The sequence below is a fragment of the Pangasianodon hypophthalmus genome, chromosome 23, assembly GCF_027358585.1.
Source record: "Pangasianodon hypophthalmus isolate fPanHyp1 chromosome 23, fPanHyp1.pri, whole genome shotgun sequence".
NCBI classification, from domain to species: domain Eukaryota; kingdom Metazoa; phylum Chordata; class Actinopteri; order Siluriformes; family Pangasiidae; genus Pangasianodon; species Pangasianodon hypophthalmus.
The window spans coordinates 4,464,340-4,608,518 of record NC_069732.1 but is presented as its reverse complement, the minus strand read 5'-3'; the positions used below and the strand labels follow the sequence as shown (position 1 = coordinate 4,608,518).

The 144,179-nt window shown below is 37.6% G+C and overlaps 7 protein-coding genes across 13 annotated transcripts in view; 1 reads left to right on the top strand and 6 right to left on the bottom strand.

Moving 5' to 3' along the window:
* The window catches only part of pbx4 (pre-B-cell leukemia transcription factor 4), a 51,980-nt gene extending 36,510 nt beyond the window's left edge, over nt 1-15,470 (bottom strand). The window contains exons 1-3 of one of the 2 annotated variants that reach the window (XM_034298332.2): nt 14,225-15,470; nt 3,272-3,373; nt 222-295 (exon numbers count right to left, since the gene is read on the bottom strand). In XM_034298332.2, the coding sequence (XP_034154223.1) occupies nt 222-295; nt 3,272-3,373; nt 14,225-14,391 (343 nt within the window). In that variant the 5' untranslated portion in view covers nt 14,392-15,470. The remainder of the gene's footprint in view (nt 1-221; nt 296-3,271; nt 3,374-14,224) is intronic. The other variant, XM_034298333.2, reaches the window with a different exon arrangement.
* Nucleotides 15,471-20,442: 4,972 nt separating this feature from the next.
* LOC113546190 (DSN1 component of MIS12 kinetochore complex) lies at nt 20,443-32,901 on the bottom strand. 2 transcript variants are annotated; one of them, XM_026945952.3, is made up of 11 exons: nt 32,670-32,901; nt 32,359-32,386; nt 31,084-31,372; nt 30,832-30,905; nt 29,640-29,712; nt 28,415-28,496; nt 27,994-28,044; nt 25,543-25,614; nt 25,302-25,449; nt 23,934-24,021; nt 20,443-22,432 (listed from the first exon to the last, which is right to left on the bottom strand). In XM_026945952.3, exons 1-11 carry the CDS (start codon nt 32,756-32,758, stop codon nt 22,350-22,352), a joined length of 1,077 nt encoding a protein of 358 aa, XP_026801753.2. In that variant the 5' UTR covers nt 32,759-32,901; the 3' UTR covers nt 20,443-22,349. The 2 variants fall into 2 exon arrangements, with proteins under 2 accessions (XP_026801753.2, XP_034154216.1); XM_034298325.2 differs by having other exon boundaries at nt 32,661-32,707.
* Nucleotides 32,902-34,505: 1,604 nt separating this feature from the next.
* Nucleotides 34,506-56,086, bottom strand: atp13a1 (ATPase 13A1). The gene is made up of 25 exons (XM_026946087.3): nt 55,551-56,086; nt 53,420-53,509; nt 52,993-53,253; nt 51,886-52,041; nt 51,684-51,753; nt 51,113-51,219; nt 49,861-49,990; nt 49,622-49,677; nt 47,958-48,084; nt 46,548-46,685; nt 45,455-45,575; nt 45,209-45,366; nt 44,808-44,983; nt 43,673-43,783; nt 43,448-43,573; nt 42,316-42,424; nt 41,733-41,926; nt 40,572-40,668; nt 39,272-39,459; nt 37,743-37,857; nt 37,467-37,663; nt 37,235-37,377; nt 36,570-36,681; nt 35,864-36,007; nt 34,506-35,134 (listed from the first exon to the last, which is right to left on the bottom strand). The coding sequence occupies exons 1-25, from the start codon at nt 55,884-55,886 to the stop codon at nt 35,024-35,026; spliced, it is 3,573 nt and encodes a 1,190-aa protein (XP_026801888.3). The 5' UTR covers nt 55,887-56,086; the 3' UTR covers nt 34,506-35,023.
* A 1,510-nt stretch (nt 56,087-57,596) lies between these two features.
* LOC113546204 (coiled-coil-helix-coiled-coil-helix domain-containing protein 5) lies at nt 57,597-61,385 on the top strand. 2 transcript variants are annotated; one of them, XM_053228554.1, is made up of 5 exons: nt 57,752-58,608; nt 58,758-58,825; nt 58,917-59,057; nt 60,201-60,352; nt 61,027-61,385. In XM_053228554.1, exons 3-5 carry the CDS (start codon nt 58,927-58,929, stop codon nt 61,050-61,052), a joined length of 309 nt encoding a protein of 102 aa, XP_053084529.1. In that variant the 5' UTR covers nt 57,752-58,608; nt 58,758-58,825; nt 58,917-58,926; the 3' UTR covers nt 61,053-61,385. The 2 variants fall into 2 exon arrangements, with proteins under 2 accessions (XP_026801769.1, XP_053084529.1); XM_026945968.3 differs by lacking the exons at nt 57,752-58,608; nt 58,758-58,825 and adding an exon at nt 57,597-57,715.
* Nucleotides 61,386-63,685: 2,300 nt separating this feature from the next.
* Nucleotides 63,686-102,690, bottom strand: lmx1al (LIM homeobox transcription factor 1, alpha-like). 3 transcript variants are annotated; one of them, XM_053228553.1, is made up of 10 exons: nt 102,437-102,690; nt 102,133-102,265; nt 96,281-96,366; nt 91,928-92,111; nt 72,937-73,169; nt 71,161-71,324; nt 70,994-71,071; nt 70,762-70,894; nt 69,305-69,460; nt 63,686-67,001 (listed from the first exon to the last, which is right to left on the bottom strand). In XM_053228553.1, the coding sequence occupies exons 2-10, from the start codon at nt 102,153-102,155 to the stop codon at nt 66,844-66,846; spliced, it is 1,215 nt and encodes a 404-aa protein (XP_053084528.1). In that variant the 5' UTR covers nt 102,156-102,265; nt 102,437-102,690; the 3' UTR covers nt 63,686-66,843. The 3 variants fall into 3 exon arrangements, with proteins under 3 accessions (XP_053084528.1, XP_026801885.1, XP_026801886.1); XM_026946084.3 differs by lacking the exon at nt 102,133-102,265 and having other exon boundaries at nt 102,437-102,689; XM_026946085.3 differs by lacking the exon at nt 102,133-102,265 and having other exon boundaries at nt 70,774-70,894; nt 102,437-102,688.
* Nucleotides 102,691-107,275: 4,585 nt separating this feature from the next.
* gmip (GEM interacting protein) lies at nt 107,276-133,720 on the bottom strand. 2 transcript variants are annotated; one of them, XM_034298837.2, is made up of 20 exons: nt 133,005-133,720; nt 127,594-127,684; nt 125,809-125,887; nt 125,656-125,719; nt 124,151-124,276; nt 122,631-122,695; nt 122,412-122,519; nt 120,927-121,007; nt 120,673-120,834; nt 119,751-119,888; nt 119,127-119,317; nt 117,385-117,467; nt 117,193-117,255; nt 115,901-115,987; nt 115,628-115,788; nt 114,663-114,839; nt 112,908-113,045; nt 112,580-112,782; nt 110,345-110,639; nt 107,276-108,643 (listed from the first exon to the last, which is right to left on the bottom strand). In XM_034298837.2, exons 1-20 carry the CDS (start codon nt 133,078-133,080, stop codon nt 108,632-108,634), a joined length of 2,400 nt encoding a protein of 799 aa, XP_034154728.2. In that variant the 5' UTR covers nt 133,081-133,720; the 3' UTR covers nt 107,276-108,631. The 2 variants fall into 2 exon arrangements, with proteins under 2 accessions (XP_034154728.2, XP_026801893.3); XM_026946092.3 differs by having other exon boundaries at nt 127,594-127,687; nt 133,005-133,719.
* A 3,656-nt stretch (nt 133,721-137,376) lies between these two features.
* The window catches only part of colgalt1a (collagen beta(1-O)galactosyltransferase 1a), a 15,288-nt gene continuing 8,485 nt past the window's right edge, over nt 137,377-144,179 (bottom strand). The window contains exons 4-12 of the mRNA XM_026945943.3: nt 143,480-143,614; nt 142,391-142,595; nt 142,148-142,267; nt 140,992-141,068; nt 140,759-140,865; nt 140,126-140,258; nt 139,900-140,027; nt 139,599-139,805; nt 137,377-138,285 (exon numbers count right to left, since the gene is read on the bottom strand). Coding sequence (XP_026801744.3) covers nt 138,018-138,285; nt 139,599-139,805; nt 139,900-140,027; nt 140,126-140,258; nt 140,759-140,865; nt 140,992-141,068; nt 142,148-142,267; nt 142,391-142,595; nt 143,480-143,614 — 1,380 coding nt within the window. The 3' untranslated portion in view covers nt 137,377-138,017. The remainder of the gene's footprint in view (nt 138,286-139,598; nt 139,806-139,899; nt 140,028-140,125; nt 140,259-140,758; nt 140,866-140,991; nt 141,069-142,147; nt 142,268-142,390; nt 142,596-143,479; nt 143,615-144,179) is intronic.

The following is a 144,179-nucleotide window of genomic DNA, read 5'->3' as shown; positions in this document are numbered from 1 at the left end:
ACCCTGGACTAACTGGTCAAGACCCAGGTGACGAATCTGAATTGCAGGAAAAGGCATACGAAGAGAAGGAGGCAGCACAAAACCTCCATCTCCTTCTGCACGAACATCGTCACGTCAGAGTTAAAAGTAAAAGAGAGAGGGAGAGAGAGAGAGAGAGAGAGAGAGGAGGAGGAGAGAATAACGATGAGCTGGAGTGAAGTTGAAAGGATTGAATGACTTACCCGTCTTCTCTTTGATCTCACACAGCACGCTGAAGAGAGCGGGCTTCATTCTGTGGCAGTTCAACGCGTGTTTTCTGCAAAGAGAGAAATAAAAAAAGAAAAAAAGAAAAGAAAAGAAGAGAGAGACAGTCAGTATGACTTTGTTCTAGTCTGTAGGGAGGAAGCCGGTGTATACCAGAACATACATTATGGCAAGTATGTAGTATAGTGTGGTATAGTGTTGTATAGTATAGAATATTTTCACAATCTGAAAATGCTTATTTTACAACCCTGAACATCCAGTGCACGTTTCTCACCCGCAAAACGCAAAGGAAATTAATCACAACACCACACGTGACTAAATGGGACGATGCACAAATGAGTCACAAAAGCACAATGAGTTTTCGTACGTTATTAATATAAATGTGACAAGCCGAAGAGCTTTTTAAAGCGACCTCGGTTGCCTGTAACGGAGATATTGAGGGTGCTGAAGCGGTCCTCCATGCCTCTCCACAGCTAAATGAGTTGTTAAATGAAGCATAGCCCTAATTTGTCTGGAGAGAAAAGCTGTTGAAGAAGCAGCAGCAGCAGCAGCATCATCTCCCCCTCCAGCGCTACTTCCCACCTCCCCTTTACACCCCGACACCGGACTGGCTTTAGAGCCGACAACACACAAAAACGCCACGCTTTTCACTCTGTCGCTGAAGTGTGGCGTCCTGTCACTACACGTCATATCAGCCCGATGATTCCTGGACGCTGGAGATCCCGGTTCAAGACCTTCCAGACATAATTACTAAAATAAAACATCATCTATGAAAACATGCATGAGTGCATATTTAACAGAAATTTGCATTTACATACAATAAATAACGACAGTGACAATTTTGTTTCGGAAAAACGCTACTTCGGGGTTAATAACATGGCCGCCATTTTAACACTATTACATAGCAAGGCTACCAAAGCTCAACATAAGCAAGGAATAATAAAGCATGGAGACATGATGATACAGGAAAATAATCAACAACAGGGTCAGGCGATGCAGCCTGATGTATTATCATCATCACCCTGAAGTTGATTACTTTGCTACAACAGCACATCCTGAAGTGTTTTATTCCTCTTATACTACAGCCATCTTAGCAAGGCAAACAATGTTGATGGACTAAACAAGTGGTTCTCAAAGTGGGGTCCTGAAAACATAGCTAAGGGCTGAATTTTATTTTTTTATTGTGCTACACTGGTAGAATTCACAAACTTATCGAAGCTATTATATTTAGGGGTCCAAGCACTAAAGTCAACTCACACCTATCAGTAGGTTTTATTGATAGAAAAACTCAGAAAAGCTCTATGGCTCCAAAAATATCATTTGGAAATAAAATCCATACTGATGGGCCTGTGGAATTTTATTTTACAGTTAAAGGGGGTCCCAGGCTACAAAAAGTATGAGAACCACTAGATTAAACAATGACACATCATCCATAAATTTTTATCCATTTAAGATTGCAGAACATACATGAAACCTACATTCAGCTTGTCTTGTTACCAAGAAACTGCAAAGTATAAACTCCTCTGTCCTGAAGATGTCCGGAAAAGTTACAGCTTTACCGCCGACACAGGAGACTCCTTCTATAAATGTCAAATAAACATCTCCTAATAGAAAACGTCCCCATATCAACAACTATACAAGTTTTTTGTGGAGCCATACAAGACCCTATGAAGTAGCTGTTACCATAGAAACAGGAACATATTAGAATGAACACATTATTGCTGTTATTAAAGAAAATGAATCAACGCCTTCTGACCAATCAGAATCAAGAAACTACAAAAACCGATTTAACACCAAAAAGGAGGAATACCTCAATTAGCCATTTTGTTACCGTGACCAACAGTCAGTCAGTTACTGTTATAAAAGTACTTACTATATCGCAGAAAAGTATTGTGAGCGTAGTTATCGTGACATTGATACTATATCGTCATATCGCCCTGCCCTTTTCAAGGTGACATGGTGCTGATTGTCAGTTTTTCCATACTGGAGCATTAAAAAAAAAAATCTGAACAGCACAACAATGGTTCTTTAACAACACTCACTGACTCAAAGTCAGAGATGTGTTTACAAGCCCAGATCTACATAATACACTCACGAGTTAGTGATAGGTTCATTATATCGCGTCACACGAATGATGACGCAGAGACCGGCGCTCTGTAAACGTCTGCATTTTCCACGCAATAACGCGTCAGTAATCCACCGACCGAGTTCCTGAAGGCTCACGAGACATTTGCTTTGCTTACCACAATGAACTAAAATACAACAGACTGCAAAGCGACACAATGACTGCTCACTTATCTGCGTATAACGGTCCAGAACAAGGGCTAAACTAATTCTTCCTCTTTAAAAGAAATGATCTACATTGTGTGGAAATACATCACACAGATTGCTTTCTGGAAATAACCAGGCCTAAGGGCTGAGGCATGTGAATAACCTAATAACCTTTGACACCTCGCACTTAGATTAGCCTGCAGTGTATCACGCGCTGCCAGAAATAACCCACGCTAATTAGCGTTCTCATTTAAAAACGGCACATTCGCTGTTAAGAAGAAGTAGGTGATACATTCAGTGTTTAATACAGCAACAGGATGAAACACGGATGGGATGAAAAAGAAAAAAAAAAAAAGACTTGTTCAAGTCTGTAGGCATTACGGAGAAGATTAGTTAAATCGCATTTTCAGGGTTATATACCAGATATGAGATGTGACATATCTGAAACAAAAAGAGTCTGAAATAAAAATGGTTATGGCTAATACTGACGTTAATCTAAAACCTTTCTTACAGATGAATGATTATAGAAGATAAAACATTGCACAGGTTTGAAATCTGAGAAATAAACTAACGTATAAGACTTCTATCTACTCCTATTTGTATGGAACATTAAACATATACACATATTTAAAACTCCAGGACTAACTCCAAGCGTGTCCTGGTTTTCTTTCCCCGAGTGAGAGGGAGGTATGATGAGGAGGGTAGGAAGGGGGGTAGGGGTGCAGGGGGGAGGTTTCTCATGCAGTCCTGTACTGACCTGTGTTGGAAGTCGAGCGGCAGGGTGCATTCCCCCCCTGCCGCGCTCCCCCCGGCTCCCCCTGCCTGTGTGGGGTCGCCTCGTCCCTCCTCTGGCCAGCATCTGGACACACGGCACAGGGGGAAAGGTTGAGGGCAGCCAGCGGAGAGCGCCAGCACTGGCATCGCCTCCCACCGCCCCGGTTACATCCCCACTCAACCCCAGACCCAACCCGAGACCCTGACAGTGAAACCCGCAGTGGAGCTGACCAAAATATACAGAGAGCCGAAAAGAAAGCACCGTAGAACGGACCTCCTCCGTGTTTCATTCGTGTTTCCTACGTGACTCTGACTTACTGCTCTCTTAACAACAGATGAAACCGATAGTGATATATAATAATCTCACAACCAAATTTAGAGATGGAACAGGCTTTAGAAATGCACTGAAATTTCAGTCCAAATCCAAAAAAGACAGAATGAACTCTAGCGCAGTGATTCCATCCTCGGTCGACTCAAATACAGGAAGTGATCCAATCATGCAGATGTGAGCTGCAAAAATTGAGCCAAAAGACGGATCAGATGTTTGCGTTTGACTAAAGGCCGTAAACTCGTAACTTCCAACTGCGTATTTGAGAATTCAGGGCGGTCTCCTTAACCCAGAGTTCAGCAAGTGACATCAAATCAACATGGCCGCCCGAAGCATCAATAGTAAACACAGTAGCACTTCTTACCTTTGAATGAGTTTAAATGCTGTATATACCAGTATCTGCTTTAGATTAATGTACAGACGTACTCCCTTGTTAAATCTATAGCGCTGACTAGCTTAAAAATACCAACATCAAGCTGTCCAGGGTTCCCCCCCCCCCACCCCACATTTTTGGAAATATGATGAGATTTACACTGACAAACAAACAGAGAAGAAAGGGTGGAATACGATTAACTAGACATATCTCCTAATACTGAGAGTGTCTCAGTGTTCTCTGTGTTTAGGTGACTATGCTTTCATGGCAGGTTGGGTCATATTTTTGACCAGTGAACGAATGAAGATTTACGCACGTGTTTTCAGTGCTACAGCTAACACTTTTTCGCTTTCTGATTCGTTTACTCGTGTGCATTGAGAAAACAAACCAAAACAAAAAGCACACGAAACAAAAGTATGGATTTCGCTCTGATACAACACCATAATAAAATAAAACCCTTTTCAGTTCTTTCGGATTGTACTGAGAACTAAACGTAGCGGTTAAACACGGTGTTGAAGTTTCAGAGAAATACCTAAGTGGTTTTGATTTCATTCAGCAGGAAAACCATTTTGTTAACCTCTTAAAAAAAAGTAATAGCTCAAGAAAAGACCTGCTTTTTTTTTTTTTTTTTTTTTTTAAAATACATGCTATTTCAGACTTTAAATCAGTTTGTATCTGTTAAACGGTGTTGCAATCGCACAAGACGAGTTATCTTCATTTGAAAAAAGGAAAAAAAAAATGGGCAGAGCTGGTGCACAACTTGCTAAATCCCCCCGGCTTATATCAACATCGGGACATTCCAAGTGAGTTACGTCTCATGTAAACTCAAGCCAGTTTCTCTCGCTTCGCTCATAAAACCCCAGAGAACAGACTAACTCGCCGTCAAGCAGCTCGGAGTTTTGCTAATAATCCTTAATCGTTCATGCTAGACATTAGTTAGTGTACATTTTAACACCTGGGCTACATCTAGCTCCTGTTTGTCAGACACACACACAAAAAAAAAAAAAACTGAGGAATAAGTTCAGAGTTTTTAGCTGAATCCATCAGCAGGAGTGACGGAGGAGATTCCGCAGCAGCATGAAAACTAAAATGGAGCATGCACTGTGTGCAAAACATGACTCCAATCTTTGCTATTATAAACAAAGCTAGCCAATACATGCTAAATATCTCACGCAATAGGTTTTACATACAGTCTGCGCTTATTATTAAGCACTAGTCAAAGCCAGCATTCAGTCACTTAAAAGGCTATAAAAATCCCTTTCAGTGTTTTAATAACCAGAGACAATCGATGAAATTTTAGCAACGGGGCATCAGAGAAAAACTTCATCAGTAATCAGTATCTCTTTATACATGATGATGATTTCAGCTCATTTTATTGCCTTCTGATGCAAATGATACTTAATTAATATTTAATTACGTTTCACAGCCATGTGTTTGGACTTGACGTGACTGTCGCAGTCAGAGCTAATCAAAATATTTCACATGACGTCTACTAACTCGATGTGTTCCCTAGGGCTGGGCCATACGACGAGATAATATCGATATCGCGATAAACTGTGGCACAACACACTTTTCGGAGATATCGCAGGTATCATGAGATCCTTTTATAGAACTTCTTAAATGTGTTTAACTAACAGGCTGCTGATTTGATCGCTCGAGTCGAACTACTGTTTCAATTCCTAAAACTATTTATTCATGTATCAACACCTAAATTCATTTTAAAGGTTTATTTTGAAATCTAACACTACCTTTTTGCTGCCAGTTGGTTAGGAAACTTGCACAATCGTGATATGTATCGTAGAAATGTCTTGACGCTGAAATATTTATACTCTAATCCTATACATTCAGTGATGTTATGAATATCAATTTGCCTATAAATAGCTACATTGATTACAAAAAGGAAATTAGCTGGCTTATTTTTTCCCCCAATCCTTGTTTGTCTGCAGCCATTATCGACAGGTTCTGACCCGCACCAAGACGTTTTTCCCTCCAAAGCATCATCAGTGTTGAATTTGTTTTGGGAAAGTGCTCAGTGTGTCTCTTTATTAGCTCAGTGAGAGGAGATCAGACAGCTCAGATTTGCTTAGAAGACCATTCCTAATGTATAGAAACACTGTTAATCCACAAAGCAACTTTGCAGAAAGCCTCAGCGAGATCAGGAGTGCGACTTCTTAATATATATTAATATTGGAGAAACCTCCACACTGAAACACATGTTAAATATGTCTATATTGAAATATCTGTACTATGTTTAGCGATTCTGGCACTAATTTGTTGGTCGGTGTTGCATTTGGCGTGTTGCTCGGTCATCGCACGGTGCTAGCGCAGTTACACTGGAGTTTAATAAGAGAGAAAAAATTAAACAATCTCAAACATAAGTGCGAACCATCAGGTTTTGCCATTAGCTCCTAAAAACAAGAATGATCTTTTCTCACTCACCAATTTCCAGCAACATACAACGTCATATTAAAGTGTAGTGGAGACGCAGAGCAAACTCTGGAGTCCCAGAATGCAATGCATCGCTGAGCTAGGTAGCGATCTACGTACTGACAGTGATATTATCATCAAAGTTGAATGTTTGGAAGCTGATCTGTTTGAGCAGAATGGATAAGAGATGAGAGATAAGAGAGCAGGACAGGCAAAAAGGATAAAGCGCCGCTGCATCGCTTTCTTTAGGTAGAGATAAACTTTCAGTGGCACCACTATCAGCAGGTAGTCGAAAGGCATTGTGGGTAATCTCAGAAACTGTTAACCAAAGGAAAAAAAAAAAAAGCTGTTTAATCTAACTGGCTAGAAAATAAACCTTGCATCCCACTGAAGATCACGTGCTAATTATAAATATTGTCATGCAACTCGTTCAGGGTGTGTGTTAAGTGTCAGAAGAGGTTTTAATTAGAATTCATTTCACTTTAATACTTAAAATATTCTTCGCGTGACAAAAACCCACCAGCCCATAAAAAAGCGTGTAACATGGAGCTCTAAGTGACACTTCTAAATTAAAAATGATGGACGCATGCGATGCATTATGGATGACGCAACAGATCATTAAACCACTCGAATGACAACGTACGAACACAAAGGAAGCCTTGTTTGAACGGTGTTCGAGGCGTGTTTTAAAATCAGTGATCCTATTTTTAACACAAATACAACATAACGCCAACACCACAGCTATGAGTGTGGGCCGATACCTGATACTAATCCAATACAGACATCCTCTTAGTAACCGAGTCTCTGCCAGCGAGTTATGTAAAATATTATAGGCGTGATGCAACTCGCTTATAGACAACGTGTCCTTTGTTCATTTAAAAATAACATTCCTGGCTCTAAACGTGATAGCGAGAAAACGTACGCCGTTTCTGAGCCGAGCTGCGTGGTGTCATACTCGTACTCATCCGTGTTTGGGACAAAGCCTTGGATTGGACGTGAACCGAGCCAGTTTTTTAAAAAAAAAAAAAAAGAAAAGAAGAAGAAAGAAAAAGGGGGAGATAATTCGAATGCCTTAGATTCTGCAAATGTTCTCTAAAAAACTGACTTGTGAAAAATGTGTCCTGTCACACCAGAAAATCAGGTACCTCCACTGACAGGGGTTCAGAGAACTCTCGCAACTTTCACTACCTGAGACTAGGGACGGGCGACGTGACAAAAAATATCATATCACGATACTTGAATGCGGTTGTACGATACACGATATTCGGTATAGTTCAGCCAACACACAAGTGCTGCATTAAGACTGTTCACATCTAGAAACGAGTTTAATGAAATGATACCAAAGATATTTTATACAGACAAGTGTCTCCTAGTACAATTGATATTATATCGTTATATCACCCAGCTCTAGCTGTCCTCAAGTCCTCAAGTCACTTCCGGATCTATTCATTCATTGGCCTGCTTGTTGCACAAGTGAACGCTCCATCTTACGTTTTGGTTGCCCAGACACCTAACTGACGTCTACCAGGGCTAGTGAAGATATTCTGAAGAGTGTACATCATGCACGCACGTTCTGATTGGTTTAGTCTAGAGTTCGACTCCTACACACATCTCGGACATCTATAAATTGTACTAGAGGATCATTTGGACCAATTCCTCTTTCAGGATCAGGACACCTGGCTGACTGTCATTCCACCCGCATACGAATAACAAAAAGTGCAGCGAGGACCATCTATACAGGAAGTGGCTTCACGGTTTTTTAAAAAAAAACCCTTTAACTCGCAATTCAAGCGTAGAAGGCAATATCCCTGTCCGTGTGCCGTCCTCCCTCCATCTCATTAATAGAAACTCGATTTTGCGACCAGCTGCTCTCGTGCACACATTATAGGAGAATTGATTGCACGCCGCACACAATGAAAAGGATGAACACCAGGGAGGGAGGGACGAGTAGGAAGGGGGGGGGACGGGGGTCGAAAAAGAAGCGAATTAATTAAGAGAACCAGGTGGTCAAACGGTTTGGTGAAGAGGGAAGGGGGGAGATCGCAAGCTAATGACGCATAGCAGAGCAGCCGTGATCCTTCAATGAATAAAAAAAAAAAAAAAAGCATCATCAGGGAAAAAAGCTTGAGGCTACATTGTCCGCGTATGTACTAAAGAGTGTGTCAAATTAATGGTGATCCAAAAATTGCGTACTACTGAGCAAAATCATTAGGAGAGCCCTGACCGCTTTTTTTTTTATTTTCATTACAATAGAAACACGTGATATGATCATCCTTACAGTAATCGAGCCAAACCCGTCGTTGCCAAGTTATGCAAAACGTCACAGGCGTGATGCTGCGTCAACTCGTGTTCAATGTGAAATAAATGTCAATCCAATCCCGATCCATAGTGCCAGGCTGCTCAGTGCATCCCTGTACTTCATATATCAAAAAGTCTAGGTTAACGTTAGTTTATTGTTAGTACAATATCGGACTGCGTCTGAGATTTCTGTACCAACGATTCACCAAAGACCCACAAAACTACCATACGTGCGTGACTCAGGGTGCCAAAACTTTTACATTACATGCCTGCATATACGGAAACATCAGTTTGAAATATTTAATCTCAGCGGCTGTCCAAGAGGTGGGTGCCAAAACTTTTACAATCAACAAACCCCGCCCTATGATCTGAACGTTATATATTTTGTTCACTGCAGTATTCATGTGCTGTAGCTAAGAACCTAAATCGAGATATTCACTTGTATAAGTCGCAGCATTCCCACAATCCGAAAAACAGAAATATTCTGCGAAAAATAACGCAGCCAAACTTTCCACGCCTCACAAAACCTTCCATATTACTTAAGGCTTTTCTTATATTCATACTAATAGCAACATAAAATAATAAAAATGGTATTTTGCCAGCATTATGTAGCCTTACTGACAAACATCAGTCTGAATATCTTGCTCCTGGTATAAGAATGCCGATACGAGACGGCTGTGGGTGCCAAAACTTTTCCAACTTTAAGTCCGTGGTCAGAACGTCAACCTTTAAGATCCTGTAACTCGCCGTGAAGCAACCGAACAAACGAAACTTGCACAGTATAGCATTTGTCCACTGCAATGTTAATGTGAGAAACACAGTGTCATGCTGTGCTGGGAAAATAATCAACGACAGTGTGGCGTGATGAAGCGGTGTGACTGCTACCACCCTGAAGTTGATTCATTTCCTATAACAGCACGTCCCAAAGTGTGTATTTCCTCTCATACCACAGCAGTTCACCAACAATTATGATTTTTATATATATATCATTTATAGCTTTTTATCCATTTATAGCTACACTTAACTTTGCGAAGCACCTGGTATCACTTGCGTTATAGCAGCTATCCCTCACCAGCCTCTCTTTTTTCTCTTTAGAAGTTAATTCAAAGTTTTCAGACGATTTTTAAAGTTTAAGATGGGGGAAAAAAAAAAAAAAAAAAAAAAAAAAAAAAAAAACACAGCTTGTCAGTACAACGCACTGACACTGGAGACTCCTTCCAGATGAAAAATCGATGGCATTCTGATTCTTTGTGAAACACCAGCAACAACTTTTTTAAATTCCGCCTTTGTAATTTTTAAAAAATTACTTAATTATTAGCCTTAGATCACGTGAAGCGTTTGACGTACAAGTCCCTGTGCAAGTTGTTACCATGGAAACCGTGGAAGGTATGATTTCTACAGCTGCTGCGATAGAAAATTAACCAACGCCTTCTGAGCAAGAACTCAACATCGCTGTGGTGTAAAACAATCGAATAACAACATCGCTCTGCCTGCGTAGTGCAGCGGTACTGACAAAACATCATTCTGAAATCTCGCTCTCAGCATGACGGCAATGACTTAATTAAGGCTCCATGATTATCTATGTTAATGAGGGAGCAGATTAATCGCGTTCGTTCATCCGCACACACTTCGCAGGACACGTGCCGCTCTCTGTATCAACACGCACTTTATAGCGCTTTACGGTTAGCCGTGCGTTGAGACCTTGAGGACGGAGAGCGGAGTGAAACAGGAGGTTAAGTAACGGTCATTACAGCAGATTAAATCCGTGTAGCGTGACTGAAGCCGGAGCTCCTCTGCATTTCTCGGCCCACTGGGAAAACTTGTGCAGAGCCGAACTGCTCCATTAAAACTCCTCTGCATGTGACTAATGCGCAACAGATGGATGTTCACTGTGCAACAACGTCGGATAGTCTTATGAAGTGAGCACACTTGGTAGCGTCATTAGCGTTACTGGCGTCATTATGGCTCAGCGGTGCTGCAGGTAGACTGTACACCACTTTATACCAGGCGGAGTATAACAGCACCGAGCTCTCCGCTGTTCACAGTACAGCACCAGTACTTTTTACTTATTTAGGCCTACTGGTTTTTATTTCATCTCTTTAAACTGGACTTCTGCACCTTCCTGGTATAAAATAAAAGTATTAAGTGATGGAACAATTGATTAAAGAAAAAGAAAACGAAAACCACGTCGGATTTATAAATGCAAATAAAACCTAAAGAATTCAGTCAGGGCTGGGCAAAATCTCTCAGTAACACAACATCCATACTGAGAAAAATGATGACATAACACACTTCCTAATTTTTTATAAAAATAATTTACAGGTTTTTTTTGTTTTAAACTAAAAAGTGGTAATTGGTAAAACTGGTTGTAAAACTGTAACATATTTAAACTATACATTTTAATTAAATTGTAACTAATAGACATAGATATAGATAAATATTTCCTTTTAAATACTGTTAAATAATTAATTATAAATAATAATATATTAATAATATAAAATAATAATATATAATATAATAAAATAAAATAATTGAACAAGTATTTAAAATGAGGAAATTTAAACATTTTTATTTAAAATATTTTAAAAAGTATTAATATCAATATATCTTTTTTTTAATTAAAATTAAATATCTTAAAGAATATATTTTACATTTCCTGCATTTTAAATAATTGCTCAATAATGAATATTAAATAATTTAAACAGAGTAAAGTTTTTAAAATTTTATAAAGATAATACTTCAGGAATTATTCATACTAATTTTATATCAATTTAAAAAGAATTAATTAATTTAAAAGTAACAGATTAATACATTAATAATAAATGATAAATACAAAAATTATAAATAATAATAAATGTGATTTATTATAAGTTACATAAATAATACATATTAAGCGATTTATTTTGTAGACATTAAAGGAGCATTAGGTAAGATTAGTCTTTTTTTTTTCAGGATCAGGTCTCTAACAGTTTGGAGAATTCGACGGTTGAAGCCCACTCCAATATTCCCGCCCATGTTCATGAAGCTCCGCCCCCGGGACCTACGGCATCCTGTAGAGAAGACTGTCTATAAAATGACTGACAGGAAGCGAATCAAAACAGAAACAAGCATTCCAGACCAGAAATCTTTTCCAAATTGATTTCCTCAGCGATTTAATACACTTTTGCTAAGGCCAAGGCTTAAATCTGTTGTTTTTATCATGTTCTACATATCGTCTGGGTTATTTGTACAAAAGAAGGACTTTAAATAAATAAATAAATAAATACAGCTATTCCACACCTTTAAATAGAAGAATCATGAAAGGAAACACATTCCAAGGTTGTTGTGCTAAGATATATCTAGGCTAGTTATCGTGATAGACATCGTGTATAGCAGAAATGTCACTGAGTATCGTGATATGATATTTTTTGTCGTATTGCCCTCCCCTGAGAAAAAACTAACTTTTTACAGGCTCCTTCACTCCAACTGACACCCAAACACACACTGCTCAATTCACATGAAACAAAAACAGAAGAAAAAAAAACATTAAGTACCCTCCAGCTAATAAACACGGCTCTCAAGACCTTTCTTTTCTCCTTTCCGTGTTCAGATTTCTGACTAATTATACGAGAGGTCATTAACAGCATCATTAAAACAGAAAGGGTGAAATGGGAGATGCATTAGGGAAGCTGCGCTGATGTGGCAAATAAGGCAAAAACAGACCTTAATGATTCAAGTCTTAGTTTCGGCTACAGAATATTCGTACTGTACTGAATTTCTGTACGTCTCCAGATCTGGGATTTCAATTCCACTCTTTTTCCCCCCCAGACCTGAACAAGAACCAAAGACAACTCATTTACTAGCAGATCTGTGACTCTGCATTTATTTACAGGATATTAAAAATAATAAAAAAAAAGGATTTGAATCCAAGAGCTCTTCAGTTTGTCCCTTAAACGTTCTGTGCAGAAATGAACAAAAGGTTCAGAAATGCTTTTTTTTTTTTTTTTTTTTTTTTTAAACCATCAAAAAAAAACTGCAGAGAAATCCTTTTTTTTTTCCAAACTGAACTCTCTCACGGGATCAGTAAAGTATTAATCACAGAGCCAGGTTCGCTCTTCAGCCACACATAAAACCTGAACATCACGAGCACCTTGGGCCGCACGCTCTCGGAAAGAGAACGGTTCCCTGAAGGGTTCTTCGGTCTGTTCCTCTGGGGAACCATTATAGTACACTCTCCCAAAAAAAAAAAAAAAAAAGAAAAAAGAAAGAAAACCCAAGCCATTCCTTGTTGCTGAGGTGGAACTGTCACACGAACACCTTTAGTACCTTTAGTTTATCATCTTTTACTGACAAAGGTGTGTGTCGTGAACCTCTAAATCTTCACCAGAGCTTAAAACTCATTCTGTGGCTTAAATCTGTTTTTAAAGGTGCACTATATCCACATTTCCAGGTGAAAGACATATATTAAAGGTACAAAGGAAAGGTGCAGTTTAGTACCCTTCTCTTTTTTCCCCCCTGAGAGTGTATTTATTGCTTTGGAAAATATTACCTTTTACCATCAATGTTGTATAATCTAACAGGACACCTTTATAAAAAAGTGTAGGATCTCGTTTACACTGTTCAAGAGAAAAAAAAAAAGAAAAGAAAGTACCACCAAAGACACAGGTGCTACTTAAACCCTTTTCAGACCCTGATTTCTTTACTCAGATACTTCTTTACGCTGACGCGAGTCATTTAATCGACGCGTTTCATCATCACTTAACGTGAAATATGAACGAATGTAAACAAAACTCATCGGTTTCATGCAGCGTAGGTGTGAGCTGGAAAGGTAGAGTACTTGAGCAGAGATCTTGGATGCGGTGAAAGTTAAAGCGTAGAGAAACAGGACACCGTTGAGGTTGTAGAAAGTAAAAGCTTGTTTGACTAATTAATTTTTAAAACACTTGAATTTAAAGCTCAGGTTTTACCTCCTGCAAGCTCACTTCGCTTTTTTTTTTTTTTTTTTTTTCTCCCTGAAGCGTCCTGTTACTCTGGAAACTTCACACACTACGCTTTAACTTTTACTACATTTATTATACGTTTGTATGAAAACACAGAGGATCAAGAGTCCTGCTTTTCACAATATTGACTCTGTACCCTTTCTGGGATTTAGATTAATAGGTTTGTTATCTTATCTTATCTTATCTTATCTCATCTTGCTTTATCTTATCTGATCCAATTCCACAAAAGAGGGTTTGCTTTTCGGAAAAGTTTTCCAAGAGGAAACAATGCTGGAAAAAAATAAATAAATCAGGCTCTGTACTAAAAACTCCCTACTTTTTTTGTATAAGTGATTCCACATGCATTCTTCATTTCACATTAAAAAAGAAAAATCCATTAAGTTATTAAAAAAAATAAATAAATAAAAAAGCATCATGTTTTCAGACTGTTACAGATTTCAGAGTAGTTTCATGTGCTCCTTCCTGTGCAAATGAGACAACATTTTTCATATTTCCATCACTTCTCTTTTGGAAATGAATAATAAACCCTACCTGGCTTGGGCCTCATCCAGGCTTTCATCAGTGATGGCCATGATCTGCTGCAGGATGTCCCCGATGTCCTGCTGCTTCCGGACCGGATCCGGGTCATTCGGGTCGCCCTGACCCAGTCCCCCGAGCCCGGTTAGTCCCGACAGCATGCGGGTCTGATGATCATCCATGCTTTCAGATGTGAAAAAAACCAAGCTCCCAAATTGCAAAAACAAATGATATTTAGTGATAAACACACGACGGGAGCTTGGGATGTAGTTATGTGCCCGAGTGAGAGATCATGTACCGCGGCTGCGCAAGAAGAAAAAAAACAAAAACACCCGAATGCACCTTTAATACTATTTAAAACACTCTGAAATGTTACAAAGGTAGTTAGTTTTGTTGGTTTTTTGTTTGTTTGTTTGGTTAAACTGCCTACTTTGAGCACTGAGTGTGAAATATATATATATATATATATATATATTTTTTTTTTTTCCCAAAAGCAAAGCGTTAAACTAAACAAACAAAAGGAATTAATAAACACGGATTGACTCGAAGTTCTCCAGACAGGGAACACAGCATCGTTCGTGTTTTTCTTTTTTTTTTTTAAATAATTATTATTAATTTGTTCGAATAAAATGCGACAACTTGAAAAGTTAAACAGTGCAACATTTGAGTCTGTTGTTTAAAAAAATAGAGGGAAAAAAAACAAATACAGTTACGAAATGAAAAGAAAAAAAAATCAGTGTTTGGAGGAAAAAAAGAGAATAATGAAGCAGCGTTCACTTTCTGCAAACGCGCAACGGTTACGAAGCGTTTAAAAATCTCTACAATAGTGAAAAAAAAATAAAACAACGCACAAATAACGCAACACAGCACAGTTTTCGGTGTAGTCAGAGCTCACTATAAAACAAATCTGACTTCTCCAAGCCCCTTTTCTGGCTTTTTTTTTTTTTTTTTTTTAGCAACAAAGCTAACTAGCGAACTAGCATTGTAGCCAAACTAGCCAGCAACACAACAGAAATCATGCAGCCTTAGCCGAGCAGAGCAGAGCGGAGCGGGCTAAAGCTAGCGCTGATGTGTTGCTCCTACAATGTGTGTACATGAAACATTAAAAAAAATAAAAAATTTAAGTGGAAAATGTAACGCGAACCGCGGTAAACATGCCGAGCTCCATCCAGGCGAAGTGGCCAGTCGGTTGCTTGCCCCGAAAAAGCCTTTTCGCTCTGCTACACTCGCTCAGCCCTTTCACTGGGGCTGCCAGGGTTGCCAGATTCTCCACATTATCCCTCGTGATACTAAGCAGTACACTGTTTATATAATACAACGTAAAAATGAATAGACTAGGACTCATGATGTTATTATTCCCCTCCAACCACGTCTAAGCGCACTTAATGCTTCGTGTAGTGTTCTCGTTATTATGTATTTAAAAGGAAGTATTGTATGAGGAATTAACCTCAATCTGGCAACTCGCTGAGTTGGCTACGTCACGGCGCAGGCTGGAGTATGGGCTGAAGCCTCTAGGGGCAGAGTGGTCACTCTCATTCACATCCACACTCATCACTCCGAGTGATTAATAAAAAAACAAAATTTACATGGCACTTCTAACAAATTACAAAGGAAAAAAAATCATCTTAGATCAGCTGCGTCACTTCACATCATTCATTCTGATTTTGCATGGCACATGGTTATACCCTAAACTGTTTTTAGTGGATGTTGGTGTACAATCCAGTGCAAAATCCTGCAGTTTCTGTGTCAAAAAAATGCAACGTACCACTATTTATCTACAAATGCATCCACACTTCAAATAAATAAACATTTAAACAAACAAATGTGATAATATAACAAGAAACTACTGACTACTGTTTATACCGGTGTCATGTGTGCAATGGGGAAAGCTGTGTCTGATCATTACATTTTATTCCTTTTAAAAGGATTGTTTTCATCTATATAGTTTCTGGGTTGAAAACAAATAGTAAACTGATCACTGTTTTACTAGAAAATGATGGGGGGAGGAAAAAGAAATAATTAAAGGGAAGAAAAGCAGAAGAAAATACTTTGGGGTCAGTTAAAATGGCAAAGATAAAATATATTTTTCATCCTCTATAGTTTCAGTATGGAAATAAATGTAAAATATGAAATTCTATTTACCAACAAATGACAATGACAAATCAGGGTCAGTTACAAAGGGTTAAAAAAGATTACATTTAATTAAAAACTGCTACTAATTATTTATACTTATGCCAGTATACTCCTGAAGAAAGATCATTGGAAACATTATATTGTATTATGATATTTGTGTAAAAGCATTTTTAAAAAACAAAATTAGGAACATTGAAATGTGAGACTATTTGATAAGAATTTTGTACATACAATACATTTTAAAACAAAAATAAAAATGCAAAAAGTGGTACAGCATACATGTTAAGACATATTTGTATCATATTGGGAAAAAAAGCGATATAATTTTTAAAAATTTTATGTATATGTACGTATATATAAAAGTATTCATATCTTTAACATGCAGTATTTGAGCATTTGTGTTTCTCTGGATAAAGAAGGAACATCTGTAAAAACCTAATACACTAAATAACTTGATAGATCTCTTGTCAATTTGTCCTAAGGGTGTACAAACTTTTACACTCAGCTGTAGAGCTTTGGAGCTGATGTTTACAATCTTGGCTCAATTTTGAAAACCTTTCAGAATATAGGTAAAGTTAAACTGTCTGGTTTCTACATGAAACAACTATGATCACCTTGATGATTTGGGACGAGAGAATTAGAAAGATGAAAATCTTAAGAAAATAGAAGAAAAATAAAATAGAAGAGACACTCAAGTTGAGTTTCAAGTAAATTTAGGAAAAACAAACAAAAAACAAATTGCAATGGAATTACTGGTATAAAGACAGAACTGCAGCACATTTATGGCCATTTTGATCAGATTACACTGAAGCTTGGTACTTCAAAAATTTTATTTGGTTCTGGAGAAATCATAATGCATGCACTAAGTTTTTGAATTCCTTCCAGCTCATTCATAAACAGAAAACTTCACATAATATACAGGGTTTTGGGAGCGCAGATTAAAGCACTACACTTATTTTTCTGCAGTTTTGTAGTATCAAAAGGAAGACAGCCTTCTTAAAAAAAAAAAAAAAGGAAAAACAAAAAAAATAGCTGGAGAAGCAGAATATCAGAAAATCACCAGTCTCCTGGAATATGACAGGAGCGGGAGCCGGTAAGTGTCCGAGCAGGAGAACGGGACAAACCTGGCTGTGCTTTCTGCTGACGCTCGGCACATCTCTCTCCTGCAATCTACAGCTAATCAATCTGAGAAGAGGGGCGAGGATGAGAGCGAGCGAATGAACCACGACCTGAACTCATTATCACATGACTGCTCTTAACACACACGAGATAAAGTTTGGGTCGCGTTTACTTAATCTCTCTCTCCAGCTAGTTTCTGAGTTTTCCCCTCATTGTCATTCCAAGCACTGGTTAAAGGAATACTCCAGCATTGTTGGGCCTAAGCCTAAATTAGTGCAGGTGCAGCGTACGTGTGATTATCACAAGCAAGAACTTCTACACTTCCCTGTAATGAGGAAAGAACAGAGATCGTGCAGATAATGACATTTTTGTGGAAGGTCGTAACGAATTTGTCAGTCATATGAAATCTGAGTGAAATCTAAATCTGTATTTGTACTTCCAGAGGTGAAGTTGCTGTTTTGTGTTACCACTACAACACAAAACCTTCTGAGGAAATCTAAAGTAACCGGGACAACTTTTTCCCCCGCGTTGCTCCAGTGCTGGAAAGTCGGATAGCTCCACAAGAACACTGCTTGTCTTTGCTATCTTTCAGCTCCAGAATTCCTGGTTCATTCCTGACCTCAGGTTACTATCTGTGTGGAAATTCCAGTGTTGTCCGCGTGGGTTTCCTCCAGGTTCTCCGGTTTCCTCCTACTTCTTAAAAACACTCCATTAAGTGGATGGGTGACACTAAATTGCCTCTAAGTGTGACTGTGAGATGTGCATGGTGTCCTGTGATGAACATCCAGAGTGTTTTCCTGCATCACACCCATGTATTCCCGGGACAGACTCCGGATCCACCACGACCCTAATCAGGATAAAGTGCTTAATGAAGATGAATAGATGAACAGCTTTGCAAAGATTTTCTCTCATGTCTGTCTCATCTTAACAGCTTCATTATGGTTGTAGTTTTTAATTTACATTACATAGCTACACATTAGAAACATCTTGGACACAACTGCCTTAAGGCTTCTCTTATAAATGTGTTTAAAGTGAACAGGTTTCTGTTTTCTCAGTGCAGGGAAACGTTTCGATAATTCTTGTCCAGGCTGATCACATGGACACACACTACACATACGGTAGATAGAGACAGGGTCGAAAAGCACGAGTATTCCTTTAAATCTTTACTAAATATAAAAATAGGGAGAATATGTGCAAGACTCTGATCTTCTGTTCACTGACTTTCTAAGTGAAGACTACCTGTCACCTCGAGAAAATAGGTTTTTTTTTTTTTTTTTTTAGCCCAGTCTGAATAGGCGTCCTCTTTCACTCTTTGAGGCAGATGCACTCTCGGCCTCATTTTCATCTAAATAAGAATCGATCTCTAGCTGCGTGCTTCCCCCAGTGCATGCAACGCGGGGGACTTAACCCCTTTCCCCTCTTCCCCACACACTCACACACATTAGTGTCAGCCTTACTATCCTTGTGAGGACCTTCCTTTGACATAATTATTCATGCAGCTAATTAATGCCTAACCTTAATCTCAGTAACCAATAGGAAACGTTTTGGCTCTTTTTTTTTTTTTTTTTTTTTAAATAAAAAAAAGCATTTTTTTCCCCCCCTCATAGGGACCAACAAAATGTCTCCACAAGGTCAAAACTGTCAGATCTTTGTGAAAACATTTGGTCCCCACCAAGATATAAAAACACCCCCCTCACACACACACACACACACACCTCCTCTATCTCACACTACGCATATCAAATACTAATCAACACCAACATCCAGATATCAAGTCTGCAGATAAAACCTTTGCTGAGTGAGCTGTGGTCTAAACAAATCATCCAAACTATCTGCTGTGTGCGTGTACATTATATATATGGAGAGAGAGAGATAGATACACACACACACACACACACACACACACACACACACACACACACACACACACACACACACACAGTACTGTGCAAAAGTCTTAGGCACCCTATTTTTTTTTTTAGTACAAACTCTGTTAGAGATTTCTCTTTTATGACTTCTGCATTATTGATTCAGTACAAAAACATTTTAGATTCCTAACATTAGTTGTCCGGCACAAAATTAAATGTTACAAAAAATGTTTGTACGTCAGTAAAGAAAGCAGCAGATTATGTAACAGACCACTTTTCAGACAAAAAAAAACAGAATGAAGGCAGCTGAGTTTTGCTGCAAAAATAAGAAGCAAGTGTGAAAGTCAAAGTCTCCAGAAGAGCTGTGGCTGTACAAGATGCTCAGTAACACTTACAGCTCATTTCCTTATAAAACTGCACACATTGTACCTGAGACTATTAATTTTTCTTTAAAGCGAAGGATCATCACACCAAATATTGACTTCGTTTCATTTATTACTGTTTACTGCTCTTTATAGTATGTTATTTAATGTAGAAACATTTAATTTCATTATTTTTGAAGGCATCTTTGCTCTACAGCATTTCTTTGCATGAGCCTAAGACTTTTGCACAGTACTGTATATACATACACACACACACACACACACACATATATACACCACGTGCCATGTCACTATTATTGGCACGAGCAGCTTGGAGGACACGCGTGCATCCTTTCCTTCTTCCATAACAACCAGCTGTGACTTGTGACTGCATCATTTCTCTCTCAAAAGACTGATAGATAGAGAGTGAGAGAGAGAGAGAGTGAGAGAAGATGTGAATGAAAAGCTTGGCTCTGCCTCGGTGGAGAGGGGGTTGGTGTGGTGTGGTTGTGGGGGTGCATGTGGGGGAGGGGAAACACTCAAACTCATGACGCTCGTGAGATAGAAAAGGGGAACAGGAAAGCACAATACTCACCAAAAACTGAGGAACTAAAGATCTACGCTCAAGATAGATGTTCACTCGAGTATGTGCGAATGAGCAATAGTTTATTTATGAATGTTAGAAGGCAGCGTTCAACAGAACAGGAAACAAGTCAGGAAATCCGCACAGATCATTAATACACCATGACACTTATAGACCTAAACATAAGACTGGATGCTATCAAAGAGTGGAAAACTTTTTTTTTTTTTCTTTTCAGTCATGTACTAGCCTTTGTTTACTCATTTCCAAAGAGACTTACAATCGAGACAGGATACAATTGAGTAGTTGGAGGGTTACAAGTCTTGTTCAAGAACCCGTGCTGCTGCTGGGATTTGAACTCATGACCTTTGGCTCAACAGCCCTAACCCCTTAACCACTGTGCCACCATTTCCCCACTACATCTGTCTGAAGTACAGATTCTCAATCCTAGTCCTGAATGTTTGCTAGCTTTCTCTGCTCTAACACACCTGATTCAGTTGAGCAGGGAAAACACAAATATGCAGGACAGGGGATTCTCCAGGACCAGAGCTGGGAAATAAAATAGCCATTCTACTTGGCTTAAACCTTTTTTACACTGCGGTCATTTACGATTAACTTTAAGATTAACTTCGGCTGAATTCTATAACGTCATCATGTGTTTTGTATCTCAGATTATACAATGAAGATCCTCTAACGATAGACCTGTGATTACAGATTATATCATGACTCAGGCTGATCCAGGCTCACGTAAATAGAAATGGTCAAGGATTTTTTTCATTTGCATGTTTCGTTTACGTTTTAAGCCATTGCTGCTACCGTATTCGTAGCTGTACCGTGAGTTTTGCATCAACCTGTACAGTCCTCTTATTGGCAGGTTTGAGATGATCATCATAGCAGAACTCACATTCCGAGATTTTAATAAAAAAAAATTTCCGACATTGCCAGGAAGTTGTCGTCGGCCGCCTTTAGTTGCAATGGCACTAAATCGAGCATGTCACATTATTCATTCTAAGACCTTGGATTTCATGAATTCTTTTACAATGTGAGATTTTTGTCTGTGACTGCAAAATCGGGCTGCAAATCAAACAGTGTTAAGTCGGATATAATTAATACAAAGCACAGGTTTCCAGCCCTGGTCCTGGAACACCCCAGTGTCCTGCATATTTATGATTTATAACAGCCCTTTCTGAAATGTTAAGAGCAGAGAAAAACACTAAAACATGTTTTCCAGGACCAGGATTGGGAACCTGTAGTTTAAAGAAAGATGGGGAGAAAAAGAAGAAAAAAAAAAAAAAAAAAAACATGTAAAGCCAAAGCATTTCATTTCATAGTAAAAATCTGTGCACATCTTTCCATATCCATCTCTCTTAAAACTAATATTTGAGCTGATGTTTGAGAAAACCAACAATAATGGAACTCAGGTAAACAAGTCACATGTAATATGGAGTTGTATTATTTGGGTTATAAATGAATCACACTGCCATCTAGTGTCCAACAGTTTTCATGAAATGCTGCTGCAATTTATCTCTGGTAATGATTACCTGCTGTTATAATGAGTATATAATTATGTAACACATTTAGGGAACAGATGACACTGGCAATGACACTCCATTTTAAACAGCAAAGCCTTCAGCTCTCAACGTGACACCTTTCAAATGATTTAACTAAAGATTTAAACATGTACATGTTTACCAACGACATTTTTTTGGCCCCCTCGAGAAAAGAAAGGTGTATAAAGATACAAAACACAGACTACAGCTGGGCGATATGAGAACACAATACTGATATCACGATATAACACCAGTATGATACACTTTTCTGAGTATCGTGAGTATCACTGAATAACAATAGTTAAAGAAGCAACATAACGTAAACTATTTACATGCTAAATGTATTTTCCATAACGGTCCTGGTGTTTTGTTGATGCATAATTAGCACAACTAGACTGTAATGTTATGGTCAGGTCTTTGTGTATCGTTATTTATATTCGCGTCACACTGTCCAGTTAAACTGAATTTATTGTCCTGGTAAAATGGACAGGTCTATTGAGGTGTATTGAGAATGCTGTAGAACCTCAACTAAGATGAAGTGGCAGACTGAGGGAGGTTTAGGAGCGTCTTCACCGGGGATGATGGGAGATCCTGGAATCCTGCACTTTGAGCTGTGGTTAAAAAAAAAAAAAAAAGGAGTTATAAGTTAAACGGATAGTTTCGATTCTAAAATCTGACTGAGCCACGTAAAATCCTTGAAATATTTTCAGCATAGTAAAATTTAGACTACAATATTACAAGATTATTATACAGCAAGTATAATGTTATTAAACCTATTTCTAGACATTTTTAAGCTTTAAATTTTCTTATATAGTTGGCAGATATTTTTGCTTCTTTCTAAAAAAAAAAAAATTAAATGCTTAATTAAATTAGTAAAAGTATCTGTCAGTAGAACATTTTAAGCTCCAACTGAACATTATGACTTTACCTCAACCCCAAGCCTACATTTTTGCTTTAATTCCAGATTTATAATATAGGACTACTCCTAGATTTGAACATTTTCTTATATCAGTAACACACATGACTAAAAATCAAAGGAATATTCCTTGCACTGATCCTTGTCCAATGAGTTTCCAAGTCAAACTGTAAAATGTTTAGGGATTTTATACACAGTGACGTTAAACACACTGACAAACTCTCTCTTAAAACTTTCCGCTGTCGTCGTGATTAGTGTCATGAGCTCAGTCTCAAATTGAAAACTCTGACCTTACATTGAAAGTTTTTTACTAATCTAAAAAATCCAGAAGGTATTTTACGCAAAACAGAGCTTTCAGTATTTAAGTAATAACTCAGGTTTTAAGAGACGTGGTGTTTTTAAAATTCAAACACTAACTGTAACATGAAACCCGGTTAGTATTAGTGTCTAGAATAGCACAAAAGTATGCGATTTTAGACACAACTCTAGCTCGTTTAGTGGAGGTAGATGGAGGTAGAGTCCATTTTATCTGCTGAACTGCACTAGTGCAGAATGTCAGGACAGCAAAAAAAAGACTAAAGTAACATGCACCATATTAATTTAAACGTGGCTTGTCTGAATGTGACTTCCAGTAACACTTAAAAATATTAGCATACAAAATCCCTCTTGGATATTTCTAATTTTAATTTGTAAAATAACTGTATGAAACAAAAGAGAAGATTTTGAGTTTCTTTCACGACCTCATTTGTAACTCAAGCGACCCGCTCACGTGGGGTTGTGACCCCTAGTTCAGGAACCTCTGTTCTACATAAACACGACTACATTCAAGACATTTTCACTCGCTAAGGTTTCATTTTTTTGCAGTGTGATCACATCACAATAATTTAATCCTCTATTAAGTTTTAATCCATTAAAATCATTACACTTAAACCATCTCTCTCTTCATTGTATACACTAACCTTAGTCTATTACGTTTCTGTTTATTGTGAATATTATTAATAATAAATTACGTGATTTTTGGAACACTGGATTTTATCATATTCTTTTTGTCACCTTGTAATAAAAGCAATAAGCCATTTGAGGCTTCTCTTCATGCCTGAGAACATCCCGTGATAAAATCATCGTAACACACACCCTCTGGTGGCTTATCGCTTTATTCTAACAGGCAAACATTTTCTCCAAAAAGCATTCCTCACCCAGTCGGGCGCTGGTCTCCTTCACCAGTGACTGAGAGTCCTCCTGGAAGGACAGGAGCGCCCTCATCATCATGCACTGAGACTCCAACTACAAACACAACCACGTGGATAGTCAGCATTTGTTCAAGCACTGATACACCAATCGCAATTTTTATATCCGAGATGATTTTTAACTCCATGGGAGCAGTTTTGAAATGTTTAAAAGAGCATATAGACCTATAATAACTATCATTTTCCAATTACCTTCACAATCCTGATATACAACAGTCTGCTTTTGTCTCTTTGACATTTTTCTTGCCTGGAAACTCACTTTGCCCCAGCAAGAATTAAGCTGCTCATCACTGCCCTGTCTCTTTAAAGGAAAACTCAAAGCTTTGTGTAGTTTTTAACAAAGAGTACTGGTTGTGAGGAAGATGTACACAGGGGTGGGCAAATCATAAATATTGTAGCTAGCCCACTGGGTAAGATAAAGCACCAGTGTGCTGCCCAGTCCCCTGATTTGGTTACTTGGAAACCTAAAATGTGGTAGCTTACGCAAAGTAATAACACTGCAGGCTAGTTAGCTAGTTAAGTGCCTTAATGCAGACCAAGAAACAGAATAAGGTTATGAATTCCCAGGGAGGAGACGACTGCGTAGCCACAGTCCTCATCCTCTACTAATAAAGATATTCATGCAGCATATTGTGTCCTCGACAAAAATCAAGTCAGTGGGGAATGTTTTTAGGCATGCAATGGCATGTTCTGTTCTCACATAGTTGATATGTTAAAATATTATTCAAGACTAGCTAGTGTCTATTTTCCTCCTGATATGTTTAACTGCGAGGTCACTGCGTGTTGCGCTACAATAAAAAAAAAAATTGACATCATAGGAAGTGGCAATATCTTGAATATATTCAGATTTAGCTAGTAGTTCCAATTCTAAGTTTATAATAAACCAAATTTAAGATTATTAAACCTATTTCTAGACATTTTTACTCATTCAAGCTTGAAATAGTCTTGTTCTATTGGCAGATACAAATTCTAAGCAGTTTTTTTTTCTAGAAAAAAGCAAAATTATCTGCCAGTAGAATAAAAACATTTAAAGCTTGAAATTGGTAAAGATTTCCGGAAATCAGTAAAGATGTCTAGAAATAAGTTTAATAATCTTATACTTGGTTTACTGCACTCTTATAATAAGGAAAAAAATAGTCCTAGTTCTCAGCGAAACAGCATGGTGCAGTGGGGAAAAAAATGAACAGCTAAAGCCTTCCATTCCACGAATCCTCTTCTGTTCAAGAAAAAGGGGCATTTCATCATAAAACGGATGATTTATGAGGTTTAAGGTGACTGTAACGCTGGTGTCATTGCAATCGCAGTGTGTGTTCTCACCACCAGCTCCATAGTGTTGAGGACTCTCTGCTGTCTCTGCAGCACTGCGTGGTAATCGGGTTTATTCAGGATGAGTTTGCTCTGAGAGGACTGAGCGAGGCAGGACGGGTCCAGCTTCACACCTCTCTCCTGTCCCTCCTCCACTCTTCTGCACATGATACACAACACAAAATGGAGGGTATTTAAAAGGATTAAAGTGGGAACTGCTTTATATGATTAGTGTGTGTGTGTTCGCACTCACTTGGCCAACTCCTCCGCTCTGGAGCGATGTTTATTTAGGAGCGACTCCCAGGACAAACTCTCAGCCTGCAGCCTTAAACATTGGATTGCACAATATTAATAAAATCATTCGCTAAGATCTGAGTTAAGGTTAATATCTCTGTGATCATTTAAAATTATAAATGAAACTTAAATGATTGATGTCCTTCTGGGTCTCATATAATTTTGCTAAGTACTTATTTATTTTATTTTATTTTATTTTTAGCATAGGAATTTTTTTGTATTTTAGGTAGAAAGTTGTGTATTTATACCACCACTACTGTGTTATTTTGGGTAATGATATTTTGTGCACTGTTTTACGTTACATTTTCTGAAGAAAATCAGTTAATAATGTGACAAAGAATTTTCAGTACTTTTGTCATTTTTATGATTTCATAATGCACTTAAAGATACTTGTGTAAATATTTTATGGTGTAAACTGTATGACTACGGAAGAATGTGAACAAATACACTATATTACCAAAAGTATTCGGTCACCTGCCTTGACTCACATATGAACCTAATTGCCATCCCATTCCTAACCCATAGGGTTCAATACGATGTCGGTCCACCTTTTGCAGCTATTACAGCTTCAACTCTTCTGGGAAGGCTGTCCACAAGGTTGAGGAGTGTGTTTATAGGAATTTTTGACCATTCTTCCAAAAGCGCATTGGTGAGGTCACACACTGATGTTGGTCGAGAAGGCCTGGCTCTCAGTCTCCGCTCTAATTCATCCCAAAGGTGTTCTATCGGGTTCAGGTCAGGACTCTGTGCAGGCCAGTCAAGTTCATCCACACCAGACTCTGTCATCCATGTCTTTATGGACCTTGCTTTGTGCACTGGTGCACAGTCATGTTGGAAGAGGAAGAGGCCCGCTCCAAACTGTTCCCACAAGGTGGGGAGCATGGAATTGTCCAAAATGTTTTGGTATCCTGAAGCATTCAAAGTTCCTTTCACTGGAACTAAGGGGCCAAGCCCAACTCCTGAAAAACAACCCCACACCATAATTCCTCCTCCACCAAATTTCACACTCGGCACAATGCAGTCCGAAATGTACCGTTCTCCTGGCAACCTCCAAACCCAGACTCGTCCATCAGATTGCCAGATGGAAAAGTGTGATTCATCACTCCAGAGAACGCGTCTCCACTGCTCTAGAGTCCAGTGGCGGCGTGCTTTACACCACTGCATCCGACGCTTTGCATTGCACTTGGTGATGTGTGGCTTGGATGCAGCTGCTCGGCCATGGAAATCCATTCCATGAAGCTCTCTGCGTACTGTACTTGGGCTAATCTGAAGGTCACATGAAGTTTGGAGCTCTGTAGCAATTGACTGTGAAGAAAGTCGAGGACCTCTTTGCACTATGCGCTTCAGCATCCGCTGACCCCTCTCCGTCAGTTTACGTGGCCTACCACTTCGTGGCTGAGTTGCTGTTGTTCCCAAACTCTTCCATTTTGTTATGATAAAGCTGACAGTTGACTGTGGAATATTTAGGAGCGAGGAAATTTCACGACTGGATTTGTTGCACAGGTGGCATCCTATGACAGTTCCACGCTGGAATTCACTGAGCTCCTGAGAGCGGCCCATTCTTTCACAAATGTTTGTAAAAACAGTCTGCATGCCTAAGTGCTTGATTTTATACACCTGTGGCCAGGCCAAGTGATTAGGACACCTGATTCTGATCATTTGGATGGGTGACCGAATACTTTTGGTAATATAGTGTATATCCAAAAAAAAAAAAAAAAAAAATGCTCCATTACCAGCAGCTGATACACTACGTGACGTAAGCCTAGTGTACGTAGTCGCACTAATGAACAGATGACGCAAAAAGACAGCGATGTATTTCATGATTAACGATGCCACTTGAATCAAAGCAGACTGCAAACTGTGCTCTGGGAAAATATCAAGAGCAGGAACTACAGTGTCTTCCTATAATACAAGTAACATAAAACTCAGCACGTGGAGTTCATTATTAGCAGCAAACACAGGATAGGTGAGAAATTAAATAATAATAATAAAAAAAAAATATTCAACAAATTGACAGCTTTTAGCCAGTATGTTGTTCTTGACGATCAGCTATCAGTTTTCGGCAACGAGGCAGTCAAACGAAATTAAAAACAAAAATGTACTTTAATTAAAGCTGTACAGAAACACTTTTCTGAAAGGAAACACAATCCGCTCTTTTCTGCTGCGACTCGATTCATGGTAGCTAAAGTAGCTAGCTAAGGTACTTCATTTAAAAAAAACAAACAAACAAAAAAAACGTTATAGAGAACAAGCCATGTGTACGCGTTTCTCGGCCACTATTTAAACCTGGGAAACAGCAACAGAGCTAAATAAAATGATTATTTAATACTATGTAGATTACTTAATTCAGTATTGACGAGTACCAATAGTACTCGTGCATCCCTAGTAATCAGTTTAAGAAATTTCCTACCTGTTCAGGTCCTCTTTTGCACGTTCGATGGCTTTCTGAATAGCAGGATCGCTGGAGAGAAACGGACACTAAGTTTATCCATACGGGTGCGGATTCAAAAGGATACAAGGTTCATACAGATGTCTTAAAAATTTAGGACTTTGAAGGATGACACAAGAGACGTCTTTGGACAAACTACGTATATGTGGGGGCCAATACTAAGCGTTCTTGGATCTACTGCAGGATTTGCATCAAAGATGCAAAGTCAAACAGTTAAATCAAAAGAATCAAAACATTTAAATCAGTACTCTTTTCAACAAAAAGGGCTTTTCTCAGGTACTTCAGTAGTTTAATAAAAAAAATTAAAGAGAAAAAAGCTTTTTTTTAATGTTATAAACAGGACAATGCTGACATAATGCATAATTACTAACATCACTATTACCTGCTGGTGCTGGAGAATGCCAGCTGACTTTCTTCACTAATGGTTTTAGCCATACTCGCCCACTCAGTCTGCAGGGAGTCAACTACAGAAAAAATAAAAATAAGAAATAAAAAGAAATTGAATAAAATGCTTTCCATTGCCATGTTTGTGGGGGAAAAAACCCAAACCAAACCAAACCAAAAAAAACTACGAAAACCTACAACAAAAGTGGACATGGGCAATAAATTAAGTATGAAATAAAACTCTTGGGGATGTGCTGTTAAAGAAAAAATAATCAACAACAGGGTGAAGTGATAAAGCGGAGTCACTGTTACCACTCCGAAGTTAATTCTTCTCCAATAACATTTTGCCAATTATTAGATTTCTCTTTGTATTAAAGAACAACACACTGTACTTTTTTCATCAGTTTATAGTTACATTTAATGTTTTGGGAATGTCTGCTACACAAGCTAGATCCTGGTATGTTAGAACAGCTGTTTTTTAAAAAAAAAACAAAAAAAAAAAAACAAAAAGGGTGCACATCATATTCGAGATATCAGAAAGCGCTAACTCGTCTGTCCTGAAGACCTTCTCATGGTGGAAAATGTAAACTTCGACTGACGCTGGAGACTCCTTCCATAAATGTGACATGACCGTCTCCTAACCATATCAAAAATTATGCGTGTTTTTTTATAAACGCGTTTCTATGAAGTATTAGCTATTCAAATCCTTGTCTAAGCTGTTACCATAACAACGCTAATGTATCAGAACGAGGGCATTAAACCTGTGATTTGCAGCTGCACTACTGTCAGAGCTGCTGTTATAGAAAATGAGTCAATGCCTTCTTACCAATCCGCATTGAGAATTTGACAGGACTGTGGTATGGCAAGAGTACGTAGTGATACGGTGTTTAAAAAAAAAAAAAATAAATAAATAAATAAAATTATATATACAGAGTGTGTGTGTGTGTGTGTGTGTGTGTATAACTATATATCTCATGATACTCTCTATATCAATATTCACATTTGCTAGTGCCAAATCAGTCAAATCAGTTGTTTTTTCTTTATTGAACATCTGCAATATTTACCAAAGAACTGAAATAAATGCAGAGTTGGCACCAAAGACAGGACTGAATATGCCACTGATGTTCTTCATACTCTCCCTCAAAGCGCACTGCAACAAATCACCATGACAGGAAACCTCGTCATCTAAATAAAATCATCATTAAGAATAAACAACCAAGTACCTTGTGCTTGAAACGCTTCCAAATCAGCACCAGGGATGGTACACAGTGTGTTTTGCAGCCTCTTCACTGTAACCTATGCATGCATGCACGCACACGCACGCGCGCGCACACACACACACACACACACACACACACACACACACACACACACACACACACACACACAAAGAGAGAGTGGACAAAGGCAATATTAAAGCATCTGCTAAATAACAAAACGAATTCACAAGCAGTCACGTGTTTCTGTGAAAAGTGTTTCAGACGTGTTTACAAAAGGAACGTGGAACTCATGAAAATCCACTTAGTTCGGAAAAACGTTCATATTTGCTCCTGAGTTGCAAACGTTCGTATTTGCAACTGATCGGCTTCAAATCATATAATCGGTGATGAGTTACTGTGATTTTCTATACAGATTACACTGTTAACTTTAAACCTCTTATTTATTTCATTACACAGTGATTTAATGAATATTTTGTGAAACTCAGTCGCTTCACATTAATGACCTGAAAGAAATCAATTCCAAAATAAATGCATAAAATAAGACATATACATCTAGCCATTCAATTAGGATAAAAGTAATGGCACCCTGTAAAAGCAGGAAGCACTGGTGTATCTCGACTCTCTAAGATTTTATGGTGTTTTGTGGGCGTGGCAAAATGCGAACACGCTTGGTAATTTACGGCTGAATTACGGTATTTATTAACATACGCAAATGAGTACGAAGAAAATCAGTGTTACTGAAACTGCCATAAATCTGTTCTGAATTTTTAGGCCAAATTTCAGTTTGGTCTACAAAAATATAAAAAATAAATAAAAAGTAAACAAGTAATAAAAAATAAACAAGGTCCAGTGTGTCTCTGACTGGATACGAAGCAAAACACATAACCTTTTTTCATTTATTTTCAACAGAAGATAATAATCTGTTGTCCTACTCTACTGATGTGATGAAGATAATTTAACTGGAGCCATAAAGAATGAATAAAGAATAAAATAATGCTAATAATTAAAATAAGAAGAATAAAATTTCATGTCTCATTAGTCTTGTGTTTTATCGTTTAAGACATCTCTGCTGAATAGAGAGATATTCTTCCAACACTTATACATGATACTTAATGCCACGATCATGACATGACGTTTAAATCCAGAACAGTGACCTCAAGCGACCTTTTAAAATCAAAACACAAGTCCAAGTCACCTGCATTGCAGCTTCCATGAGCTTCTCCAGCCTCTCTTCATCACTCAGGTCCAGGCTGATGGATTTACACAGAGCTGAAGAGAACAGTGTGAAAAGTAAAGAAGATAAGATTACACTACAGATTACACTATCAGCCAGCGGTGTTGTCTTCAAAGTCTCCACAATGACAGCTTTCAATCGGAGATAATCCTCTCTCTCTCTCTCTCTGCATGCCTAATGTGAAGACTAGAAACACAAACCAAGTGGACTCACACTGGGAGGTGTTGGGGAGGGCAGGGAGCGACGCCCTGCCTCTAGTCGACCTCCTCCAGGATTTTCTCCGCGAGCGAGGGCTGAGATCAGGAGCAGCACAAGCTTCAGTCATCGTCTCTCTCGGTGTGACGTCTGCACGAGCTGAATCTTGGTCTTCTGGCTGTTTCTCTTCTAAAAGAGCGACGACTGCAGGGGGAGATGAAGTGCGAGGAGACTTCGGTGGAGGTTCTGGACTCTGGGTTCTGTCTAATTGTCTTTTGGTCCCTTGTGAAATGTCCTCTGCTGTACCCTAGATCAGTGGGGGAAAAAAAGAGAGAATAAAGCAAGTATATCTCAATAACATGTAAACTAGAGGCTCATGAACATAAAATTGGGATACAAATTAAGTTTTTTAGTTAGATAAAAAAGGCAGTGAGCCTTTCGGGAGTCCAAAGAGCCGACTCTTATTGGTGAGCTGAGTTAAACAATCCGACAGCTGTAATTCAGTGCTGCAAACTTGGAGACTTTGTTGACAAGTTCCTTTCTTTATTTCAGAAAAGAGCTTAGAGGCAAACCTATAGACATCCTGAGCAGATGTCAGTAACCGTCCTGCACTCGATGTGGCTCTCCAGCTCACATCACACCGCTGCTGGTACCAGGGTGTAAAGCCTGACTGAGTTGTGCTTTCGTGAACCAAGGTTCCTATGGGCCAATCACTGATCGCTACTGTTCCCGAGGACCAATCACTGATCCCCATTGTTGGTTCATAACAACTAATAGGTGATCATCGATTTTTTTGTTCAGAATCACCAATCACTGATTACCACTGTTTCCCAACAACCAATCACTGATCACCATCGTTCCCAATGACCAATCACTGATCAGCATTGTTCCCAATGACCAATCACTGATCACCATTATTTTAAACTCTGTCCTTGGTGATATCTACAGTAATAAAAGTGAGTTGTGCCATCCGTAACTATCTACTTCGTATGATGATATTAATATCAGATGATATTAATTTGTAAATATGTAACTCATTAGTGTTGTGATCATCTTTCTATAAGAAAAAAGTTATAATCTATTATTTTCTATTCTGATAAAACTCTATTCTATTCTACATGTCTTCAGAAAATCTTCATGTAACAGACATTGATATTCAAACGATCATTACAATTCAATTAATATGCTAATTAAATATGACGTCATGCGGCGACTTGCAGGGACTTTCTGAGCATACATTAGCTACTTTCCCCTGAACAGAGTTGTACAACACTGATGATTTTAATGGCATACCGTGTCAAGCCCGTGGTCTCTCTGACACCTGTGGAAGACAGAAGACATTAAAAGGCTGTGTGCAAAACTATCTTCAAAGATGTGTGATTACAATACCGTTAATATAACCTGTTTAATCATTTACATGGCCTGGCAGACATTTTAGAGACATCAGTAAAGCTAGCAAATACCTACAGCTAGGTTTAATAACAGCGAAATAAACGTGCTAAAATTAGTAAAACGTATTAGAATGTGTAAAAAACAAACAAACAAACAAACAAAAAAACCTGTTGTGTAAAAATGAACGTGACTCAAATACGAACAGCTCAAACCTTTCATTTTGTAGCTCCGCCATTTTTCTTTCGCGCGCTGTCAATAACAAACGCCTTCTTTCTTCTTCGCTGTCTTTTTCTTGCCTCATGGCGGGTGACACACTGCGTTACTGCGCATTACCGCCACCTACCGGACTGGAGGAATCAGAAAAATACAGTAGTCCACAAATACTATCTGTGCAATGCTAATGTTTATAGTTTTTAAGTTAATTTAGCAATGCAGTTATATTATATACTGACCTGGAACAGTTTATAAAATTCTCTGCATTGTTTTATTGCATAATTCCATTGAATTCCTAATTAAATTTTATTTGTAAAACTCTTTTAACACTAGACATTTACATTTACAGCATTTAGCAGGGGCCCTTATCCAGAGAGACATATATAAGTGCTTTGTAGTCTCCATTAAAAACACAACCTCATGCTAGTTCATTAGGTCAGAGGCTAAGAATACCATCAAGCTATATCCCTTTTGAGTGTTAGTACAGCATGATAGATGAACTAAGCGCTAATTTAAGTCCTTGGAGAAGAGGTAGGTCTTTAGTCTTTGTTTGGAGACTGCCAGAGACTCAGAGGTACCAACTGTTCCACCACCATGGGTGCCAGGACGGGGATGAGTCTTGAAGACTGTCGTCTTTGTACCTTGACTTGTCTTTGTCACGAAGTGGTAACCAGATGTGACGGTGGTGAGGCAAAACTCCCCGAGACGACATGAAAAAGTGGAAGTTCCCATGAGAGGAACCAGACTCAAAATAGATCCCATTCTCTTCAACGATTATGTACATGATCTTATTCTTCTTCATGTGCTTTACAGAATAAAATCACATATTGTACTGTCTCTGGCTGTTCACATTGAACACAAATACACGATGCATGTTTGCTAACGATGGAAATTGCCCTACACAGTCTAGTTAGGGGGCCAAGCACTAAGTACATGGAAGCATCTTGTTTTTGTTAGGATTACTTCTTCTTCTTCTTCCTCTAATTAAAAAATAATTATAATTATTATTAATTGTCCAAGCACCCAAGGTGCTGGAACCTATTACCTTTGTTAAGATTTTTTATTAGGGAGTCAAGCAGAAGTTACTTGGAACCCTGTTGTGGACATTAGAATTTTTCTTTATTAAAAATCTTTTATTTTTCCTTCTTATTTTTCTCTCCTAACACTGACAGACCATGCAGACCAACCCATAGCTGGTACAAACATGAAACTTGGTCAGTAGGTAGTACTCCCTCCTGCTACTCAGGTATGCGAGATGAGTCTGATCCATCTGATAGTGGCGTTATAGAGCAATGTTTTACGTTTTTGCCTATATCTTGTTACCCATATGTCATACAACTGAATGAGAATTCTTTTATTCCCTGATTCCCTGAGTTCTGCCAAAAAAGCCCTAAGAAGCATTTAGCTCTGCCCGCTTAAGACTGAGCTAATTTGTATAATAAAATGTGAAACCTACTTTTGCGAATTAGGATTGGAGTTTTGGCCTGGCTTTACAAAATTAAGATCAAAATACTCAGCAGAATCTGAGCCTCAGTGTTGAGATTTGTAAACAATCCATCCAGCACGTGCCAATCAAGTATCAGCTACTACTGTATCTTTTCTTCTATTGCCATAACTCACCTTTCCCTGTTTACACATGATTGTATTCTGTAAAGATGCCTCCCCCTTATTTCCTCATCCCTGATCGAACATTTCATTAATCGTGCAATAAGACTAGGCTGCATATGCGTAAGTGTCCAGTATTATACAGAACAACAAAATGTTTTTACGTTACAGTAGTAGTAGATTTCCTGTATATCTGGTGTCTGAGTAAGTTAGAAAGAAGGAACACAATGCAGCTTGAGGTTTTTGGTCTTTTTATAAGTTTGACATCTGTCTTTTTACAAAATCAAAACAAAAAAATTAAACACTCTGCAGTTCTCTTAGAGAATGCCCCTGTCAGCTGCGTGACTCACACGCACCCAACACACACACACACACACACACACACACACACACACACACACACACACACACACACACACACATACATACACACACACACACTCATTCCACACAATACTGTTATCGTCTTGGCCTTTCAGCATTGGGAAGGAGGTTAGAACGGATGGAAGGGTAAAAGAAAAAGTAACCGAAGAGGATGAAAGCAAAAAAAAACAAAACAAAAAAAAACCCAAAAACAAAACCGAGATAAAGAGCAGAAAGACTGAGAACACTGGGGTGTGTCCAGTATTGCCTGGCGCGTCCATCACCGCTTCTTCATGAGTGTGAGTGTCGCAGGGCTGACTTCACTTCCCCCCGCTTACAGTCTGAGTTCAGGGGCAGCGGCTGCTTTGGCCACTGACAGTTCAGTTCAGTTGGGCAACCGCAGGGTCCCTTTACCCAGGAGGAACTGCAGGACTCGGTCCACGAGCAACGCCGCCACAAAATCCACCACCAGCACCTGGGCTATGACCAGCTTAAACTGCGAGAATAAAGCACGGAAATAATATTATCCCAGCTGTACACATCTCCAATGCTAAAGTAATTATGAGCATCATGACAGCTTTCGATTCACATGTGATGTGAATTTTCAATATGTGGATTAAAACCTTGAACAACAAAAAAAATTTAATAAACATTTGATCTAAAAATAAAGACAAAATGGAAACTTTATTTGAATTACTGATAACTAGGTGACTATGATATTTGTTATAGTCATTATCATGTTATCATTATCATTTATAAGCCACAAGTAAGCTGACTAATCAGTTATTTATTTAACTGATAAAATATTTGTTGACTGTTAAAATATTAAGTTTGTGCAGCCCTAAAGATGACATCGAACCATAAGTTATGTTTCTGCTCTGATTTCTGAGCGACAAAATTGTTTAAAATGGAGTCTCTTTTTTTTTTTTTTTTTTTTTTTTTTATCAGGTCTAAGCGCAGTAGTCCATTTCCAGGGAAAATCTCAGACGTAGCTACACTGATCACATCGCTGCTTCTTCCCTTTTGCGCAACACCAGCCATGCACAGCGAGTTTGTTTTTATTCTCTTCTTCCTAAATACTTCATGTTACATTCTGGATTTCTTTATTAAATAGTTAAATGAAACGGAAACATTCACGCTTTCTTTATAGAGTTCTTGGAAATTTGCGTGAAATCTCTAAATGAATGGAAACATGGGTTGTGTAGGCTGAGCTGCAGATCCTCACCTCTGTTGGAATGTCCACAAGGGCAAACTGCTCATTAAATTCAGGTGATGAGCCGGTCAGCAGCCCCACGATGGCGAGTCCAGATAAGGCAATGCTCCACAGCAACGGCCGATTCTCAGTCAGAGACTCCATAAACGGATGGCCCTGTATGTTTAATAAATACACATATATTAAAAGAATTCTTTACGTTGTTCAGTTCATCTGTAGTAATCTGTGTCTCATTACCATAGACAAGAACTCGACACATTTCCCTGTTCGGAGCAAAATGATGTGCACGAACTCAAACTATAAACATTTATGCTAAGCATGTATTTTAGATTATGGAAGGAGTCTTCAGTGTCAGTGCTTTGCAGCAGTCATTAAGTTTTCTGACACAGGACAGAGGGTTTTACACTTTTCTTAGTATCTATAACGTAAGTGATAACAGGAACTAACTTGTCTTGTTACGAATGGATAAATAGTATGACAGCATTCTTCAATAAAGTAAAAATTGTAATCTTTGCAAATTCACCATGGTCTAAGAGGAATAAAACACTTCAGGATGTGCTGGCATTGAAAAATAATCATCTTCAGAGCGGTAACAGTAACTAGGCTTTTTTGCGACAGGCTGCATCGCACCACACTACCCCGTGGTTGATTACTTTCCTAAAACAGCACACTTCAGTTGTTTTATTCATTATATAATGTTAACATAACTGAACAGTACCTTATAGTTAATAGCGAATGTAGCCATTTGCATGGCCATGGACATGATGTACACAGTGCTGTTGATGAGGCTAGGCTCAAACTCTTTATACAGATCCACAAACTGCTCTTCTCTGTGGGAAAGACAGAAAAAAATGGAGGTGAAGTGAAGGACAAGTGCAAAGCAGAGGACAAGTGCAAATCTCTGGCTTGGGTCTTTAGCCTGAGGATCCTGGTTCCTGCACAACGCAGTAAACGTCACGTAGCTCTGCCGAGGGGTTTGGAATCTTTTGAGAAATCAAAGACCTTTCTGAATAAGAGGTACGGCTTCGTCTTTTGTGTGTGCTGCACAAACTGTGATCATTATGCAAAATAACAGCAGACCGTTACAAAATATCAGTAGTTACACTGTCAGTGACTGACACTGTGTGATGGGATAAGCGCCTCACAATAAGTTTACCTGCAATTACACTTTTCTACCACTAGAGGGGTTTCTGCATACACAGGGTCAGGAGTCCTCAAGGCAGAAGAATCACATGATTCAGATTCTATGTGTAGAAATGTGCGTATGTATGTTTTATGCACAAAACTATGTGTACACAGGGTTAGACCCCCAGTTCCTTCCTGAAACACATCCTCAGACTCCAGTGGTGTAAAATACACCAGTTTGAGGAGATTCGCTGATACCTGGGTGGGCTTCTGCTCTGTGCCTCTCTGTACAGATACACCAGACTGCAGAAGTGCACAGCGAACTGGAGCAGCACCGTCAGAACCGTATACAGGTTGAAGATGTTGGGCAGGGGTCGTTCTTTAGACAACGTCTTTAGGGGCTGTAAGACAGACATCAAAACATCTGATTCTTAAGAATTCTTTACGCACTACAGCAGAAAATAAATAGATAGAAGTCCTTTCTCCTCACCTTTGACCTTGAGATGAAGAGAAAGCAGCCGGCGAGCAGCAGACCCTGAAGAGTCGCCTGGAAATCGCTGAACTTCACTCCCTCCAGGTAGAGCACGGACTGGCTGTAGGCCAGCACCAGAGCGTTCAGAGCCAGGATCTTAAACATCTGCAGCGTGGTCACCAGAGTGCAGCGGCCCTGCTTGATCACGTGACAGACTGAAAACAGACGGGCTCGTGTTAAAGCTGAGCCAATTCTACACAAGATATCAGTGGTGTATAAGTCTATGCTACTCACTGCACTGTATTGAGGAGAGTTTGGAGGTGAACGGAGCAGCTATTGAGGCGTCTCCTAGTTTGACGACTTGAAGCTGATCCTCCTCCAACTCACGCAGTACCTGACTTATCCTCTCCTGCAACAAAATTACAACACAAAACTGTCAAAAACTGTCCTGCGCTAGCATTCAGTCAATGCAATGGCAATATCTGTATCTGTTTAGTGCCATAAATATCTGTGTCTGTATTCGAATTTAAACCCAAAGTGGGTGTGGCCTCAACAGGAAGTGTTTTTTTTTTCCAGTTTTTTTTAGTTAAATATGAATCCTATCACTAGGTGCCTGGAAACATTGGAAAGACAATAAATGGAGAAATGTTAGCGGTGTCAACATGGTGTGTGAATTCTGGCTCTGACAGTTCCTCAACCTCAGCTACATCACTCCAGTTCATAACTACATGATGTTCATAACTACATGAAATACCTGATATTGTATTTATTATTCATTTATTTATGCTCATTTTTATATATTTATATTTATATATACAGGTGAAAAATAGCATTAACATTAGATGAAACAGTAGAGAGAGTGCTTTTGGTTCCTGAATTTTCGGAATCCTTGTAGCGCTAATGCAGTTATTACTTTTATTGGTACATGCCCACAATTTTCTAATGAATTTAGTCTGTTCTATTTCCCAAAACAGACAAACTAGCAACCCAATTTAAACCACAGCCACCCTGAACACTAAATGAATGAGGTCTCCGTTTGTCCCGTGAGCTTTATGTCTGATGACTTGGACAGATTTGTGCAAGTTTATTTATTTATTTTTTGGTCGCATCCTGTGTAATTCCAGTCCTGATGTCCTGTGAACCTTTCTGGCATGCCTCCTTTATTTAAAAAAAATAATAATAATAATAGTACACCTTGCATTTGTCTTTGTATCTGTTCAGAACACACTATCTGTTCAATCTAATTAATATACTCGTTTTCATTACATCCCTAATTCATATTCAACCTTATTTGCAATGCAGAAAATATTTATAAAAAAAAAGAAAGAAAAAGAAAATGAAAAAAGAGCTCAAAATTGAGATTACAAATCATTCATTTTCAAGACAAAAACAACAAAATGTACTGGTGTTGGGGCAATATATTTTCTTTACACCACTTCTTGACAACACTGTGTATTGATTATACAAAACTTTTTAAAATGTTTTCATTTTAAAATAAAATATGTATAATAATATAAATATTTATCGGGCATAGAAATGTAATATTCTGTTCAAGGCAAGGCAAATTTATTTACATAGTACGGTTCAGACACACAAAGCAGTTCAAACAGATTTATATGTAACATTAAAACAATATAAAGACAATAAAAAAGAGGCAAAAAAACCAATTAAATAATAATAAAAGTTAACGTAAATTAAATAGATTCTCCATCAGCTACACACCTCTGAGCTTAGACTGTCACGCTTTATTTCTCTCGCTTTGGACATAAGCCTAATTAACATGTTTACAGACCTGTGTAAAGGCGTAAAGAGACGTCACAGACCTTCTGAGCGGCGAGCTGCTCCTCTCGCTGGGCCATCACTCTCTGTCTGGCTGCTCGGGAGCTCACTTTTCCCCCCGAGCTCGACGGCGGAGGCATCGGCCGGGAATCTCCAGCAGGGGGCTCCTTCTCACGTCCTCTCTTCTTCTTCTCGGGCAGGCGCTCAGGAGCGTTAGCTAACAGGGCCACGCCTATTAGCAGACATGACACAGTGGCATGATTAATGTGGCAGAATAATCAGCACTACAGTGCTGCACTTGGATTCAATATAAACGTTCATTCAGAAATTATGCTTCATTCACAAATAATAAATAATTATGCAAATGATCCATGGATAAAATAATATTCTTAATTATTTTCCTGAATACTGAATTCACACAATTATTAATTACAGTTGTTCAGTCAATTTAGGATCAGGGAATCAAATTAGAGTGAAATTATTGCGAAGCATTCTTGTTTTTTTTTTCCCGGTATTTCTTTACTTTTTAAATTTATCCTTTAGTCATCCTGAGTGTACTGTACATCTTTTAAAGGTAAAAAAATATATATATAAAACACTAATATGAACTGAAATATCAGTATTTAAAGTGCCTGAGTCAATAAAAATGATGTCTAACATTATCTGAATTAAGTTACGCTACAGATAGCGGCAAAATTATTGGCACCCTTAGTAAAGATGGGTTTAAAATGTTTTATGAAAAACAGTTTCTAGTTGAATATTTGCACTGAAAATCTGAGCAAAATCTAACCTTTAATTGAAATTAGGTCCTTCTAAGAGAATAAACCCTTATCACAAATAAAAGCCACTTGTGTCACAATTATTGGCACCCCTGCATTTACTACTTTGTGTGATTTCCCTTTGCTAGAGAACTCAGAAGTGCTATGGTTTTTTTTTTTTTTAAAAAAAAGGGCACAAAACACATGAATAGACAGCAGAAATACAAGTCTAATGCATTCTTTTTTTAACGATACAAGCTGCTATAGTGCGTACAGCATGCTCAGAACATATTGGACCATATTGCGTCTACACAGCATTGCTGAGTAAAATGTGTTTTGTAAATAAAGTGATTAAGATCCCTGTCTTGATTTCCCGCCGGCAGTGTTGCGTGCACGAGTAGATCAGCTCTCCCGTATGAGAACATGTTTCAGCTCTGCAAATCAAATAAGCCCCTGATGAGGCAGGATTTTGGAGCTTTTCTTCTCTACAGCCAGCCAAACAGGAGCTCAGGAGTGACGATTCCTGAGGTGTGAGCTCTGTGGAGGAATGGATTACGTGTTTCAGTAAAGGCTGTTAAGATCTTACCTATGTGGGCGTGTTTCAGCGCTCCGACGTCGTTAGTGCCATCACCACACATGAGGGTTACGAAGCCCAACCCCTTCAGACTGGTTATGACAAACTCCTACGATAATGAAATGAGTTTTTTTAGTTGTTTTGTGTGATCTTTGTGACAGGTATTAACCCTCCACATACAGACATTCGTACATGCACAAATGCAGGTATGAGTAATCTCACATTCAATGCCTTTGTGATGTACAACTAAATTATTTTACACATCATTAGCCCAAATAATACTTATAGTGAAATATTGACTGTAGTGCTTAACAATACTACAACTTTAGTAGAAAGTCTTGAATAATAATAGTAATATAATTTCATGCAGTTTTCCTGTTGTTCTGCTTGTGATCATCTTCTGCAGTCACACCACAATGCAGTTTGTTTTGACTTGTTATTATTCACACACACACACACACACACACACTAGGAATGAGATGATACACTAAAGCCACGTTACGAGACGCAATCCCGATATAGGCTTCACAAGACGATACTGACACGAAACTTTACATAATAAATTTTACATTTACTTTAAAATGACAACAAACCACTGCAATATCAATAACGCTTCCTGCTGATTAGTTTAACTTACTCTTTTTTTTTTTTGTCATTAACTGTCCCGTCCATTGATCCTTCTCCACTGAAAAGCGAACGTGGTGCAGAGAGAATCCCTGCACCAATGGACTGCTATTATCGCTTGTTGCAGTTCCCATTTTTGACCACTAGGTGCATTAATAACTCTATGGAAGCTAAGTGGGGCAGCAAACGTTCTGCCCCCCAGTCACTTAAAATCTAGAAAGGTGAGCAAATCAATGGAAAAAAAAAAAAAAAAAAGCTTATATCTGTCGAACAGCGACACTTTTTTAAAAATCGTTGATCACTCAAAACAAGCAATTAGTATTTAAACAGAGTTTATAATGTATGGAATTGTGAATGAGAACTTTAGGAAGATTAACATTTGTTAAACGGCTGATATAAATGGCGACTGACTTAAAAACCTAGAAAACTGCAGCATTTGGGTTTTATAACGGAAGTTTAAAAGAACATTATCGACATGGTACCAAGCACTCCTGTAACATAGCTACTCGTGTGACAGAACAAACATATTAAAGTATTTTTAAAAATGACCTTTTGTTTTGGACTGACGCGAGCGAACACTTGCACGTGAGGCAGCAGGGTATTGAGCAGTCGGGGGTCGTAGGTCAGCCGGGTCAGGCCTTCTCCAGTCACACACAGGTCATAGCTGCTAACCAGAGCCGACACAGAGAGAGGGGCCAGAGGAACATGAACGCTGCCGTCTATAGACTCCCACTGCCATTCACCTGCACAGCAGAACACACACAGCTCAATACAAATTACTGAGCACGATCATGATGCCCCTTTAACACAAATACTTAACATCAGTGGAGTGTTATGCCAAAAAAAAAGGTTAAAAAGTGCAATTCTAGGAGTGAAACCTTGAGTTAACAATATAGATCAATATAGTCCCAATACATATCAAATCCATTCTGTTTCTTATAATAAGCTAAAAACGCCTTGAGGTAGGTGGAAAAAAAACTGCAATATATAATATGTATCCTACTATACAATATACACGGATACTATAAGTATATTGTAGTATCAGTGTCATTTTATCACATTACCCAGCTCTACAGCAGTTGTGAAAGCTCTGTAATATTACTGAAGTTGCTTCATTTGGTGTAGCTCTTACCATGCGTAGGTCCAGGCTGTAGGATTAGTGTGTGCTCCTTCTGGATGAAGTGTAGCTCTCGGGCGACGTGACAGGCGGTCAGAGGGTTGTCCCCTGTGATCATTACAACCTGATAACAGAGACAGTTAATGATTTACATAGATGCTGATTCTGATTATACGACGGTTAGTTCCGGTTCACTCATCTGATTGGTCGAGTGGTGATCCAAGAGTGCTTATATTTACTATAACGGCACTGGAGCGTTTCACTGTGTTTGTGTGTATCACTCCACTCGTCCGTGTTCGCCACGCAAAATTCCACTTCCTAGTTCGAAATGGTTACTACAGTAGTGTTAGCGACATCATCAGCAGACGTGGCAAACGAAACTTTTTTCAGGAATATAATTTTTGACTTAAAATATGAAAGCCTATGGATAGAATAGAATAGAATAGTTATATAAAACTAACATTGCACTCGCAGTCGTGTGGTTACACTGAATATCGGCACGGCTGTGATTAACTGCGGGCCAAATCACAGCCATGCTGATATTCAGTATAACCGCATTCCTGCTCTAGCAATATTGCTTAATTATACAGATTGATGTTTGGGTTTTGTTTTTATTCCCTTTTCCACTAGATTTTATCCAGTCGTTTTGTATAAATCTGATCCCAGGACAGTTATTTATAATATCAGATCAGATAGTGATGTCACAATATAGGCTTGACGGCTGTGAACCAATCACAGTCTGATATGCAAATTATCAGGGATGATGCAGTAACTGTAACTTTTAGCCAAAGAACGTATGCTGTGCTCGGTTAGAGGTGTTTCCAATTTCTCTATTCATAGATCCTGACATTTATAATAAATATAAATATCTTTCTAAGCCATTTTGGTAGTTACTTGGGCATTCAGAATTGAAAAAAAAATGCATTATTAAAAAGTATATTCATTTTTCATGGTGAAATTAAGCAAACAAGGTTTACTTTAAAGCAGCAGATCTCAAAATGGAGGACAAAGAAAATTCTCCTTGTCTTAATAATTTAAAAAAATAAAAATAAATAAAAAACTCCTTCGGACAAATGTTAAAATCTGACACTATTAAAGCACCACTATGTATTATCTTGTATATAAAGTGGCTGTTTTGGATGCTCACATGATGCGAGGCTTCCTGGATCTCTCTGATAACCGCCTTGCTGTCGTTCTTGAGCGGGCAGGAGACCACCATGAAGCCGGCGAAGATCAGGTCGCACTCCAGAGCCTCACGACTCATCTCCCGCACCTGCACAGAGACACGCCGGTCAAACACGCGCTCCTTCTTCTCATCTATTTACAACACAAGAACAGGAAGCTGCATTTCACTCCTACAGTCATGGAGTACCTGCTGATGGCTCAGGTGTCCCATCTCCTTGTATCCCAGCGCTAGAACTCGAGCTCCCTCACGAGACATCTCTCTGTGCACTTCGTCATAGTTGGCTGGACACTCTGAAAACTGGAGCACATCAGTGTTAAAGGAGCCTTTTGCAACTTCTGGGGGATGAACTTCAATGAAAACATGGGCAAGGCTTCCTTGATAAAACTGCATATGTCATGTGAGTTGGCTGTTGAGAAGGTGGCAGCTGTGTTCTGGCTGGGGGCGGAGCTAATTTCTGGCCCAGAAAAAATGTAACCAGAAGCCAAAAATAAAGAAACTGGACATTTCTGTTGCATAGTAATATTGCGGCTAACATGTTTTACTAATGTGCCTTAGGAATTATATAAATATTACAGATCTAAATACACTCTTAAACATTACAATTTGCAGTTTTAAGTAAATTATGACAGTAAAATATTATAGAATTTTCAATTTTATTTTGTTACAATTTATTATATTCATTATAAAAACAAATCTGTATCACACTATTCTGTATGAACTTGTATAAGAGTTATAAACATAATTTACATTCACACGAGCTACACTTTGTAGAATAAGTCATGTGTAAAAGAGGTTTTAAGAGTAAAGTTGCACATTTGTAAGCCTTTCATAAGAACATTTGATGTTAAGGCACAAAACAAAAATACATCTCAGTTCACAGGTGTATATCCGGAGCTAAAAACAAGGAAGTGTAATATTTTTTGTAAAGTGCTGACACAGCATGAATCTACCCTCCATAAGACAAACACCATGCAAACTCATCAGTGAAAGGTGCACGTTGTAACTTTGAAGTGTTTCCAAACATCATATAATGCCAGAGACCTCAGAAAATTCTGCAATTTGCAATATTACCATGCAACAGATAAAGCAATCTGATAAATTTCTTCATTCCAGATATCCATCTACAGGAACATTAGCTCTGCCCCCAGCTGGAACAAAGCCTCACCTGTTTCTTTTCTAAGAGGTGTGTTTATTAATTCACCTTGCAGGCAGCAGAGGGCACCGATGATTACATACTGCTCCTTTAAAACAGCCATTTGGTTAACCCAAACAAAACCTACTGTTCAGTATAACTAGGTTATAGTCTCGTATTGGAGCTCACCATGCTCCTGAGTGTCTCTGGAGCTCCTTTGACAGTGGAGATGTAGCAGAGTTCAGTAGATCCCAGTCTCTCGTACGACGCCAGGACGGACATTCTCTTCAGAGCGCTGGCAAAGTGGAACCGCTGGTGGATCTTCAAGCCTGGGGTCTTTATTGCACGAGGAAACACCTTTTCGTCTAGAAAGAGAGAGAGAGAACACACTCGAATACAGATGCCTGTTAAAGGTAATGATGTTAGTCTTGTGTGTAATAATGGCTGGCTTTAATTCAGCTAAATCACGTGTACAGCTAGAAATATGACTACAGATACGATACTGGACTGATGGTCAATAAATACATTTTAAAAAGCACAGTTCCAGTTTTCTGGTGGTTTTGAAAGTTTGTTCAGCGTAAAATCCAGACCTTTAGTGAGCGTCCAGTCTGCTGCGGTCAGCATGGCCTTCTCCAGCGGATCCCCCACCAGCTGACCGTCATCGAGTGTCACCAGCGAGTGACAAGTAGCGATGACTCGGTGAGTCTCGACCGGGATTTCAGACACAGGCATCACCTCTTTCCCTTCTCTATGGGATACGAGAGGAATAAAATGTAACTCGAGTTGGCAGTCAGAGTTTTACTCAAGAGCGCCCTCCAAACTATTCTGTGCGCTACCTCAATCCAGCCACACCACGGACCACCAAGCTGTCACTGGTTAGTGTTCCAGTTTTATCAAAGCAGCAAATCTCCACTTTTCCTGCAAAAGGAATCCTGAAGGGCTCAGTGCAAAACACATCTGGAAAAGGGACACAACAGAGAACATGAGACACAGGTGAGAAGACAGAACATATACAGCCACGCATTAATGTTTCTCAATTTAAAACAGAAATATGGGTGATTCCATGATTGAGGTGCCATTCTGCTTCACACTGATATTACATTTAACGTATGTAAAGGTAAAAGACATAAAAGACCTTATTTCAGATAAATGATTTAATAAATAAAAAAAACAGTCCTTAAAAAACAGACTTTTGCCTGTACCACTTACTATAAATACACTGGACCTTGAGAAAAAAAAAAATTATTAAATTCTTCAAAAATTATATAATTTCTGCATTACTGTGTGAATCCATTTAAAGTCTCAAGCATGAAACATCCCTTTCCACAAGTCGCTTCAACCCTGTTACACGAACTCATTCACCCCTATGAAATATTTGGAACGTTCCGCAAGTCACATGTTCAAGTTGCATCATTCAAATTTCTTGAAGATCATGAGAAGAAGAAAAGTAAATCTTTTTGAGTGAAATTGTAATACTGACTGATGAAGTCACTTTGAAAATACAACCATAATTTGTTACGCAAGTTATAGACCGAAAGTAAAATATTAAATAAAAAAAAATTTACGTTAATCATTAGAATGTCCTTAAAGTCCTCATGACCTTAGCATTAAAGCTGCATAAACACATTTTGTGTATTTCCTAATATAATGCTGAATGACAAAAATGACAAAAAGACCCACATTTTTAGTGTTTACTTACATGATTCCTTAGATTAAATGTTGAAAAATGTTTAAAATAAGCATTTTTAAGCATTACAAGAGCTAACTGTCACCACAATTGCAGTAAACTCAAAATTTCTACCTTTCAAAGGAATAAATCACTAAATAGTGAAATATATGCTACCTGTCCCCTAGTTTTCTATCTTTTCTTGTTTTTTTTTTTTTTTTTTTTTTTTTAAACATCAAACACAGACAAACACGGACACTCACAGAGTTTGGCCAGGGCGATGAGAGAGGTGTTGACAGCCAGCGAGAGCTCGATGGGAAGCTCGGGCGGTACTACAGACGTCAGGATGAGAGTGCACTCCAGGAACAGCTTGTACTTGTTCCTGCTCAAGTCTTTGGTCCCTGGAGGAAAGAGAAGAAAGAGGAAAAGCCTGGAAGAGTTAGATATTCATCTGTAAAAGCTTTGGCCACACATTACGTGACATGTCTTTAATTACTCTGCATTTAAAATACAGCAACGTGAGTACAGAGTAATCTGTTTCCAAATATGGGGTACATATAAAACACCCAGAACAGTGAGAAGTATCGTGATGTTAGAAAATAACGAGGATGTTGACTATATTTGACAATATAGTCATATTAACATATGTCAAACCATATATTAAAAAAAATAGCTGCAGGTTGTGTACAAGTTTTAGCTTCCTTTTACACCACAGCGCTGATTCTTATTGGTCAGAAGGTGTTGATTAATTTTCTATGACGGCAGCTTGGACAATAGTGAAGCAGCAAATCAGGTTTATATTACCATGCGGGCTCTAATACTTTATCGTTTCCATAGTAACAGCTTTCTCATTCTCAGAGACTTGTATGGTTGATGATCTACATAATCTAAGGCTAAAAATAAATAGATTAAATACATGTTGCTATTTAACAAAGAAGACATATCATTGATACGGTGAAGATTTCTGTAAGGAGATTTTATTTAATATCTAAGGAAAGAGTCTCCAGTGACAGCACTTTGTAACAGTCAGAGTTAGAGGTCTTTGTGTTTCTTGGTAACATGAAAAGCTGCATGTTATCTTATTAACATCAACAGAGAGAGAGAGAGAGAGAGAGAGAGAGAGAAAATAAATAGAGGCTGGTGAGGGAACGACTGTTTATAGCCTCTATAACGTAAGTGATGGAACTTGTCTTGTGGACGTTCCACAATGTTAAATGTAAGTATAAATAGATTTTAAAAAATCACAATGTGTTAATTCTGATAAATTTTTTTTTTTATTGTAATCATTGTCAAATTATGTGGTAAAAGTGGAATAAAACACTTCAGGAGATGCTTTTACAGGAAAATAATCCACCTCAGGATGGGAACAGTAACACCGCTTCACATCACTATTGACTATTAATCACATTGATTATTTTCCTATAACAGCACACCCCTAAGTGTTTTATTCCTTACATATGTAAGTAATACGATAGCAAACTCGCCCACACTCTTGGTCTATCATGATATGATAATTTCTTCATGCGTAATTACAATTAAAACTTTTTGAATAACTGAGGAAAGTCTAACGGAGCAGTCACACCTGTTATGCCAGTTTGATGCCAGTGTCATTTGCAACAGTTGGGTTAATTAATGTGTGTGTGTGTGTGTGTGTGTGTGTGTATAAAACTCACCCTCCACCCACACGTATACAGCTGCAGCGATGGCGAACACCAGCAGGAAAAGGATGAAGATGAATGTCTCCAGGTTGTTGGCTGTGACTCTTTTGACTCCAAACAGAATAGTGCGTAATAATTTCCCCTGAACACACAAAACATCAGCACACACATCTAATTAATTCATGGATTGAATATCCAATTTTCACTGTCATAAAGACAATTTGATAAACACTAACAGTTGAATTTTGTTTCTAAGACTGAAGTTAATGGTTGTGTATAAATTTATTTCTGAATCAAAATGTATTTGTTAAATATTATGTTAAATTGTTTCCCCCAAAAGGTCATTTTCATTTAGAGCTTTTAGGAGAATCAGCTCAGCGTGAGAATCTTCATCAAGAACACAGTTAAGAACTATAAAACTTAGCCACTGAATAATTCCATAAATGCTATTTCATAGTGTTAATGTCTTCATTATTATTCTAACATAGGAGGAAAAAAAAAAAAAAAAAAAAAAAGCTTCTATGTGCATGTCCGCCCAAACTTCTGACAGGTAGTGTATTTCAAGTTAAGGTTAGGCGATATGGCAAAAAAAAACTACATCGCAATATGCAGCACAAAATCACGCAACACCCAAACACCACTACCAGGTTCAAGAAAAATTTACTTATAGTCAAAAAATATATAAAAAAAAGTCCATTTCTCATTTTTTTCAAAGGGAAAAACTATAGTGGGTGCCAAACCCATTCAGACTCACGCACTACTCATGACCTTTCCAAAAAATACTCTAAAAACACTAAAATAACTATCATAAAATCTATCTAAAATAACTATCAAATACAGTGCTACTACTACTACTACTACTACTAATAATAATAATAATAATAATAATAAGCTTGTTCTTTTCTGCTCTTTTATTGCTTTTGTTCTTACTACTGAGTCTGGTAGGTTTCCTCAATAGTCATTGCCAAGAACCACATACTTTGACAGAACGGCAATTTGACTGACATTAAAAACGACCTTTTAAAACGACCTGAACCTTTTCCCCGCAGCCTGTCGGTAAATATGCAAGGATATCTCGTTTACATGCTGCTCTTTAAAAAAAAATGTTTAAAAACAGTATACAATTAACTTTTTTCAGATCAGTGAGTGTATCTTTCCCACAAAATGCTAACTGTGTCACAGTTTTCAAAGGTTTCCTTTTTGTTAGATGTATAGAGAGCAAATCAGATTGCAGCCTTTGAGATTCTGAAGCTCATGGCCAGAAAAGTGTACTAAAGCTACCAGACACTCCATAGCCTACGAAGACTTTTTTAATCTTTTTACGAATACTTTTTTAACCTGCAACATTTTAACCTTTTTCTAGACTCCTTTTGCAGCATTGCTGTTATTTATCATGAACATAATCATAACCATAACAAAATATCAGGATTTTTGTGTAATCAGGCATAACGGTAAAAAGGAACGTTATTTTTTTATACTGTTAAAAAGGGACATAAATCATTTATTTGTTAGTATGAGTAACAATGAAACTGTGTGTGTGTGTGTGAGAGAGAGAGAGAGAGAGAGAGATAAAAGCACTGACAGCTAGCATAATATCGATATAATCTCATCATATCCCCCAAATGTAATTTAAAGGATTTATATTAAGGAGGCAGAATCATTTCGGAGGATCTCTTCACCTGAGAAGTGTAGAAGCCTGTGCGTAAAACGTACGCCACACAGCCGTTGTCCACAGCTGCACAGAACACAGAAGGAAAAAAAAAAAAAAAAAAGACAGGCATTTCAGTATGAATAAGCAACGGCATTATGACTCACAGGTTGTGTGTCTAAAATTTAAAAAAAAAAAACAAAGAGGAAACAGATGTTAGTGGCATTAAAGAGAACACGCAGTGAAACAGACAGAGGCGTGGGCACTAACGTTTGAGGCCTGCGCTGGCACGGAGAGGGGGGCTGTGCTGGACCACTTTCGTTCCTCCTGAGATCACGTGCAGCCGTGAATCCGTCTGCAGGTCCAGGATTCTCTCTGGGTCCAAATCCTCAACCGGCTCCTGCAGATATAACGCACAGACATTGTGAGAATGAATCCCTACCCAGATCATATCTGGAAAAGTTTTAGCCGAACACAGCAACACTTCCTTCACGATGTCCAATAACATTTACGTTGATTATATTATATAACAAATTGTGCATGTTTGCCATTTAACCCTTGAATTTATTCTTTTTAAAGGTGCAATAAACATTTTTTCCCTTATTTGTACAAATAACCTGGAAGATATGTAGAACAGGAAAAAAAAAAAAAGCAATGGATTAAATCGTGGTCTTAGTATATTAAGTTGCTGAGAAAACCTGTTTGGAAAAACAGAACTCCACAAGTTTGTGCAAAACCTTATGATCTGTTTTAGATCAAATCCATCAGTGTGTCATCTGAACACACGCTTCAACAGAAGAGATTAGACATGAAGAAAATCTTTCCATTTCTACAAAGCAGTTAACATGCTCAATATCACACATTTGCTTACATTTAAATAGGGACTAGAAATAGTGCAGAATGTTGAATATTAAATATTCTATACACTGAACATTTACTTTCCTTGTTTGAAATATTTCGAAATTCTAAAACCTTGTTTATTTCCAATTTTAAATGGAAATAAAATCCAGATTTTCAATGTGATCTCAGACTTATGGACTCCACTGTACGTTTTCAAACTGACCTCGTTGTGAACACTTCAGTTGTGACCGTAATTGTGGAGAGAAAATGGCGGACTTAAAAAGGCTCGGCCACTCAATCCGAACTATGTGGCATTCAAATAAAGTCGTTACAAAAGAAAGTAACGCTACAAATCTCATCAATCACTTAAAAAGGTTCCTCCACAGGGTTGCTGTGCTTTACTCTGCATGATAGCGTGAGCCGTCCTACAGAAACGTGTTGCCTCAGTGACGTCCGAGTCGTTTCCATGTAAACCTAATGCGACTCATCAGTGCAACTCTGTGGTTTTAGGTTTATGCCATTTTTTAGGTTTTACGTATACGGATGAATCACGAGGAACGGAAAATCAATATCGCTCAAGCCTAATGCTGGTCCATGTCTACTGATGGATGTGAGGTGAACAGACGAGCTGCAGTCAGTAATTGTAGATCTTTAAACCGTAAAGCTGAGGCGTCACACTGACCTTCATCTGAGGCACCGACTCCCCGGTCAGCATCGCTTCATCCACAATGCAGCGTCCTCGAAGCAGCAGCACGTCACATGGGACCAGGTTCTCCTGAGGAGAGCGTCCTGCGGAGATGTGTGAGGCAAGCGCTCAATAATACAGACACGTTTCTAACACAGGAACCTTTTCAAAAACCTTTTCAGGTGGAGGAAGCAGGACTGATTTGAGTGGCAAAATTCTATTTCTTGGAATGGTTTAAGTACGAGGAAGTGATGTGTATGGAAGCATTATTCACTCACAGTGATGGCTGGTGATGATATTTGTGTCCTTTTATATTAAAACCTAATGACACTATTAATGCTGAATAGTGAATTATATCCTGAGGTCACATTATGTCACATGAGAGTGCCAAATACACACTTTGTTACTTTCACTGCTTTCAAAAGGATGTGGTCTTCACCTCAAAAAACAAGCGGGGGTGGGAAAAACACACACATACACACACACACACACACACACACACACATACATGCAAAGCTCACATAAGAACTTGTGGTTCCCTCTATCACATGAATCCCATGCTGCTTACCAATTGAAACAATATCACCAGCGACAAGTTCATCACTAGATATCGGTCTCCATTTCCTGTTCCGGTAAACCTGAGGACCAAATTACATCTAATCACAAACGCTGATTTTAAACGCTATTGAAGATTTAAAGATGTTTGCTATGTAACGGACAAAGTGAGGTACATTAATAAACGAAAAAAATGCTTTAACTGCTGCTGTTACCTGAATCATATAGGGTTTGTTCCCCATTCTTCGGATCTCGGACATGTTCCTCATCTGCTGCTGGACCAGAGACGCTTCGAAAGCGACGAGCATGAAGAGCGTGAAGACGCTGTAGTACCAGTACTCATCCAAACACCACAGCCCCACACAAAACACCTGCACAACACCGTTCACGAGAGTTTACAACAATTTACAACATACAGGAGTCTTATAACAACAACACATAGAAACAAATTTCTCAGATCCACCATGTGAGCGCACGGAGCTCTGTGGGGTACTGTGGGCATGTCCCACTTTGCATGAAGTGCTAACAGCAAAAGGATATACAAGGGGTATGGTATCATCTGTACACTTTGTAGAAGCTTCCTATTCTACCAACTACCAATATTGGACATTTGGTATAGAGATATATATTGGCTTCTGTACTTGCACCACATATATCTCTATACCAGTACATACCAATAATACCATTTGGTATAGAGATATAAGTGGTGCATGTACAGAAGCCAATAATGGTGAAATTTGTTGGGATGCAATATGGGCTAATCATAGACATGTCTCAAAGGACCCTAACCACCAACTAATTCACCCCCAGGAAATGTTATTTAATGAAACTTTCCCCGTCTCCTAATTGTAATCTATGTTCCGGGGCCTCCATAGATACTTATAAACACATGTTCTTGGATTGCCCTGAAGCAAAGAAGCTTTAAGCACAGGTATGTACGACTTTAAAGGACATTCTTGAGATTGGTATACCATGCTGTCCTAAATGTTTGCTTCCAAATGACGACTCATCTTTCAGTTTTTCACCGACTCAGAAAAGACTGTTATTCTCCGGATTGACTGCAGCTAAGAAAATGCTTGCCTTATGTTGGCAACCTCCACACTCTCTAGCCTGGTCACACTGGATGAACTCTTTCTTAGACTTCGTGAACAGGGAATTATTGGTGGCAAGAAAGCATGGAGCCACTTTATTTAAAAAAAAAAAAAAAAAAAAACAACTCTCTCAGCATGGTCAAGGGCAATTTCTAAAATTAAGGAGCTGTTGTAATTGTTTTACATGTAATTGATTTTTTGATTATTCTTGTTATTGTTTTTTTTTTTCACCTGGAAGACGAAGAACGGCGCAGTGGCTCTCTCCTTGAAGAGCTCCAGGAAGTCAGGCACCACCATCTCGGCGCGATTCGTCCCGTATCGCTTCTCCGCAGCCCGGAGCTCAGGCTCCTCCTGGTATCCTCTCCACGTCTGGAAATATCCCATCGGCTGAACCACAGGGAAGGCCACGGGCAAAAAGAGCTTCCTGTCCCAGTCAAAAACGTAGCGGATCTTCTGGAACTCGAAGGACAGGACGCCTCGTCCGTCTTCGTCCTGCCGCACAAAAATACATCACAGTGCTAAATTACAAGCCTACATCCGTAGCGCTGTTAATCATCAAAAACCCATCAACTCATTAACTACACTCCTCTCATGAAATATTAAACAGACAGGAGTCATTATTTTCCTCACTGCTACATTACTCTAACAGCAGTCTCACCTTGTCTCTCTGCAGGGGTACGAGTTCAGCGGAGCCGTTGTTAGGGGTGGGGATTACTTTAGCCAGGGCCGCCTTGCTCGGATCGGGCTCCTGTCAGAAACACACAAACGGGGGAATCAGTTCAAATGCATCGCGATTCACACTAAAAGATTTTACATTAACGCACATAATATCATCTGACTTTTTCACAGGCTTTTTGGGCGTTTTTTTTTTTTTTTTTTTTTTTTTTTTTATAAAGAAACCAACAATACCAAACATTTCTTATTTTAAAAACACTAAATACATGAAGCTTATTGTTGTTTAGAGCGGATGAAAATGCAATTTGTAATTTTAAATTTTGCAAGTAGTCACACAGTTATAGAAATAAAAAATTGAGATGGCTCAAGATGCAGATTACATGATTTTATATATATATATATATATATATATATATATATATATATATATATATATATATATATATATATATATGTATATATATTACACATACATACACACACACACACACACCACCCAGAACTGAAATCAAATTCATTTGTGAGATGCTTCGAGGTTCATACACTACTATATGCCATGGTGAATAACTCTGACGTGATTAACTCCTTAAATTATCAGCTTATTATGCAGTTATGAATCTTAAATCATATTACATATTCACTCACTAAAGTGAAATTATAGGGATGCTGATGTAGTACTAATTATCAGTACTGGAGTTAAAACTGGCCTGAAACTGGGCTGCACCAAAAAAAAAAAAAAACCAAAAAAAACAACAACCTTAAAATAGTATTTAAACTGTGATCTCAATGCAGTTTGATTCAACAGCAGTGTGAATTATGCAGCGTTACATAAAACACAGAGTCTCTATTTCTTCTTATTCACTGTGACTAATGAGCATAGATGTTGTACCACATGACCCCACACACACACCTTATAGTATTATTAACAAGGAAATAAAGATATACGTAAATGTGTGTTAGTCCAGAAAATAAGAAAATCTCATAATCTTTTAATCCTCATTCAAAAATCATAATCTTCATTACTCTGAGAGCAATTAATACATTTAATACAATTAATATTTACAATTAATATGTTTTTTTTTTTTTAAACAGCCATACTTTCCTACATCTGGAAGGAAGTGCCTTTAAATTACACATTCTCTAGACTTGCACAAGAACCCTACTTTTATATTTTCAGTATAGTCCTTTTACAAATCAGTTTAAGATAAAAATTGGAGTGCGCATATATACAGGGATTTATGGCAACCATCAGGTCTTTGGGAAAACACAAGAAAAGTTGACATACACTTTCTTATTAATTGCTGCACATAACATCTTTTTTTCCCCAGGAAGAGGAACAAAGTGTGCACGTCAACTATTCTAGTGTTGACCACCCTGGGCGTGTGTGTGTGTGTGTGTGAGTCAACTTTAAAATGAGCCAAAGAACTGCTTGTAGTGTAGAAACACATTTCTCCTAAACAAATGTTTAATGTGGTGTACTAAAGAATAAAATTTCCTCTGGGTTCTCTGGTTTCCTGCTGCCTCTCAGAAACATGCTGGTATGTTGACTACACTAAACTACCCCAGGTGTGTAAGTGTGAGTGTGAGTGTGTGTGAGTGTGTGTACAGTGCCCTGTGATGGACTGGTGTCCCATGTCAGGGTGTATTCCTGCCTTGCGTCCAGTGTTCCCGGGGTAGACTCCGGGTCCAGATGCTCTCCGGATGTCACAATGACAAAAGGAGTGATTTGGAGGAGAATCTGAGGGTCAGTTACATTTTACAGGTGCATTAGAACAGGAAAACACTAAAATGAGCACCGGGGCGGTGATGGATCAGGGGTGAACTAGTGATCAGGAAGTTGTGAGTTTGAAACCCCGGGCTGCTGGAGAGACACTTTTAGATGCTTAACTCTGAATTGCATGAATCATGTGTCGCTTTGGAACACATGAACACATCTGTTAGATGGATAGAGTACAGTAGATAGAGCAGTTTCTTCTGTTAAGTTGCTTAACAGGAAACAGATGGAACTGTGAAAGTGTTTTGCACACGTCATCCTTATGAAGACTGCTACAGGTGCAGTGTAATTATTATAACACACACACACACACACACACACACACACAGTAACGCATTACCTTGGAGCAGGTCAGCCAGCAGTGCGCGTGCACGGACCAGTAACCCGACAGCACGGTGAGGACGTGCGCGATCCCGATGGCGGCGAGCCCGAGCAGGCCGGCCTCTGGATACTCGGTGGCGCCGTACACTCCGACCCACACGTACAGCCAGCCCGGGTAGAGCAGCCCGGCGAACGGCAGCACCGTGCCGTGAAGGAGCCGCGGCCTGCGCCGGTACAGGGACACGGAGCTCACCAGCTCGTCGCTCATCCCGCTGTCCGAGCTGTGGTTCATGTACAGGGCCGGCTCCCGAATCCCGTCCGTGGCCATATTCCCCGCTTTTCTAGCTTCCACCATTCTGGCTTATCCCTCCTCCTCCCTCTTTTAGTCCTCTTTCTGTTCTCCACTTTCTCCTCACACCAGAAAATGGAGAAAAATATAAACAATTTCTCACCACCCCTGTCCGGCTACTGTACAGATTTAAATAAAAAACCCAGCAGCAACCGCACACATACAGCAGCTTCCGCATACGCAAGCACGCAGGTCCATGACGACACTTCCGGTAACGGATTCGGTTGACCGAAAGGTCCTGAAAATACAAAATAAAAACGTAAACAAGAAAGGAATCGTACAAAATGTTGTACAATCGTACAATTTTTTTTTTTGATAAATAAATAAATAAATAAGTGACAGAAAGTTATACATTCCTTTAATCCTTTAAATGTTTTAATTAATGTATAAGCTCTCTCATTTATTGTGTAATTTAAAATCTTGATATTCTGTTAGTTTTGGTTTTATTCTACACTATATCATGTTTCATTTCTTACTGCAGTTATTCCTCCTGACAAACACATTACACATTAACAATACAGTATTAACCATTAGTCGATAAGACTAATGATTTTTTTCATCTTCTTGATCCAGTTTTCTCCTTCTTCCCAAAACCTTTCTACATCTTCTACATGTTTATGTGCACAGAAATATTCTTCTTTATCTTATTCTTATTATATAAATACTCTTTATTTTTATTTTGTTTAACCTTTATTTAAACAGGAAGTCTCCTGAGATTAGCAAAGTCTCTTTTGTGAGAGAATGCTGACCAAAATGGCCTCACAATTACACACACACACACACACACACACAGCAGTAAGATACAGAATTAAAACAGTACCACACACACATAGTATGATAAAAGTATGAAAGAGTTGTAAGTCTGTGTTAAATCACTGATTGTAACAATTCAATTCAATTCATTTTTATTTGTATAGCGCTTTTTTACAAAGGTCATTGTCTCAAAGCAGCTTTACACAAACAAAAGTAAAGACACATGGTACTATATTAGTTGCATTAATAAAGTATTCTTTTTAAATGGGTCTCTAAAGCCATATTTCTCAGAGTGGGGTCTGTGAAGCATAGCCTCAGGGATTTTATAATTTTGTTACAGTGGTGGAAATTATCCAAATTATGTCTATTATTCCAAAATCATGGCATTGAATAATGTCACCTGGAATGTGATGATAATTTAATAAAAGTAGAAATTCCAGGAAAAAAATCCCTGGCTGTAATAATTAGCCAAAATTTTACTTTATACATTTAAACAATGTGCCTAATTTTGTAACAGGTCGTTTGTTTAAAAAAATAAATAAATAAAAAATAAATAATAATAATAATAATAATAATAATAATAATAATGATTCTAAAAAATGAAAAAAAAAAAAATTGTCCTGAGCCTGAGGGGGTCCAAGAATTTCGTTTTTAACTTAAAGAGATCCCTGACTGAATAATGTCTGAAAACCCTAAAGAATATTCCTTATGAGTAAAATTTACATAATTTATTCAAAGAATATATGATATATTTTTGTACTGGAATGTATTAATGAATATTTAGCGAGTTATTCAAAGCTTTTAGGGAAGAAATTAATAATAATAATAATAATAATAATGATAATAATAATAATAATAATAACTTACAGTTGCCATGACACGGCTTCTTTAAGGAAACGTTCTTCCCTATTAAGACCCACCCTATTTGTCTTGATTGACGTTCAACGGACCAATTGCATTGCAGGTTGATACACCGCTGACCAATCAGAAACGTCGGAAGGAGGAAGCGTGTAGTTGGACCGGCTGCCTTTGCATGTGCTAATGTCTAACCTTCATGTGTGCTGATTTCAAGCGTCAAACATGTAAGTTATGTTATTTAACCTTAAGAAAACAATCTTTTACACAGTTTACGTTATTCATGTTTCTTTGTAACGAGTAAAAAAGGGTTGTATGATGCCGTAGGGTGCACATGCTTTAGTGTTGTGTGGTTTAGTCTTTAATATTTTACTTATTCTGATCTTTTAGTTAGGCAGATGTTCCAGATGTTTCACTGGATGCTTGAATGAGAATCTGAAATTATTTACATAATAACAATAATAATAATAAAACATAATACAGCATGGTACTCGACATAAATAGTAGGTTACAGGCAAATCCCCACACCTCCACCTTTAAAGTTCAACTCCACCCTGAAACACAATCAGTAAGTTTATATTGAAATATTTGTGATGTGTTCAATGATTCTGGTGCTAAATTGTTATGTGTTGCTGTATTTTCTTATTCAAGTGAGAAGTTAGCATTTGTGTCCCATGCTGACGTCACAGGTTGACATTGCTAGCCGTTACAATGGCATTTAACAGGAGAAAAAAACAAACATGAGGAATAATAGTCTTCTAACAGGTTGAGCCTCTTTCCTCATTCATCATTTTCCAGTGACGATTAACGTCACGTTAATGAGAAGCCCAGCGTAGAGGTAAGCGAGATGTTGATGCAATCACTAGACTCAAAGTCCCAGCATGCAATGCAGCTTTGAGACTCACCTCGGCTGGTTAGCGATCCACGAGATGACGAGCTCGGTGGTGTTGACGATGGTATAAGCATGAAAGTTGAAGCTTTGGAAGCTGAGCAGAGTGTACAGACAAGGAGGTGGGAGAGCTGGACAGACTAAATCACTAAAGCGCCGCTGCATCGCTCTGTTCATGTAGATGTTAATTATAAAGCTTACTGTGCAAGGCGTTCAGGGTCGATCTTTCCTGTGAGTTACAGGTTCATTCATTTTCAATTCAATTCAATTTTATTTGTATACTGCTTTTAACAATGGACATTGTCACAAAGCAGCTTTACAGAAATAAATGGATTTAAAAAATATATTGTAAATATGTGAATTTATCCCTAACGAGCAAGCCAGAGGTGACGGCGGCAAGGAAAAACTCCCTGAGACAATATGAGGAAGAAACCTTGAGAGGAAACAGGTTAAAAGGGAACCAGTAAATTCAACACAGTTTTCGCAAGAAGTCCAGTTGGTTAATTTTAATTAATATTTTAATGGGACATTCTTTGCAGGCAGGCAGCAATGGACATTACAGCCAAATTCTGCCAGAAGGAGATGGAGGAGTACGGAGCCTGTGTGGCCTCCAATCCAGCAGCATGGCAAGAGCAGTGTCACCACCTGAAGGTGAAGGTGGCGCAGTGCACCTCCTCTCAGTACGTCTACACCAGAGATCCTTCCCCAAACATCAGCATTTCATTTATTAGTCCTGGGATACACTGGGATTTTCGGTCCATAAACTGTATGGGTTATTAATTTCTTTAACTTCCTGTTTTAATGATTCTGTAAATTAACAGTTAACTTATAGGATCTTTCTAGACACTATAAGGGTTAACAAATAACCATATGCTGTATTAGGCACATTAGTAAATTATAATTTATTATAATTGCAGTTTTTTTTCAGTTTTTTTCAAACATTGAAAATGCACAATGTTAAAAGAAAGAGATCTGTTTTTCATTTTGGCGTTGGCACTGCACAGACTGTGTGTGTGCAGTGCTCGATATCCTCCAGGCTACATCATTTAAATACATATCTGTTGCAGTGCATCATGGGATAAGATCTATTTTTATCAGTAAAGCTCCAGATATTCCACACTATGCATTTAGAACTGGCTAGGAAAAGTGCCAGAATAGAGCATTATATAGGGAATAGGGTGTGATTTAGGACCTCGTCTGATCCTTTATTCCCTTTAAATGGCAAAGTGCATTAATGGTTCCTCTGGATCATTTAGACAGGAACCTACGATGCGTTTGCGGGGAATCGGATATTTTACTCATTCAGAAATGATGGATGTTGTAGAGTGGGCTGATAAACTGTATAGAGCCGTGGTCTGTGAAGTGTAACCAGGGTGGGGGTGGAGTTGGAATGGGGGTGCCATCATTTTTAGCTACAGCTGTTGAAATCAAAACTTACCATTATCAAAGTAATTATATTTTTATTGCGTTCTTATAGTTGGTAGTTTATTTGACAAGTAAATTAAATTGAATGAGTCTAACCCAAACCTCATTAACTCAAAAAACATTCACCTGTAATAAATATCACTTAAATCTAATGACAGTTTATCATTAAATAAATCAGAGAAGGTCTGTTGATTTTTTTTTTTTAACAGTTAAAGGGGTCCTTAGCTGCAAAAAGTGCAGGAGATCAGATGCAGTCAGTGCAGCGTGATCTATATGGTAGGCATAGCTGATCATCTGTGAGCTCACTATATACAAAGTTATGCTTTATAATTGAAATGATAGCTGTGTGTAAAATTTCTAAGCATTGTCATCTTGTTTCTCGTCATTTCCCGATGCAGTCCAGTGATTAGGAAGATCCGGACAGACTGTGCAGGAGAATTCAGCGAGTTTGAGCGCTGCCTGAGGGAGAACCAGTCCTCGGCTCAGGCCTGCTCGCCGCACGTGGCACGCTTTCTGACCTGCGCCAACACCGTGGACATTAAAGGATTAGGTAAGCATTAATGCTCTCCTCACGAACTAGTGTTTTAACTCAACACTCAAGTCCAGAATTAATGGCACCCTTCAATATACATAGTAATATATTTCGGGCTTAATCATATGGTGAAGCTGTATAGTTTTATTTTACTGCTGTTTTATCAAACCCCCCAAAAACTTTTCTTAAGTAGTACTGTTTTTTTTTTTCTGTAAAGCAATGGTAGCAAAATTATTGGAACCTACAGTGTTTTATAATGTTACATCCTCAGATGTTGTCAAAGGCAAAAACTGTTTTGGAAACTAAGCAAGTGTTTTAAAATCCTTTTTTGTATTTTGCATGGTTGCAAAATTATTGGCATAATTAAAATATTATTTATTAGTAATATTTTATACCTAATATTTTATAACGTTTTAATATTATTCCACTCAAAGAATATTATTCTTCGAGTGGAAAATCTGAATCATTGTGTGTATTGTTTAATTTATCTAATCATTTCATCTATTCTTCTAAACGGTGCCAATAGTTGTGGAGCTGACTGTATGTTGGCAAGGTGAAACAGATTCTGTTTGAAATCAGCATGCTGTAAATCAGAGTTTTAGTTTTTCCATGTTAAAACCTGACTAGTGACCAGCGAATATTGCGAATGTTGTGACTAATGAAACTAATGAAAGTGTGTTTTCTCTCTGCAGTGAATCCAGAATCTCAGCCCACATAAAACCCAACCAGAAACCTTCTTCCATCACCTTGAGATTATGTCATGGACCTTATTAACATAACACAGTTCAGTTTTAACACACTTTGTGTTAACACACACATTTTACCATTTTGTAATAAGGTTTGTGAGCTGTACAGAGAGACAGCAGTAAGCTATGAGATATCATGAGTCAGGAATCTGATGTCAGTTATTTGTAAGATTCATGTTTATAAATATTTTCTAGTGAGAACTTGCAGACCTCAACATGTTTGACTTTAGGTGTTTCAATAAAATCTGATCTGTTTTGAACAAACAGAGTGAAACATGGTGGTGGCAGCATCATGTTGAGCATTACCCTTGGCCTCTTGGTTGCTTCTCTGATTAATACCCTCTTTACCTGGTCACTGATGTTTGGTGGACGGCCTCCACTAGGCAGACTGCAGGATGTTCATCATGTATTTTTATTACCAAACCCTGATTGAAACTCTTCCCAGACTTGTTTTAATAGCTCTTTGGTCTTCATGATGCTGTGTGTTTAGGTTCTCTAATAAACTCTGGGTTCTGCCAGGAACAGATGTATTCATACTGAGATCAGGTGACACTGTACTTGCACACAATTTGACTCCATTCAACTAATTCTGTCCCTTCTGATGACAACGGGTTGTACAGTAACGTGCGAATATTTATGCAATCGCAATTTTTAGTTGTAATTAATTTTGCAAACTGTAATGGCAAACTACCATTCCTATTATGGGACAGTTTGTGTAAATTAATTAATTATTAAATCCATTTCTAGGCTGTAAAACTACAAAACGTGAAAAAATTCAAGGGGGGTCAATACTTATGAAAGGCACAACAGCTTCTTGATCAGAGCATACACTCCCTTTCTTAAAGCTCTTTGTTTGAATAATACTCATATGCAAGATTTGCTGAACTTGAATTCACTGTGTACTATAAATGGCTAAAAATGACAGAATCTACAGAGTTACCTAGGCATTATGTATTTCAGTATGTTTTATGAAAAAATGTCATAAAGGTAATTTTACAACAATAGGAAATAGATCACTTTGTACATGCTTATAAATGATATGCCTGAATATTGGAAATGTAGTACATAGCTCCTCTCCATATCATAATGAAGCTGTGATATAGCTGGTGTTTGTTATAGGATTTAGAAGACATAAAGGTCTGATTTAGTCATTTTTCTTGTTCGTGCTGTTTAAAGACACGACAGTTAATCTTTAACAAGCTACGCAAAATATTTATTCTAATCTGTGACGGTTGAGTATTTTCGTCCTGGTTCCTCATGGCTCGTCTCTTTTCTCTCCCGTCTGAATCACTGTATAATATTAAACTAAGGAATGTGTGCCGTCTCTCCCTCATACTGTGTCTAGCTACCCGCTGGCAGAAGAATAAAAAGAGCGAAAGAGGGGGAGATCTGATGGGTTAGCACATGCCTTTGACCACTGACGGGATGAGTGGGAGGACAGGAACACACTGACTAACATGCCTGACAGGATTGTTTGTGTTATTTTTCCCTGATTATCGGCTCAGTCACTAGGAGCAAAGAGCAGCCATATGTGACCTTCCTCTAGGCCATTTTTCTTTTTGTTTTTCTTTCTTTTTTTTTTTTACCTGATTACAATCCCAGACACACTGATTTAAAATTCTTAAGGAGTGCCAATAATTTTGCTACATATGTTTTTCGTTATGTTTCATTCAGTTGAAAATAAAAAAAAAAAAAAATTTTGCATAATGTTTTTTGAATAATTGTGCCTAATGTTTGCTTAATATTTTTATTTTATTTTTTTATTATATATTTTTATTTTTACCCAGATCCTGGAAGACACAATAATGTAAAGTTCTTAAGCAGTGCCAATAATTATGCTACATAGGATTTTTTGTTACAGTAATGGTAAATATTTTCTCTAACTGTATTAAAGTAAAATTTTTTTAACAATCATGTTATTTTTATCTTACAACAATTGCAGATCTAATAGAGAGATATGCGGTTTTAAAGTTCTTAGGGGTACCAATAATTTTTGTACATAGGTTTTGCATTAGTATTTTCTTCAGTTGTTTTAGAGAAGTTTTTTTTTTCTCCATTTTTACTTGAAACCCATCCCAGATTCAAGAAGACACAACGTTTTAATGTTCTTAAGGGGTGCCAATAATTTTGCTACATAGAGTTTTCATTATAATAAAGTTATGCAGTTCCTTCGTTTGTTTTAGAGAAAGGTTTGTATAACTGTCTGTAATGTTTGTACAATTATTTTCATTTTAACCCGACCACAATCCCAGATGCAAGAAGACACATTGATTTAAAGTTCTTAAGGAGTGCCAATAATTTTGCTACAGATGGTTTTTCATGAGGTAGTTTCTCTAATTTTCTGTAATGTTTGTACAATTATTTTCATTTTTTACCTGACAATAATCCATGGATCCGAGATGACACGCTCATTTAAAGTTGTTATTGAGTGCAAATCATTTGTGCTACTTTTTTTTTCCAGTAAAGAAAAGTTGTTCCTTCTGTTGTTTTCTTTCTTTTCTTTTTTTTAAAATTATTTTTGCCCCCTGTCCTAAAGGGTGCCAATAGTTGTGCAGCTGCTGGTAGAACATGTCTCGAAGAAGACTCAGTAATCAAAGAGCCGTGATCATATCAACAACGAAACCACTGATTATATTGTAAAGGTGAAAACACACTACACAGAAACCACTTGAACAGATCACAGAACAGAAAAAAAAATATCTAAAATAAAAGAATTGTGCCGTCAATTCTCTCGCATTTCAGCAGTTACCCTGATAGAGTCCAGAATCACAAAGCGGTCCAAGAACAGTGGCCTTAATATCCCTGGTGTCAGATCCAATCCCAGCTTCAGGCTACTCAGCCCGTTTCATATAACATCCACAGTCCAGAGGTTGAAACAATAATAATAAGTGCTCTGTACATGTCATAAAATCTTTTTTTTAAATAAGAAACGTCTCACGTGTACACACCGTCATGCAGGAGAAAGCTACAAAATATCCAGCAGTATCATACAGAGGAACGAAGAGAGACAGTAGTGCTAATCGCAACCATATTAGTCATGATACGAACACGTTAAGCGCAGTACATTAGAGCACAAGAACATTTAGCATCACATAGCCCCCTGAAACACCAGGGTGCCATTACTTTGAAACACTAGTAGTAAAGATGATGCGGATGCTGTAATAATGTACCTCTACCCTGTAAACGCGAGACCCTGTTGGCAGTGTGATGACCCTGATCAACTCCTGACCCTAAGCATTAAACCTCAGACATGAGAATTCAACAAACGCCCAAAAAACTCTCCTTAAAGCATTTTAGTTGCATCTGAGATGATTTCCTTCAACAAAGGGGTGTTTTTTTTTTGTTTTTTTTTTTTTTTAGCATTATTTCCTTAGGCAGAAGCATCAAAAGTACCCTGTCTCAACTCTAAATAATCATGTTATTAATATTCCACCTATTTATTAAAAGTTTTCTTCTTACTAAAGCTTAATGTAGAAAAGTGTGACGTAAACATTATGATCATTATTATTAACTAGGAGGGAGAATGAAAGATACGGGAAATATAGACAGGCAATTGAGGGGCAAAAGAAAGAAAGAAAGAAAGGGAATGCAAGTAAAACATAAATCAAGGAAAACTCAGAGAAAAAGTAAGCGACAGAAAGAGAAGAAATTGATAGAAAGGAAGAAATTGTTTTTTTCACATGGGAAAAAGAAAGAATAAGGTGGGAGGAAATTACAGAGGAGAGGAGAGGAGTTCACATACGCTGCAAAGGTATATACATCCACTGCCAGTCAAGTTTTTGAACTTTTAGTAACAAAAAAAAATTTTTTTTTACATTTCCTTACAGTATTATTCACTATTGTCAAATAAATATGAAATAAGTTTTTTTTCTTTTTTTTCATGTAAAACACTTTGAGATTCATTATTTCATTTTCATTTGATGATGCAAAATGAAATAAAAATTATTATTATTTTTATTATTATTATTACCTCTAATCATCCTCTAATTGAGCGCTTTACTAAAGCTGCACTTTCTTGATGAAGTAGTTAAGCCAAAATGTATTGATTGTAGATATTAGTGTTAGTATCAGCTGTAAAACTGATATACTGAGTGCTACAAGTGCCGCTTTAGAGTGATCGAGACTGAAAAAAAAACCCAATAACATAAAATTAAAAAACTTCACACACATTTCTCAGTTCACTTCCATTTCTAGTTCACTTACATCAATAATTCTGTAATTATCTTCAACGCATTTCTACAAAACTGCTAACACAGAGCGTCCAGAAACCTTTTGACTGGCAGTGTATGTGTTATGGATGGCAAAAATTCCAGTATTTAATCATTTAATCCCACGCGAGTCCACCTGACCCTGTATCACCGGGCGGATTTGTGTTGGCCTCGTCTTAATCACTCTGGTATGCACGCTTTCCCTTTGCTCTCTGAACCCTACCGAGACTCCTTAAGACTCCAGAGTGCTGCTCGGTTTAGTCTTTCCCGTCCCTAATACTCCTAAATTACATCATCAAAGGCCTGGTAATTAAAGTGTAATAGCATGAGGCTAATGAGAGAGAACAAAAGAATAGAATGTGCAAATGTAATCTGAGAAAATTTACTAAAAAAAAAATTAAATGACATTCATTATTAGAAATCATAAAACACTCCTCTTTGGGTCTGATTTGTTGTTTTTTCTTACAGTAGTTGAGTGCAGAAGTTTGTACCCCCATGGCTTCTGGGTGGAAATAAAGAAACATGTAGGATGAAGTGAGATAAAAAGGGACAGATAAGTGTGGAGCATCCTGCCTCTTAGATTGCTGAAAATAATTTTATACTTTTGTCACAACAGTGTTTGACATGTAGCGAATGATTTGATTGGTCTTAGAATGGGAAAGCAGGTTTGGCATTTCCTTTTCTTGTAGAATATTAAAGGAAACTGCATGCCAGTTTACCTGACTTCACCCCACCAATATTTTACAAATGATCTACGAATAAAAAGGCGGATATGTTAAAAAATGGAATTTGTGGACAAATACAACAACTGAAAAGCTGCTGAAAGAAGTTGGAGGCAAAAGGGCAAAGCGTGGGCATACAAGCTAATAATAAATATTTATATCACAACCAGAAAGTGAGATGAGCCGCCATTTTTCACTATTAATATCTTAAAATACAAGATTCGACCAGCCACTTTCAATAATAACTTGCCTTATTGCTGTACATCAATTTCTTCTTCATTTGGGCTTGAGGGCGTACAAACTTTTGCACTCAGTTGTAAATGTGATGTAGTTCTAATTTGACTACTATGTGATGATATAGATGCAAGGCTTCCTATGCAAGGTTGCAAGGTTTATCTTCTGTGTGTTTTTTTTTTTTTTTTTGGCAAACGATGGATTTGTGAATGAATTTTGTTTGGACTGTTTGAGACGGATGATGAGGTAAAATGTTGGTGATCAGCTGCCTAATCGAACATTCAGCATGCCTATGACATAAATGTGTGAGTGTGTGTGTGTGTGTGTGTATTAATATTGATTAAGCCATGAGGCTACAATGATCTTATTCCTAGTCGAACCCTAAACCGCATCATTTCCTGTTTGCTATTTAAATCATTTTATAACGGTATTCCTACAGGATCATGACTGACGTAAACTCGTGTGTGATTGCGGGATGAGAGATCCTGCAGGCTTAGTTGGGCAAACACGCTGGGCTTTGAGCGTGGCTTTGTCTGTTTGTTTGCTGCTTCTCTTGTGGACTGTGGTGGAGTTAGTCTGGGGTCAGAGGTGAAGAGGGGTCACGAGGTGAAGTAGGAGTTTTGCATCGAATACAGGCGGTCAATTGGATTTCCCACGCGTCCTGCCAGCACCCCTCCCTCTGCCGTCGCCAAGAGACAATCGCCGAGGTGACCCAGGCTTCCATCGCTGTCCAAGTCGTGGAAAACGGTTTCTGAGTCTGTGAGGAAGAAAAGTCAAGTTTATTTATTAGCTGCACAACATGTCAAGATACAGTGACTTGCAGAAGTATTAAACCCCCCCTTGAATTGATCAGATTTCTTTGAAATATTTGATCAGTAATTAATTTTGACCATAAGAGAACATGAATTTGCAATAAAAATATGTGTATTTATCATCTGTAATTCAGTCAAATCTGATAAATTCCAGGTAGGTTGAATACCTTTGCAAGCCACTGTACTGTATACTGTATGTGCACTGAAATGCTTATAACAGATCTGCCAACACTGAAGAGGAATAATGCAAAGTGTTTAAAATGCAGTAAATAATGGGAAAAAAACCCAAAACATAACATAACATAGCAATGACCTTCATAAAAATGACCTTCATAAAAATGAAATTGTTTGAATACATTTTAAGAGCAAATAGTGTTTTATGTACTTTCTACTATCTACTTTTACCATTAAAATCATTTTTAAGTGTAAGAGTTGACACTTTGTGTATGTAATAAAGATCTTTCCACTCTGTTTCTCTCTCTCTCTCTCTCTTTTTTTTTTGGAAAACTAGAAATAACTTTTTTGATCATTTTCAGCAGAAAAAAAACCCCAGTAGATGACATTTCAGTACCTCCTGAAGAAATAGTTACTTGAGACTATACACCAGTCTAATGGTAGCTAAAACGAATGTACATTGATAGATTTTATTTCATATTAATGAGCTTATTAACGGAGCGGGAAAATCGAGTTGAGACGAGAGCAACAGGCGAAACATGACTAATATGAGATGGAGGAAGGAGGCGGAGCTTCCAGGGGGCATCAGTTAATATCGGAGAGTTCAAAACACCTGTGCAACTGTAAATCATTCCAGATTGATATGTCGACTGTCTGCTATGTTTTTAACCTAATTTAAAACAAAAATAGAAAAAATTAAAATTAGAATAAAATATGTATATACAGTGGCGTCCAAAAGTCTGAGACCACATTGAAAATCTGGGATTTTTTCCATTTAAAATGGGAAACTTTTAGAATTTTTAAAACAAAGAAAGTAAATATTTAATATTCAAGATTCTGCATTATCTCTAGGTCCCTATTTAAAAGTAAGCAAATGTGTGATATTGACCATGTGAACTGCTTGTAGCAAAGGTCAGAGTTTCCACATGTCTAATCTCTTCTATAGATGACACACTGATGGATTTGATCTAATATGCATCATAAGGTTTTGCACAAACTTGTGGTCTTTGCCAGCTCGAGTGCAAACTGTCATTAAAGCAAAAAGGGGACGTGCCAAATAGTAAGAAAGTCTGAAATTCATGTAAATATTTCAAAGATTCTACTTTTCCGTCAAGTTGTTGTCAGTAATATACTTTGTAATGAAAATTGTATTAAATTAAAAAAGAATGCAAAATAGAAGCATTTTCACTAATGCTCTCAGACTTTTGGATCCCACTGTATACACCGAGCAGCTGTGACATAAAAACCACTGAGAGGTGAAGGCGAATAACATTGAGTATCTTGCTATATTGGCACCTATCAAGGGGTGAGATATATTAGGCAGCAAGTGAACAGTCAGTTCTCGAAGTTGATGTGTTGGAAGAAGGAAAAATGGCAAAACGGCAGGTCTCGTGGGGTGTTCCCGGTATGCGGTGGTTAATACCTACCAAAAGTGGTCCAAGGAAGGACAACTGGTGAACTAGTGACAAAGGTCATGGGCGCCAAAGGCTGATGCGCATGGGGAGTGAAGGCTAGAGCTTCTGGTCTGATCCCACAGAATAGCTACTGTAGCTCTTCTGTTTACACAGTTTGGCCCTTGTCATTCAGTCACTCAGATCCTTACGCTTGCCCATTTTTCCTGCTTCCAACACATCAACTTCTTCAAGAACTGACTGTTCAATTGCCACCTAATATATCTCAACCCTTGACAGTTGCCATTGTAAAGAGATAATCAACATTATTCACTTCACCTGTCAGTGGGTTTAATGTTATGGCTGATTGTCAACATTTAATGTTATGGCTAATATATATACATATATATATATATATATAAATATATATATATATATATATATATATATATATATATATATATATATATATATATATATATATGTGTGTGATAAAAAATTGAGTGGTGAAAACAAGACAAAGTATTGCACTGTGCTAAAGTTAGGAAGGCGTAACATGTCAGTGGAAACACAATGAACATATAAAGCGTCTCAGTGACACTGGTGAAAAAGACAGCAGTGTGTGAATCAGCTGTATATGTGATGGTAGTGATTTCACTGCTGTGTGATTTTCTGTCTCTTACCGTATGGGTGCATCTGCTCGGGGCCTAGCTGCGGGGGTGTGAGACCGTGCCGGAACTGCTCACCCCCGTACAGGTTTGGGTCGAGAGCCAAGAGCTGCTGTCGTGGCATGGAGGAGTATGAGAGCATGCCGTCTAAGCCGTGACTGCTCGAGCCGTCTGTGAGGAGACACAATAGTACACAAAGTCCTTTCTTTATCACCTGTGTATGCAAAGTGTATCTAAATGTGTAGGACGAAATCAAATGAAATTCAAAAAAGCTTTTATTAAAGTTTTGTTAAATTGTAATATTTAGAGCCCAAAAATTCATCTAAGTGTGTAGATCGTAAGTTTTCCTCCTTAACTTTGCTAATAATACTGCTACTAAAGCAGCAGTGTTTACAGTGATATCATTACTGCTAACTCTCTGGAACTAACACTGTGCATTTTTTTTTTAAAGAAACCTGTTATTAAACCTGAATAATCTGTTATTCCAGTTATAAAACATCTACCCATCTTAGAGAGTGTGTGCTAACATGTATTAGTGAACTTGGCTACAAGTTTACATAGTGAAATATCCTATATGTTAGCTAGCTTGGCTAAACCTGGCTAATGGATTTAATTACATAAAAGCCTAGCATTAGCTAGCGTTCTAGCGACCTTGCCTAACGCAGTATAACAGTTATCCAAATGTTAGCTAGCTTGGCTAAACCTGACTAAATATTTTAATTTCATAATAGCCTAATATTATCTACTGTAGCTTTCTAGCAGTGTTGGCTACTAGTTTACACAATATAACAGTTAGCATAACCTTAGCTAGACATTTCTTAATTCATCAGCAACTTTGTCTTCCATCTCTGTATAAATGACCACCACTGCAATGTTATTTCTCTTCATATATCCAGTAAGATTGAAGTTTTTATTTTTTTTGTTACCACAATATGGTGCTTGCAACTGTAAATTGCGATAATAGCGAGCTAACTTTATCTAACATAAGAAGCTGTAAGATTAGCAAGGCAAATTAAGCTAAATAGAAAACAGCTTAGACAAAAAAATCTAATAACAAGGTAAAAATAATGCCCTCATTATGGAAAAATAGTTCTTTCAACCAAAGATAAGAACTTACAAAACATAATCAAGCAATCAATCATGAAAATAGATTGCTAGCTACCCAGGATCCCGATCATTTAAGCTAACAGACAAGTTATACCACAGGGCCTTAAATGTACATATAAATGGTTAAAAAACATTTTAAAACAAATTTTAAAGAAAATAATGCAAATTGCTGTTATATAAGAGGAATAAACGACTTTGAGATGTGCTCTTGGAAAATAATCAGCTTCAGGGTGGTAAAAGTAACTCGGCTTCATGTCAGGATGCATCACACCAGGTTAAATAAGGTTAATTAAAATCTTTGTGGAATATTAGCTAACTTCCGCAACCAGTCCACATTTTTTGGGAGAAATATAACATGCACTAACATGGCGTCTCACCCTCGCTGTCGTCGTTACTCAGTCGTCCTCCTCTGCTCGGACCCCTCCTGCTGCTGCCGCTGATCTGCTCCTGCTCCTGCTGCTGCTGCTGTTGCTGCTGCCTGCGAGCGATTTTCTTCATCTGAACACACAACAAGATGGACAATCAAAATCCAAAACTCTACCAAAGACTGGAAAATGTATTAACTATATAAACCTGAAGAAAGATTTTTAGTTTTACCTTCGCTCTCTGGTTTTGGAACCAGACCTGGACGACTCGGACCGTCAGCCCAGTTTCAGCTGCTAAGGTCTCTCTCACCTGCAGAATACAAATAAGAAATTAATGAATGATTTAAAATAAATGGCACCCTGCAGTGTGTGGGCTTACATCAAGGACAGATTGCTCACCTTTCGGCAGGGTTTGGAGGACACCTCGAAGGACGCCTTGAAGGCGCGGCGCTGCTGTGTGGTTAAAATGGTGCGCGGCCGCTTGGATCTCTTGTGCTCTTTACTATCATCACCAGCTTTTCCTCCCATGGAGCTGCTGCCTCCTTCTTCATCCTCGCTCTTCACTGCATGGGAGGAAGAAAAAGAGAAGGAAGCATTTGGTGTTATTGCTACACTGTAATGTATTTTTACTAGAAATGGCACAATATCAGTTTTTCTTTTCCGATACCGATACTGAAACCTTCAAAACTACTAAAAACTACTAGGTTTTGAAACTTTTTTTAACTGAAGCACTTAAAAAATACAGGAAAAAATACATAGCTAAAAACACAACTTTTTCTTATTTAGGTAAAAAAAATAGGTAAAAAAATAGGTAAAAAAAATAATTTTAAATAATTTACATTGCACATATAGTAAATATAATAAAGTAAAAACTATAAATATAAACTAGAAATATTATAAAATCCTAAAAAATGCAATTAAGTCTCTTTATATGTAAATATTTCCAGTTCCAAATATTTCCACACACACACACAAAAAAAATCTTTTCCAAGATTTTGATCAAATTTGTTACAGAAATTCATTACAGAATTCATTTCTTTTTTCTCAGATATCTGATCCACCATTTTTTGCTGATGTCAGCCCGATGCCGATCCTGGGATCAGGTCAGTGCCATCTCTAATAATATAACATGGTGACCTGGCCAGTTATTTTTGTCATAAGTCACATGGCTTACTGGAACCTTTTGAGGAACTAAAAACTCTCCTGAGAAATACATTCCTGGATAAGTTTTTGTATATGTTCCTGGACAATTTCCTAGTTTGCATTTTCACAGCACTACAGTAACCATGATCATGACCTAAAATAACAGAAGTGAGAATCTTTTGAGGACTAGTTCTTGGATAAGTCCCTGATTTGCATTTTCACAGCACTACAGGAACCGTGATCATGACGTAAGATTATAACAGAATTGATGAGAAGCACACAGCACATTAAAGCTGTTTTGTTCTTTATTGGTTTTCTTGTGTGAAAATGATAATTAACGTTAACACAGCTCAGTAAGCTAGCAGAAAAAGAAGAAGAAAAGGAAGTGTTCAGTTTTAATGCCAAATACCAAGTGGTCATAAGTCGCATGTGTTTTAAATGTGGTTCCTGGAACCTTTTAAGGAAAAAAGAGTTCCAAAACTGTCCTGAACAAGTTCCTGGATATGTTCCTGGTTTGTGGTTTCACTACACTACAGGAACCGTGACATTACAATCGTTTATACAAGTTTCCTGGTACTAAAATTGGCTCTGCTGATTCCCAGTTTAAAGAGTCCAGAGTTCCTGAAAAGGTTCCTGGTACTAAAATTGTTCAGAGTTCCTGAAAAGGTTCCTGGCTTGCTATAAAAGGTTACTGTGTTGGAAATGTTGCTATAGACCTATAGGAATTTTGTAAACTTTTAAATAGTCAAAACTAGATTCTTCTCAATGGTAGAGCAGTAGACTTAAAACTCATTTTTAAATATAAAATGACCAAAAAAAAAAGTAAAAACACAACAAAACAAACAAACAAAAAAAAACCATCTCAAGTTGCTGTACCATTCTGTTCCTAGTGAAACTGTAGCTCTTTTCATACACTTCATGTAGTCTTGTGTATATATATATTAGTTATGTAGTGCCATTATCCTGGTCCTTTCATCCTACCATTATACATGTACAGACATGGCATAATAATAAAAACGGACTATATCTCACCAGACTCGGTGGGGGCGGGGCTGATGGCAGCAAGCATCTCTCTCTCCTTCTCATAATCCCCACGGCAGAGCAGCTGACCTTCCTTAAGCACAAACTCGTCACCCCTCTGGAGCCGGCGCTCACACTCGCAGCAGCTGAAGCAGCCCAGGTGATACACCTGCCCCAGCACACGCATGATCAGCTCTGAGCGGCCAATCACCTGCAGGCAAGCACTGCACTTCCGCACAAACAGCCTAAAACACACACACAAACACACACACACACACAAACCACAAGTTACAGGATGTTTGATGGATATTGAAAAAACTAAGGTGCTATGTCCAATACATAGAGTATGTCTTTCATATATTTCATGACACTGTATTAAAAATAATGGATTGGAAAGCAGTTTCACTGAATCTCAGCAGGTCTTGCTTTTTAGGATAAAAAGAAAACAAATTTCAAATTCAGACAAAATGTGAAACCTCTCAATTAAGGCAGCTCTCATAAATGGACAAGTGCAAGTGCTGCCCAAGAACACTGCCTATGTTTTCAGCCTCCTTCCATGCATCCATGATAAGAATATTGTGTATTAAATATCATGATATATCATATATTTGATCACTGACACATGCCTATCCTGTATAAACCGTAATGTGGAATGTCTATGCAGTGTTTTAGGTTAGACACTGGGAGGCAGCACTTAGCAATAAGACACACTGAGACACAGAAATGATGATAATGTACAGTATGAATTCATTTAACCCAGTGCTGTGTATTAAAGCTGCTCTGCATACTCTAATGGTGCTAGGAGAGCATGGTCGCATTCATTAATATGATATTGGACGAGGGGTTCACAAACTTTTGCATCCAGAGACTCGTTCAAGTGTAGAGAAAAACATCACTGAACCATATATGATTTATTTTATGAATATGATTCAGGCAAATATATATAATCACAATTATTCAAGATATTCTTTTTCCTAAAATTCCTAAAAAAAGAAAACATTTAGTGTGACACTAACTGCATTTACACCAGAGACGTGTTTGATTCTCGATCCCGATTGGTCAGAAGGCGTTGATTAATTTTCTCTATCAGCACCATGGACAATAGGTTTATATTAACGTGTTCGGTCTAATATGTTGTCATTTCTATAGTAACAACGTACACAGGGGGATGTACGGCAGATGCTTCACATAAACAGTTTTAAAACCTGTGTGTAACTGTTGTTATGGTGAGGAGACTTTTATTTAACATTTTTGGAAGGAGTCTCCAGTGTCAGCTGTAAGCGATCAAGCTTTCTGACACAGGAAGTCTTCAGGACAGAGGAGTTTGAAGTAATGTGACAAGCTGCATTTTCTTTTTGTCTTCTAAACTTCAAGAGAAATAAAAAAGAGAGGCTGGTGAGGGAATGATATAATAATGTATATTAGCTATAACGTACCTGATAACAGGGACTAACTTGTTTCGCAACATTAAATGTAACTAGAAATGGACAAAAATTATGACATTGTTTAATAAATAAAAAAAATTATTAGTGTTGGCCACAAAAGACTGTTGTGGTATTTGAGGAATAAAACACTTGGACACTGTGGTGTTATAGAATAATAATTAACTTGGAATTATGATAACATATCTGTAAATCTATACATATCTGACATATCTGTAAAACAGGATGATAACAAATCTGTAAATCTGCTTCATCACACCCTGTCTTTGATTATTTTCTTTATTTGGCATAGTTTTATTAAAACTGGTTGGATTTAAGTTGATGATTAGTTTATTGAGCTTTAGTTTAGGAAATGAACAACGTCCTATTCAAGTGATGAACAAGGCTTAGTTGAAATATTTTAATAATAACTGTAGCAACATTGATAGTAATTGATCATCACCATCACGTTATTAAAAAAAAAAAAAAAGAAAGGAATAAAATGGCCCTAGCTGTACGTCATGGACCCCTACTTTGCTAATTTTCACTTTTTTACCTCTCACCCCAACAAGTCAGTCCTTATTTAAAGGCACATTTCATTCGTGCTTAAATTCTTCCTAAATCCCTCATTCTTTTCCTGTCCGTGCCCTCCCTCCTTTTGTTAGTATTTTCTGGCAGAATTGCCCCGTCCTCCCTCCTCGCTCCCTCCCTCTCTCCCGGCACAGCTCAGCTCGGTGAAACTAATAAAGACGGGATTAATTAGATTGTTGTTTAAACAGTGCGATGCCCAGACAGACGCTATAAACTCATAAACGAGGATTGAGAATAGCATGGGGTTAATCTCTCCTCTCTCTTTTTTTTCCACACACTCAAATAAACAGAGCATTTCTCGCTCTTTCGTTCGTACACTCCTGCACACACACATACACATACACATACACAAACAAACACAATGCGCAGGGACACGTGAATACGTTCACGTGCATTGACAGTCATATGCGTTCATGTTTGTGTGTGCGTGTGTATGTGTGCAATTCACTTTTATTACTTGTACACATTAAGACACGCACGAGCCTGAGTGAAAAGCGTAATCACGTCATCTTACTTTATATCGTGGAATGATATCATACACCAGCATGTGCGCTAATGCTACTTTGCACAAAAAAAGTGAACGCTGAAAGTAATAAGAAACCCAAGAGAAACTTTCTTTATGTGAGAGATGCTGCAGAAGAAAAGGCAATAACCCGAGCGAGCAACATAAAATGAAGAGCAGCGAGATGAAAAACATTTTCAACAAAACAAGATTCTATTGCAGAGGGCCACAAGGAGGAACGGGTGTGTACTTGTGTGTGTGTGTGTGTGTGTGTGTGTGCTCCAGAACCCTCGCTGAGTGAGAAGAAGGTGTTATTCCCTAAATCTGGTGAAGGGAGAGGCAGCCAGGTCCGTACATAAAGGCGTCTGATCTGCGTGGATGTGATGATCCTGTCCGAAACGCAGCTGCCACAGCTAATCTGTCTCAATCCATCTGCCAATCGCGCCAACAAAAATTACACCTACTTAACACACCCATACCAAAGACACTGAGCCCTCTTCACAGTCACCCTGAGCAACTGATCCGCAGACCAGAATCACCAAACCAAATGAGCGTGCGGGGGACTGGGAATGATGGGACGGACGAATCGGGCATTGCCGGCGGATACGATCACAATAACAAATGACATTTCGTCTCATCGTGTGTCTTGCTGTCACACAGAGAGTCTTGTGGGAGTAGATGTCATTCAAGATGTAAAGCATTCATAAAACAGTCAATACTAGTTTAAAAAAAACATTTATATAATAGCCAGTCAAAAACATTCAGGAGTCAATATCACTCAAATAGTATTCAGGAGTAGAAATTACTCAAATAACATTCATATTGCTGTAGATAGTAATCAAATACTACACATACAGCAGTGAGTAGTACTCAAAAACATTCAGGAGTGTAATATCACTCAAATAGTATTCAGTAGTAGAAATTACTCAAATAACATTCATATTGCTGTAGATAGTAATTAAATACTACACATATAGCAGTCAGTAGTACTCAAAAACATTCATATTACTGTAGATAGTAATCAAATACTACACATACAGCAGTGAGTAGTACTCAAAAACATTCAGGAGTGTAATAGTACTCAAATAGTATTCAGTAGTAGAAATGACTCAAATAACATTCATATTGCCTTAGATGGTACTCAAATACTATTCATATAGAAGTCAGTAGTACTTAAAAACATTCAGGAGTCAATACTACTCAAATAGTATTCAGTAGTAGAAATGACTCAAAAACATTTATAATTCTGTAGATAGACTAGTACTCAACTATTATTCATATAGCAGTCATTAGTACTCAAATAGCAATCAGTAGTCAGTAGTACTCAGATACTATTTAAAAGAAACTAGTACTCCAATAGCATTCAGGAGTCAACAATACTCAATCACCGTTCACCGTAGCAGTCACTAGTACTCAAAAACAATGAAGAGTCACTAATACTCAAATAGATTCATTATTCAGTATTACTCAAAGAACATTCAGTAGTCATTAGCACTCAAATAGAATCAATAGTACTCAAATACCATACATAGAGCAGTCAGTAGTACTCAACAACTTTCAGAAGTCAGTAGTACTCAACAACTTTCAGGAGTCAGTAGTACTCAAATAGCACTGAGGATTCAGTTGCACTCAAATAAAATTCATATAAAAGTTAGTATTATTCAAATAGCATTCAGCAGTCAATATTTTTCAAATAACTCTACAGTCGGCTGTACTCATAGTACAGTAGCATTCATACAGCAGTCACTAGTACTCAAATAGCATTCATATAGCAGCTAGTACTACTCAGATTGCATTCCTATAACAGTCAATAGTATTCAAATAGCATTATATAGTATTCAGTAGTTCTCAAATAACAGTCACAGGATTCATATTGCAGTCAGTAGTTCTCAAATAACAGTCACAGGATTCATATGGCAGTCAGTACTTCTCAAATAACATTCATATACCAGTCAGTAGTACTCAAATAGCATTCATATAGCATTCATATAGCTGTCACTAATACTCAAATAGCAGTCACATAACAGTCAATAGTACTTATGCACCCTTCATGTAACAGTCAACAGTCAACTAATCAAGTACCATTCATACTGTAGAGCGGTCAATAGCATTCAGGTAGCAGTCATATAGCAGTGAATAGTACTCAAATAGCATTCATACAGCGTTCATATACTAGTCATTAGTACTCAGGTAGCAGTCATAGAAGTACTCTAATCCTCTATTTCACATAACAGTGTATATCCAAGTATCATTCACATAGGACTCCTATAGCAGTCAAAAGTATTCAAATAGCATTCATAGCAACATCAATATGTCAATATTACTCATATAACAATCATATAAATAAAAAGGAATATTAGCATATGAATCACTAGCACACAAAAGCAAGATCCTGCCTTATCTCAGAAAGGATCTATTACCTAAGATTAACACTAAATCATAATTAAGGATTCCTGATGCCAGCAATATGCTGTAATGTAAAATGTGTTATAAAGCAGGACGTTCTTCTTTTACATAATCAGTACGCTAACTGTTACTAAGGTTCATGAACGTTTTAAGCTCTACTTCAAGAACATTTGATTGGCATTGATACAGCATTTGTTCAGAATGTTTCCAGCATGCAGTACGCAGTGTAACATCACAAAAAAAAGGGAAGCGACTCGTAGTAAATGAAGTACCCTGTCATTGCGCTATACTCCTGAGGTTTCAGGTTGTGTTCAATCACTCATCACAGCTTTGATCTCTCAGGAGTGAAGGGGTTAACCATGATTATGACCTCTGGGAAAATGGGACCGAAACTCACCTTACCCAGACAGTAAGGTAGGCGCAAGAGCCGACACACTGTCCTTCTGATAAATCTTACCAAAAATCGGAGATGAATCTTGGTGTGGGTGGCTTCTCCACGCATGTACACACATTAGGACATCTTGAAGAAAGGTTTGTGCACTGTCAGAAATATTGCAAGCTTTTGTGCTGGTGCATTTGTGTATATATTAAGAATCGATATGTAAATCATGCATGTAAATATAATTGCATGGTTTATATTGGTGTGTGTGTGTGTGTGTGTGTGTATGAGACAGAAAGTGTGTGTGTGTGTGTGTGTGTGTATGAGCGGATATTGCTGTGAAGCAAGGTGGCTCAGCGCCAGGGTTCAGTAATCACATCATCTCCCTTTATTAAATCTCAGTGCACTGCTTCTGCGTTATTAAAATCTCCCAGCATTCCCCACTACGCTCGCCTGCTACACTCCCTAACACACACGCACGCACACACACACACAGACACACACGCACACACACACACACGCACATGCCCACAGAAACGCAAATATCCTCAAAGATAAGATGCAAACACCAACAGGTAGGTGATAAATGTATATATCGTTCCACTCACTGTCAAATACAAGGTCAGAAACAATGACGGAAGGCAACTGGCCATGACGTATCTTTGATTTTATTAAAATTATTCTTGGGGTAAATATGTACATCCAAAAAAAGGTGCATTTAGGGATGGGTTTTTATGCCTGGGTGCCTTCTAATGAGGTTAATGATTCCCATTTATGCAGCATTAAGTATGAAAAACAAGTGACGTTCTAATATCTACATGCACTTTTAATGTAAAGTGGGCGTGGCTAAACTCAGGTAACGTGTGCGTAAGTTTCTCCCACGCCAATCGCAAGGTTGATCAATTCAACATGGCTTCACATTTGCAAATGAGTAACAAGTAGCATGATTCAGGTCATATGTTAAGAATTGAAGGGTTTATTTTTATGAAATCAAACAGCTGCAACCACACTTGTTTAAATTTGTATGACTTTTTAAAACTAGAAGGCAAAAGCAAACTAATGAGTGAGAGCAAACCTAGCATGCGGAAACTAATCAGTAAGGGAAAACAAACCTAGCAAGTCCACTGAATAATTGTCCTTGCAAACCTAGCATACGAAAGCTAACCAGCAAGTGAAAGCTAGCAATTAAAAAGCAACCTAGCAAGTGAAAACATAGCCTACAAACACCAACCTAGCAAGTGGAAGCTAATCTAGTGAGGATAGTACCGTGGAACAATTGAAATTTATGGGTTTTTTTGCAGCAATGTGCTTAGCTTGGCTTGAGGCCGGTACAGAGGGATGTCAATCAACATGTTTGTGAGACTATTAGGCCACAACCACTTTATAGTTCCAAGATCAATTTGATTAGCAAATTCAGCGTTTTATCTCATGTCTATCTCACATGTTGAGTATCACGGAAGATGTTTAAGGTTTTATTTTAAGCAAAATAAAGTAAGATTATGTGCCTATTGAGTACGAATAAATAAGTCTTGGAGAATACATTTTCTTTTGGAGAATAAGATCAGCAGTAACTGTAATAAAATGGTGTTTCCTAAACAACAGGAACACTGAGGACGATATGGCTATATAGCTTTTGAATTTCTTTTCTTTTTCTGTTACTGACTTTATTTGGCTAGCTCTCAAAAAATCTAGCAAATGTATCAAAAAGCTACAAGAGACCTTGTGATCAGGCCAGGACACATCCAGCTCTTTATGCGCATGATGATGTGAATGATATATAGCACTATTGTCCCCTCCGTCTTCATGCCCTCTGGACATTTTAATCTTCCAAGGCCTAAAAGAAATCCCTAAACATATTGCAATTTTATGATAATCACATCAAAATAGTGAGGTCGCGTCTATTGATTGATGTTCATATGATTTTCCTAAGATGAGGTGACAGCCACCGGTGTGGACGACAGCATGGCTGTTCGGTCGCGTGTGTGTAATATGTTGGCCGAGTGATACTATAAACCTGCACATGGTTTACACAAGCTGAATCACCCGTGCAAAGCCGTTTATGTAGCGTGCGAGATAGTCGGCGGTGTACAGATTAAATAAGACAACAATGGAGAGGTGTGTCTGTACGAGGTAAGCATGAACCTGTGTATATGTGTGTGTGTATGTGTGTGTGTGTGCACGCGTACGTGTTTGGATAAGGCAGCTAATCCCCAGGCCACCAGAACGCAATATCCTGTCAGCCAGATTCTCATTTCCTGTGTCTCCGTGGCAGAGCGAGAGGAAGGGGGGAGAGGAGCGAGGGGGGACCCGTTGCCCCAGAAACAGAAGATACGGAGGCCCTGTTTGAGAATGTCTATGCTGTTTTCTATATCTCCTTCCTTCCACAGCCACCACCCCCCCCTTCCATCCCGTTCACGATTTTCTCCTTTTATTATCTCAGATTTAATAAAGCGGAGGCGAGCAGCTTGTTCTGCCATGAAACATTTATTAGCCGCCTGTAATGAAATTGTTGTGGGGGAGCCGAGATGATGAGAACTCATCACGCATTATGCAAAAACGCCGGCAATATCGCAGGAGACACCTCGGAGTCATCTGGACACCTCTGCTGTCTCTTTCTGTCCTCTTCTGTGATCTCTCCTGACCTGTACACTCTGCCTCCTGGCCTTCTGCTATACTTCATTCTACAGAACAATGTGTTCACCATTTTGGCTATTTGAATATCTAGATTTTTAGATAGATAGATCTGAATATACCATGGAGAGAATATATAATACTTAAAAAAAAAAAAAAAGCACAGATCACTGCAAAACTAACTTGATTGCATCATTAATTATATCAAATCCACAGTTTGATGTACACTTTTTATAGTGGTCAAATCTTTCTATAGAACCTACCCTGATATAAAAATCTTCACTTGTGGGATGACATGGCAGCTAACTTGGATGAATATTTTTTAAGGAAAAAAAAGGTGCCTATATATCACCTAAAGAAAAAAAAAAAGACACACACCCACCCCTGGCTCATCCTAACTTTATCCTATGGAATAGATGTATGGCTAAGTGTGGCTAAGCATTTCCTTATATATTTCACAAAGAAGCTGGCTCATTTTATCCATCTTTTAGTTTTTGCGATGCTATCTGCTCCTGATGTTACGTCTTCTGAGATCACATTTATCTCTTTATCCATAAAGCAGCTCTTTCTTTGTATTCAGTACAAAGTGCTACATTGTTCAACTGCATCCTGAGTTATTTCTTAGCTAATAATATTAAAAGCTGGTTAGAGTTCATGGAGGAACCTTCATTGGAGTACACTAGCTAAATATAAATATGTAGCTAGCTAACAGTAACATAAAATGATGTATTAAATAGAACTACCTAGCTAGAGTTACACAAAAGGATCATCAGTAGAGTAGCTAAAGATATATAGCTAAGTAGCTAGCTATAGAAAAATCCAGAGAGTAGGTTCCCTTCGGTAATAAATGTAGAGGTAGTACAAACAGGAGGGGTTTTTATTCCTTCTTTGGAAATATGTAAGGGGGGGGTCTACCACGTTGTGTTTTTACTACCTCTAGCTAGCTAGCTAACTAGCTTGGTAGTTACCTACTACTTTTGTGTTACACAATAGGCATCATTGCAGTAGAGGGGCACAGTAGCTTAGTGGTTAGCCTCGCACCACCGGTGTTGGGGGTTCGAATCCCACCTCTGCCCTGTGTGCGTGGAGTTTGCATGTTCTACCCGTGCTTCAGGGGTTTCCTCCCCCAGTCCAAAGACATGCATTGTAGAGTGATTGGCATTTCAAATTGTCCATAGTGTCTGAATGGGTGTGTGTGTGTGTGTGTGTGTGTGTGTGTGTGTGTGTCTGGGATTGTGTCCTTCGATGGGTTAGCACCCAGTCCAGGGTATCCCCCGCCTTCTGCTTCAAGTCCCAACCCCGTGTAGGATAAGTGGTATGGACGGATGGATCATTACAGTAGCTACATAATGCCTACATAACCTAGCTAGCAAGCTAAAAGTAACATAAAACAATGCACTAAACAGAGCTAGTTGGCTAGTGAGGGACTGTCACGGGAACATGTTAGCTAAATACAAATAGCTAGCTAATAGAATCAAAATAATGTTGGCTAGTGTTCATAAGTAGCTAATAGTAACATAATGCTGTGCATTGTAGAGTATAGACCTAATTCAGTAATACATGTAGAGATAGTATGAACAGTTGGGTTTTTTTCCCCCACTGCTTCTCTGGAAATTTTATGTACTGTAAACTGCATTGTTTTTTTTTTACTACTGAATTAGCTATCTATAGACAAACCCATGAGAGTAAATGTAAAGGTCTAAGTAAACTGCAGGGTTTTTCTTGGCAACTTTGCATACCAAACTGCATTTTTACTACATCTAGCTAGTTATTAAAGAATCTGGTATTAGACTGAAAGGCTTCATTGCAGTAGCTAAGTATTACCTCCATACCCTAGCTAGCGAGCTAGCTAACTAATAGTAACATAAAATAGCATGTTACATAGAGCTAGCAGGCTAGTGATCATTGAGGCACTGTCACTGGGGTATTAGCTAAAGTATAAATAGCTATCTAGCTAATAGTGACGTAAAATAATGTGTTACATAGAGCTAGCTGGCTAGTGTTACACCAAGGGGTCATCGTTAGGGTAGCTAAAGATATTTCTAACACAGTGCTGTTGAATTCTCGTATAATTGTTGAATCAGTTTCCATAACAGTACTGTAATATAACTTGGCTAGATTTATGTTAATGCACTCATTCTAATACTTTATGGTTTCTATAGTAACAGCTGTTACTAGACTACTATGAGTGCATCTCAATCAGCTCCCTAGCTTTGCTGGAAATAGCAAGCTATAGAAACAGTAGCTGTAATAAATGCAGTTTTTCATGAAAAAATGTGAGTCTTTTCTCTTTCTTTGGAAACTAAATTGCATTTTTACCACTTTTAGATAGCTAGCTAGCTCAGTTGTCACCTACTGTCACTGTTTAGATTTTATAATAAGCTAGTCTCACTGCAGTAGCTAAAAGATTACTGACATAACATAGCTAGCTTGCTAGCTTTTCTTGAACAGAGTCCTCAAGGGTATTTATTCATAAGTAAAAGCATCCAGAATGCTCTTCTGTCTACCACTTCACAACGATTCCTTTGAGACGATCACCTCTGAACCTCTAACAGCGCGCTCGAGTGCCCTGCTTGTCACTGAACCAGCATTTTATATAAATCCGTGGCAGGTTTTTAGACCTTCTGTACATAAATACTTCAGCCTGAGCATACAGTTTATATTGGATTCCAAATGTAGGTGGCGTCCATTAACGCGAGAGATGTTCAGTCCCAGCTCGCTCTCTATGCGCAGCACAGCAAGGAGACTTGTCTGAGACCGTAATTAGCATTGTTCCCATAATCAAGGCAGCCACCCCCTACTCCCCCAGACACCCTGAGCCATGGAGTGGGGAGATGATTAAGAGAAAACGGGCAATAAACGGAGAGATAAACTGATTGGTGTCGTGACTGCTATCAATCTCAACAAGCGCACAATGAGGTTTGGTACAGAGAAATATTATTAGAAACCAGACAGTGATGAACGAGCTAATGGAGAGAGAGCCACTGGAGACGGCAAGAGGAGAGAGGAAGAGAGATGTGAGGAGAGAAAAAAACCAAAAACATTCCTGCTCGTTTCATGCTTGTAAACTGCATTATAGCAGTAGGCTAAGTTTGATGAGCTCACGATAACTGTCGAGTAGGATTACGTCAATGAGTGGATGTGTGCTGTAATCCTAAAAACACTGACACTTATCCTGGGATTATATAATAACCATTCTAACATCCAGAGTGACTGAAGAACACACACACAAACACACACACACAAACACATCTCACAGGACCTCAATGTGTCTCTCAGAAGAGAAAATGAAGGAAAAAAAGATAAAGATGAAGACAATGAAAGGAAAGAAAGTAAATAACACAGGATGGAAGGAAGGAGGGAAAGAAAGAAAGAAAGTAAGAAAGAGAGGAGAGAAAAAATGGGGAAAGAAAGAAAAAAAGAACAAAGAAAGGAAGAAAGGAAAGATGGAAGGTAGGAGAGAAAGAAAACTTAAATGAAAAAGGAAAGAAGAGTGAAAAAGAAAGAAAGAAAGAAAGAAAGAAAGAAAGATATAGTAGCATGGCAAGAAAAATATAAAGGAAGCAAAGAAGGAAGCAGAGACAGAAAGACAGGAATGAATGAAAACAGAAAAAACAAGGATGAAAAGGATGGAAGGAAGGAAGGAAGGAAGGATGGAAAGAAAGTTAAATGAAAAAGAAAAAGGAGAAGGGAGTAAAAAAAGGGAAAAAGGATGGAGAGGTTTGAAAGAAATGAAGATCTACAGCTGCTATCTGGAAGGAAAGATGAAGAGAAATAAAGACAGCACACTGTGTTGTGGGGTTTTGTTAACATGGAGCTGGTCTGCTCTGGGGCAGATTTTGGTGCTTCCCATGTCACAGGGTAAAGTATTAAACCCAGAGCGTCCTGAGCAAACACTCAGCTCCTGTAGCGTGGACAGTGCTAGTACTGGTGCTGGTGCTGTGGGTGGTGCTATGGGTGGAGCAGGGGCAGATTGGGGCTCTGTGCCCCTCACTCTGACTCCTTTTGCACCGGTTCTCAGGTGCTGTGGTGCTGTGGGTGGAGCAGGGGCAGATTGGGGCTCTGTGCCCCTCACTCTGATTACTTTTGCACTGGTTCTCAGGTGCTGTGGTGCTTTGGGTGGTGCTGTGGTTGGAGCAGGGGCAGATTGGGGCTCTGTGCCCCTCACTCTGACTCCTTTTGCACCGGTTCTCAGGTGCTGTGAGTGGTGCTATGGGTGGAGCAGGGGCAGATTGGGGCTCTGTGCCCCTCACTCTGACTCATTTTGCACCGGTTCTCATGTGCTGTGGTGCTGTGGGTGGAGCAGGGGCAGATTGGGGCTCTGCGCCCCTCACTCTGACTCCTTTTGCACTGGTTCTCAGGTGCTGTGGTGCTTTGGGTGGTGCTGTGGTTGGAGCAGGGGCAGATTGGGGCTCTGTGCCCCTCACTCTGACTCCTTTTGCACCGGTTCTCAGGTGCTGTGGTGCTGTGAGTGGAGCAGGGGCAGATTGGGGCTCTGTGCCCCTCACTCTGACTCATTTTGCACCGGTTCTCAGGTGCTGTGGTGCTGTGAGTGGAGCAGGGGCAGATTGGGGCTCTGTGCCCCTCACTCTGACTCATTTTGCACTGGTTCTCAGGTGCTGTGGTGCTGTGGGTGGTGCTGTGGGTGGAGCAGGGGCAGATTGGGGCTCTGTGCCCCTCACTCTGACTCATTTTGCACCGGGTCTCAGGCGCCCTGCCCTGGGGCTCTCTGTCTTTATTAATGTGGGACTGGATTGTACAGGAAGGACTGGGTGACGGACTGTCTGCCGCATACCGAGAACAAGAAGAGCGTGACACACACACACAGGAGTGTGTGTGTGTGTGTGTGTTCCTCTGCCACACTGTAAAGTGATGAATGTGGAAGGCGTACGTACCCAAGGTGTGTGTGTGTGTATGTGTGTGTGTGAGTGTGTGTGTGTCTTTATATAACAGCTTAAAAATGAACTAAATGCTAATTTCCTGAAGAAAATACACTGTGGGTAGAAGACAAATGTGAACGAGGGATTATAGTTAAAAATAAGAAGATTTTCAAGATACATTAGTGTATCATAAGCTCTCAGAAACAGTTTAAATAAGAAAGAAAGAAGGAAAGAAAGAAAGCAGGAAAGAAGGAAGGAAGGAAGGAAGGAAGGAAGGAAAGAATGAAGGATAGACAGAGAGAAGAATGAAGCCAAAGATGAAAAGAAAGAAAGAGAGAGAGAGAGAGAGAGAGAAAGAAAAATATCAATAAAGCAATAAAGGAGCTAATAAAATAAGATAAGGAATGATAAATGATAACAGAAATAAAAAGAATGAAAGAGAGAGTCATATAAATAAAAAATAGTGAAAACAGAAAGAAATCTCTCTTTCTCTCTCTTTCTTTCTTCTCCACATGTGATGAAGTTATAAGGAATGTGAGGAAGGTGTTCAAAAGATGGAAAGAAAGTAAGAAAGAAAGAAGGAAAGAAAGGGGTTAAATGCAAAAATGTATTTGCTTGAATTCACTGACTGAATTTTTTCTTGGACCCTTTAAATGGAACACACTCCTGCTGGTTATGGTGTGTGTGTGTGTGTGTGTGTGTGTGTGTGTGTTTAGAGAGGTGCCGATGGACAGACGGCAGGAAACACAAGGAGTTATTGTTGCTGATCCACTCAAGGTCATCGACACAGGAGCGTGCCAAGTCTCGTATGGGGATACATACCAGGACACAACTTATACTGAACATTCCACACACACACACACACACACACACACACAGTTTGTCCCATGCTTCCTTTGTTATTTGCATGTAACAGTATCATTAATTAATTGTAATTAATTGGCTATTTATTAAACACAAGGAAGCTGGCCTGTAATGCTGCACTAAATCAGGAGCTTCTCATTAAGATGTAACAAATGTCCATTATTTAAATAGTAAATTTGACTCTAACTATGTTTATATTAAGCAATTCATTAAGACTCAACTGATGTGACTTAACAAATATTTAATGCTGGTCCAAAGATTTCTAATATAGACCTGTAATGTGAAATAAACTAAAATAAAATAAATAAAATATTAAAACGATTGCACGATTAAACTACTGGTCCTAAATTATTCACCATCTCATAAAGAGATGAAATCCTGACGAGGTTTCACAGCCATCTAAGAGCGCAAAGGTGGGAGGGGCATACTCTCTCTCCCCTGTCAATCACAGTGACACTAGCCAATCGTGAGCATCTGGGAGCTCATGTATGTGGAAGAGGGCGGATAGCGCTTTATTCTGAGTGTGTTACGGAGCACTAGTTTGAACACGTGTGGTTGTCTTGCTTCACGTGTCTCACAGGAAGCACGTGTCAGACTTCACCCTCCCTGGTTGCTAGCTGTCGTGTGATTGGTTAGAGCTGCTTAGTCATGTTAGCCATTGTTGTCCATTGCTAAATGTATATGTGTAAGAAGTAAAAGTGAGTGTGCTGATATAGGAACATAATCCACGACAATTATTATATTCCCGATTTTTTTTTCCTATGTAACAACATCCATTTTTTTATTAATTAAAGAGCAACACTGTACTTTTTATCCATTTATAGTTACATTTAATGAGTACAGTTTTTGATTAAAGGGAGCTACATTAAGTATAAAGTACAGTGTTGCTCTTTATAGTTACATTTAATGTTGAAGAATGTCCGTGAAACAAGTTAGTTCCTGTTCTCACTTACGTTATAGCAGCTGCACACATTCGCTCCCTCACCAGCTTCTCGTTTTTTTTCTATCACTTCAAGTAAATAAGACAAAAAAAAAAAAAGCAGATTGTCATGTTATTGTCATGTCATGTAAACTCCTCTGTCCTGAAGACTTCTATAAGCCCCAACATGGAGATTGAAGGGATTTTGTATCTGTCGGTGTGATGTTATGTCTCCTGGGAGTTTGAGGGATGGAGCTGTGGATCAGTGTTGTGCTGGAGGATGGGACGTTTATGGATCAGGACTGAAGGTGAAAACGAGCGTTTCAATCATCACTCTTTTAAACAGACTGTATAACTGCACAGCTACTGCAGTCCAGGTTAGCTGTGAGCCCTGCTACGCTGGTAGAAGCAGCTCAGAGTATTCTCAGAGTATCTCACTTCCTGCACATTGTAGGAGGATAAAAAGCCACTGAATCGTTGCAGCGTATTTCAGTGTTTGCTGCAGGACACAGTGATGTAATGGTGTGATCAGTCAGAAGAACAGGTAAGAACATTCTCATCCTGATGAGCTGGAGCCTGGGCTGAGGAATATCATTCTATAATATCAAAATATCACAATATATTAACATCATCATACTCCATCATCATACTCTTCATCTCCATATTCTTCATCATCTTACTCTTCATCTTGGTACTCTTCATCATCATACTCTTCCTCTTCATACTCATCATCATCATACTGTTCATCATCATACTCTTCATCATCTTATTCTTCATCTTCATTCTCATCATCATCATACTCTTCCTCTTCATATTCATCATCATCATACTCTTCATCATCATACTCCATCATCATACTCTTCATCTCCATATTCTTCATCATCTTACTCTTCATCTTCATACTCATCATCATCATACTCTTCCTCTTCATACTCTTCATCATCATACTCCTCATCTCCATATTCTTCATCATCTTCCTCTTCCTCTTCATACTCTTCATCATCATACTCTTCCTCTTCATACTCTTCATCATCATACTCTTCCTCTTCATACTTTTCATCTTCATACTCCATCATACTCTTCATCTCCATACTCTTCAACATACCCTTCATCTTCATACTCTTTATCTTCACACTCCATCATTATCATACTCTTCATCATCACACTCCATCATCACACTCCATCATCATACTCTTCCTCTTCATACTTTTCATCTTCATACTCCATCATACCCTTCATCAACATACTCTTCATCTTCATAATCTTCATCTTCATACTCTTCATCTTCATACTCTTTTTGAGTGAAGATCATGTGACATCAGTCATAACTGACATCACTGTCTCTGACAACTAACTGTCTGTACATGAAAACTCTGTTTTTTTATTAGTTGTTACAGAAGCAAGTAAGAAAGAAAGAAAGAAAGAAAGAAAGAGAAAGAGAGAGAGAGAAAGAGAAGGGCACTTAAGACAAAGGAAGGGAAATACAGAAAAATGGAGAATGAGATAGATAAAGAGAAATAAAGAAAAATGAATAAAGAGTCAGAAAAGAAGGAAGCAGAGAAAAAAACAAAGAAATGATTTTTTGGCCTTTAATGAATAAATGAAGGAAATAATCCGGGCCTAAAGACAAAGCTGTGTATAAATGATTGGTGATGATGATCAATCAGCTTCAGCTGTGTGGAGACAAGCCCCGCCCACTAGTCCCTTATTTACAGGTTATATGCATATGACACGCCCACTTTTATACAAGTGGACAGTTAATGAACAGAATTTACCAGTTACAGTTATCTGAGATAAAGAAGTAAAGAAGAGTAAAGAAGTGTACTGAGTGAAGATGAGTGTGAGGTTGCTGTGTACGCTCGTTTTAGGATTAGATTTGACCGAATGAAATGAAAAAGTGAAACAGAAATAAAACCTTTTACTTTCCTATAATGATGTATTTCTAAGTGAAACAGGTTCAGGGTTTTGGCTCGATGAGAGTTGATATTGGAGGTGAAACGTGTTTTTATCTGTGTATGTGAGCAAGGAAAAAAAAAAAAGGCTAGCTTTGATTTCAGGTTGTCTTTCAAGTTTTCCGTGAAGAACATCCTGTTACATTTTAATCTATCACTTTCTAACATTTCTGTGAAGGTCATGAGGAAAGAATGGAAATCTTTGGAAAAGTGAAAGAAAAGATTTTTTCCATCTTGCTGTACAAAGAGCAGTTATCTTTTTTTAGTCTGAAATCCTCCCTTCTCCTTTTTCTCTCTCTCTCTCCCCCATTCTATTTTTCTCCTCCCTCATTCTCTACCTCTCTCCTCCATTCCCAGCTCTCCCTGAGACAGCTCCAGATGTGGGTTGGTGGAGGGAGAGCTGCCGCTGGCCCACAGTGTCTGACACTTTTCACAACAGCGATAGCAGCCAGCGAGTTCGTCCTTCATCTCTCTGACCCCTGAGATGTCACCGCTGGAGCTCCCTTTAATCAAAACCCACAACTCTCCTGCTTATGAATATTATACAGCTGAGATTCACTTATATCTCAGTTACATTCCTCTTCTAAACTCCAACCCCGTCTCCCTTCTGTCACAATATTCAAAACAACGTGATACTCAAGCTGTTATTTAAGCAGTTATCAAGGGCAGGTTCAGGAAAGATCGATCCTTAAAGCAAGAAAGCAAGCAAGCAAGAAAGAAAGCAAGAAAGAAAGCAAGAAAGAAAGAAAGAAAGGGCAGACTGAAGGAAATAAGTAAATAAATTAAGAGAGGAAGAAAAACAAACAAAAGTACATAAGAAATGAGATGAAGAAAGTAAAAATAAATAAATAAATAAAGAAAGAAAAAAAAGGCAGACTGAAGGAAATAAGAAAAATTAAGAAAGGAAGAAAAACAAACAAAAGTACCTAAGAAATGAGATGAAGAAAGTAAAAAGAAAGAAAGAAAGAAAGGGCAGACTGAAGGAAATAAGAAAATAAATTAAGAGAGGAAGAAAAACAAACAAAAGTACATAAGAAATGAAATGAAGAAAGTAAAGATAAATAAATTAAAAAGAAAGAAAGAAAGAAAGAAAGAAAGAAAGAAAAGGCAGACTGAAGGAAATAAGAAAAATTAAGAAAGGAAGAAAAACAAACAAAAGTACCTAAGAAATGAGATGAAGAAAGTAAAAAGAAAGAAAGAAAGAAAGAAAGAAAGAAAGAATGGCAGAATGAGGGAAAAGGCAGAATGAGGGAAGTAGGAAAATAAACTAAGAAAGAAAGAATAACAAAAAAAAACCAAACAAACAAACAACAAATAAACAAACTAAAGGGACTAAAGTACATAAGAATTGAAATGAAGAAAGTAAAAATAAATAAAAAAGAAAGAAAGAAAGAAATTTTCTATAGAAGCGATAGCATATTAGAGTGAGCGCTTTAATCTGAACCTGTGATTTGCAGCTGCACTGCAGTCAGAGCTGCTGTTACAGGAAACTAATCAACAGCTTCTGACCAATCAGAATGGAGAATTCATCAGCACTGTGGTATAAATCACTGCAGACGTGAAAAGCTCTTTTGGTAAAACGGCTCGACTGAGCAGAGAACTTTTAAACAGTTACAAGAAGCTAAATATGAAAAATGTACACATTAATACAGAGAAGTTGCACTAGTGCTGTTGTTATTTTATAGTAGTATTTTACTGTAGCTGAGGTGTGTGTTCATGTGTTTATGTGTGTGTTCGTGTGTGTGTTTGTGTGTTTATGTGTGTTCATGTGTTTATGTGTGTGTTCGTGTGTGTTTGTGTGTTTATGTGTGTTCATGTGTTTATGTGTGTGTTTATGTTCTTTATGTCTGTGTTTATATGTGTGTTTCTGTGTGTTTCTGTGTGTTCATGTGTGTTTATATGTGTGTGTTCGTGTGTGTTCGTGTGTGTTTGTGTGTGTGTGTTTATGCACGTGTTTATGTTGTTTATATCTATGTTTATATGTGTATGTTCATGTGTGTGTTTATGTGTGTGTTTGTGTGTGTTGATGTGTGTTTTCGTGTGTGTGTTTATGTGTGTGTTCGTGTGTGTGTTGATGTGTGTGTTGATGTGTGTGTTGATGTGTGTGTGTTTATGTGTGTGTTCGTGTGTGTGTTGATGTGTGTGTTTATGTGTGTGTTTGTGTGTGTGTTTGTGTGTGTGTTTATGTGTTTGTTGATGTGTGTGTTTATGTGTGTGTTTATGTGTGTGTTGATGTGTGTGTTTATGTGTGTGTTTGTGTGTTGATGTGTGTGTTCGTGTGTGTGTTTATGTGTGTGTTCGTGTGTGTGTTTATGTGTGTGTTTATGTGTGTGTTCGTGTGTATGTTGATGTGTGTGTGTGTGTGTGTTGATGTGTGTGTTGAGGACTTGCAGGAGTAGTTTTGGCAGAGATGCTGTATAATTGCTGTGTGTGAGGCGTGCTGAGACTCTTGTCTTACTTCTCGTAGTCGTGTTTGCAGTAGAGCAGCCGGTCTCGGGAGTAGCACGTCCCACTGAGCGTGCTCAGACACACGGCACACTTCACACACGTCTCGTGCCACGACTGATCGTTCACGCGCAGGAGGAAGCGGTCAGCGATGGGTGACTCACACCCTGCACACACCTCACCTCCGCCCACATGCTCTGTGGACACACACACACACACATCAAACACACACACATCAAACACACTGAGGACTTGCCATGGTAACAAGCAGTAAAAATGCACAGGCAACGTTTGTTTGTAAGTCGTCCTGGACTTGTGATTAGTTTCTTATGGGTGATTCGGTTTGACATTTGGGTTATAATTTGTTAACACAATGTTACGTTTTATTTACATTTAAGCTGCAGGTGAATTGGTTCATTTTTTAAAATCAATAGATTTCACAATCAAAATCAAGTTTTTGTAGTGTAACTTTTTTCAGAAAATGACATTTATTTACTTAAATGAGTCTTCATCTAATTAAATATGTCTAAAGTTTCATACAGAATGAAATTTCACTGTCAAGAAGCACCACAGAAAGACTTTTGTTGGAATATCATTTATTTATTGCATAACAAAAAAAAAAACATGTGCAGGTACATAAAAATATTTAATCCCATTTTTCAGTATAAATTCCATAAATCCATAAATACTGAACATTTTGGAAAATTCCTCAATAACTTCCCTCTAATTATGGATAAGAATGAACATGTAAGATTTCATGAATTGAGAAATTGAGCTTTTTTGGCTCTGAATTTAGAAAACATAATGATTTTGAGAAAAAACTACCATGAGGTTTAATGTGATTTCACTCTCTTTAGTGTGGTTTATAAGGTTTAATAATTGACGTATATCATAATGACACATAAACTCACATACTTAACAAGTTTTTCAGTGATGACATGGTGTGATTATGAAGTGGGAGGAGCTTAAGCCTTCTTCAGAGTTGTTAGGTTTCAGATAATGGCAGTGGTCACAAATGGAGAAAACAGTGAAATAAACGCTTAGTGTTACTACAGATGCAGTTTATCCAAAAATCTGAAAAATTACCAAAATTGTCATTTCTAATCTGTTAAGTCTGTATCTTGACTTAAAGAGACTTTAGTAATAAACGAAATCTCATTATAACAGTATATTTTAAGGTTATATTTTGATAGGTTTGGCCGCTTGTCGATAAATCACTCAGAATATGATGATGAAAAAATCACAGGCTATGTTCCTGTTTTTTTGGGATAGCATGGATTAATTTCCAACCTGTATGTTATTGTTCCTCTTTCGGCTGCTCCCATTAGGGGTCGCCACTGTGGATTATTGGTCCGTGTATTTAACTTGGCACAGTTTTTACACCCTTCCAGATGCCCTTCCTGATGCAACCTCCCCAATTTTATCCAGGCTTGGGACCAGCACTGAGAGCGCACTGTTGCACACAACCCCAGTGGCAGGGGCTGGTTCCCTGGCCGCAAATCGAACCCTGCCTGCAGCGGTGACAGCACTGTGGCCTAACCACTAATCCTCCAGGGACCCCATTTCCATCCTGTATATTTATGTATGTTCACAGATTGTGAAGATTTTGAATATGGCTAAAAGGGTAGAGATCTTCCTGAGGCATTTTAGTCATCTCTTGGGTGGCAATAAAAATGTTTAAAGGTTTAAAATATATTAAAATCTTTTAAGGAACAAACAGTGAAATATTGTAATGTGTCACTTTACACTCATGTAGAATCTATACATTCTCAAAGTGGAGTCTGGGGATTCCCAGGGTTTCATGATGTAGTGGAAATTTCAGGAATAAAAAAAAATCTCCATGGCTCTAATAAATAGTCAGATATTACTGTACACATGAAATAAATCTATAGTGAAGGGTGGGAGTGTATTTTACAGTTAAAATTCTTGCTTTAAATGTTTTACAACCCCTGCCTTAAGGGTTTTTTGAAAGTTAAGAACCCTTAATTATCCAACGAACCCTTTTTTCTAACTCTTGGAGATTACGTTCATCAGAAATATAAGAGCATATAAGAGCATGCTGCCTTTCATCTAAACATAGCACCACTGAGCACCAACACGACTCAAATCACCAGAGCTTTACTGAAATAAAAGTGTTGATTTGATTTACTATAATATGAGGGGAATTGGATGTATACGTAGGATAATATGTCACTTATACATGCTGCGATAATCGCTTTACCTTTCATCACAGTTTATGGTAATTATCACAGCAGTATAAAAATATATTACGTTCAGGAAAGTCCAGTTCAGCTCTGCAGTGTTTACATTTGTATATCGAGGCAGCGGTTTTGTCTTTTTCAAATCAAAATAAAGAAACATCAGAAGAAGCTGGCGAGAAAAAAATGGATTACTAGGATTGGAATTTGACTGGATTGTGAAAAATGACATGATATTATTGGTGAATAGAAAATCCCTAAATTCACAGATGATCACCAGGGCTTAGTGGTAATATGATAACAATATTGCGATACACAGGTCCATTATAAGGTCATGATTATGATCAAGGCTTCTGTAACATCAACCAATCACCCTTTTATGCGCAGTAACCAGTAGCTGATAATCTTAGTACCAATAGCTCTTGTCCTTGGTGAATTATTCACTTATTCTTTCATTTTCAGGGTCAGGGTTGAGGTGGATCCGAAGCCAGTCTTGGGACCACTGTGTACGAGGCGGGAATAGCAACCAGGATAGGATGCCAGTCTATCACAGGGCTGATTCATTTTTTATTTTTAAGTTTAAATCATGATTGCGAAGTTAAAAGTTATTCAATTGTGGCATTACTATTAGCAAACCTGAATAATGTACATATTGAGTATGAATGATATTTTTTCTGTAATGTGCAATTCTTGCTATCCTACTGTAGTCACCTTTAGCTTGTCTGTATGAATCTTTTTCAAAAGAGTATCACAGCCAATAAACAAAAAAACATTAAAAATTAACATCCTGCACTCTCAGAAATAAAGGTACTTTTTCTTGTTGTTGCAGTGGTACCATCAAGCGCACACATTTATACTTTTTGTTCCTTTAGTATGAATGTTTTACCTGGGAAGGTGCACCTTTGGTGTGGTGTACCTTTAATTAACATTTAGAGTAAACCTTTAAAGGTACATCAGTGGTTTCAGTCATTCTTAAAGTCTGATTATGCACCTTAAATTATTTTTATATAAAGATATAAAGATACATACTAAAGGTACAAATGGTGGACACAAATGGTTTGTACCACTCCAGCAAGAAGGAAAAGTACAATATGATACCTTTATTTCTGAGAATGTAGATGTCTAGATGTTGCTGATTTTGTGCTTTAACTCTAAACCAAACCTGGGATTTAACTGATGAATTGTATGAGAACAGGAAAATCACCTAACTGAAGCAGAATCATAGCTGGAATATGTGGAATGGTGGATATTTGGGTTTCCTGGATGGCAGACTACGAAACTACATATGCTGTATTAATTAAAGCTCTAATTAAAACTCTATATTATCTGATCTGCTGATCGGACACCATCACTCTCTCAGTAAGTTATGAAAAATATTAGAGACACAATGACAACATGCTTTAAGATGCATTAAATTCTGCACATCCATGATCCGTGTATCAATCAACACATTAATAAATGAATATATGAGTGGATTGAAAAATAGGCAATGACAAATCCAGTCAGATAGTGAGCAGATGTTTCAGGGTAGTGTCACATCTGATGCTCAGTGGCAAATCAGTGCATCACTATTAAAGTTTAAAATAATATCTCGGCACTGAACAAAACACGGTGCAAAACGCTATTCCTTGGAATGTGCAACATAACCCACTTTCTCAGAAAAAAGTGTAATAAAGTGTACATTGTCTTTGTGAAGGCAGTACCCTTAATTTGCACCCTTAATATGTGTCTTTCATCTGGAAATGTGGACAAAGTGCACCTTTAAAAAGAATTTTTACAAGCACATTTCTAGTTCAAAGATACAAGTTAAATGTATAAAAGGTGTACGCTTCAGGGTACCACCCCAGCGACAAAAAAGGTACAGTTTAGTACCCTTTCTTTCTTTATGTATTTCCTTATGAAAATATAAAATAATTGCAAGAGCAAAGCTGATTCCAATCAACTAAAGTTACTGTTATATATCATTCCTGAGATAAATATCCTACTAAACATACAGTTAAGATATAGATTGATGTGATTACGTCAAAATACACACAAATACATAATTAACAGAATTTTAAAAAGTATACAACATGCAATATACAACAAAATGGCTTCAGTTTAAATCAGAATCTGAGAGTAAAGCATCGTTTTGGTTCTGAATCATGTCTGATATTCTGTTTTCTCACCAAAAGGTGTGGAAGACGGAGCCTGCTGCAGACATGACTGGTTTTCCTCTGTTTTCATACCGTTCGGGCCTCCTTCTGAGTGCTGACTGAGAGAAAAAACACACAATAATCCAATAAATATTCACACATCCCCGTGAATATGGGCTGGAAATTCCTTACTGAAATCATCACATACATAAAGACACATAAAAAAAAGGAAAAAAAAAAGACGTGAAGGTGCATTTCACCATGTTATGTCCAGAAAAGTAAATGACATATGACATCATATGAATAATATGTGATCACATGTGAAAATGATGAATCATGTAGGATGAAAATCACATGTGAAAATAAATATGAAAATGACGTGAAAATAAAAGGCAGTGCATGTGAAAACATTAATTATGTGAAAAAAGCACGTGAAAATAAATGAATCGTGTGAAACGTTCACACATGAAAATAAAATCACATGCTCTACATGTGAAAAAATAAGATGTGAAAATACTTAATAATGTGAAAAGATCACACGTGAAAGTACACACATGCAGTGTAAAAAATACAGAAAAAAATTTAATAATGTGAGAAAATCACATTGAAAATGAATGAATCGTGAAAAATTCACTCATGGAAATAAAATCACATGCTCTACATATGAAAAAAATCAATAAGGGATAAAATAATAATGTGAGAAAATCACATGTGGAAAATAATTGAAAAATGTGTGTGTATGTGTGTGTGTGTGTGTGTGTGTGTGTGTGTGTGTGTGAGGGAATTACGTGGGAAAATACACACGTGTATTACATGTGAATAAATAACGTGGAAAAAAGTCACATGTGCTACATGTGAAAAAAATATTAATCAGGGGAGAAAATCGCATGTACATATAAATGAATCCTGTGAAAAAAAAATTACATGTGAAAATACATGCATGCATTACATGTGGAAAAACATAACGTGAAAAAATTAATCATGTGAAAAATCACGTGGAAAATCAATGAATCGAGTTGGGGGGACGGGGGGGACGGGGGAATCATGTGAATATATACACATACAGGGGTATATTCATGAAAGCAAATAGGCGTGAACACACACACAGGTTTAGGTAGATCTATATGTCAATGTAAGAGTAACTGATTAACAACCGCAGGTCAATATATTTTAAATATTTTTAACTGTTTTGAAATATTTTAAGTTCTCAGTGAACATCAGATGTAGGGCTTAAAAATGAAACACACTTCTTGGTTTTCTGTATAAAATATGCACTAAATAGTGTGCCAGAATAGTGCACTGTTATAGCTTACAGTATTTGCACTACTACAGTAATAAATATATGGGCTCCGTCCCAAACCACACAACCTACTACCCTAATAAAGAGAATCAATAAAGAGTATCAATGGAGTATCAATGAGGAGTATTAATAAAGTGAATTAATAAAGAGTATTAATAAAGAGAATTAATAAAGAGTATCAATAAATACAATCAATGAATAGTATCAATGAAACATATTAATAAAGAGTATCAAAGAAGAGTATCAATAAAGAGTAGTAATAGAGAATATTAATAAAGAGTATCAATAAAGTGTATTAATGAAGAGCATTAATACAGAGTATTATAGAACAGTATTAATGAAGAGTATTAATACAGAATATTAATAAAGAGCTTTAATAGAGTATTATTGAACAGTATTAATGAAGATAGATATTAATAGAGTATTATTGAACAGTATTAATGAAGATAGATATTAATAGAGTATTATTGAACAATATTAATGAAGATAGATATTAATAGAGTATTATTGAACAGTATTAATGAAGATAGATATTAATAGAGTATTAATGAAGAGTATTAATAGAGAGTATTAATACAGATCTCCCTAAACGTGGATAAAGTGTATCTTTAAAAACAAGAGGTGAGGTAACTGGACCATAGTGACCTTTCACCTTTAGTAAAGCTTTAAAAGTGAACTGCATGCACTTAAAGGTAGAAAAGGTGTACCTGCTGGTACCACTGCAGCAACATGGAGAGCTACAGATTGGTACAGATTGGTACAGTTTGGTACAGATTGGTACGGGTTGGTATGGTTTTACAGATTGGTACAGATTAGTATGGTTTGGTACAGATTGGTACAGACTGGTACGGTTTGGTACAGTTTCGTACGGTTTGGTAGAGTTTGGTAGAGTTTGGTAGAGTTTGGTATGGTTTTACAGATTAGTACAGTTTGGTACAGTTTGGTACAGTTTGGTACAGATTAGTACAGTTTGGTACGGTTTGGTACAGTTTGATACGGTTTGGTACAGTTTGGTACAGTTTGATACGGTTTGGTACGGTTTGGTACAGATTAGTACAGTTTGGTACAGATTGGTAGAGTTTGGTACAGTTTGATATGGTTTGGTAGAGTTTGGTACCCCTGTTTTCTGAGAGTTTACTGTTGCTCTGCATATTTATTTTAAATGTTTTGATCCCAACATTTCAGTTTAAAGCTTGAACACAAGTCAGACATCCTAGAGCTGGATATTGTACATTAATGCACGTGTTTTAAACTCCATTTTCATTTCTACACAATTTAACACATTAGCACTTTACCTGATACAAAGAGAATAAACTCTGTTCTGCAAACTTACTTCCTAAAGTGTCATTATATGAGGGAGGAAAAGGGAACTCATATTATCTTAGGAAATCTATAACAGACGCATCTATCTATCTGTCTATCTATCTATCTATCTAACTATCCGAATTATTTCAGAACAAACGTAAATTCTAATCTATTATTATTATTATTATTATTATTATTATTATTATTATTATTATAAGGTCGTCAACCTCATATCAGTGGGATTTTTATTTTTTTTTACTGATACTCCTTTATGCGTTTTAATAATTGTATTATATTTAATTTAATGTTTTGAATAACTAATAAAATAAATCGAATTGGTTTTTTCCATGTTTTTTTTTTTTTAAAACATGTCCAAATGTGATCTCTTCCCACTTCTAAAATGCAGTCAGTGCAGGCCAGTATACTGTAAAAATATCCAACACTGATTTTGTTTATTCATATTTTGAAAGAAGTCTGAAATGTGTTGGAATTGGCGGCGGCAGGATGCGGGAACCGCACAGCTCGCGCGCGGGACTGCACTGCGGTAACGCACCCACATTTCCCTTTTCTGTGAATTCTTCTGGTTATTACATTAACATCCTCACACACATCCTGGACACATTTAGATTTTGTAGCCTACAGTATATTCCTAAAGATACCGACTTTAAAAAAAACAAACAAAAAAACATCTATGCCTATAATTTATATTAAGGTTTAATTTCGGGTTTTATTGCCCTCCGGCTAAATAAGTAAAAATAAAACCTGATTTGTGTAGATTTCAGCTCCTCAGTTTTTTTTTTCGAGCATTTGATTCCGTTAAACTGCGAATGAATTTATTTAAGTGGGATCTTTGGATTCAAATAAATACAAATAATCGCATAATTATTGGATTTCAGTTCAATTTCTTATTAACGGGGACGTGATCACATTAATGTCTGCACACAGAAATGAATACATTTTGGATTTTTTTTTTTTTTGTCAAGAATAGAGCTTGAGATGGTTCTAGACAAGCTTCACAACCAAATGACAGAATTATTGATTTTATTCATTAAAAAAAACAGAGAAATTAAAATAATAATAATAATAATAATAATAATAATAATAATAATAAATCAGTACTGAAAAATGACTAGCATTATTAGTTTGTAAGACCGAAATTCAGTTCAAATTAAAGCAGTTTTGCATTTGATGTGAATTGTATTTGATTGCTTTTGCCAGTCTGGTTTATTAATGAGAGCTAGTGGTAATGTGCTAGCTGTTCCTATAGCCTGTAGGCTTATTTCACCTGAACTGCAAGATTATTATGCATGATTTCTCAAAGAGAGTGAAAACATATTTTAATAAAGGTTTTACAAATGTAAAAATAATTACATCCAGAGTTTCTGATTTACTGCATCAGTGTGAGATCAGTGTGAGATCAGTGTGAGATCAGTGTGAGATCAGTGTGAGATTCCCCTGAAATGCGACACATTCAGTAATCAGGCTAATCATCACCCACAGGGGAAAATTTTATATCTGTGTGTTTTCATGCTTTTAGTCGGAGTGTGTGACAGGGAGGATCAGGACTATTATTTGGAGGCCTGTTTGAGGGGAAAAAAAAAGGAAATGTGTTAATGTCACTCAGACAAAGTGGTTCAGGACTGGAGCTGCGTCCCAAACCGCATCCTACAGCACTAAAGAGTGTGTCATAATCAGTACCAGTGCTGTGACTGGTTTTGACGTAGGGCTACTAGTTAGTGTATGGGATTCAGCTCAGATTTCCATTAGAAAAAAAAAAAAAAGATCAGATCTGAAATAGAGATCATTCGCGTTATTGTAGGAACGCGCGCGATGACAGATGGATCCCAATAATCTAATCTAATCTAATCTAATCTAATCTAATCTAATCATCATCATCATCATCATCATCTAGACAATATAACTGATTTTGTAAATGAAAGAAAAAAAAATCAGATTAAAGCAATAGAGTAAAATCCTGGGTCTGAATTAATATGTACATTAAAAATGTATCTAGGTCATGAATCTTTTTTTAATTTTTTAATTTTTTTATTTTTATGTAGCTTTTTATGTTATATTTATCTAGCACCCTAAAGATTTCTTCTGTTTGTGTGAGGTAGACTCCTACAACAGACTGTTTAAGAGCTTTTAATCAAGCTTTTCCAAAAAAGCTCTGCTCTAAAAAAATATAATAATAATAATACCAACAACAATAATAATAATAATAATAATAATAATAATAATAATAATAATAATAATAAAACAAGTCCATTGGGTTGTTTTACTGGTTAAAGTTTCACCACAAAGGAGGAAATATCTTACATCCTGAAGAGAACTTCAATTAAAAATCAATTAAAATAAATTTCAATTATAAAAAACACCATGGTTTCTAGTGGGTCCTTTATTTTTTAAAATAACGACCATCCAAAAACCCCAGAGGAACCATTTTGACACCTATAGTGATAAATCCAGTATATTAAGCTACACATTGTCCACTTTTCTACTCATTTACATTGAGAATCGTTAAGGCTGATTATCCAGGATGGAGAACATTACAAACAGTGTTGAATAATCATTTATTAAATGTGACTTTAGAGCTTATTCCTTATTAAAGAGGAGTTTGTGAAGGTAAACTAACACTTAGGCTACAGATGAAGCTGAAGGTTTTCTGAACATTACAAAATAATCATCCACAAGGAGCCTTTAGCTCTCTTTTAATCAGGATCCTTTTAGTGCCTGAAGTTTCTTTACAGCAATTTTCCTGCAAGCTTCTGACAATGAGGCAAAATAATCCCGAATAACTCCAGAAATAAATAATATCCTGGATCTGCATGAATATTCCTGTGTGTAGAAAGAAAGTTAGCTTTCATCTAGCACTCTGTAGCTTTGTCCTCGTGTGAGAGGTAGAACCCTACAACAGATTATTATTATTATTATTATTATTATTATTATTATTATTATTATTGTTATTATTTTACATCTTACACATATTCTTTGGGTTGTTTTACTGATTCAACCCTTAAAAGATCCTCCAGAAGCCTTGTTGCACATCATGAGTTTGATCTTTTATTTATTTATTTATTTTTTTTTCTTTTGAGAGTAGAACTTTAAGTTTCTCAAGTTTTGTAAGAATGTGTTACATTTCTATAATGTTCCTGTAACATTTTTATGAATGAATTAATTTTTTTTTTCCCCAAAATGCATTCATTCCTCTGTTACAGCTTTATCCTGGGTTGGGTTTGTGCTAAAGTTGTCCTGATGTTTTGGTAATGTTTTATAAGACCTTGCTAGACCCTGCTGAAGCATGTGCTCGGATGTTTTCTCTGTTAGCTCTGAAAGCTGGATGAACACTGTCCTGAGTGTGAGAGTCAGCTCAACACTGCAGATGTGCTTTCAGCTCTGTTCATCCCCTCATCCTGAGAGAGAGAGAGAGAGAGAGAGAGAGAGAGAGGGAGAGCAGTGAAATGAGGGAATCTAGGCATGCAGAGTGCTTTGGCAGCCCTGTGTTAAACCCGGTCCCACCCGGAGCCGCGCGAGGAAGCGCGCGCGCGCGCGCACGCGTCGTGCAGGTGTGTGGTGTGAGTTACCTGACGGTGAAACACACTCCTCCCGAGCTTTCTGTAGGTAACATCAAAGACACCGGGGATCACGTGCACTCGTGATGAGGATGAGGAGGATGCGGATGAGGGAGAAGATGAGCAGAAGCAGCGATGTGTGTTTAAACTCCACTCTCAGCCTCAACACAGAAACCAAACCGCAGCGGAAGTTGGAGTTAAAAATCCTGCGGGCGCGCGCGCTGTGTGTCCGGGTGAAGAGCCGCAACACACAATGGAGCTACAGAGAGTTAGAGATGTGCTCATATACCTCTCTCTAATTCTCCCTCACTCCTCCCACCTCTCTCTCTCTCTCTCTCTCTCTCTCTCTCTCTCTCTCTCCCCGGTTGCTCTTTCCCTCTCTATTTCTCTTTCATGTTTCTCTCTCTTTATTTCTCTCCCTCGTCCCTCCCTCCTGTCTCTCTCTTTCTGTCTGTCTCTCTTTCCCTTCCTCCTGTCTCTCTCTTTCTGTCTGTCTCTCTCTTTCTGTCTGCCTCTCTCTTTCCATCCCTATTATCTCTCTCTTTCTATCTGTCTCCCTCTTTTCCTCCCTCCTGTCTCTCTCTTTCTGTCTGTCTCCCTCTTTCCCTCCCTCCTGTCTCTCTCTTTCTGTCTGTCTCTCTCTTTCCCTCCCTCCTGTCTCTCTCTTTCTGTCTGTCTGTCTGTCTCTCTTTCCCTTCCTCCTGTCTCTCTCTTTCTGTCTGTCTCCCTCTTGCCCTCCCTCCTGTCTCTTTCTTTCTGTCTGTCTCTCTCTTTTCCTCCCTCCTGTCTTTCTCTTTCTGTCTGTCTCTCTCTTTCTGTCTGCCTCTCTCTTTCCATCCCTATTATCTCTCTCTTTCTATCTGTCTCCCTCTTTCCCTCCCTCCTGTCTCTCTCTTTCTGTCTGTCTCTCTCTTTCTGTCTGCCTCTCTCTTTCCATCCCTCCTGTCTCCCTCTTTTCCTCCCTCCTGTCTCTCTCTTTCTGTCTGTCTCCCTCTTTCCCTCCCTCCTGTCTCTCTCTTTCTGTCTGTCTGTCTCTCTTTCCCTCCCTCCTGTCTCCCTCTTTTCCGCCCTCCTGTCTCTCTCTTTCTATCTGTCTCCCTCTTTCCCTCCCTCCTGTCTCTCTCTTACTGTATGTCTGTCACTCTATTTCCCTCCCTCCTGTCTCTCTTTCCCTCGCTCATGTCTCTCTCTTTCCCTCTCCCCTGACTATCTCTTTCTATCTGTCTCTCTCATTCTGTCTGTCTCTCTACTTTGCTCTCTGTCTTGCCCTCACTCCCTCCTCTCTCTTTGTCTTTCTCTCTTCTCCCCTCTTTCCATCTCTCTTTTTCCCTCCTTCCCCTCTCTATTTCTCTCTCTCTCTCACTCCATCTTGTGTCTTCACTATCTCTCTCTTTTCCTTCACTCTCTATTGTCTGTCTTGTCTCTTCACTGTCATTTCATCTTTCATCCTCTTCTTCTCCCCTCTCTTCTCTCCTTTCTCCATCTCTCTCTCATTTTTCACATCTCTCGCTGATCCTGGTGGGACAACATGCTTCACGTATTTCATATCTTTTTCATATGAACTGAGTGAAGAGCGCAGGCCGCTGTGGGAGAGCTGCTTCCAGACACCAACTTCAAATCAATACATCTGTTCACTTCTCATTACACTTCCATCGTTTCACACCTATTGGTTTTGGACCTTTGTTCTTCCATATATTTATTTACACACACACACACACACAGTTGGACAGTGTTGACCAGAGAGTCGTATTACAAGTAAAATTGTTCTTTGCTCTAAGCTGCATGGATGCTGTCTGCATTATTGCATTAGGTGCAGAGGTGGAACAGCTTTTGTCCGGAAGATTTAAGTTCAAACCTCACGACTGCTACAGAGTCGCTGTCTGAACACGACGCTTTACTTTGTCCTTCTCAGATCTGGGCTTGGATTCTGTCTGAAAAATAAACACACATTACGAACACGTAATGTTAATCCATTAAACCAGGGATTTACCTTTAACAGTCAAATACAATTTTTGTTTTTTCCAAATAAAATTCCAAACATATTCCAGCTATTCACATATCAGGCTCATTGTGTGACAGCAGATGATAATATCCTATTTGTTATTTCTTGGAGTCTGAGAGCTTTTTGTTCATGAACACATTAGGTCAAAGTTGACATTATTTATAATCCTATGACAAGATTTCATGTTATTAAGGTTTGGATTAAACTTGTTCAGTTCAAGAGAAGAACCAAACCTACTAATAACTACAAGAGCTCAGTATACAGGGTGTCCCATAAGTCATCATAGTTATGGGACACTTTTTTTTTTTTTTTTTTTTTTTTTTTTTTTAGTAAAATGGAACTTTATTTGCAAAACTTCCTCTACATGATTGCCATTTCTTTGTAAATACACACGGAGACATCTCTCCCACTCATGATGAACTCGTGTGAACATGTTTGATGTCATGCATGTAACTGAATGTTCATCACAACCTTGTGACAAAGGCATTCTTAAAGGCTATCTGAAAAAAATAATATAAACTAAGTATGAAAATTTTTGGAAGACATTTTGCTTAAAAGGGTTCATTTCCCTTATGTACAGAGACTCGTGGAACACCCTGTAGAATAACTCTGATAAAGAGCTACACGTTTCAGAACCACATTATTTTAAAAACTACAGTTACCTGACTTTCATTAAGGGAGTTTTGTTCAATTTTAATCATTTTTCTTTCTTCCTTTTTCTTTCTTTCTTTCTTTCCTTGTAAAAAGTTGATCTCCTGCTGACCTCTGGCTATGTCTTGCCTCACAGACCCCTGAGAGTCTCCGGATGCCACTGTGAGAACCACTGAATTAAAGAATCTGCAGTAGACACGATTACAACAGACAATAATTTCAACATGTTTCCCTGTACTGAGAAAAGAACAGAAAAACTGCTTCGTTGAAACTCACTTACAATGAAAGTGTAAGGGAAGATTTATGCGAAACACATTTTGTAGAACGCTTTCCTGAATTCTTCAAAGCTGTTCGTTATCACCGTAATTCTTCAGTAAAGGATCTTTTCAGAGGAGCAAATTGCTACATTTTATTCCTCTTATCCTACAGCAATCTGGCAACACTAACGATTTATTTATTAAAGAACAACACGTTATACTTTTTTACCCATTTATAATTAATGTTGTGGAATTCTCACTTATGTTATAGCAGCTGTAAACAGTCGTTCCCTCAGCAGCCTCGCTTTTTTTTCCTCTTCCTTCAAATTAATAAGATGAAAAAAACAAGAAACCTCAAAGCATAAAATCCTGAATATGTTTCCACTGAGAAAGCACTGACACTGGAGACTCCTTCCAAAATTCCCATGTCAGTGCCTCCTCACAGAAAACTTAATACAAGCGCATGAATATAAACCTGTGATTCGCAGCTTTTATTACAGAAAATGAATCAACACCTGCTGACCAATCAGAATTCAGAATTCAACATCTGCCCTTAGACTTGCATTATAGTTGAGTTTGGGGTAAACAGGTTTTTTGTTCTTCTCAGTACAGGGAAACACACGTGTACTACACACACAGTAGGTGGAGGTTAGGTCGAGAAAATGCTGAATTATTTCTTTAACACTAAACAGAGACTAAAAGGAAAAGCCTTCAAAAAGCTAGAGGTAGATGTATATGTGTAAATGTGTAAAATATGTGTAAATGTGTGTAAATGTGTGTAAATGTGTAAAATATTTCTATACAGATGTACCTCAGAGCTGGTCCTGATGTTGCAGTGGGCAATAATCCTGAATAGAGCCTCAGCTGTATAATAGTGATCACAAATTATTCCTGCACTCTTAGATCATTTCTGATTATTTGTCATGTTTTCAAATCCACCCAGGACTCAATATCTGTTAATTGGTCATTTATAACAAATCCAGCAGCTTCACTCCTTCAGCACACTGTACTGTGGAACAGCATAGCACATCTGCCATCTTGTGGTATGTATTAGGATTTCTCTCATTTTTTTCTCATTTGCACCCCAACTGCTAAGAATGATCTTTTTACTGTGTGTTATCTAATGTATAAGATTAGAGATGGCACGGATTTGATCTCCAGGATGCCAGCAAAAAAATGGTGGATCAGATACTAGAGAAAAGAAGAAAGAGTTAAATCCAATCCCAAAACAAGTGGAAAAGACTGGAACAGGATTTGGAAAAGATTTTTTTTTTTTTTTTGGAACTGGAAATACTTACATATAAAGAGACTAGATTGTATTTTTGGTTAGGATAGATTTTATTAGATTTATATTTATATTTTATTATATTTGTAAGTGGAAGAGATGTGTAAGTCATGCTTTTAGCTGTGTATTTTTTTGTACTTCGTGAAGTGCTTCAAAAATATAAAAAAATAATTTTAAAACCTTAGTAGGTTTTAAAGAAAAAATATCAGATTAATATGAATATCAGTTGATATGCAATGTTTCAGTATTAGTATTGTTATCATAAAAGACAAAAACTGGTTTTGTGCCATCTCTATGTAAGATATATGGTATATCTTTAGTGTTATATTATATATATATATATATATATATATATATATATATATATATATATGTAACTATATGCGCTTACTTACTAATTATCATTGCTGTAACAATCTAAATGTGATACTTTAAGCTCTTTAAATGAATCCTAAAAAGAGCACAACACTACATATTGTGTTTCAGTTTAAATTAAGGGTGCCCTATATGATAATATGACACTTCATAACTGATTGTCAGTACATATTTAACATGTATGTACTCTATTGTTACTCGCAGTAATAAGTAATTAGTTCCATTTCAAATAGTTTTTTTTTTTTGTAATATATTACAATAAAACAACTTTGCACCTATACTCACTGTGTTACAACTTTAATCTCAGCAAAACTAAATATCACGCTACACACCTTGTATCTTGAAACCATTCTACAGTAAGAACTTTATCCTGGTCAGGGATGCGCTGGTATCGGAGCCTATCCCAGGAATACTGGGCGTAAAGCGGGAATACTTCTTAGATGCGATGCTAGTGCATCACAGGGCACCACACACATTCACACACTCATTCACACACACACTCATTCACACCTAGGGGTGATTTAGCATTGGCACTCCACTGGCATGTTTTTTTGGACAGTGGGAGGAAACCAGAGATCCAGGAGGAAACTCACACACACACACATACACACACACACACATGCAAATGCAACACAAAAGTAGAATTTTCTGGAATCTCTGGAGAATCTTACATAAATTAAATCATAGATTTTTTTTTTTCTGCCAAAAACTCAGTTTGTTCTTTGTACAAAAATATATTTAGGTTCCGCTGGGGAACATAATTTTTTTTTTTTGACAGTCTGCAAAAATCAAATATGCAAAATAGAACAATTATTATCCATGAACTGCATGCTGCCCTAAAATATTCCTAAAATTATTTCCTGTCTTATACAGTAATTAAGGATGACTTAGAGAGTTAGTATGGAATCACGTCTCTGCAAAAGTTTTATCAAGAAGCTAATACTGCTAGAAGAATCTTAGCGCTGGGTTCTATGTTAAATGAAATGCACAATAATTTAAGACAGCCAAGCCATATTGTGTTAAAAAAATTGTATAATTATGCACGTATGTATCTTAAACCACGTTAAACGTAACCTTGAAGAGCTAATCATTTATTCAGTGTTTCCTTGTAGAACCATTTCGGAAGCTACAAACCCACAATTATCCAAGGAACCCTTGAAGAACCCTTAAGGAACCTTATTTTCTAACAATGCATCAGCAGATGGCTGCTTATTTCTTCCAAAATGGATTTGTTCATCTTTTCTTGAGCTGCTTCTTCTCAGGTGTCTGGACAAAATGGTCCTGTGTCTCCATATCCGTCAGGTCACTTCCTGTGGACTGTACCACTCTCATAAACCAGGTGACCCCCGTCGTTTATCCATCATTTCTGTCCTAATGGCAATGTTTGGTTCAGGATTCACAGTGCTGAGGGGCATGGCCACTGCTGGAGGTGGAGGTGTTTATTTTTCTCTAGTCTCTAGTGCTGCAGAGCTGCAGCTGTCGTACACGCACAACCTCCCAGAATTCCCGCTGATTTGTAGCACCACGTTCCTCATTGGAGTTCTCTCGTCGGAGTACACTACCTAGGTTGCTTCACGACTCGACTGGGTCCACAAGTGCACCTTCAGAGTGACCCCACGCAGAGGCTGGAATGTCCCTCATAGCCACGACTGACAGAAAGAGAGAAAGACAGACAGAGAGAAATAAATTACAGACAATAAGATGTGCTTAAGGAATATTTACAGCTCCTTAGCTCAGGTCATTATTTTCAGAAACAAGTACTCTTTATTTCTTCCAAATTTTGAAGGTTACAGAATGCCATTTATCTGAACAAACCACCAAAGATCTCTTACTAATTATTAATAAAAAATATGAACTGTACATTTAAATCAAATGCAGTGGGTATTTACTTATACTTATAAGATAAGCTATGGTTTGCTAAATAAATCATAACAGGAAACACCACTCATTATATTTTTGGAAAACACACCACTCACTATATTTTTGGATTGGTTTTAGTTTTTTCATCCCTCATATTTAATCTATTAATTTATTTAATTTTTTTTTATCTAACCATTATTTGAGCAGTCTCATGAGATTAACAATCTCTCCTGTTTTTTTTTTTTTTTTTTTTTTTTTTTGCAACAGACTCCTTGCCAAAATGGCCCCACATTTACACACAAAATTATATACACTCAGATATACACTTACATTAATAAGATACAGAATTAAAAACAGTACCACACACACAGTACCACACATACGTATATCTTGCGTTTGGTAAATACATTTGGTTCGTGTTTAAATTCTGTTCTACACACAGTACAAAGATGATAAAGATACGCAAACAAAAGGAGATTCAGCAATTGTACTTTCCTGATTATATTTAATACAATTCAGAGCAGCTTTTGTGCTTGGAAGTATCACAACGCAGCTTTAGATTCATGTCAGACAGTTAATCAACAATGTAAAATCAATAAGATGAAGAATATGTGTGCAATAAAAAAAAGCGAAACAGAATAGGAAATGTTATAAAATTGAATAAAAATCTAAATAAATCAATCGAAGAGCAATTACCATGCAAATGAATAAAGGTGTGTCTTAATCAAAAGAATTTATTATTTACAGTATCAAAAGTGTGAAGGTCTTCTGATGATCTATTATTGGGGCTCTGAAAGCAAACACACAAAGACCTGCATCTCGAGATTTAATAAACGATAAAAATTACACAAGGTCATCAAGTTCACTTGAATAGTTGGTTACTGTATAGTTGGTATGTATCGCTTTATAAAATAAATGTACTTTCCCACATTTCGTTGTGTTACAACCTGGAATTGACGTGTTTTTTTCCTGGGATTTGTACCGTTTGATTTATATGATATGTCTAGCATAGCTGAAGGTGCAAAATATTTTTTTTATTGTTACACAAAAATGAATGGATAAAATAAGTTGATTGCATTGGTTGCATAAAATAAAATAGATTATCATAAATAATTATTAAAAATTTTGTTTTTTGACTTTGATTGTGCAAATTTGCAAAAAAAAAAAAAAAAAAAAAAAAAAAATCCAATAGGATTCAAATAATGCATTTGCTCTGACTGTCCTGATCTGAGTCTAGTGCTGTATTCAGCAGCAGCCAGCAAAAGCAGCACACACACACACACACACACACACACAGGCCTGGTGTAATCCAGACTGATTTAGCATTTATTCCATCCAGGATACTCCATAGCCATGCTAGGATGCTTACTCAGCTATAGAGAGAACACAAGCAGCTCCAGACAGAACCACAACACAGAGAGCATCCATGTTTTCTTATCACATCGTTGAAGTTTAGCTAGACCTCAGCTCTAGCCTGAGACATTTCCTACCTCGAGAGACCGCGGCCGTTCTCTGGTCGAGGCTCCACACACATCAGCCGTGTCAGGCTCCGTCCCTGGGGATGGGATGGTGGGTAAAGGTGGAAGAGGTATGCACATCCTCGGATCAGGGCTAAAGATTTTTTCTTGGTGTGAGATCATGAACTCCACCAGCAGGGCCTGGTAACTGCTTTCCAAAAGGGCGATCATGGACACGTCGCCTGACACAAGGGGGCGCAGGAGAGTGGGGCCGAACACGATGCCCAGGTTACCGGGAGACATCTTATTCTCTTCACACTCAGATATCCTGAGAAAGAAGGTTAAGCAGCACTGAGCTGTGATGGAGAACGGTACTGAACGGTAACATAACAGGAGCTTAGGTTAGGCTATGACATTTACTAAATCCTGCTAGCTTTCAGCAGTTTATCAAAACAATATAATTTTTTTATCCTGCCAAAATACCACACATTCTTCTATAAGAGAAATGTATATGTTTATTTTTAATAGTAATAATAGTATTATTAATAATAGTAGTATTTTATATAATACAATAATATTTACATTATATAATAAAATCATATTTATAATGTTTTATTTACATTATTTTATAGAATAATAATTATATCTGTAGCTTTATTTATACCCTATTTAAGACTTCTGATTTCACTGAAGCACGTCTACTCTTATTTTCTACCGAAATTACTACTCAATATCTTTTATATTTAATATTCTATTTCTTTTTAATTAGAATTTAAGAACAGGAAGTTTCTATTCATCCAACCTTTCATGTCTTCTAATTTGCAAGGCTGTGCTGATGAACCTGGTAAATGGATATATATATATATATATATATAATTGTGTATCACCAGTTTAGAAATGAAAGCCACCATGACATGTCTAAGAGGCTGGATATAAAGAAAGAACAATATGCGCCCTACAGCAGAGCGTTGTGGGACACCATGTTGCACTTTTTAGCCTCTGCATGACCTCCACTAACATATATGTTTGCAAATTACTTGTCAATGGACATAAAAAGCAAGAATAACAAGAGGGGCCTAAAATAAATCTACACCACACTGGGCTTTTTAGCTTCTGATAAATCTTATCAGTTTGTCAAGTTTGTGAATTAAGATATAAACCAGGAATGAAAACTGGTCTACCTTTGTTTTTAAGCCTGCACAATGAAATATTATGGTGTGTTTTAGACTTACTGATCATAATATACCATATACACATGACTACTAGCCAAACCTAGCGCAGGAGATGGCGAAAAAATGCAAGTGAACACTTGGTATTTCCATTTTTCTCCAATACGTCTCCACTGTCCACTTGCGATCACATTTTGACAGTAACAGGGTTGCCAAATCTCTCATTTCTGTATCAAAACGACCATCATTGCAAACTGAGTTGTGATAAAGTTGCCTTCATGTCCACCTCAGACGTTCATGTGTATGAGTTGGAGGTGATGATTATGACGTGGTGTTTGTTCGGGTGGTTTGATTTTGGGAAAAATATGCGAGAAAACATCTTTGATTTTTATTTAATTTTTGTATCGTCAATGACAAGAAGTTTATTTAGCCTTAGTGAAAGAAAATTCTAAACTGAACATGCAAAATTACCACGTAAATCTTACCACTAAATCTGCTGTAGTCGTCACATACATATTGGTGGCTGCTGTGACTTTTTGTCATAAACATGCCGTCAACTTGGAAAGTCGGGGCTCGTGTTCTAAAATATGAGTTCTTGGGTTGTAATTACGACACTGTGTGTCACATACAAGTGCCATACAAGTCATCATTCAAGTCATCTCATAGTTATGATATTTCTGACAGGACTTGAAGGCAGCCCAAGTCATACTGTTTGATTTATCAATAATTCAGGATTAAAAACACATCATTTTCGTAAGTAGGCAGGTTATTTCATCAAGGTGCTAAAATTGTATTGTACTATTATAGGAGACTTTGCATGGCCAGTATGCATGTTTAAAATATAGAGATTTAATACATTTAATGAATGCAAAACATCCAAGCCATGGACAAAAAAAATTAATCTGGTACATGTATCAACAGCATGTCTAGGCAGTTTAGAAGCAGCCACGTGAAAATGGTCAAACTGGCAACCCTGGTGACTAGACGGCCATTTAATGTTAGGGACATGTCAGGATATATTTCCATTTACACTACAAATGTCCTGTATATAGTCAGTTAACTATAAATATGCGGATTGCGAGTGTGTTAAGTGTGTTACCTGTACAGGTGAGCCATCATGTACTGCAGTGTGCTGTAATTACAGGGAGGAAGTCGAGCTAGAATCTGCTTCAGATTGCTCACTATGTTCTCCACTATCTGAGCACTCTCAGCTGAATGGTCTCTCTCAGTGAGCCGCTGAATGTCTTTTCCAGCGTTGATGAACTCGTTGTAAAGGTCAAAGGTGAGTAACGGCTCAGGAAGCTATAAAAGAGAACAAAGCGATAAGCACACATATCGTATGTTACCGTTATTTCTTCTGATAACTGAAGTTATATTTTTTAGTGAATGATGAGAGGTTTAACAGTTAAAAACCATGCAGGACGTACGTCTTTGAAAAAGAGCTTGAGAACGGAAGTGATGTCGTGGGGTGAGAGGTCCGAAAGGTCAACCTGGTCTTTTTGGGACTCAAAAGCGTGACACAGCTTCAGGATTCTGGGTTTGGATCCACTAACTCGATAAACACCCTGATAGAGAGAGAGAGAGTGGAAAAGAAATGCAGGATAAAGTACAAAAATGTTGCAAGACATCCCAAAAACATCCTACAATCAGTTTATAAGACCAACACATATCTGTCTGCGGCTCACAGCCCACAGAAAGACTGTGTTTGAGTTAAAATATGGAAATTAGAGCTGCACCGAGATGGAGTGACTTGAAGGCTAAATTCATTTGTTCAACTAAAGCTTGTAAAAACTCATGCAAAAACTTGTAAAAAACTGCTTGTAACTCATTTAAAAACTAAATTTCCAACCTCTGAGTAGGAAAAAAAACAAAGAGCACGCCCTCAACAATTCATGAGAATTCTTTCTTGGAAGAAGTGGTTAAAAGGTAAATATAGAGTAACATTAAATATATAAGCTACTACTACTCAGAGAGGGTGTCACGTGTGTAGCTAAAATTAGCTTGAAACCTAGATAGCTATCTTTGCTGATGTGTTTGTCAAGGGTCTTTTTATAAGGATGATGTTGTGGGGTATGATGTCATCATCAGGCCAGGGACCTACTAAGAAACAACAATTTGTGTCACATTCACACTTAGCAATGAGACAGATTCTCATCTATATTAAAAAAAAACAAAAACAAAAGGTTACTAGCAGATCCTTTTAGAAAAATGTAAAATCTTTAAAAAGATTTTCAGGATGTTTGGTGCAAAGGTTCGTAACTATAAGTTTAATAAGAACTCCCAAAGATTACTAGTAGCACATTCTTCTTCTTCTTCTTCTTATTAGGGGGCCAAGCACCAAAGGTGCATAGGAACCCTATTGTTATTCTACCTTTTCTTCCTCTGGCTATGGTGTCTATGGCAGCCTAGAAAACCATCTGGTAAAAAGTTAGGTAGGGTCTAAGGAACATTCTGACCAAATTTAGGTCAATGCCGTAGTGCCACCATTGGGTCAAATATTTGGAATTTGGAAGTACACATAACTTTTGAACCGTATGTCCAAATGTAAAATCCCCTGGATTCCCTGGGTCGAGACGAGTTCAATGCACTCTCTGATGTCAATTTTCACCATCTTGGATTTTGTCAAAAATGTTTTTTTGGCTACTCCTCTTAGAAATTTTATCCAGTCATCACCAAATTTGGCACATGTCATCTTCAAAATAAGCCTCACAAAAGTTATCAAAAGAATTTTGAATACTCCAAACGGTTTGTCTGTAATGGGCCAACGAATCTGACAGCGAAGCTGCCAAACAGGAAGTGAGGCTGTATCTCAGCAACGACTCTGTGCAAATCTTGGTAGGCATCTTCAGGACCATGACCTGAGGCTATGAAACAAATTTCATGCCAGCGTCACCTACTGGTCAAAAGTAACAATAAGCTGCTTTCCTGTGATTGCTTAGGCAACAATTGTAGCACGTCTGTGTATGTGTGGCTCACTGCTTGGAGCTTTAATTATTATTATTATTATTTAATTAATTTTTTTTAATGAGTTTACAATACGTATACCTACAGAAGCGGCATGACCAGAAAGCTAACCAAAATATTTGATCCTGCTGTCTGTGAGAAACAGCTAAACATGTGCTAATGGTGTTGTTGGCATTTCTCTCGGTTTAAGGAGTTCTCAGTGTCATTAAAGTGTGTACCTGCACTGTGAGTGCTCGACTCTCGATCTCTTCAGTGCAGCGCTGCACAATGAAGGGAACATCATGCGGCGGATCTCTGGGCAACGAGGAGAACTCCACCCCGAAGAGAACCCCCCTCCTGCGCTCACACTCGATGTGGCACAGGTCCAGACACTTCCTGTGCACCACGAAGCCACACTGAGGGCAGACAGAGTGAGAGAGCATGAGAGAACTGGTAAAAAAAGGCAAAATATTAATAATAATAATAATAATAATAATAATAACAATAATACAATAACAATAATACAAACAACCTTATTATAAGAAAATGGCCTATAGTAAATTTTCACATCACAATAATTTTTTATCAGTTTATGATAATATTACTGTAGATATGTTTGTGTACATACAGTTTTCTTGAACATATAAAAATAACATGATGCTGTCTATTAACACTCAGAAACCCTCTGTAATACGTATAATTCAACACAGAAATGGTAAGCATTGTAAGACGTGTAAACTAAAACTACAAAAAAAAAGTCCAATGAAATTGCATTGCATTGTAAAATGAAATAAAATAATATAGTAATATTAAATAAAAAAAACCCTACAGACTAAAAAGAAAAAAACCTAGAAATATTGCTTGAATTGAAATGAAATCTGAAACTAAAAAGATTACAAAAAAAAGATCACGAACTATCAAAACTACACTAAAAATGAACAAAAATTAAGTTAAAAACAAAACTAATAAAAAACACTGTAATAAAACTGGTAAGTAACGATTTAGCAAAGCAAAACCTGTCATAAATTAAAAGCATTAATTATGATCTTTATTAGATAGTGCAAATATTATTATATTATTAAAATAATATATATAAAATAATATAAATATTATAAGTAACAAGATTAAATAAAGTAATAATTAAATAATAAATAATAAGACTTTGAAAAACATCAGTCCTGTGTTGTCGCTCTTCCTGCCTCACCTCCTCACACTCGATGCCGTTGACCAGGATGAAGTTGTCGCACAGTTTGCACTTTTGCATTTTGCTCTTTGTTTTCTTGAGGCGGTGAGTGAGAGCAGCTCGGGACGTGGTGCGAACCTTAGAGTAGGTACCGTTACTGTCGTTCAGAGGATCAGAACTCTCTGTGTGGAGGAAAAAGAGAAAAAGCATCATCAGTCCTGCTACAGCTGCATGTGTGTGATGTGCTGCAGTGTGTGTGTGTGTGTGTGTGTGTGTGTGTGTGTGTTCTCTCACCAGCTTCAATGCTCAGTTCTCTCTCGTCCAGGTCATCAGAAGACACAGTTCCAGTAGATGGAGCTTTCGGCAGCTTATTCATATGGGCTTCAGGACAAAAGTCAATCAGAAAGTAAACGATAAAATAATAATAATAATAAAATTTTAAAAAATTACAAATGTATTGATTAATTTCATCATATTATCTAGTACTCCAGATAGGAGTTGTTTTCGTCAGTTTTAGAATGTTAAAAAACTTTTTACTTTTTAAGCTGTGATAATATTTTTAATATTATATTTAAAGGAGTGTAATGACTGAATCATTATATAATGCTAATCAGTAATAGATGAATAAAATAGATTAGAATAAACATGTATTATCAATTGAATTAAGTATGTACTGTAGATACAGTTGCATCACAACTATTTGGAAAAAACAAGTGTTTTTTAACAGAACATTATAATATTTCTATATTTAAATTTCATATAAAGAAAAACAGCAAACTTGGAATTTGTCTTTATTTAAAACAGTGTATTCTTGAATAAATATTGAATAAATATAAATTACAGCATCTTATTATTATTATTAACAGAAAACAATACATGAATGAAATTATTAAATAATTAATTAATTCATTTATTTTTTAATTAATATTTATTCAAAAACACAATTTAAAAAATAATTCTTTATGAATATGATTATTGTATTTGTTTTATTCCTTATATATTTATATACAAACAATAAAATAAAAAGTAAATAGTCATATTCTTAAAACAATGACTTTTAAAACACTTTAATGGTTGTTTAGTGACTATTACTTAATGAATTACTTATTCTTTATGTATTATTTTATAATTTAATGGGTATTTTTTATTGTATTGTTTATATATTTAATAAATAAATGATCAAATAATGAAATAAATAAATAAATGGTCATGTATTTAATTTTTTTTTTAAAAAAACACTTTTAAAAGTTAGTATGTATATTTAATATGTATTATTTTGTGTGTGTATGTGTGTGTGTGTGTGTGTGTGTGTGTGTGTGTGTGTGTGTGTGTGTGTGCACGTGCGTGTGTGTGCAAATGCCATGAACACAACAGAAAAGTAAGAGTGGAATGATATCATATAAAATTTATGCATATTAAAAATTTTATGAGAGCCTCTGGGTGCGAAAAACAAACAAACAAACATCTTGTGTTTAACTCATCTAATGTGTGTGATAACTGCAAGACAAGAATTCCTCTGAAAAGGATTTATTATTTTGGATCTTGCTGTATGTAAGAAGTAAAGTTGAATGTGATAAACGTCTCACCTGGACTGGAGAGAGACTCCAGGCTTCCTCCGATGCTGTCACTGTCACTGTATCCAATGCGTCCTGTCCATCAACAGTACAAATAAAACCATTTTACACAAACACTCAGAGAGATTTTAATCAAAGCATAGGAACGTATTATCAAATACTATAATTATATCATTAAAGCAGCAGTAAGCAGCTTGGACGTACTTCCATCACTGTAGCGCTTCATGTCCTCGGGTAGAGGAGACGAGTCCTGCACCGGCATCAGGGCGTTACTCACTTTACGAGTTCTGTATAAACAAACATCAGCATCAGGTCTGGATCCTGGACTAACTCTGTCCTGTATATTCTGTTGTTGTCACTACCATGGGTATAGCTCAAAGCGTGGCCAGTGCTACCTAGCATGAAGCATGCTTTTATTACTGTTACACCACAGCGCAGCTGAATTCTCGAATCTGATTGGTCAGAAGGTGTGCATTATTTTCATATAACCGCATAGATCAGACAGCAGTCCCGGCTGTAACATGAACGTCAGGTTTATATTAATGCGCTCGTTCTAATACGTTATTGTTTCTATGGTAACAGCTCATACACAGGGACATGTACAACAGACACTCCAAAGCTAATAACAACTGCATTAAAACACACACATACACATTGTTGTTTAACAAAGGAAAATGCATCACTGTTGATGTGCTCAAAGTTTTTTGTTCGGAAACATTCATTTAACATTTATGGAAGGAGTCTCCCGTGTCAGAGCTTTGTAACAGTCATGGTGCTTTACAAAGTTTCCCAGTTTACGCTTTCCTGTTTCTCTGTAAAATCACTGTGTGTGTGTGTGTGTGAGAGAGAGAGAGAGAGAGAGAGAGAGAGGCAGGCAGGTGAGGGAACCACTGTTTATTTCTGCTATAATGTGATAACAGGAAGTAACTTGTCTCTCGGAAGTTCCACGACATTAAATATAACTACTAAAATGTGTCAAATGTGCAACGTGTCATTTATTAATAAATTGAACACTGTAGTTGTTGGCAAAACACTGTGGAATTACACACTCTAGACTATGCAGCTATATCACAGTAACACGGCCACTCCAGTGTAAAATCTCTGTTCCCAACTATTTACTTAATAAACAGACTCTTCCTAAATCTGCGGATTATCACCAGGTAAGCTATTTTAAAAGAAGTAAGTTGACCTGCTGTTAAGAAAGTTTAAAATAAAACAATTCCTGGTTAGAACACTGTGTTACTGTCATGTATAATTTCATATAAAATACACCAGCTGCAGATCTTCTTCTCTTTCCTCCCTTTAAAATGCTAAAATGAATCGTAAACAATCTGACCAATGACACGAGAACGACACATAAAAAAAAATATGTCGAATTAAGGCAAATTCAACTAATATTTCTCTTTATTAGATTATTTTTAAACAAACATAATACAATTTAGCCTATTTCTAGATATCTTTACTCATTTTAATCTTGAAGTCGGCTTATTCTGTTGGCAGATTAATGTTGCTTTTTCAAGCATTTAGTTATAGAAAGAAGCAAAATTATCTGCTGATATAACAAGAAAATTTTAAGCTTAAAATTAATAAAAGTGTCTAGAAATAGGATTAATGATCTAATATATATGTTATATAATAATTTCCTAACAAATAATATTAGATAACTTTTCCTTTATTTCAAGATATCATTACTTGCTAAATGTAACAAGTAAAAAATGGTCAGTTTTGATTTTAGATTTTAGATTTTACTTTAAACATCACATTTCCAATACTGAATAACAAACTGCTTGATAAAAACCACTTCCTTCACCTAATGCTATTCAAGCTTACTCTAGATGAGAGTCCTTCTATACTAGAACTGATAAACGTTTTTAGATATATAATAAACCTTACTCTTAGAGCGTAATGAAACTGCTGTACTAGGCTTTGTGTCAATCATAGCTCACCTCTTGCTCTGAGGGATGAACTCCTGGAAGGTGAAGACCTGAAGGGGCTGCTCAGGTCCGCACTTCCTGGAGATGTAGAGCAGGTAGGGTTCTCCGGGCTCACACGGCCTGCAGGTCAGCTCCAGGTTCTGGTATCCTAAAGGGATCGGCTCCATCTGCTGTCTCTGGTAGTAGAACATGTTCACCGTCACCTGTGTGGAGAGACCGTGGCCTTAAAATGGATTTTTTTTAGAGACTCATTCAAAATGTTAATAATCCTTATTTCTCCTCATCTCTTATATCAACAATTATATGTTTTTTCTTTCTTAAACAGCAACACATTTTTAATCCATTTATTACTATGAGCCTTTAACTATTTTCACAGTGAAATAGCTGTTACTATGGAAACCATATCATATTAGAAGAAGTGCATTAATATAAACCTGTGATTTGAATTACAGCAGATAATGCTGTCAGGGCTGCGGTTTTAAATGTATCTACATTTATCTTAAAATGTTTTTAAAAATATCTAGCCATGATTTTTTTTTAGCAGAGATATGTTTCACAGATATAGACTATATACTGTATATTCTCGAAAATCTATTACAGGCTCTTAAGTTTTGTTCTCTGGAAACCTGTTCCTACCTCTTTGAGCACGTTGTCTCCTTGGCAGATGAGCTTGCGGATGTGGACGATGATCCTCTCCTTCACTTTCTCCAGCCCGTCCTGATGAGCCTTCGCATCGCTCACACACTGCTTGTATAACACTTCAGCCTCTGAAACCTACCATCAGAAGATAAAGTTTAAAAAAACAAATACACAGAATTATGCATATCATGATTTATAGTCTCAGTGAAAGAACAGAACAGAGATGTCTCATCGATTAAAATCATCCTGAGCTCAGAAATCTGATTTTTAAGTTATCATCTCCTCATGGATGGCTGACTCTAATTGGGGTTTGGATCAGGTTTGTTAACATAGCATCAAATTTGCATTTTCTTGGTTAAAAAAACTGGTGTATAAACCATTTTAACCACAGATAGGACAGAGTTTGTGGTTTCACTATAACATGACAAATTATGAGTTTTTTTTTGTGTCAAGTAAGAAAAAAGAGAAGTGGCGAGTAAACAACTATTTAAAGCTGCTATAATGTGAGTGATAACAGGAACTCGCACGTTTCACAGATGTTCCACTACATTAAAATGTAACTATAAATGGATAAAAGCTATGATGCCATTCTATAATAATTTAAAAATTGTAATCGTCGACAAAATGCTTTGGAAAAAGAGGAATAAAACACATTTAGGATGTGCTGTTTTAGGAAAATAATTGATTATTTATCTATAGCAGCACATCACCAAGTGTTTATTCCTTACATACAGTCCTGAAAGTTGCTCTATAGTTCCTCATACTGATGAGATTCTGGTCACAGTATAAGTACACGGCTTTAAATCAGCATGAGCTCGACTTGATTAAGTCTGTACGAAGGACCTTTCCAGTCTAGTGTGGCAAGATTTATGTCAAATTAGTACTGTGGTCTTGAATGCATGAGTGTTCGATGCTTTGCCTTGGACTGAGCCTCATCTTGAGACTTCCTCCTCTTGTCCAGGGTCTTTGTGCCACTGAGTTCGTCGACTCCTTTGGCCGTCATGGCTTTGGCTTTCTCCAGCTCCTCACAGCGCTGGAGGTACTGCTGTCGAGCTCGCTTTAGCGCCGCAACCGCATCGTTCTACATCACATACACACACGACACTCATATATACATGAAGATCTGAGGAGTATGTTAGGATGTAGTAAGTGCTAGTAAGTGCTACTACAAACCATTCTCTTCTGCTCCCTTGTCCACTGCTCTTTAAACTCCCGACGCCACTTGTCAATCTCATTCCTCTTGGCAGACAAAGCCTTTTGGATAGACACGAAATTGATTAATCTATTCTTTATATTAGATCCATATCCCCCTTACACTACATGTTGCATAAACAGCAATGTCACCTGATGTGCACCAAATTCACAAACACAGGAGTTGTACTCAGAATTAACTGCTTAGAGCGAGGAATTAAAACAGAAATTGCGCACATCAGTATTCAGACCTCATGATTAATGCTGCATTTGACTAAATGTACTATGAAAAATACTCCCTCAACTCGGAATTCCTACTCTGGAACTCGGGAAGGTCTCCTCGACCTCCGAGTTCAGCAAGTGGTGTCAAATCAACATGGCTGCTCACAGCACTAACAGTAAACGCAGTAGCACTTGTAACATACAGGCGTATTAGCTTGTTTAATTTAGAAAACTGACTATACCGTTCACTGTTTTGAAGAGGTAAACATACATCACTCATCACAGTTAGCTGGCTAGCTTGTTGCTAACAAAAGTTGAATATGGAGATGTCCTTGATTTTTTCCTACTTTCTAGCTCAAACACATGGAGGTAAAAAAAAAATTATTATGATAAGTAATTATGTAAGTCGAATGCAGCAGCTTAATCAGAGACAGTCATGAGCAGAGCAGTTTCTCCCAAGACAGATTCATGTCTCACTTCATCACTACTCAATCTCAATAATCCTAGTGCAAGTGTCTGATAATTTCCTGGAGCAATAATATTGTTCTGAACAGTTACACAAAACCTATAGAATGCTACTGTAACACAAATAACACAAATAACACTAATATAAGTGTTAGTTACATTGTTAATGTTACCAGTGGTGTGTTAATGCTGAAGTTCATGGTTGGTTCATTTATACTGACATGTTAATTAATGCGAAACATTATAAGACTAAAATAATTACAAAAATAATTACAAAAACTGTATCAAAATGTATCAACCCATAATGAATAACACAATAATGAATGTGAAGGCAAAGCAATAAATTGTCATCTCATGAGTTCTGACATAAGCGTTACATAAATCCTGCTTTAATGCTTAAAATATTTATACAGTGCTTATGAATGTGTTATAAAGGACCCTTCGAATACCCAATATTTTTAATGTGCAACCTAGAAAATCAGATTAAACCCCTGCATAGCACAGATAACTATTTCACATATTTCTGTTGTCAGTGTTTTATACTTAAACAGCTGCATTTGGGGCATGCAGTTATAGGAAAATAATCAACCTGGGGTAGTAATTCATTACTTTCCCATAACGTCAACCCACAAAGTTGTTTATTCCTAACAAAGCCACTGAATATATCCCAAAGAGCTTTGCAGTTTATATCTACTGTACACTTTAGTTGCTGTTAGCTGATCAGATAGTAACAGTACTAGTTAACAGTACTAGTTAAAGAGCTGTGATGTGATGGAGGACCTGGTAACAGCGTAGCTGTAGAAGCTCAGTGGTCTGTTTGGCTGATATGCTGCTCTTTATGTCCTGCTCCAGGACCATGCTGTAGATCGACTGCAGCGGCATCAGGTCCTACAGGCAAAAATCAGGCTTTACTAATGACGTATGTTTCTGTATATTCTATTCAGTACATCCATACACACACACACACACACACACACACAAACAGACACATACACACACCTGCTGAGCAATACAAGACTTCGTTGTTTCCGCTGCCTTCATGATATTCTTGGCAAATTCTTGCTCTACAAAGAAACCAAGATCAGATGATTAATACCTACATCACACGATGTATAGAGGAAAATTTTTTTTCATTTTCGTTTCAACTTCATCTTCAGTGTTAAAGATGGAGGAAAGATGCGAATTGAGTAAATTTTTAGCAGAATGTTTGTGATGTGCATATTATGAGTTGCATGATTAATCACATTCTAGTTGTGAGTCACTAGCTAGTTATGTTATGTGATTAAGAAATACACGTTATATACATGTTAAGTGAAATATACATATAGAAATATAGAAATATACATGTTAAGTGACAGAAGTTTATAATTCAGAATAGTTAAATAGGAAAACTTGCTTTTCGTTGATTTAAAATTGATGAAGTGATATGGTGTTCTCAAACTGGTTATATAATTGTGATAAATAATTGTGATTCCAATATTAACTGAAATCCTGATTATTGAGAAGCATTTATTCATTTATCTTCAGTAAGCGCTTTAACATAATCAGTGGATCCTGAACCTATTCCGGGAACTCTGGGCATGAGGCGGGAGAATTCACCCTGGATGGGATGCCAGGCTATTTCAGGGCACCGTTCACACACATTCACACCTATGGGCGATTTAGTGTATCCAATCCACCTACCTTTTTTTGACATTAGGAAGACTGTAACCTGATCTCAAGATCAAACCCTGGACCCTGTAGCTGTGAGGCAGCAACACTACCCACTATGCAACCCACTAGATGGGCTGTTTCTATCTAACTATCCATATGATGTGACTCCAGCTGAACCCCATGATGTGAACTCCAGGTTAATCCCGTGTCCTCTTCCATCCATCAGCTTTCCTGATATAACCTTGTAATCTGTATTATAATCCCTCCTCAGTGAAGATCTGCTATATTTACTGTTATCTTCATTATCTTCTCATCCAGCCCGAGTGCATCGGCATCCAATCAAAATGATCCAAAACTTGACTGTTAATTATTTTCTATATGTAATCATAAACTGCTTGAAGACATGACTGAATTTTATACTTTATTTTCATCTGAATTAGGTTACTATACGGTTATGTAACATAATGCGGTTTGTAGCATCATGCTGTGAATTCTCAAATCTGATTGGCCAGCTCATTCTAGCACGTTATCATTTCTGACGTGTTGTTCTTTAACAAATAAAAATGGTTAGTTTGGAAATTGCTGTGGTGTAGGAGGAACAAAACACAACAGGATGTGCTTTTCTAGGAAAATAATCAACTTCAGGTTGGTAACACAAGACACTGTCATGATTATTTTCCTATAACAGCATGAAACACTGAGTGTTTTATCCATTACATAAAGTGCAGTAAAGGTATGTAAGGTAAGCTCTAAAAGTAAAGTAAGGTGAAGTACATAAAGGTTCAGGTAAACGAAAGTAAAAGTGTGCAGTGATGTAGGGTAAAGTTGATGGTGCCTGCGGAATGAAAAATAAAGTTCACTCTCACCCAGGCTGATTCTCTTGTCTATCCAGGTGAGGAGGTCCTTGGCGTAGCGGCACCACATCTTGGAGTACTGTAAGGCGAGCTCCACGCCGCCCTCGCAGCGACACATGGTCACATCAGAATCCTGGGCTGAGAGCGAATACATCAGCATCACCACAGCTGTGTGTCACACCCGACTCACCCTACCACACCCCAAACACACCACCGGTACACCTCCTGCTGCCTACTGACTCGAAAAATCTGCCAGTATCCAGTGTATAGTCTGGGTACATCTTAAGTGGTGTCAAATAATATAGTTCTGAGAATCTGAAGTGTAAAGAGCCTGGCATTGTCAGACTTTTATTCTGTCACAGTTCAGAGTTGTTGTCCATGTGTGATTGGTGTGTAGCTGAACCTGCTAATCCTTCTAAATGGGGCATCAGCTCAGTGGCTGTGGACTGGATAAAGATAAACTGTAGCCCCGCCCCTTTCCTTTCTATTCCCACCCATGCGCTACTATTTTTAAAGACATTCCACTTTTAGATCACACATTTCACATTCCCTTAAATTATGTAATTGTGCGTTATATTGCTATTGTACATCATTATAAAATCAGCTGTAGTTTATTCACTCATGAAGCTGCTGTTTTCTATTTGACTGGTCCGTTCTGGTCTCTCTCTCTCTCTCTCTCTCTATATATATATATATATATATATTCTGTATCTGTCTGCCGATTTAATCTGCATGTCTGCTTTAATCCTGTGCTAATCCTTTTAGTTAGCTCAAGCGGTTAATGGTGTGTAAGAAAGGTTGAAGAAGGGAATTAAAGTGCTGTGGTAAGACTGGGCCAGATCACAGAAATGGGCACGATGCAATATATGTACACACAACAACAAAAATAATGGCAACAACATGCAATGACAACAGTAGCTATAACAACAAAATACTACTACTACTACTACTACTAATAATAATAATAATAATGATAATGATTAATAATAATGTCTAAAACACACATTCTCCTAATTAATGCCTTGTTAATATCTAGAACCTGTCAGGAATTTAATATGTAAGTAAACTTCCTGTTGAATTAAATGCCTGCTGAATTAAACACTAACTGCTTAATTGCGAATGAGTGAGAGTGTGAAAAACAGATCAAAATCTATGTATGGTGGCCATTTTAATGACGATGCATTCAGTTATAACCTCTGAAAAACATCTGAAAAACTCATGAATAAGAGAGATTTTAAAAAGCATGGTAGCACTATAAAGGTCAATGTTAGCTTCACACTGCATTTTCTAGTGGGGAAAAAAAGACCTGATACATGATCTATCTGAGATCAGTCCTTCCACTCTGAGACATATGAGTGATAAAAATGGGTGGGGAGATTCAGGACACGTCAGTGATGAGCTGTGCGTTGTGGCTTTGTGTGAATCCTGTTTAAGACTGCAAGTACATAGATATATTTATACATCACACACACACACACACATCACTTTCTCCTTCAAGCATTGAACTAAGGATTTACCCGACATGCTACCATCTTTTTCTTCTCCATCAGGACAGACCAGTGTGTTGTCCACATCTTCACTCTGCAAAGAGCAAAAAAAACTTTCACAATCCAGACAAAATGCTGCTTAACAAAACAACAACAAGCATGAAGTATATTATTCTGCCTTACAGACAAATCATCCAGTGTTGCGTCTACTGTTTCTGAGAGCGACTGAACATCAGGGTCTCCGAGTAGCTCCTCGACAGACCTGAGGCACACAGGCACACATACAAGGGTGTTAGAGGACATCCAATAAGTAGTTATTTAACTACTGATTATAATGCAGCATAATCTAATACTTAAGTAAATGGGCATGTTCCAATATATTTGCACATGACAATCAACTTTCATTACACTTCACAGTGTTAAACTTTTGTATTGCTACATGCTACAGCTTTCTTCCTGGATAGCATTTTAACCAAAAAAGAAGGCGTAACGTTAAAGATTCCCCGTCAGCCGCTTTCACACTTCTAGCATGCTGACACTTGCAAACTCTCTCTAGCTCAGATAAAAAAAAAAAAAAAAAAACAGGCCTGTTAAAGGCTTTCTGACCAAGTGAGCAAGTCACACAAACCTCCCTTCATGCAACATTAAGCAGATAAAACACTTGCAGTTATGAGAAAATAATGAAAGGCATGTGGTGTTATTTTCCTATAACAGTACATGGGATTTGCCAGTATTTTCATCTTCTTAATGAGTGTACTTTTTTTAAAAACCATTTATGACTACACTTACTGTTGTGGAATGCAAAAACAAGTTAGTGTCTGTTATCACTTACATTATAGCACCTATAAGCAGTCATTCCTTCGAACTATTTCTCCTTTTCTGTCCCTTAAAGCATGTGATTTTACTGAGAAACCTAAAAGTGAAACCCCCTCTGTCCTGAAGACTTTCCCGTGGGGGAAAACGCACTGTTACAAAGCGCTGACGCTAGAGACTCCTTCCATAAAAGTTTAACAAATGTCTCCTCACAGAAAACGTCCCCATATCAATGATTACCCACTTTTAAAATCTGTTATGGAGTGTCTGACCATAAGAACTGATACTTTATTAGAACAAGTGCATTAATATAAACCGGTGATTTGCAGCTGCACGATTGTCAGGGCTGCTGTTATAGAAAATTAATCAACACCATCTGACCAATCAGATTCGAGAATTTAACACTGCTGTGGTACAAATAAATTTATACCATAGTGTTGTTGGAGGCTTTTTTTTTTTTTTGTAAGAATAGTTTTTGTTGGAAGTATTTTGTAAAAGAGATAAAGCCGTGACTTCAGGACAGAGGAGTTTGTGGTTTCTCAGTAACACAACAACCTGCGTTTTTTTGTCTTAACTTCCAGATAAATAAAAAAAGAGATGCTGGTGAGAAAATGACTGTTTATAGCTGCAGTAATGTAAGTGAGAACAGGAAGTAACTTGTTACGTAATGTTCCACAACATTAAATGTTACTATAAACAAAAATGCAATCATTACAAAGTAGGTGTGGTATAAGAGGAGTAAAATACTTGACAAGCTGTTATTGGAAAACAATAACAACTTTGTGTGTAACAGTAACTACACTTCATGTCCGGCTACATCACACCACAAAGTTGATTGTAACCCAATAATAGTACAGCCCCAAGTGATTTATTCCCTACTTATTTCAGATTTCTAAAATGTTTACTATTTACATTGATATTTGTTAAATCTGTCAAATGAAAGTCATGATAAGAAAGAGACTATAGTGCAAAAAAATCCAAAATGTTAGGAAAATTGTATCCAGTACAAGGGCTTTAGACTACAAATGTTTGAGAACCAATAATTCAAGAAGAACAGAGAACCCAAACCCCAGTCTATAAAACCCCAGTCAATAATGATAACTTCCTGTTAGCCATATTAGCATGTTCAGGTAAACAGACAGTAGGTTTACATACGTGCTGCTCACTAAGGAAAGCTCCAAGTTATCAAAGTCCCGTAAAATCTCACTGTAGCGTTTCGTCGCTGGCTGTCTAGTTAGGACACCACCTTCTGAAAAAAAGAGAGAGAGAGAGAAAATGTGTGAATGGGTGTCACATAGTTGGATAAATATAAGGAGTATGGAGGCATTCAGATTATCTCTAAAGATATTACTGACCAATAGGTGAACTGATCAACTGTCAGGTAGGCCAGCGTCAATCCAAACTCTCTCACCTACTGTACTTTTCCTGTATTATACCACAACGCTGTTGAATTCTCAATTCTGATTGGTTGGAACACCTCATTGTTTCTACAGTAACAGCTAATTCACAGAGACTTAATAATAGACATAACCTAAGTCTAATAATAAAAATATTTTAAAATCCCTGTTATTATTTAACAAAGAAAAATACATAACTGTGGATATGGTGAGGTTTTTTTGTAAGGAGACACTTATTTAACATGTATGGAAGGAGTCTCCAGTGCTAGTGTTATGTAACAGTCAGAGGTAAAACTGTAACTGTTTTCCGACATGGAAAGTCTCCAGGACAGACGAATTTATGTGTTTTTTGTGTGCTTTTTGTGTTGTTTTTTTTAATTTGTTTTATTAACTTGAAACGAAAATGGAGGTACAACTGTTGACAGCTGTTATAATGTAAGTTATAAAGGAAACTAACTTGCTTACTGGATGTTCACCAACATTAAAAGTAAATGAAAAAGGATACAAAGTTGATAAGCCATTCTTAAGTAATATAAAAATGCAATCCCTGGCACATATTAGTGGTATAAGAGGAATAAAACACCTCAGGACGTGCTGTTATAGTAAGAAAATCATCAACTTCTGGGTGGTAAGAATAACTCCACTTCACGATGGGTGGCATCACACCACCCTGTAGTTGATTATTTTCTTCCTACAGCACAACCACCAGTGTTTTATTCCTTACATAACACATAAAAGTGGCTTCTTAAAAATGCAACCAAATGAACTTAAGCAGAAAGAAATGCTTTGTAATGAACAAACTAAGTAAATACAGGAAGAGAGAGAGCAAAGGGGATGTGGGTTGAGATGAGCTCATTGACAAATCCGGTGAGGTACATTGAAATTGCAGCTTATTTAGCCAGCCTGAACTCTGTGTAAACTGTGTCTAATCTACTATATAATTAAATGTCCAATTATTAGTTATTTTAAAGCCAGATTTACAATTTCAAAAAGATTTTGAAAAAAAAAGATTTAGTAAGCAAAATTGGGTGGTACTCCAATCCAACCAGGAAAAAAAGCCTATGAGAAGTCATATGCATGACTACCACTAAGTAGTGCTAACGAATTAAGCCAAACTAAAATACCATGTAAATAACTAATATTTACCATTAGCTGGTTATGTTAGCTACTGGAATCGATGCTAGTCTAACCTGGCATTAAAAGCAACAGGCTAACTTACTTAAATATAGTCAGTTAATGTTAGCAAATTAGCAAAACTTAACATGCCTTCTAGAGAGGCAAAGAAAGGAGCTGTCTCATTTTATACACGAGGCTTTGTTTACTCCAATGTATTGAAACATTTTATTGGTGTCTTTATAAAAGACATTGCCTTGGATTGATTGGGAAGATTTCAGGCAAAAAGTAGCAATCATGGTGAAGGTGAAGGAGCTTCCTAAAGTTCTCAGGATTATTAAACAACACTTGAAGGGAAAAATCTAAAAGACTTTAAACATCTATGACAGTATAATTGGTTTGATAATATGTAAGTGGCAAGCTCATGGAAGCACAACTAATCATCCCCGGACAGCTGCACCATGCAAGATTTCACAATATGCCCTCAGACTAATGATAAGGAAGGTAAGAGAGAAGCCAGCAGTCACTCAAATAGAGTTGCACGATGACCTGAAAGCAGCAGGAACAACAGCTACACAGAGAACAATAAGCAACAAACTGTGCCACAATCATCTCCGTTCCTATACCTCACACAAAACTCCTGAACAAATCTGATCACTGGTTAGATGAAACAACTCTTTGGCAATAATTCAGCTCGTCATGTTTGGAGAAAGAAATTTTGTGCGTATGATCGCAAGAACACCATACCCACGGTGAAGCATGGTGGTGGGAGCATCAGGACATGGAGCTGTTTCTCTGCACATGGTACTGGGGCATCCGAAGGAAACATGAATGGAGTGATGTACCGGGACTTAGAGCAGAATGTAATCTTATCAGCCAATAAACTGAATGTAAAAGAAACGACCTGAACCATGAAGCCAAACTCAAGAAGGTCTTGCATGGCCTAGCTAATCTCCTGACTTGAATTCTATTGAAAATATTGAAATTGTGAGTCCATCAGAGGGATCCTTGTAACCTTGGGGCATTGAGGACAATTTGCCAAGAGGAAATGGACAAAATTGAACCACAATGCTGCAAAAAAAAGTGAATGACTTTTTATGGCAGCTGTCTTAAAGCTGTAACTGCCAACAATGGCTTTGGAACAATGTACTAATGCTGCTGTTGTTTTATGAACATATCTTTGTTTTTATAAGTACAAAGTTAAAAGACGTTATGTGTGTAATTTTGAAGTGGATATATTCACAAACGGCAATATCTGAATACTTTTTTCACCCCGCACTGTACACTGATGCCATAATATATTGTGAATAGTGATAATAAAAATGTCCTTGTATTGTGAAACACATTTTTGAGAAAATTCACCAGTTTTACAAGTAACAGTGCTTCTGAAGCTGCCTAGTGGAAACTTTTTATACTCCTCTGCAACGTTTACTACCTCTACATCTATTACTTAAACACACTACATGAAGCGTTGCCCTGGATTCTTCTTCTTCACATGTATGCATATTGGTACTTTATATAACTGTACACTCGTAAATCATAGCTATTCAGACATAGAGTCAAACCTCAACAGTAAACTCCTGTGATATAATGAACACCTGAGAAGCTGACAATTTCTTTCTGTCTTTCGTTGCTGTGCTACATTTTGGTTAACCACATCCTGTGTGCAGGCAGAGAAGTGATGTGCTGCAGGAGCAGAGAACACTTGTTTTCCATTAAAAGTTTATTAAGAAAGTCATAGAATGGCGCAGGATAAAAAAACAGCGAACGCCATTAATCTCTCTTCTGTAGTGTGGGAGAGCATTTCTTCATTATATTCCACTTCTGATGTGGTCAGTGTCAATGTAAGTTCCCTGAGGAACTCAGTGTCACTGTAAATAAGTCATCAAGGTCAAAGTGGAAATGACTGACATGCACAACACACACACACATGCGCACACACATGCGCGTACACACACACACACACACACACACACACAGAGCAAAAAAGCCTTAATATTCTGCGTTTCATAAATGAACTTCCACTTTATAACTTATTTCCTCATTATATTGTTGCATTGTCACTTGATACAGTACCTGTGAATTCAACTCCATTTTATCTGCATTGCTCTTTAAATACAATGTTGTAATGCTACTTTGTTATTCATATACATATTCACATACATTCAAGTTCATATTTATCCTAAGGTAATTTATAATTTTTACATATACAATAAATAACACATGCAATATGTGATATTTTGATCTTACTGGGAGTCCATGATCTTACATAAATTCCATCTTACTGGGAGTCCATAAAGTTTTATTTCACCACAATATATATATATATATTTTTTTTCAAACATAAAGTTTTCTGCAAATGCTTGGCACCCCACAATTGCAGCACTGAGCTTCTTCCTGTAGTGTCTAATACGATTGGAGACACTTAGAGGCTCTTGGATCCTCCTCTTTAAAATGTAGAACGTTTAGCTCTTTTATATTCGTACGTTTGCGCGTACAGTCTGTCCTCTTCCATTCAAACCACGGTTTTCAACAGGAATAAAATCCAGTGATTCAGAGGGCCATTTGTAAAAGTTTTAACCTCTTGGCAGAGGCAACCAGGTTTTGGGCAGAAATATCCTGGTATTTAGCAGAAATCTTAAGAAGAGCCCCTAAGTATCAATGATCCACCATCACATGTTATAGTGAGTTTGGGATTTGTTTCCTTGTACACAGTCTCCCTTTTCCACCAGACATTCCAAAAAGTTTGATTTTGATCACGTCTGATCACAACACACTTTTTTTTTGTAGTTTTAATGACGCTTGGCAAGGTCAGGAGTTACATTTTTTTAGCTGCCAGGAGGAGCCTCTTTTATGCAACCTTTCCAACAACTTGTTATTGGAAATGCTAAATAAATCGATATTTGTTCAACCTAAATTTCAAAACTGTGATATTTTGGCACTGATTGTGCTTAATAACTGCTTACATATTTCTATATCTATTACCTGACTAGCGCAAGTCAATAATCATTTGCCTCTTTTGCAATGAAAGCTCTTTTTTTCCCATTATGGTGATGAATAATAAAGGGATTTCATATGTGTGTCAATCCATAGACAACCAGGAAATGGTCAAAGGCTAAAACAGTTACCAGAAACACTTTAAAAAAATTTTTTTCAATGATAGAAATGGTCATTTTTAATTAAAAATATTCTTTAAGTGTGTGTCAATAATGTGCCATGTGTTTTTGAGAGAAAATACTATTAAAACATAGTAGTACTTATGAAAGTGATATTCTCTAGAAGAAAGCGAAGACTTAATGTTTATTTCATCAATTCTCTTGTAGCCAAGTAGGCTTTTTTTTTTTTAAATGAAGAATGAAGTTAAATTGTCAGTCATATATAGTTTGGCTACAAATGAAGACTGTAGCAGGTGCAGTTTTATCCCTTCAGACTTCAGCTGTGTGGACAAAAATATCTCAAAAATAAAAAAGCAGTTTCATGGTCATTTTCTGTCATCCCTTATGACATTTGCTGTCTATCTTTTGTGATGTAACACTCTTATTAGGCTTATTAGTTTTAAATCAATAAGAAAGTATCACTTTCGTAACACGGAAAAAAATGTCTTCTGTAGTAAAGCATGGAGATACAGAGTTTCCATAATCAAGACTTTCTTGGCCTCCTTTCTCCTTTACCTTGTCTAATGTATGTAAATTTAGAATATTAAAAAAAATTCAAAGCTTCCTACATTCAGCAATGAGTACAGTGCTAAATTACTATTTTAGCAGTTGAACAGTTGTTGCCTGTCAGAGCTATTCTTAGATGCAGCTTAGATACAAGATGCCACTTTACACAGGAAGTGCTCTCACTGATCATGCACTGGTTGAGATGTGGTGCGCTTGCAGTGCACACGCGCACATGCACACGCACACACACACACACACACACACACAAGCAGACAAACTATGAAAAGGAACAAAGACACCCAAAAAACAGAAGACTATTCAGTAATTTATGTAAGAGAAATAGAAATAGAGGGAAAAAAATGCTGTAACTTGTCCAACTTGTCATTAAGCTCACCCTTCGGTTGCCGTAATGGTGCGGCCGCTGTCGTCTCCTCCATCGAGTCGTCCATCCCCGAACCACCAGCAGACATCAGAGTGGATCTTCACCTCCTCATTACTCCCATCAACTTCACAAAAGATGCTGATGATTTTAAGATAGATCCAAGATCCAAACCCAGCAGCACCGGGTCACTCTTTAGATTTGTGCTACCATTTGAGCAGGCCCTGAAGCGGACATGTGACTCTTTCTCTCCTCACACATTTGTTCTAAGTACACTTCTCTTCCTCTAAAGCAGGAGGTTGGCCACCGCGCTTTCACCATCGCGTGAAGAGGAAGTGTATCTCACTGTCACTCTTAGACACACCTATCACCCAAAGCTTGTGTTCAATACAGAGCTGAGTGTGCAACAGGCAGTTATTAATACACTGTGGGTAAGTGTATGTGGTTTGTCTGTGACTATTAAAGTTAGAAATGATATACGACCCGGATATAGCATGACATTACTTCCATCTTTAGTTCATTTACTCTGAATATTTCAGTTCCCTAAGCATGATGAATTGCAAGTTCATTTTTACTGTTATTGTTTATGCGTCTCTGTGGTTTCCACCCTTATATACAGTATGAGAGAGTGGAGTTGTAACAGAGGTCGGTTTGTCAACCCTATAATCAATTTCTCCAATCAACAACAAGCTACAGCGGTGACACTCACTCTGCACATGCTCATTAGCATCTTCTGTCTGCCTGCCTGCTAAGGGACAGTAGCTTAATCACAAAAATAACTAGTTCAGGGGATGGCCAACACACCCGTACAGGATGTGGTTCTTCCCCAAACTGCTGCCAGAAAATTTACAAGCACAAAAGAATATGAATCTAGAATATGAATCTAGAATATGTTTGCATGCTTTAGGATTAAGATTTCCCTTCACTGGAACTAAGAGCCCCAAACCTGTTGCAGTATGACAATGCCCCTGTGCACAAAGCGAGCTCCATGAAGACATGGTGTGTGAAGGTTGGAGTGGAAGAACTCGAGTGTCCTGCACAGAGCCCTGACCTCAACCCCACTGAACACCTTTGGGATGAACTGGAACACCGACTGAACCCCAGACCTCCTCACCAACATCAGCGCCTGATCTCACTAATGCTCTTGTAGCTGAATGAACACAAGTCCCCACAGCCACGCTCCAAAATCTAGTGGAAAGCCTTCCCAGAAGAATGGAGCTTATTATAACAGCAAAGGGGAGACAAACTTTGAAAATGGATGTTAAAAAGCACGTATGGGTTAATAAGTTATCGTTAAGTCAGATTTTGGGCTCTGAAAGTAATTTTACACATCTGGAAACCATTTTGGATTGTGTTCATTTTGTTTGCAAAAGAAACTAAAATAGGCTAATGTTAGAAACTAAAATGTTATGCAAGTTAGCTAACATTTCAGATTACAAGATATTTAATAAAACACAAGAGAGATTCTGCTTACCTGAAAATGGTTTCCAACTTCATGGCACAAGGATGAAGCTCAAAGACCTGAGCATATCAGCTGTTATTCATATGATTGATGTATTTGTGTGAGACGTGGTGCCCAACATGCCTACCTCCACTTAAGAACACATTTTCCAAAGAAAGTGTACTAACATAAAATGTACTACATAAGGGTTCTTAACTGCATGATAAAATATTCTGAAAAATATACTTCCACAGAATGAATGAACTGAGATGCAATAACTGATCCCCCACCACATTACAACCAATCTCATCTATGGTTTAGCAAAGGAGAAATGAATTATAGACAGACAGTATAACTACAGCATGTACCTCAGAGAGGAAAGGTCATAATGGCTTGAACAACATATTACCCTTTTCATGGCCTCTAGTGGGTAATACAGGTATAACACATTTAGCAAAAAGAGAAATACCAGAGAACCTAAAAAAAAAATAATGGACAACTATTAGGGGACATTTCATGAAGACTGAAATTTAGAAGATGTCAGGTGGATCTGTGGAGAAGACTCAAGCAAGACAAGAGAGGTCATGTGTGAAATGAAAGTATTAAAACTTAAAAAAAAAAAAAAAGCTGTAAATGAGTGAATAAATAACCATAACCATATAAATGGATAAAAACTATAACGTCACTCATTAATAAAATAAAAATGATATTATGTATAAATATATAATAATTCATGATATGCTGTTATAGGAAAATAATCAACTTTGTGGTGGTAACCTTTACCCACACTAACGACGATTAAAGCTCTTTTTTTTCCCACCCAAATCCATCTTCCTCGCTCTAGTGTGTAATTATGTTGCACACTCTGTAGTCCACTGGTTTCTTTGTTATATTCTGTCCTGAGCATTAACTGTTATTAGAGGACAAATATTATTGTCCTGGGTTTCAGAAGATGTGTCATACACGTAATACACACACACTCAGTGCAGAAGTCGTAACTTAAAGTGTGCCAGCAGGATTCATTCAGTGTAATTGTAAGTTATTCTAACCATAAAGAGAGGGTAGACAGCCATGGTGCTGGTGTAGGAGCGGAAAAAAAAAAAGGCTTGCTGGCCCATTCACACTGTCATTACAGCTGGAGATGTGAAGATTCCTTAAATTCAACCAAGGCGTTGCCACAAAGAGGCACGCTCCAGGTCAGAAACTCTCTAATTACCAAGTTATGGAGTTATTTTTCTGTCAGAAGAAATTATATGTAAATGCAATGATTCGTAGATCTGCAACTGTAAATATAAGACTGGTAAGGCTGGTACGAGTTGACAGAAAAGCTATGGTAACGCAAATAATCACTCTTTACAACTGAAGTGTGCAGAAAAGCATCTCAGAATGCACAAGACAGCAAAGCTTGAGGCAGATGGGCTACAACAGCAGAAGACCACATCGGGTTCCACTCGTCAGCCAAGAACAGGAATATGACGCTACAGTGAGCACAGACTCACCCGAACTGGACAGCTGAGGATTGGAAAAACATCTCCTTGTCTTTTTCTAAATTTGTTTTATTTATTTTTTTTTTACTGTTAACATAGCCTTCCTGTCACCTTGGGCCAGTCTAGCCATTCTCCTCAGACCTCTTTCATCAAAGAGGTGTTTCTGTCCGCAGAACTGCCACTCGCTGGACGTTTTTTTTTTTTTTTTTTTACGTCATTCTGTGTAAACTTTAAAGAGTGTTGTGTGTAAAAATCCCAGGAGATCAGCAGTTTCTCAAATACTCAAACCAGCTCATCTGGCACCAGCAACTACAGTTGGGGTCATAAGTCTACATACAGCTTGCAGAATCTGCAAAATGTTAATAATTTGAAAAAAAAAAAATAAGAGGGATAAATAAAATTGCATTTTGTTTTTTATTTAGTACTGCCCTGAATAAGCTATTTCACATAGCAGATATTTACACATAGCCCACAAGACAAAATAATAACTAAATTCACACAAATGGTCCAAAAGTTTAAATACACTTGATTCTTTATACTGTGTGTGTTACCTGGATGATCAACGACTGTTTTTATGGTTTGTGATAGTTGTTCATGAGTCCCTTGTTTGTCCTGAGCAGTTAATCTGCACACTGTTCTTCAGAAAAATCCTGCAGGTCCTGAACATTCTTTGCTTTTCCAGCATCTTCTTGTATATTTGACCCCTTTCCAACAGTGGCTCACACTGAGGACAACTGATGGACTCGTACACAACTATTACAAAAGGTGCAAACATTCACTGATGCTCAAGAAGGCAACACACTACAGTAAAAGCAGGGGGGTGTAAACTTTTAAACAGGATGATCGATGTATATTGATATTATTTTGTCTTCTGGGAAACATGTAAATATCTTATGTAGCTTCTCAAGGGCAGTATTAAATAAAAAAATAAGATCTTTAAAAAAAAATACTAACAATTTACATCAATCATCCTGTTCAAAACTTTACACTCCCCTGTCTCTTAATGTAGTGTGGTGCCTTCTGGAAAATCAATTAATATTTTTAATAAAATCTTATGATTTTTTAAAGATTATTAACATATTGCAGATTCTGCATGGCATATGTAAACTTATGACCCCAACTATATGCCATGGTTAAAGTCACTGAGATCACATTTTGCCCATTCTGAAGTCGGATGTGAACATTAACTGAAGCTCTTGTCCTGTATCTGCATGATTTTATGCATTGAGCTGCTGTCACGTGATTGGTCGATTGGATAATCGTATGAATGAGCAAGCGTACAGGTGGTCAGAGTTTGAAACTTATGACTCAGAATTAAGATTTGGTATGATTGTGTATGATCATATCTGACAGGAAATTACCTCTATGACTACTCTCCTGAATAAAATAAACCTGCGAGCACTGAGAACTACGAAACAGTCATCACATCGTGTTCCTCGTAAAAGGCCACACTACAACGTTTTGTATCGATCTGGAGTGTTATTTCATCTACATTTTTAAGGCATACATTGTGACTCTATGTGATTGCTTCAATTACAATTTTTCTCTTTCATGCATCAGCTCATCGTACCTTTAAAAACCAAGTGCACATACAACTGCCTCTTCTCAGGATGGACTTCTTTTGGAGTTTTCATGATGATACATTTGTACAGATGGTGATGAAACATAAAATGAGATAACACAAATATGTGTTCCCCCACGGATGCATAGATGGGTAATATAGTATTAAAAAACAACAGATTTATCAACATGCTCTAAAAAAAAAAAAAAAAAAAAAAAAAAAGATGGCATCACTAATAGTACTAATAGAACCGAATAGTGCCAAATGAACCAAATCTATGACTCTTGTCTGCCATCAGCCTTAGGACTGAAATAAGTGGACTACAGCAGGCAGGAAAAGCATCAGTCACATGATCATGTAGAACAACTAAAGACACAGAGGTTTAGGATTAGAGAAAACAAAAAACTTGAATCCAGCACTTGAAAAGAGTCTTTCTTTGGTCAGTCAAAAGGCACAAACAGTGTGGTAATGTTAAAAAAATGTGATTCTCTGGAGAATTTCCTCCCTCTCTGGTTGGAGCGTCTGGGATGGAGCGTGGCTCAGAGCTCGTCCCTCGCCGTGCTGTCCAGAGGAGACTGCAGCACGTCTGAGTTCTGAGCCTCCGTGCTGATCTCGTCCTGCTCGTGAGTCTTGCGTGAGCGTTTTCTGTCCCAGTCTGTGCGCATGCCGTCGTTGTCCCACACGGTGGACGTCTCCGTGTCGCTGATGTAGCCCGGCTCGCCCGTGTAGTGAGTGGGGAAGACCAGCAGGGGCTCGGCCGAGAACGCCTTCAGGTCTCGCTTCTCAAACTGCTCCATGTAGTCTGAGCTGCAATAGGAGAAAATAGTGAGATGAAGAAGTAGTTTGGGGGGGAACAAAATCAAATGTACACAATTTTCACTTTTAACTCAAATGCAGCTTTAGTTTTGCACTGAAGCTACGAGGCTAATGTAGCTAATTAACAGAAGACTGTAGCCACCGAATACCATTGTTCTGTATCTAAACTAGACTTGCTTATGCGGTTTCCCGACACTGTATCTGCTATTTTAACTACAGAAATTGGACAAAAGGATCCCACAGACAGTCGAACCTCCATCTTGAATCTGAATCCCTTTTGTCTTCTAATGTCAAATGAAGTTTTACACTACAGATAAAAAAAATATCCCAAATTCAACCCATCTGAACACAATTCCTCTCAAATGTTTTGTAGTAATCTAATACCTTCTAGTGACGATTATGAACATTTATAGAGATTTAAATGCTGCATAAATCCTGTCAGTTTAACTTATATTAGCCAACTAGCCATAATTACCAGCAAGACATATGTACACACATTTATATGAAAATCTGTCAGATTAGCCCATCCTTGCCAGTGGGCTAGTGTTAGAAGTGAAGATTAGAAATATGTATAAATATGATTTTGAAATCCTTTGGATCATGTTAACAAACTGGCTAGTACTAGCAGAGATTAGCATTTAAGTGATTTCCAAAATTCTCTGGTAACTTCAGTCAGTTTAGTCGATGCTAGTTTATTAGCTAGCTAGTGAAGATTATGAATATGACTTCTCCAAAAATCCTGTCGGGTTAGTTTATGTTAGCGTGCTAGCTAAAGTTAGGTGTGAAGATTATGATCATCTGAAAATTTCCAGAAAAAGCTGACATGACTCATAGAATTCTTGTTAGATTAACTCATGTTGGCTAGCATTAGCATAAACAAGTATGACTTTAAAAATCCCAAAAGAAATCCTGTTAATATAGTTCATGTTAGCTAGTTAGCTAATAAAATCAGTTAAAAAAAAAAAAAGAAAAAAAAAGATGAAGACTTTCATAGACTCAGTATGGACTCAAAGATACAAATTCTGTAGACTGTGATTTACAGAAACAGATTATCTTACATTTTCCCTTCACAACTGAGCACTTCCTGAGAACACAGTGTCTATGATGTGTGTGTGTGTGTGTTTGTGTGTGTTCTAGTCTTCAGTTTTAACACACTGATTTTGTAATTTGGAAAAAGGAATCCCTCAGCAGGAATTCAGTCATTATCAAAAAAAAAAAAAAAAAATGACTCATCCTTACTGTCCACGAGCCTGGTGCAGTGTAGCTTTGTGTGTGTGTGTGTGTGTGTGTGTTGTGAAGCTCACACAGGATGTTTATTAAACATGACAGGAAGAAATTCATCCACAGGCAGCATCTTGCTCAGCGGTTCTGCCCTCAGAAGCTTTTTGGCTCCTTGTAATGACATCATGTAACCCAGCGTCCAATAGGAATAGTCCGCTTCTACCAGGTTGTGTATGTTTGGCACGGCTTTCTCCGGATGGTCCACCTGCATCCTCTTTCTCCCGATGTAACTGAGATTAAAAAAAAAAAAAAAAGGAAACACTTCTTATACAAACAAACACACTCAAGTGCCTGTGAGTGCTTCTGGAAAAGCATTCAGCTCACATCAGGTCCCAGTCGAGCCCTTCTCTCTCCACCTCACTCATCAGGTTCTTCAGGCGCCGCTTGAAGAAAATCTCAAACCGCAGATCGTCTTCGATCACCAGGGAGGTCTTCAGGCCACGCTCGGCAATCTGTCAATCAAGACCCAGCGTTTAATCAATCAGTGCTTCACACAGAAACATATGCAGTCAGATACAGAGGCTTTGTTCATGCACAGCAGCTTTTTTACCTCTTTCCAGATGTTGTAGTGAGAGAGGAAGCAGCCCAGCTCTCCTTTTGTTAGAGGCCGGCCGTGGTAGGGGTCGCTGTAGCCTGGCAACATGTGGATCCCCATACTGTGGATCTCACTCACGTTCATGGCTCTGAGAAAAATGTCGGAATTATAATACAATAAATAATTTTTTTTTTTAGTTATTTGAAGGAACAGGGTGTCATTTTAGCACCTTCTGCTGGCTCAGGCAACTTGCCATGAACTCCCATACTCTCTGAATGTGTATTATTCATGATCTATGAATATGCATCAATATGCAAATTTTGAAACACCCCCATGCCCTCCTACTATCCCTATTAGCTAGCCGGCTAGTTAATTTGTATTTTTCACAAATTGACATGAATGGGATTTTGGTATTTTAGTCTGAAGTCGCAGCAGCCAAACTTGTCAAAGTCTACACAATCGTGTGTTTGTTAGCTAGCTAACTAGTATGGCACACAGATTTATAGAATCGGGGATATAGCTTCTAGGATCCATGTCATCATTGTCTGAATCAGTTTTGTATAGAAGCACTAAGAAAAAAAATTATGGAACTGAATTTAATGCTTTGGTAACATGCTGTTTCAAGAACGTCAGAAAAAACCAACTTACTTGCCATCGACAGCAGCTACGATCTTGCAGTCAATCCCCTGCATGCGGAGCGCTCTGAGCATGCGCTCTCGCCGATCGGACCGACGCTGCAGGTTTATCATGAACACCTGCGTACATGCCACACATATACACACACACACACACACACACACGAATCGATATATGTAGATGTTTCAGTTCCTAATGGATACGTGATGGAGTTTTCATGCAGATCTGAAATACACACATCGTACCTCATCAAAGCCCATCTTATCAGGCTGTCTGACGGGAGGGAGGAGGTACCTGGAGGGCTCGATAGGGGGATGTCGCACTACATGAGGACAGAAGTGAGACAGTTAGGCAATCCAAAAGACTTTGGCGATTTCAATATCCATGTTTTAAATAGATAGTATTTAAATATTTCAACGAATGATTTTTATTATATTGTGAGGAATAAAAAAAAAAACAAACAGAAAAACACAGAATGTTTCTTCTGTGATCCACTGCACGGTGTCATCACTACAATGAAACTGTTTCAAAGTGAATTTGGCTTTGCTGCCTAATGCCATCTTGGCTATGATATAGGAATTTCCACATGTAAAGTGAGTTTAGAGACAGTTAAAGTAGTAGCTGATAGCTACGTATAGCTAAATATTTCCTCAGGCTCTTTTCACAAGAGGCTGTAATTCAAATCATACGTTTGTAATGATATACTCATTTGGACATGTCATTAATTCTACAGTAACAGCTCATTCACGGGGACTTGTAGGGTGGACGCTCCACATAATCTAAGACGAATAACAAATGGATAAATTAAGGGAAAATGTATAAACACTGAAATGGGGAAGTTTTGGAAGGAGTCTCCAGTGTCAGAACTTTGTACCAGTCAGAGGTAAAGCTATAACTTTAGGTTTTCTGCCACGGGAAAGTCTTCAGCACAGATCTGTTGTTTTCTGGTGTTCCATTAAATTTTATATCTGTTTTATGACTCTTTATATCTGTTATAACATATTGCAGGAACTAACTTCTTTTTTGGACGTCGCACAACATTAAATGATGAATGTAAACTGTTAAAAACTATGATTGTGCCGTTCTTTAATAAATAAAAGATTGTAATTGTTGGCAAATTTCTGAAATATAAGAGGAATAAAATGCTTCGAAACGTGCTGCTAATGGAAAATAACAGTAACTCTGCATCACACAACTATGTTGTTGATCATTGTCCTATAACAGCACACCCCCAAGTGCTTTATTCCTTACATATTTATAGGTACTTTTACAAAATTACATGATAACACACTGTATTTGTTTCGTTGTTGGTTCATGTTACATATGCCTTATTCAAACATCTTATTAAAAAAAATCTGGCTTTCCAGATATCTGAATAACACCTTGAGCCAGAGAACTCACCATTGACCTCCAGGGCAGCGTGAAGGAAGCTGTCGGCTTCGTCCTGAAGCGTGTTGTGGGAGCGCAGGGGAACGGGCAAAAACCCATACATCTCTTTATTACACACGAACATCTGCACCTCTGGACAGGACAAAAAAACAAAAAGAGTATCATACTTCTGAATGTCTACTCAGGGGTTAAAAGCTATGTGTGTCCTGTTAGATATGATAATTAGTGTTAGAAATGTGTTAGAAAGGTACTCACCTGCCATTCGGGCTGAGAAGGCGAACACTATGATGTCGTCGAAGGCCCAACTGTAGTCAGCGTGCGGAGGGTGAAACGCAAGGAGCCTGGACGCTTCTTTGCGCAGATCCACCAGGAAGGTGGAGTGAACCATGGGCACGGCGAAGCAGCCTTTCCTCACCTGCTTGCGTATCGGTATGTACGCAGGTGTGCGCTTATAGTAACCCTTAAGGAACACGGAATTATGGAAAGTTAACTGTAGCCATGTGGAATATAATCCATTTTTTTTCTATATTATGGTTTTCTCATGAAAGCTCTGCATCAGTGTATTGATTTATGCCTAAAGGTAAAATGTTCAAATTTGACATACAGGCTATCAAATTCCTTTAAAACTTTCATATAAACATTAATGCAAAAAACGACAGATTTTACAGAACTGACATTATCAGTAGCGCTTCACACTGCATTGATATTCGCTAAAAGCAATTAAATAAAAAATTTGCCATCATTAGATCAAATCCCAAATGGCTTCCTGTTCACTACATAGGGCATCATTTAAGAGGATTGTAAACCCTACATAGTGTACTACTTGCCCAATAGGGTGCCATTTTTTATTCATTTGATTCACAGAAAAACTGACTCTAGTACATGCCTGTTGGAAATGAACTATTTACCTGTAATTATCACTTTTAAGACAAATCATTTTAGTTTTTTTTTTTTTATATTAACTAGAGAACTAACACAAAGGGTTAAAAAATGAGTTAAAAACATTAAATTAATGATGGTCATGTAGCCAAAAAAGATGCTGGTTTAGGGGTAGGTGACAAATAATAAATAATACACATTTTAGAAAAAAAAATTCATTTAATGGAGAAATTATAATTCAGACTATAGTAATAAAAATGACTATAATAATTAAAAAATATGGACATATTAGGATGAACAGAAAACCCATTTATAATCGCATCGTGGTACCCTGAAGATACAGAATTCTGGCCCTTTCAAACAAACACACACATTTTATTTTTATTTTGGCCAACATCAACCATCTCGATCATGGTTTTAATAAAAGTACAGTAAAAGAAGCCATGTTTTAATACACATCCACACCTGAGAGGTCATCCCACACCAGAAGTTGGAATAAGCTGCTCGAGACTCCAGCATTGGGGCAACGATGGTCTTATTCTCTCTAATCATCTTCCACAACACATCTCGGTTGATCAGGAGATTGTCACAGTCGACCACCTGATAGCCGAGAAGTGAAAACGTGTGTGTGTGTGTGTGTGTGTGTGTGTGTGTGTGTGTGTGAGAGAGAGAGAGAGAGAGAGAAAGATACTGGGGTGAATGAAATACATCAAATACACACATGTACACATATATACAGTATACAGTATATGTATATATACCAATTCCATCCACGATTCTCTGATACTGAATTTGATTCAGAAGTGATTCAATTCAAAACACCAAACACTGATTCAAACTAGTGATTCAGTTCAGTGATTCAGGCTTCTTTAAGAAATATCATAATGCAGTAAAGGAAATCAAAAACACGGCTCCTAATATTTCTCTGCCATTTTTTTAGGTCGTTCTCCACGTCTATGCTTAGCTTGTGAATGCTGCGAGACACTCACATCGCAGGCATTAAAGTATGTACAAGGTATTTGAATAAATTTGTTTAGAAAGAATGATTTATTTAATACTTAGCCTTTAAATCAATTTTTGACCAATCTAGCTGATTCAGTTTTTTTAAATTTAAAACTGATGCAAATGTATCAGGAGGAATCTAATTTATGCATCAGGAAAAAAA

What these genes read in the sequence shown, in the direction of transcription:
- LOC113546190 (XM_026945952.3), bottom strand. Translation starts at nt 32,758, where the DNA reads ATGAGGCAAGAAAAAGACAGCGAAGAAGAAAGAAGGCGTTTGTTATTG. An exon ending in TCATGGAAGCTGCAATGCAG is followed by an intron (nt 29,713 to 30,831) that starts GTGACTTGGACT and finishes ATGCATGCATAG; the next exon opens with GTTACAGTGAAGAGGCTGCA. An exon ending in TCAACACTATGGAGCTGGTG is followed by an intron (nt 24,022 to 25,301) that starts GTGAGAACACAC and finishes TTGTGTTTGTAG; the next exon opens with TTGGAGTCTCAGTGCATGAT.
- atp13a1 (XM_026946087.3), bottom strand. Translation starts at nt 55,886, where the DNA reads ATGGTGGAAGCTAGAAAAGCGGGGAATATGGCCACGGACGGGATTCGG. An exon ending in ACAAACCCTATATGATTCAG is followed by an intron (nt 51,754 to 51,885) that starts GTAACAGCAGCA and finishes TTTGGTCCTCAG; the next exon opens with GTTTACCGGAACAGGAAATG. An exon ending in GCTGAAACACGCCCACATAG is followed by an intron (nt 39,460 to 40,571) that starts GTAAGATCTTAA and finishes GTCTGCTAATAG; the next exon opens with GCGTGGCCCTGTTAGCTAAC.
- LOC113546204 (XM_026945968.3), top strand. An exon ending in GCGCAGTGCACCTCCTCTCA is followed by an intron (nt 59,058 to 60,200) that starts GTACGTCTACAC and finishes TTCCCGATGCAG; the next exon opens with TCCAGTGATTAGGAAGATCC. An exon ending in CGTGGACATTAAAGGATTAG is followed by an intron (nt 60,353 to 61,026) that starts GTAAGCATTAAT and finishes TTCTCTCTGCAG; the next exon opens with TGAATCCAGAATCTCAGCCC.
- lmx1al (XM_026946084.3), bottom strand. Translation starts at nt 102,480, where the DNA reads ATGTTACCTACAGAAAGCTCGGGAGGAGTGTGTTTCACCGTCAG. An exon ending in TGCAAACACGACTACGAGAA is followed by an intron (nt 73,170 to 91,927) that starts GTAAGACAAGAG and finishes TGTGTGTTTTAG; the next exon opens with GCTGTTTGTGCGGAAGTGCA. An exon ending in CGAGCAGATGCACCCATACG is followed by an intron (nt 67,002 to 69,304) that starts GTAAGAGACAGA and finishes TCTTCCTCACAG; the next exon opens with ACTCAGAAACCGTTTTCCAC.
- gmip (XM_026946092.3), bottom strand. Translation starts at nt 133,080, where the DNA reads ATGTCTGCTGGTGGTTCGGGGATGGACGACTCGATGGAGGAGACGACA. An exon ending in GAGACAACGTGCTCAAAGAG is followed by an intron (nt 119,318 to 119,750) that starts GTAGGAACAGGT and finishes CTCTCCACACAG; the next exon opens with GTGACGGTGAACATGTTCTA. An exon ending in ACGGCATCGAGTGTGAGGAG is followed by an intron (nt 114,840 to 115,627) that starts GTGAGGCAGGAA and finishes GTCTGCCCTCAG; the next exon opens with TGTGGCTTCGTGGTGCACAG.